Source organism: Xenopus tropicalis, chromosome 6 (assembly GCF_000004195.4).
Source record: "Xenopus tropicalis strain Nigerian chromosome 6, UCB_Xtro_10.0, whole genome shotgun sequence".
Classification (NCBI taxonomy): Eukaryota; Metazoa; Chordata; class Amphibia; order Anura; family Pipidae; genus Xenopus; species Xenopus tropicalis.
In genome coordinates, this window is record NC_030682.2 from 119,271,681 (window position 1) to 119,375,869 (window position 104,189).

At 39.9% G+C, this 104,189-nt stretch overlaps 1 protein-coding gene across 2 annotated transcripts; it reads right to left on the reverse strand.

The window, feature by feature from the left end:
• Positions 1-5,529: 5,529 nt before the first annotated feature.
• Positions 5,530-88,724, reverse strand: arfgef1 (ADP ribosylation factor guanine nucleotide exchange factor 1). 2 transcript variants are annotated; one of them, XM_012965257.3, is made up of 39 exons: positions 88,332-88,724; positions 50,330-50,360; positions 49,384-49,540; positions 47,538-47,684; positions 45,933-46,112; positions 43,188-43,455; positions 41,250-41,363; positions 38,032-38,201; positions 37,558-37,691; positions 36,144-36,378; positions 35,105-35,204; positions 34,829-34,968; positions 34,341-34,449; positions 33,058-33,259; positions 32,776-32,887; positions 31,606-31,811; positions 29,143-29,227; positions 27,695-27,866; positions 26,359-26,510; positions 25,471-25,599; positions 24,747-24,905; positions 23,641-23,791; positions 23,432-23,522; positions 22,190-22,230; positions 20,993-21,162; positions 20,298-20,449; positions 18,247-18,419; positions 17,944-18,104; positions 17,700-17,830; positions 17,092-17,221; positions 16,373-16,508; positions 14,383-14,521; positions 13,431-13,503; positions 10,180-10,312; positions 9,829-9,968; positions 8,970-9,138; positions 8,586-8,724; positions 7,028-7,145; positions 5,530-6,856 (listed from the first exon to the last, which is right to left on the reverse strand). In XM_012965257.3, exons 1-39 carry the CDS (start codon positions 88,426-88,428, stop codon positions 6,623-6,625), a joined length of 5,580 nt encoding a protein of 1,859 aa, XP_012820711.2. In that variant the 5' UTR covers positions 88,429-88,724; the 3' UTR covers positions 5,530-6,622. The 2 variants fall into 2 exon arrangements, with proteins under 2 accessions (XP_012820711.2, XP_012820712.2); XM_012965258.3 differs by having other exon boundaries at positions 6,384-6,856; positions 38,041-38,201; positions 88,332-88,723.
• Positions 88,725-104,189: the final 15,465 nt, after the last annotated feature.

Genomic DNA, 104,189 nt, shown 5'->3' on the forward strand with positions numbered 1-104,189 from the left:
CTCTTCCTTGAAAACATAGGTGCATTACTGGTTCTAAACCAATTTTTGGGTCACTAAACAGATTTACCAACTTAATTAGTAAACACTGCAATCTAATGAGGAACCAGCTAAGTACTGGGTCAGAATGGCCTTGCCAGAGTATCGGAGGATCTCCCAGTGGGCCCCAGCCAAGGTAAATTCCCGTCAGCCCTTTCTTATTCCCACCATAGGTCTATATGACCCCTATTATATTTAGCCTACACCTAAGTGATGTGAGTGTGGGCCCTAGAAGCCCCAGTCTGACACTAGTATTGCACATAAGAAGCCGGCCCCAGCCTGGCCAGGTTACAGTGTTTATTAAAGGAACAGTAACATCAAAAAATCAAAGTGTATAAAAGGAACTACAGTATAATGTCCTGTTGCCCTGCACTGCTACAACTGGTGTATTTGATTTAGAAACATTACTATAGTTTAGTAAATGAAGCTGCTGTGTAGCCGGGGGGGCAGCCATTTAAAAAAGAAAAGGCACAGGTTACATAGCAGATAACAGATAAGTTCTGTACAATACAATGGTGTTTTATCTGTTATCTGCTATGTAACCTGTGCCTTTTCTCCTTTTTCCAGCTTGAACGGCTGCCCCTGTGGCTACACAGCAGCTTTTTATATAAATTATAGTAGTGTTTCTGAAGCAAATGTGCAAATTTTACCAGTGCAGGGCAACAGTGCATTGTATTATGATTACTTAAAAACATTTTTATTTTTTGGTGTTACTGTTCCTTTAAGATGGGTACTCTCTGTGAGGCAGGATACTCACGCACTAAATGCAACTGTTCTGTTTGTGTCACTAACATGATCATGATGTCATGTCTCCATTTTGTCATTTGCTAATACAAGTATAGGATCTATTTTTGCACGGACCGAGGGGAGGGGGGCGGGGCGCGAACCTCATGCGCGTAATACATGCGACGCACTGGGGGGGGGGGGGGGGTGTGCACTGCGGCCCGGCGGTTGGGGACCCCTGCTCTAAAGTGGATCAGCTTAAAGCTACTAAAAAAAATAAATAAATAAAAAATGTAAAAACAGACAAGAAGCTAATGGGAAGCTGTGATTCCTCCACTACACACAGATAAATGGCTTCACATTTGATCTCTATACAAAATCCCTGCAACAGAATGGTCCGGTTTAGAGTTATACATCAGACCTACCTAACACCCCTGAGGCTAAAACTAATAAATGGTGCATAGGCCGGATGCCAACTGCCCCAAATGCCAAAACCCAGACACTAATTTCTTTCATTAGATCTGGGACTGACCCATGAGGGAGCATTATTGGTCCAGTTATTGGCTACTTTGCCCCTGAGGTGCGTTTATTGGAACTGGTTCCAAGGAGTTAAACTGGAGCCTTAACGAGGTGCTGTTTTGTGCCAATAAATGAATAGCCATGAAATGGATGAGCCCACTAGCCTAACCCCACAACAGTAGGTTAAATATGCTAACAGCGGGAGCTTCTTATTACTATAAGTTAAAGGAACAGTAACATCAAAAAAAGTGTTTTAAAGTAATTAAAATATAATGTGCTGTTGCTCTGCAAAAAACTGGGGTTTTTGCTACAGAAAAGCTACTATATAAATAAGCTGCTGTGTAGCCATGGGGGCAGCCATTCAAGCTGGAAAAAAGGAGAAAAGGCACAGGTTACATAGCAGATAACTAGTAGATAAGCCCCATATAATGGGGGTTTATCTGTTCTCTGCTAAGTAACCTGTGCCTTTTCTCCTTTGAATGGCTGCCCCCATGGCTACACAGCAGCTTACTTATATAAACCTATAGTAGTCTTTCTGAGGCAAACACACCAGTTGTAGCAATGCAGGGCAACAGTACATTATATTGTAATTACTTTTATACACTTTCATTTTTTGGTCTTACTGTTCCTTTAACATTTGTAGCAAGGGGCTGTCCATCAAAATTAAAAAATCCTTCCCTACAGTCTCTGGGGTCCCCCACACTCCTTGTGTCCCCAAGCCTCTCAACATCCAGTGTCATAATGACTATGTGAGAGTGGGTAAACATCCCCCACCATCCTGATGCAACCCCCTCCACGTGAAATTTCTGTATGATGTCCTGATGAAGCAGCACAATAACTGTTTAAACCAGGGATCCCCAACCTTTCTTACTCGTGAGCCACAGTCAAATGTAAAAAGACTTGGGGAGAAACACAAACATAAAACACGTTCATGGGGTACCAAATAAAAACCATTATTGGCTATTTGGTAGCCCATATGAGGACTGGCAGCCTACAGGAGGCTCTGCAATACACATGGTTTTTATAAAGCCAATACTTGCCTCCAAAAATTCAAAAATAAGCACCTGCTTTGAGGCCACTTGGAGCAACATCCAAGGGGGTGGTGAGCAACATGTTAATCACGAGCCACTGGTTGGGGATCACTGCTCTATGCCCCCTATCAGCTTACAGGGGCTTTATTTGGTAGTAAATCTTGTTTTTATTCAACCAAAACTTGCCCCCAAGTCAGGAATTCAAAAATAACTCCCTGGTTTGGGGGGCACTGAGAGCAACAGCCAAGGGGTTGGGGAGCAACATGTTGCCCCCGAGCCACTGGTTGGGGATCACTGGTTTAAACCATAATGTGCAAATCAGAATGAAAGCTCAAACTTCTAAAACAAATAAATAAGAAGAAAGCAGGAGGGTAGTTTTGCCACCAGTATGGATTCATGCAGTTTGTCATGAAGTTAAAGGAACTGTGTTATTGGACCAAGACTGGAACAGAGTCCATCTCTATTAAAGGTTTCTGCACACTGGGAGCTTAACTCGTGGGGAATTTGGACTAAGGTTGAAATATCTTGGCCTCAGTCATCTCTATCCCTAAACTGTGGTTCTCATTTTCATACAGATTGGCATCAAGAACTTACCCTCAAATATTTTGGAGATAAGTGCTCTTTGGTAGGATATTTAAAGGTATTCCTCTTGGTTCAGGGGACTTTCTCTCATACAGGCTGGACAATATGGCTGCTGGTACCGGGCACATCCCTAGTATTAACAAGATGTCACCAATTAGGAACTGGAGTGGATCTGAGCAGCTTGTCAGTGATGTGTCCCTCTGTGTAACATCTATACAGGCTTCCAGAGTCATGGCCAAACAGGTCCTGGAGAATTGGAGCTGAACTCTGCAGCTTTTCAGAGATAGAGTTTTGGAGGACCTGGAGATAGATCTGATTTCTGTTGTGATATGAGCCTCGTTAGGCTGCTTTAATAGCACATTGGAACTTCAGCTGGCCTTATACCGGTTCACCATTTCCAATGATGTTACCTTTGCTCAAAAGGTTATTGGTGGAACAAGTAAGGGTGATTCTAATACAACCTTTTCACTCTCCTCATCTTCTACACCAGGTTCCTGTTCTCCATCTAGATCCTCAGTCATATCATCTGAAGACTTTGAAGTTGCAAGGCTTAGGCCGAGACAACACTCAGAAAAAATGATTTCGACGTTCTTATCTAGAATTCTACTAGAAATACTTATACACATTTTGGAACAAATTTTTGGAATGTTTTTGATGAAGAGATCTGAATTCATTCTAGAAACAGCTGCATTTATAGACTCGGGTATGGATAAAGGTCTTGTTGCCCATAGCAACCAATCAGCAATTAAACTTGAACAGTCACCAGTCAAAAGCAAAGATCTGATTGGTTGATAAGGGGAACATCACCATCAGACATCACCAGTTATCTCCAATCTTCGTAAACATGCCTCTATAAGTAGCTTTAGAATACAGACAAAGAATTTATCAGCCCAATTATATTCAACACTTTGGCATGGCAATGGAAAAGCTAAAGCCACATCCTTTTGTGCTCCGGGGACGTTACCAACAATTCTTAGGGCTCTGGCACACGGGGAGATTAGTCGCCTGCCACAAATCTCCCACGTCGCGGGCGACTAATCTCCCCGAAATGCCATCCCAGCAGCGAGAATGTAAGTCGCCATACGCGGTGCTGCAATTTCGGGGAATCCCCCTCTGTTTACACCCTTACAAGATATTACCACTGAGTTACCTACCCCATTGCTATTGTGTCAGCTAGACTACCCAGAGGTAGGGTGCAATAACCAAAGCTATGGCCACTTCTTGGGCGTCTGAAAAAGTAGTTTCCTCTGAGGAGGAGCTAAAACATGGTCCAGATCGGAGACATTAATCCCTTTCTGTTAGCTGCATGGGCAAAGTTTTCCAGACTCTACCTTTGCTTTCTCTTTTCTAAATTCCATGACTCAGTAAAATGTCTACTGCAGAAAGTTAACAATAAAGCCCCATAATATTTTACAGAGCTTATCTGTTATCTGCTATGTACCCTGTGCCTTTTCTCCTTTGAATGTCTGCCCCCCTGGCTACACTGAATGATACTGTCCCCCTGGCATCATATTCTACAGAGCTGATCTGTTATCTGCTGTGTACCCTGTGCCTTTTCTCCTTTGAATGTCTGCCCCCCTGGCTACACTGAATGATACTGTCCCCCTGGCATCATATTCTACAGAGCTTACCTGTTATCTGCTATGTAACCTGGGCCTTTTTTCCATTTTTTCAGCTTAAATATCTGTTATCTGCTGTGTACCCTGTGCCTTTTGCTCCATCTTGAATGTCTGCCCCCCCCGGCTACACTGAATGGTACTGTCCCCCTGGCATCATATTCTACAGAGCTTATCCGTTATCTGCTGTGTACCCTGTGCCTTTTCTCCTTTGAATGTCTGCCCCCCTGGCTACACTGAATGATACTGTTCCCCTGGCATCATATTCTACAGAGCTTACCTGTTATCTGCTATGTAACCTGGGCCTTTTTTCCATTTTTTCAGCTTAAATAGCTGCCCCCGTGGCTACACAGCAGCTTATTATATAAACTATAGTAGTGTTACTGTAACAAACAAACCAGTTTTACCAGTGCAGGGCAACAGTACATATTTTACTTACCTTAAAAACTTCATTTTTTTGGGTGTTACTGTTCCTTTAAGGCTTCTAATCTTGTTCTACCAGTACAATCCCAACCTAGCTTTGAAATTCCCATGGTGCATGCTGTTTCTGTAGTCCAGAAATAAGAAAAGGAAGACTCTGCTAGCTGATTGGAGGTTGGGGACTAACCCATGGTGCCTGTTGCTTCTCCAAGAAAGGGAAATTACAGTAAGTATGGTAGAATTTGTCCCATTAAAGAAGAAGGAAAGGCTACAAGTCCCCCCCTTTTCCACCAAGAAACACCCCCTAAAAATGCCCTAATGCCCCTGTAAGAATGCTGAAAATGTATAACTGGGCCTCTGCTCCTAGGCAGCAATCTGCAAACTTGGAACCAATGTGTTCTTTTCTTCTAGTGCAATGGGTGGCAAGTCAAACAGCCAATCATGTGCAGCAGTTGGGTAGAGTGGTCATTGCCCAGGTTAATGTTTGGATAATTTGTTTGCCCTTATTTAAATGGTTAAAAACATGATTGGTACACAAGAAAGCTTCCTTGTTTCTTCTCATGGTGTTTGCACTGTATATCTATGAGAAACTGGGACATTGCTTAGTTTGCAATGATGAAAGAATTCAAAAACTTTATTGACCTAGAACCTGATTATAATATGCCAGATGAGAACCGATATTGTACAGAAAGTTGTACAGAATTTTTTTTTTACATAGAAAACTTTACAGGTCTGTACCATATACATTTGTCCAGTAATTCTACATCCACTGCAATAAGGAATGCTTGTCAGTCGCAACCGTTTCCTCTTTGCCGCCGGAGCGCCATTCACAGTAGCGAGATTTCCCAATCACTTTTACTTTCCTGTTACTTTAATATAACATTAATATCTGTACAGAGTGAAATCTACATCAAACAAAAGAACGTAACTTGAACAGCAGACATGGGCAGGGCTTGCCGAGCGATTCCAGCCCCAGCCACCACAGGAGATATATTTATATATTTATAGATATATTTCATTGCTCTTTGTTTACTCCAAGCCCTGCGATTATTATTTGTACAGATCATTTATTCCAATGTAATGTCTCCATCCTCTGCTTGGGAAAGTCAGCAGCAATTACATTAGGGCTAAAATAGAATTACAGAAAAAAAACTAAAAAAATACATCTTAAATCTCAACAAAAAAAAACCCTAGTGCATTCCATGAAGAATAAAATAATGGGATTTGCAGCAAATCAGTGAGAAATTAGGAAATAAAATATTGCGGGAAGATCCGCATGTAGTGTTTATGGCGGTTTCTATTACGGAGCTGCAGAGGCGGGTTCTTGCCAGATATACAGAGTGCAACAGAAACGGCAATCCTTGATTCCTTATGGATCTTGCCACAATAAAGAGTTAATTCATTCAATTTAAAACATTAATTGGGACCACAAAAAGGTTACATCTTTCCCCCACACAAATAATCCTTATTATATACTGCTCCTCCACCATTTCATGGTGCCAAAGCCTGTAATGCGGAAACCCCAGTTTTCTGCTGGAAATGATCCTGCCGTTGAAAGGCGGAGAGACAGACAGAGATAGAAAGAGAGACAGAGAGAGAGAGGATACCCCTAACACACAGTTTGGAGTGTTGTGAAGTCACAAAGTGGCCGATGCTACTGAGCCAATCAAACAGCAGTAGAAAACAAGAGTTAGTTCAAAAGCTTTCTGGTTGGACGGTCTCCTTCCTCCTCCCTTCTGGATACTGGGAGTCAGGTGCTTCCAACTTTTCTTCTACTCTTTGGGGCTCCTGCTCCTGTGGGATGGAGATTTTAAAAACAAGGCCGATCCGGTGGAAGAACCGCCGCAGGATAGCGCGCAACTCCGGGATGAGGTCAAACTGGATTATCTCGCAGAGCAGAGGATAATAGAATGATGCGTGAGCTTTGAACTGGAACAGAAATGAGTTTCAATCAGTATTCTCAGTGCAAGGCTACATGGGACATATTACTGCCTTAACTTCACCTTTAAACTCATTTTCCCATGCTGTTCAGTATAGGCCTGTGCGAGACAGGAACCTCCTCACAACTGATGAGATCAATAACATAAAATGAATAATTACCCGTTCATCACTAATCTTCAGCACTTTGGTTAAGAAGAGCAGCAGCAGATTAGTCCAGGCCTCTCTGTGACTCTCGGATGTCAGGGTCAGAAAGTAACTCAGGGCCTCACTGCAAACACTGCGGGAGGGGCAAGAGAAAAGTCAGTAACATTGCGGAACTATTATTTGCCCCAGCAACTTGTAATTATTATTGTGTATTGGAAAGTTGTTAAGAATTAAAATTTGTTTCATTGTGTAAAATTATGTATTTCAGTTTATATCCTTTTTCAATGAATGTTCAATTATTAACCTTAGCTGGGCACCAGTAATAGTGCAAACCGTCCCTTATTGCCCAGGCTAGCTGTGCAACAGTAATAGTGCAAACCGTTCCATATTGCCCAGGCTAGCTGTGCAACAGTAATAGTGCAAACCGTTCCATATTGCCCAGGCTAGCTGTGCCGCAGTAATAGTGCAAACCGTTCCATATTGCCCAGGCTAGCTGTGCAACAGTAATAGTGCAAACCGTTCCATATTGCCCAGGCTAGCTGTGCAACAGTAATAGTGCAAACCGTTCCATATTGCCCAGGCTAGCTGTGCCGCAGTAATAGTGCAAACCGTTCCATATTGCCCAGGCTAGCTGTGCAACAGTAATAGTGCCACCGTTCCATATTGCCCAGGCTAGCTGTGCCGCATAATAGTGCCAACCGTTCCATATTGCCCAGGCTAGCTGTGCAGCAGTAAGAGTGCAAACCGTTCCATATTGCCCAGGCTAGCTGTGCAGCAGTAATAGTGCAAACCGTTCCATATTGCCCAGGCTAGCTGTGCAGCAGTAAGAGTGCAAACCGTTCCATATTGCCCAGGCTAGCTGTGCCGCTGTAATAGTGCAAACCGTCCCTTATTGCCCAGGCTAGCTGTGCCACAGTAATAGTGCAAACCGTTCGATATTGCCCAGGCTAGCTGTGCACCAGTAATAGTGCAAACTGTTCCATGTTGCCCAGGCTAGCTGTGCAACAGTAATAGTGCAAACTGTTCCATGTTGCCCAGGCTAGCTGTGCACCAGTAATAGTGCAAACTGTTCCATGTTGCCCAGGCTAGCTGTGCACAGTAATAGTGAAAACTGTTCCATGTTGCCCAGGCTAGCTGTGCACAGTAATAGTGAAAACTGTTCCATGTTGCCCAGGCTAGCTGTGCACCAGTAATAGTGCAAACTGTTCCATGTTGCCCAGGCTAGCTGTGCACAGTAATAGTGAAAACTGTTCCATGTTGCCCAGGCTAGCTGTGCACCAGTAATAGTGCAAACTGTTCCATGTTGCCCAGGCTAGCTAGGATGAAAAGTAAAGACATGACAGATGCTCCCTAATGCGAGAGGATTTATTCACATCCTAGGAGACTTCCCTGCCTGTGCGATTACAGGAGAGTGAAACCTGCTCTAACACACACAGTACCCTGAATAGTGAAAATGGAAGAATCTTCGGGCCAGACAGACAAGCAGTATGCTCTCCGGTGCCTGAATGCAAACACAGTATCTAATGAGACCGCTGGGATAGTATTTTTACCATGCTGGAGGCATTATACTCACTTAAGCAATCGATGCTGAACTTCATCCCACGCATCGCTCCGGCTGTCGTCCATGTACATACGGAACAGAATGCGTAAGCCACAGGCCAGGCTGCTGGTCTCTTGTTTCAGGAGATTGGGTTTCGATTTCCCTTTGAAGCCTAATGAAAGAACGAAATGCTGTTTATGCAATGCAATTCTACAGTCCTGTGCTGTTCTAAACCCACAGCCCAACTGAGTCTGTGAACCCAAAGCAGCAGGAAGAGTCTTTTTGTGAGATGTGTGCAAGGCCTGGCATTCACAGCATTGGAACAGAAGCAGCCGCTTGCCCTGCCACATACAAGCAACATGGGACATTCTGCCTCAGAGCTCTGGGCAAGGCCATTAGGTTGTTCTCCATTCTCACCTGCCTTCCACAGAGAAGTCCTTTGCTCGTTATTGGAATTAAAGGCCTTTGCAAATCGGTGAGACTCCAGCAGACAATCCAGGAGTTTGAAGAGCTGTTGGGATGTGAGGAAGCGATACATGCCTTGATCCTGAGTGTCCACATGAACATCTAAATGCACCGTGTCCCTCTGTATGGGGGAAACAACACAATGCAGAGTCAGTCAGCTCTTGCCATGGGTTATATGGGCAGCAATACAGTGCAAACTGCAGTTTGTTGGAGATTTAAGCCAGATGTGACCAATAAGGTTTTTTAAATTATTTTTGGAGATGGTGCTGTGACTACTACATTTGCTATCTGAGCTGGCTGATGTGTGAATAGTCTTCATGTGCAACAACTATGAACTTTTGGAGTGGTGAGTGCTGACTAAAAATATTGAGTCATTTGGGCAACTTAATCAGCAGCTATAGGGAACACTGAATTATTCTCCCAATATGTAGCTATATACTAAAATCCGCACAAGCATAATATTGTTCAGTCAGAGTATTTCACCTGCCTTAGACTCCCACAACTGAAACACGCGCAGTCTGGACACTTAATCAGCTGTCTATATAAAAAGGAGGGGGAGCTAGGAAGGTTCAGGACATTTCTTTAAGGAAAGAATAATCTTGCTTTAAACATTTCCTTTCTCATGTTAAAAACCCAGACATGAATCATTGCTGCTTTTGACTGGAAGAACATGCAGATATGTGCTGACTAAGAATTAAGCTCCATAAACACAGTAGAGGGGTAGGGTAAGGTAAACAGACAGATGTAGAAAAATGGGAGCAAAATCCGAAGGGCCCCAGGCTCCCTCACTCTTTAAACAGTGGAAAAGCACCTGTGCCGCAGCCAGATTCTCTGCATCTTCTTTTCTACTGGTTGCAGGGAAGAACACAATGTTGTCAATGGTCTGTATGAGCTCCAGCTGCACCACGCATTTAATCAGCAAGGCTGCAAATAAGCGCTGCTCTGCCACTCCTGCAACACACACACAATAAGGCTGGTTATTACTAGTAACATCCAGGAAGAGACTGAATGAATCATCAAATTCTATACAGAGTAGCACCAAGATTCTGCTCAGTGAGACACACTGTGAAGTCACCTCTCAATTGCACTTTTATTCTAACCCTGCCGTCCAAGGGCACATGCATGTAGAACAGTGCGGATACCTCGTATCTATTGCACTTACTTGCACCAGGCCTTGCTAAATGCCCCTCCTCTTGGGCCACTAGGGAAACTTGAGTCTGGATGTTTCTCCTGCTGTCGGCTGTGCGAGGCTGAATAGATTCATGGATATCTACAGATTTCTGGGACACTGAATCCTACAGCAGACACACATAAAACACCATGAAACCATTGTATGAGAAACTCATTGTATGAGAACTAAATGTGCCCAGCGGATAATTGCGCTTGTAATACAGGCCCTAATACTCATTAGCCACCAAGACCTCTGCTCCTGACAATTATCAGATTATATGTGGCAAAACGGCACTAAGCTGTTAGAAAAAAAAAAGAGACTAGCGCATACAATTAGGGTGAACACACATGGAGCTACTAGTTGAAGCTACTTGTCGTGGCTACTAAAAAAGACAATGCTGATCATTTACTGATTGTCTTTATGTGGGTTTTAGCAGCAGCAATTCTCAGCATTGTCTATGGCAGGGTATTTTCTGGCATTAAGTAGAAGTTAAAAAGTAGCTGCTACTGGTAACTCTTTGGGGGGAATTCACAAAACTGATGATATTGAGACAAAATAAAAGTAGAGAAAGATTTGTCGGATTTACCACCTAATTCACAAATCTCTGTCTCCACTTTTGTGAATTTGTCTTTTAAACAGACAATTTTCAGATTTTGTCATTTTACCGACAATTTTTTTATGAATTTGTCATTAGCTCTAAGTAAATCTGTCGGTGCCATCAAACCCAGTCCCAATTTTGGGAATTTGATTAGGATATATGGAAAGAATCTACACTGGGGTGCTGATAGGAGAGTAATGGAGATATTCTCTGAGCCGTATAATAGTGCCCAGCTGGTATATAATACAGGAGATATCCTGTGAGCGCTATCTGTTATCCCCTGCTGGTATATGGTACAGGAGATTCACCCTACTTCTATGCATTATCAGTAACTCTTCAGCCAGTATATAGTTCAGCAGGGGGTACGCTAACCATTTAGCTGTTTTGTCTAGACAACTGCCCCAGTATTGAGTATGTTGCAGACTACACTGATTCCCAATGCTGCTTACTATAGCATTACTATATTACATTTCCAAATAACTTTTAAAGCACTAATAATTTTTAATAAATTCACACTGGAAAGTTGCTTGGAATTATGTTTTCTTTAGGCAGAAATTTTTTTTCGGGGTTGATTTTTTTCCACCAGTTATACTATACTACACTAGCTCATACTAATTAAAAATAATGCTTTATTCTTTTTGGCACGTGGAAAACTGAGCAGCACTTTCACCCAGAGATGTCAATTTAACCCTTAAGCTAACTAAATTATTAAGCATCTTTTGTAAGGCTCACTTATGAACTTTCTCAGGGAATGTTGATAAATGAAGGATTCATCTCCCAAGTTATATAGGTGTTGGTGCAAGGGTAGGCTTTAACCCAGAATGTTTCATTCAGTCAGTTAGGATAGGCCAACCGCCAATATGACGCTGACAAGAGGACGAAAGAAACATCATACAAGCGGGAGGAGCAAGCGTAGCCTAGTGGTCAAGACACCCGCCTTAAGCCAGCCAGCCAGTAGTTCTAATCCCCCCATAGCTAGAAATATGTCTCACCACAGGTTACGCCCTTGTGACCCCTGGACAGAAGTCACTTAACCTGTCCTGGCAACCGCTTGGCCCAGAAATGGGCTGCTGCGGTTGTCGTTATGACTTTTTCACTGGCTACATTTTGGCACTTTTCCCTATGGGGAGAATTTACAAAAGTGGTGATATTGAGACAAAATAAAAAGTCACAAACCTCTATCTTCACTTTTGTGAATTTCTCTTTTAAACAGACAGTTTTCAGATTTTGTCATTTTCCCGATATTTTTTTATGAATTTGCCTTTAGCTCTTAGTAAATCTGTCGGTGCCATCAAACCCAGTCCCACAGCTACAGGAGCCTTGGGGGAAGGATTTTACCAGCAGGATTTTGCATTTCATTTGCAATTTGTCATTTCACTTTGGGGCATTTCCTGAGGGGTAATTTTACTTTGCCAAGGAAAACTATACATCATTTTTATTTCAGAAAAATCTGGGTTTTCTACTGTTTGTACTGTTGTACTGTTTGTACTATTTCTGTGTAATTCCATTTCTGGAACATGATTTAAGGGTCTAAATACCTTCTTCTCTAGCCCCTACTCATTACTGGGCAGCAGCAATCCGACCCCCACACCAACATGCCAGGTGAAAAGTGGTCCAACAGGACTAGGGCCCACTGGGTTTTTATCCAGTGCCCTGTTGGGGCCAGTCCAACCCTGTACCCCAATATCCCAGTCTGGGTGCCAGTGTGCATGTGCTGTTTGCTGATCACCAAGATGGCGGCTGGGAACAGGTGGGGGCCAATGCTGTCAAGCAGCTCTGTAGTTCAGGACATGCTTTGGGGGCACAGATAAGTTGGGGCAAATGTCAGTGAAGTGATTAAAGAGGGGCACTGCTGCTAACCCTAAAAATTTGCCTGGGAGGCTTTACTTTTCCTTTTAATAAAAATTTTACAATATTTTCACACAAAATGTTATTTTTGCCTCACAGATTAAGCTAAAACTAGCATAATCATGCAAATGTGAGGTAAAAACTTTTTAAATATAAGATATAAACAAGCATTTTACTTGTTTATAAAATGTTAACAAGGCTTTTTGCACCTATTGTTCTAGGCTGAGACAGAAACTTGTCCCCTAACAATAGGCTGCTAATCCCCATTAATATGTTAACGATCCCCCAATGGGGCTCCCACCTTAGGTGTGAAATGGAGACTGGGTGAAACAAAACAAAACAGCAGAGCTTAGAATTGATCTGACACAGTTACACTGAGCTTTACTCCATTTTGAAAACGTTGGGGGAAAATGCCGGTAAAACGTTGTATAAATGTAGTTTAAACGACAAATTCACAAAAGTGTCTGTAAACTGTCTTTCTTTCACCAAAAATGGAAAAGTGGCGGTTGAGTCGTAATTTAAGTGGATTTCTGTTTGTGGATCTGGAGAAAGTGTTTTCCACCACTTTTTCCACCACTTTTACTCCAAAAAAGGGCTCTCTCCACTTTTGTGAATTCCCCCCGTTTGTGTCTTCACCCTTAAACATGAAATAATGTGCAGCTAAATACATATATTCATATAACACTATCCAGTCAGAGTTCATTTATTGAAATAGCTTGTAATAGTGTAATGTAATAGGTCAAGAAAACCATTCACTTCTGCAGCAAGTCTTTTACTAGAAACAGAGAAATCTCACCGCTTGCTTGTCCCTGCCGTCAGCCTGTGAGCTCAGTTCTGTGTCTCCTCCTGCAGGTTTCCATGTCAGTAACCTGGCAGCCGGGAAAGAAAAGCAATTGTAATATCTGTCATTTACGTGATCATTTCATTTACAGGCACGGCAGCTGGGAGAAGGGCTGGCTTTGCTAAGGACAAGAGTAATTGGTGTTTGTTTGAATGAGGACAAAAAGTAGAGTAGTAGTGGCTAGACAAAGATCTCAATAATGGACATTCAATATTATCTGACCCAATACATCTTAGTTGATGAATTATATTTATATGGAATGGTTTTATTTAATTCTTTTGGCAAATAATTAATCTTTGCCTAACAATCCACCTTTCCCACCAGGACAACACGCCACATATATTAATATTATATATATATAGGCTAGTGGGTAAGTGGTATAGTGTGACCTCGACTGTCCGTGCCCTTTAGACATGCAAAGTTTTGCACTGAAATATTCTGCATGTCAGTGCCACTTGGTTGGTTGTTCAGCACTGACAGAGCTCAGAACTGTAACTGCAGATACAAACCTGTCCTTGGAATTGATTCCCTTCTCTGCTCTTAAGAGAAAACTTTTTTTTTTATAATATATATTTTTTTTCCATTTACAACCTAGATTTTAATTAGAATATTTGACTCTATATTCCCTTGCCAGGAGTTGCTATTCTAATGCTGTATAAGAAAAGACAGGAATGGGTAGATCATGCCTGGAAGAAATAATGGGAAGAGAAAGAGTAACACTACACAATCCAGCTGAAGGGTTAAATAATATCCATACAGCACATACCAACATGTCTGTTTGTGGCAGCTTATTTGACAACAGCCAAAATGGCAGACATTGCGGCACTGTGTATGGCCAACCTTCCATTGGCCAGAATTTGAACATTGCATTCCAACAGAATAGTTTGTAAGCCCCAAGAGAACTTACGCGTGAGGGATTGTGGTTTTAAAAATATCCAGCATACAGTTGCAGGTTTTATCCCAGATTTCCAAGGTAAATTTCTCTCCATTCAGAATAACAACATTCTCTAAGCAGTTGGTGCCAGATCGAGCAAGCTGTTCATTATCTGCAAGTACAACACATATTTGATTAGTAAGAAACTTTTGGCACAGGCGTTATTATTGCAAGGTCATAAAATAATTCCTTCTAACAAATAGTTATCTTCCAATAAAGTTGGCAGGGTCAGATTGGCCTTTCAGAACACCAGACAATCTCCTGGCCGGCTCTGGCATTCCCCATCAAGGCCAGCGCACATCAGTCCTTTTTGCAATCATAGGCCAATATAGCACATATAAAATGTAGCACTGACCCCAATGATCCCATCTTACTGGTGTGGAAGATGGCTCTTGATGTCAGGTTCTTTGGTGGGCTCCTTCTTAGCGACAGTTTAGGATCTGCCACCCCTAAATCCTGTGGCAGAATTCTCAAACTTGGCCACATAACACCTTCATTCAGGGGAATATCAGTTAAACTGAACAAGCAATGTCCTGTGTGAGTCTGAGCCAATCTGTGGCTTTCACTAACATACATACATGCAAACATACACATGGGGATATAAGCCAAGAAGAACATGGTAAGCAATTTCATGTAGTGCTACAATCAGTCATCCCACAGGCTGGCCAGCCATATCAGAACAATATAAGTGTAGCAAAACTGCAAATATCCAACTGAACATCCTTTCCTTTGAGTCCTTGCTTACAGGGGGCTGCCTGCTTGTAGCAAGGACTCAAAGGGAAGGAAGCTTTGTGTTTTGGGTGAAAAAAAAGTGAAATATAATCCAATATCAGTTGGATGTTTGCAGTTTTGCAGCACACACTATTGATTAAAGTTGCAAGAGAACAAGTAAAATACAGGACACAAATACAGGGCCAACAACTATACATTCAGGTGCATCCTGCATTTAATACTATACTGCAATCATCTTTACACTGACATAGCTGCTAATATACCATACAATATAAATGATCTTATAGGCCCAGGTTTATGTCAGTGAGCAGGCAACCCTGGAACTTAGTCTCTTTTACCAATGCTTAATATTTTTCCTATTAATAAATGAGCACACAAAGATAAGCATTATGTGGGGCTTCTCACCAATAAGAATACAAGTCTGATGCATGCTTCACAGGTTTCAAAGCAGCTCTGAACAAGGATAATTGTGTGCGTATTACTAAAAAGTAATAATGAATAATGAATGAAATATTGATGCAGGCTTGAATTTAGAAGGGTGAGATGGGAACCCTAGAAATGCCTACAGGTACCTTAGTATCATCTTAAAACAAAACACAGATTAAATAGATGTATTGGATGTAAAATATAAATCAATGTAGCAAACCTGATGACAAACTAACATTATACAATGCCAGCTCATCTCAGAAGTGGTTTTCCTATTATCTGTGTAAGACTGTTTGATGTGTCAGCCTGCACTTAATGATTGGCAAGGGTTTGGGGTGAGAATGTCACGGACAAATTTCAGCTTCTGAGTTTTAATGCAAGGAAATGTTTTACCAAAATGTGAGAGAGCTCTCCAGAGAAAATCCACCCACTTTCTATTCATCCCTATGAGATTTTTGTTAGAAAGTGGGTGAGTTTTTCTGTGGAGAGCTTTAATCTCACATTTTGATAAAAATGCCCCATAAGAATTACATTTTCTCATCGATCAGGCAGGTTAAAAGATTCTGATGGTGCTCAAGCAAAATCTACGTTCAGGGCTGAATCGTCAGGAGGAGGTAGAATTTCTATTGTTTCTACCTCCATATCTGACGATTCAGCCCTGAATGTCAATGAAGGGTGGGAACGTTATTGCTACATGTATGGCCACCTTTACTGGCTAAAATGTGTGTTGCCTGTTTGAGACAAAGAAAGTAATTAATGGTAATTGGGACTGCTTTAATTCTATGTGCCCCCTGTGAATGCTTACCTTGCTGCACACACCAGTAGAGCTGTGCAAAGATATCATCCAGCAGCACATCGCTCAGTACCTCAAAGTACTGTGTAAACACATCACAAATTGCATAGAGGGCATGATTGCATGTAGTAGTCATCCATTCTGCCTTCTGAACAGAAGAAACACAAACAAAAGTCTGTAGCTAAGGGAGGTGTTTTATAACAAGAAACACCCAGATGATCTGGGTCACATATGGGCATATTCACTGGAATAATGAGCAGACAGTATAGTATTATATAAAGTATAATATTCATTTGGTTTCAAAAATGTTTTATGAAACGTTTGCTGCTTTTTCATTTTTAACAAGCAGAATAACTGTCAGAGCAACAGGCAGGCCAGTGCCAATATACTGCCAGGACACAGGGGCAGTCTGTTCTCTCAGTTGACAGTATTGGCATGTGTGTTATTTATCTCCTAGCACAGGTATTAGGCTGATGCCACATGGGGATGATCCTCGGCCTTTGGAAAAATGCACAGCCCCTCTGCTGACATCAGCCTACCTTGCCTGCACCCAGGACCATAGTGTGTGCCCAGGTGCAGGCAATAAATAACTGACTGTGGCACAAATCCTGCATGTAGAGAGACAGGATCACTGCTGATATTACAAGAGAGAGTTATGTATATGTTTCATAATGATGCAGTTTTTTTAGCTGTATTGGCTGTTGCCTGAAAGAGATTCCTGGGTGTCTTACCTCAGTCTGTTGCTCTGGAAGTTTCATGTTATCAAATATCCTGAATACAATCCTGAATAAATCTTGCCACCAGTGTTTCTCAAATGTGTGCCCATAGGTTTTCATCACCTCAAACATGACAGTCAGACCTCTGCAAGGAAATTTACACTTCTGTGACCAAACAGTGTAACCCAGTTGCATGTAAACACTCACAAGCATCTGCTTTAGTCTGCTAAAGGTGGAATTTTTAGTCATCAATACAAGAACAAATGTAATTTCTACGTGAGAATTCTTAAGAAAGCAAGTTTACCCAAAAAGTAGGCAGTTCAAGGACAAATTGTACATCTCATAATAAAAGCTTAACAATGCCGAAAATGATCAGCCTGTATTGCTTGTACATAAAGACGGCACACATTTATTAGAGGGTAACTAAATAAATTAGACATTCAGGGAGCTACGTCTTTTTACGAAGACTGGCATATAGTTATATACATACATAAAGGGATACATCAGAAGCTTTTTGAAGCTTTTCTGCTGATTTGTAACAAAGACACAGGTGAGACAAACAATAAATATACAGAACATAGTAAATACCTTATAATACGGGAATTGCAAATACGGATTGTTACCTGGTTCTTACATCTAATTTGCATCTGTTGATGATGCAGGACAGCTCAAACAGGATGGGAAACCATCCTCTCACCCACACACGGTCTTCTGGAGCTACGTTCATATCATCACTAGTATACTCCTTGAAGGCCTAAAACACAAGTACTTTTTAACATGTTGTAGTATGTTTGTGCGTGAAAAAAAATGGCATTTAAGGCAACATTTAGTGCTACAGGATATTCTTATGCAAAGAACGCACAATACCTGTGGCCTATCTGAAACATATTTTGCACAATGACGAATCAGACGAATGGCTTCCATGCTTGTGTCCGGGAAAGCAGCATTACACGCAAATTCAGACAAACACTTAACTGCATCTTGGAAGGAATCAATTGTGGCAGGGAAGTGTTTCTCAAACACAAGTGCTGTAATAAAGAAGATAATGCAGTTTTTAATCATAAAAACATAATGATTTAATACAAAGAAGCCTATGGATCCCATGAGAAGCATCCCTTGAAGGCCACATCCGGAGCTTAAGTCTTCAGTAATACTGTAGTAAATACTTACTGACTATGTGCCCAGTGGTCTGAAATGCAAGCTCCACTATGCTTTCATCCTGATCTGACGCAGCTAAATGAAAGACAGAGAAGATGTTCTTCCAGCCTGAGCGAATGTTAGCAGCTTGAGAATTCACCATTTGTGCAATGCAGCGTACCACCATATCTCTAATGGTAGGAGACCTAATTAACAGAAAATACATATAATGAGTGCAAGGCAGCATTGTTCAGAGAATTTGGGCTCAGCCCTCCCTCTGTGTTCCAATATATGGTTGGGATAAATATGTGTTGCAGCAGTTTCTTGTTACAGCTTTAAAAATTTTACTTTGACCCTCATGTAAGCTTTCAGGTATATGTAGAAAAGGAAATAAGCATTGAGCCCTGATCAGTCTTTTGGCTCTACCACCCATTTATAGCCTTGGGTCCCCTTAGTGGAGCAACTTCAGTGATACACTTTTCGGGTAAGGAACAAAAAAATAAATAAACATTTTATATCATTTTTAAAAGGAATTAATAAGTACCACGGCCATACCAAGAGATAAGGAATGTCATGTCTCATAGAGAAAGAAGTGGATAAGAGCAAATCTGCTGTTTGCTCCACTTGTGTGTAAACTCAGGGGAAGAAACGGCAATGCAGAGCACTAGCCTTAAAGTGATACTGACAGCAAAAAAGTACTTTTCAAAATATGATTCTACATCCAAACATACCTATAGGCCATGCTGACCATTTTTTCCTGAAAGTTTTGTTTTTCTAAGTAAATCCTGTTAAAAATAGCTGGCCCCGACTGTCTGGCAAGCCGACTGTAGCTTCTGAAGCTGTCTGTCAGAAGTGGAGTAGCTGACGTCAAAAAACTGGGAGAATCCCAACATTACTTTAAGCAGCGTAAATAAACATGACCATGTGACCTCCCTTCCCAATGCTTGTGAGCGTGCAGCATTTACCCGTGGATGTGTTCCCTCGCTGTTGCTGTAAGTTTATTTTGCAGCTTTTTATGGTTCTCTTTTCCCTTTCTCTTACGTTCTTGCAGTCCTTAGCCTGCTTCAAAAGGACTCTCCCCCCCACATTACACGCACAGAGAATTAGCAGACGCCGTCAATCTTTCACAGTTGAGGTCCGATTCCAACCACAATACAAGCTTGGAGAACGGTTACTTCAGCTTTACTCTGATTGATGGTGTCTGTTAATTCTCTGTACGTGTAATGCGGAGGGGGAGAGTCCTTTTGAAGCAGACAACTGACAGCAAGAGCAAAGTTTATTTCTCTGTGTGTGTGTAACAGAAGGGAGAAGGAGAGCCCCCTAAAGCAGGCAATGTGATTGGGTGATTTTTTTTGATGGAGGCGTTTACATGGCAGTGCAGAAGAGCAAACATGGCTGCCTTGTGGAGTAGTAGTTGATCTGCTCCTAATAGTAATGTGACCAAACTGGATTTTTTTTAAAATAACAGTTTAGAAGCTCATAACATAAACACAATGGCAGGTGTAAAAAATAAAAACGGGTTTAATAGGTGTCAGTATCACTTTAAGGCCAATTTACAGTGTAATTAATTTAATAAATATGGGACAAGGTACTCCTTATGTCTTGGTATTGCAGCGGTGAATACTGATTATACGTGTTGCATTTTATCTGCTCTCATCTGCTTCTTCCTCTGTCTGGACTGGCAGGCACTGTGTCAGTCTGAGAGCTAAGTGGATTTCTGCCTAGTATTTTGTATTTTCTCACTGATATCTGCTCTGTGGGTCTGCACACAGCCCAACACAGTGCCTGTCAGTGCAGATAGAAGCAGGAGCGAAAGAGAGCAGATCTGCCATTTTACGGACTGCTTTTACACACAGGCGGAAACACAGCCATGTTTGGCATGATCCTTTGTGCAAAGTAAAATTAGTTGCTAAATCAAAGACATTACTTGCAATTAAGGGTTTCTCATCATTTCTAGGGAAGAAGACGGACGTTAAAAGTATAAGCACACAGCATGTACTTTGAAATCTGAAGCACTAATACCCAGTATAAGGGAAACACTATGATCAAAATGTATTCGCCCTCTGGAAAGCCTACATTCTTACCGATTTCTTTTCATGATGTGCTCAAAGGGTCTTAAAAAGTCCTTCTGGAAACGGAAGTTTGCAAGCTCTCCCTTTTCTAAAAATTTCATTGAGAGTTGCCTTAGAGAGTCCACTGCAAAGATCGCCACATCTTCATTTGGATTGCAGCCAACCTGGAGACACACATTAAAAATAATAGCCAGAAAGTGCTATTAGGACTCCAAAACATATGTATTAAAAGGGAATGGGAAATTCCATATCAGTCAGAAAAGTATAAACTGTTTTTAAGAGCGAGTATTAAGAGCAATAACTGGATTAGATTGTATCTAAGACTGTTAGCTTTGCTCTGTTAGTTACAAACTATAAATTAAGGGACTGGAAAAGTCTTGTTTTCTAGAAACTAAAGGTTAAGTCTGAACCACGGAGTGGTTTATATCTCTGCTATCACGGGCGACTTACCACTCCGAAATGCTTTTTCACCAGTGACTCCCATTGTTGCTGGTGGAAAGGCATTTTGGAGCAGTTAGTGGCCTGCGATAGCAAAGATCTATCACAGGCGACTCAATTGTTATGTGGGACATCACCCTAAACGTGTACAATATAAACCAAATGAATGATCTGAGGCAATTCTGCTTAGGCCATGGCTCGAAAAAGATGAAAAAGTAATATTTCAGAAACATCTGCACTTGATGCTTAAATTGTGTAAATCGAGGTACCTTATTAAAGTGGTCTCCAATGACTTCCCATATCCTAGACCACTGCAGCCTGATGCGGCCCATGTTGTAGTACGATATCTCTACAATCTTCTGTAAGCTGAACATACGAGGGTGCATCGGAGATAACAATTCATCCATGGAGACTGCACATAGCCAACGCACAAAATCCACTGAAAGAAACCCATAAAATTTGCTGACCAAAGATGCTTGTTATGGACATTACTTGTTAAATGCATGGAGTAAAAGTATATTAAATAAAGTAGGGCTCTTTGAGAATAATTCACACTCTGTCTAGTATACATGTATCGCCTTTAAGCTGCTCCCAACATCCTCAGCCAGAGGCTGTATTTAAACAGCTGTAAATAGTAGGCAGTGCATATTAGCACTGTTTACTTGTTTTAAATGTGTTAATTTGCCACTGCATTGTTTCTTATCTTATCTAGACTTTCATGCTATAGTAAGCAATGAAAACAACTGATATCACAGATTTACCCTTTCCTAGGTCATAGCAGAATTACTCCTCTTTATTAGATGCACCAGGTGTTCTACCCAGGAGATCAGTTAACCCTCGAGTTTACTAAATTTGAATAAATACAATATATGCTACAGTTATGATAACAGGATAGTCATTTACTACAAGTAATTTCAATGAGTCAGTAGTTGTATGACACATCAATTATCAGTTTAATTGGAGTGGGTAGGAAAAATCAAGACTTGCAGTACTTCTTAATGGACCTAGTGTATTATTCAAAGTTGGTATTACTTGTGCCTTTACAATTGTTTCAATGTATAGGATGATTTAAAGTAAGCTTCTCAGGGCAGGGACCACCTCCCAACTGTGTACTTAATCCTCCTAGCACTTAAGTATTTATTCTTACTGTCTAATTTATAATAACGTTACCCCTGTTTGTGTTTACGTTTTGTAAGGTACTGTGTACACCTGTGGTGCTATATAAATAAAGACAAAACACCTATCAGGACCCTGTGCTTACTATACCCTAACCCATATTACATTATTTATTATTAGTTCTAAACTTTACAGGTTGTCAGTCTTGATTTGATTTAAAAAGCCAATCCAAATTATTTTCTGTCCTATTGTGACAAATTTATTACACATTTTGTATTCTTAATTTATTATTCATTTCGGTATTTGTACCCACCATATCAGCCTTGCTAATGAAAAGCTAAATTGCTTACCTACTGCATTACCATCCAGTCTTGTGGATCCTGTAAATATCCTGCAAAAACAACCAAACTGGTTATTCAATGACAGATTAAAAGAATAAACACTTACATTTAAAGGTTTGTTATAAAGCAATGCAAAGTTACCAGCAGTAAACTCTATGTATAAATGTAACTCTTGATATTTCTGCAGTAAACCAGTTGTCCGACTAAAGCGTTTTAACCCGTTCTACCAAAGTTCTAATTTACTAAATATCTTCCAATATCCAGTAGCTTAATCATCATTTTCTATTTTCTCTCTCTTTAAATTCAACTGTGCATTTAGAAAGAATACACGGTTTAATCTGTCCCTTATCCTGATCTATACTGATTACAAGAAGAATCTCATCTCCACCCACTACAACTCCTCTCCATGCCTTTACTAAGTCTCATTCCTGGCTCCTGGTCAAGTAGTGCATAAAGAAGGAAATTCTTAACCTTCCCTTCAGAGCCGTGCATTCTTTTGCTCCTCTCTATGTGTCTGCTTTCATCTCCTCATACACTCCCTCCGGCCCTGTTCTCCGCTTGGGACAATCTGGTGACAATACAATTCACCTCAAGAATCCTGCTTTCCTCGTCATCCTGGGGCCGACACATGCGCAGTACAAAGAAAAGACGGCTTTTTTTTTTTGTTAAAAGTTCGGCTTTTCACTCTACTGCTCATGCGCAAATGTTGTAAAGACAGAAGCAGTAAGAGGATCACTCACTCGTAGGTACCCAGGGTCGGTGCAGGCTTCTGCTAACAGGAGCACTAGCCCGGAATATCAGGTATATTACAATCACTGGGGGAGCAAAACAAACATGAAAAATGTTCCTGAGGGGTGGTGCTAAATAAGGGCTGTTATTGGCGGAAAAAAAAAAAAAAAGCACTTGATTTGAGGCCACTGGGAGCAACATCCAAGGCAACATTTTGCTTGTGAGCCACTGGTTGGAGATCACTGTTCTAGAGGAAGCATTTTGCTAGTCTTCCTTTTGAAGCAATACATCCCTGACTCAGGTACTTGTTGCCTCTTCTTAACAGATTATAGGTTCTTTGGGGAAGGTACTAATATAGCTGTGTGTAAATAAGGCACCAACACCTCTATTATCTGCATAGGTGAAAATGAGTGCACATGGCAGAACCACAGAAATTTCTAAACACAATTGGCCTTTTGTCTTTCTCTGGGGAAAAGTTTCTGGGACAAAACAAATACAGATACAGATACAAATTAAGCATACCTGTCAACAGCCACCACAACGCTTTGTGAACTTGTCTCCCCTATGGATTCCTGAATGCTTGCCATTTGTTTCCAGTCCACATTTCCCCCAACTATAATAAGCATAGAATAAAACAACTGTAAAAATAGCAGTAGCACAGGCATAACAAACTAATATCATAACAATGTAAACTGCTGTGTCTGTGCCTTTAATTTATTGGAAATACACACCTAACCCAAGACTGACAAACTCATCAGATGCTTGGTCTTTAGTGCCAGTAAAAGATCCTTCTCTGTTTCGAACAGTTCCAGATATGTAACGTGGCTTCACCCCGGTGCCAATCAATTGAGCAAGCTCCAGCTGACTAATACACTTCAAAATCTGAAAAGTAAGAAAATCAAAGAGAACAAACATAAATATATATTATATATGTTTGCAGGTTTTCTAGATATTAGAACATTGTTAACTACCCACTCATAACAAAAACATGATCGCTCACAAGGAATTTTGATCACTGAGGGAGTAGAGCTGTTAGTAAAACAAGTGTTTCTGCTTTTCTGGTGTCAGTGGCTGCTTCTCATTCTAATGAATGGGATACATATTGCCATACAGATGTCAGGACAATATCGTGCCACAAGGTAGCACACACGGCACTTTCAACTGATCTAGGTTGTCAGAGGGGAAGGATATCATAGTACCGTGTCTCCATGTACCAATTCAACACAACACAATTCAAGAAACGATGAGATATTGTTTTGGCTAAGCTTTTTAGGTGAATCACTGACAGGTATATATTTAAATCACAGAAATTTTTTAGAAAGAGTTGGTCGATAGCCAAATAGGTTTGCTTGCTATATGAATGTCCCTGACTTGTCCCTTAATTAATAATTTTGGACCTAAAATATATGTCTTTGTTCATAAATTCTGACTGAGGCACTATGCACAGGGCTACAGACTTAGAGGAACCTTGTACTGTACAACTGCTGTGTAAATGCCAGTGCCCTGCCTCAAAATAATGTGTAAATTAAGGGAGTTGGGCCTAGAAAAGACCTTATAAAGGTCCAGTCGTTATGCCTAGTAGCAGGTACAATAATGATAGATTCCGGAGGAAACCTAGATTGAAGATAACACAATTGCATATATATTTGCGCCATGCCCACAGTTTGTAAACAAGGTCCCATATAATCAGTTTAATGGGAAATTAAATCTTAATTATACACAGAATTAACATTTACTTTATTTTTCTGTAACTCTTCAGGTACTTATATTGCCATTTAACACCCAGAACCTAATCTGTATATTTTTATCTCATTTTTTTAAAATGTAAAAATAGTACCTCATGCCAAGACGACCCCAAGTAGTTTCCATCAGTATGGGCCACTGTAATGAGAGTTTTGATAGTATCTATGTTCTTCTGTTTCATTTCAGTAATTCCAGAGCTCACAGTTAATAATGTAAACCTCGCTAGGGCTTGAACGTAGGCATCTCTCTCCAGCTACAAAACCAAAAAAAAAGATGTTTTCATCTTATCAAATCATTAAACATGTTTATCAGAATAGTCTGCATAACAGAGTAAGAAAGTGCCTACCTGGAGGGCAAATTGGCAATAAACTCATTCTCTTTGCCTTGACATTTCTTAGGGGTTTACTTGATATAGTTTAATTACAGAATGCATGCATTAAAGGAGAAATATGAACTTAGCAAAAAGCCAGCCTTTTCATTCTACTGCACATGCATCTGCGAGGACTGGAGAAGAAGCGGATGACGATTGCAGTGAATGAGTTCCTACAGAAATAATGCAGGCTGGTGAAGTTTTAAGGGAACAGAAGAACGAGCCCAGGATATCCGGTAAGTAATTATAATCACTGTCTAAAAATGCTTTTACTTTTGAATCATAAACAAGTAGCACCTGTTTATTGTCTTGAATTAGGTTTTCATGAAAACAAGCAGTGTAACGTGTGATGTGTGCCTAAATATACTGACATGGTTGGATTTTCTACAGTACATAGAGATAGTGATCTGACAATATCTGCATGGTAAGTATAAGCTTTTTTCCTTACCTGTATACAGAAGATGCATGCAATCCTAATGGCACAACGAATGCCCTCCAGGCACAGAGATGCTACTTCAGTGTCATCACAGTCTTGCAGGCCGACGCTGAATGCAGCCAGGAATGGTGTCCATGCCAGCTGATAAAGTAACATACATAAATGAAACATGTATATGGAGTATGGAACCCCAAGTGTGATAACATTACAAACACTCAAGCAAGTATAGGGAAACAATGAAACAATGAGAATTAATGGCTTGTCAGTTTAATATAGAGACTTACATTATCTTTTATATTATAGCAACAGAGAGGCTGACAATATTGCAAAACCATGCAAAAGGAATAACTTCATGATATTTCTACTGTATATATGACAGCAGGATTAAGATGCAAAAATAACAATGCTATAAACTTAAAGGAACAGTAACACCAAAAAATGAAAAAGCTTTAAAGTAATAAAAATATAATGCACTGCTGCCCTGCACTGGTAAAACAGGTGTGTTTGCTACAGTAACACTACTATAATTTATATAATAAGCTGCTGTGTAGCCATGGGGGCAGCCATTCAAGCTGGAAAAAAGGAGAAAAGGCACAGGTTACATAGCAGATAACAGATACGTTCTGTAGAATACAATAGTGTTTTATCTGTTATCTGCTATGTGCCTGTGCCTTTTCTCCTTTGAATGGCTGCCTCCATGGCTACATAGCAGCTTATTTATATAAATTATAGTAGACTTTCTGAAGTAAACACACAATTTTTACCAGTGCAGGGCAGCAGCACATTATATTTTAGTTACTTTTATACACTTTCATTTTTTGGTGTTACTGTTCCTTTAAGAGTGGCAGCAGTGCAAGGTATTTATAGCATGTACAAAATGGATTTATTAAAAAGTCTCACCTTGAACATTGGCCTGACATGTTCTAAATGAGTAGCACTGGTGAAGGGAGCCTGGACATGACTTACAGCCTCCATAAGGGCTTTTGCCGTCTTGGCCATTTGTTCCATTTCTAAATTGTACAACAGTCTTCTTTGTTTTTCACTAGCAACACCTGTTCAAAGTAACACGTTTGCTTCATATTAATGTACATCGGAACCTCAATTTTACATATGCTGATTTTAAGTTTTCCCATGTTGCACTGGGTCCCACCAATTTATTATGCATTTTTCCCAGACTGTAAACAAAAATGTTGCACTGATTTTCCTAAAAATGGTTGTTTCTTTTTTGGGAATGCTTTTTTTAAGTAAAATAGTTTACTGCTAACTTACTACTAATCAGATGCATACCTTGCCCTGGTTCTGTCTGTACATAGTGGACTGCAATAAGTCTGCACCTCATACAGCCATGCACCAATCACCTGTCTGGCCTTGCCCATGCCCCCCACAGTGTAACATTAATAATGCAAGGCCTAAACTTGTCATTAAAGGAACAGTAACACTAAAAAATAAAAATGTTTTAAAATAATTAAAATATAATGTACTGTTGCCCTGCACTGGTAAAAGTTGTCTGTTTGCTTCAGAAAGACTACTTTAGTTAATAGAAATTGCTGTTGTGTAGCCATGGGGGCAGCCATTTAAATTAAAAAAAGGAGAAAAGGCACAGGTTACATAAGAAGATAACAGATAACTGTGTAGAATACAATGGGAATCTATGCTACTTATCTGTTATCTGCTTAGTAACCTGTGCCTTTTCTCCTTTTTTCAATTTAAATGGCTGCCCCCATGGCTACACAGCAGGGTATTTATATAAACTGTAGTAGTGTTTATAAAGCAAACACGCAACTTTTACCAGTGCAGGGCAATAGTACATAATATATTAATTATTTTTATACACTTTAATTTATTGGTGTTACTGTTCCTTTAACATAGTAAGAGTATATCAAAGCAAAACTGACTGATTTGCTTATACTCAACATTTCCCAAACTGAGCTATATAATATCACTTCCAGAAAACTTGCTACCTGGGAGGTTCATACACCCTCACTTCCAGAGCAATCATTAACTGGAGGCAAGCAGTTAAAACACATTCTGACACAATTTTAGGTTAGATAATTGTTGCAATTAATTTTGTGTCAGTACAATGTTCATGACAGCCATGAAAGTTTTAATAAATGGGGATTTTTTTTTTTTTTTAAATGCTGGGAATTCTTCAGAATCGGTTCAATATTGGCTCAATTTAGACCCTAAATAATTAAGTGCATAATCACCTAAGCACTGGGCCTTTACTTAAACTCACTTGGCTTTGATGACTTGGTAGTGATGGCAAGTTCTTTTGTTTCTTTCATGGAGATTTTCTTTCCAGCTATTTCATTGTAGATAGCAGACAGATACTCTTCAGGAAGATCCTTGCTATCGTTGATACCCCTATTCATTTTGATATACTGTTCTTTCGTCATTTTACTCTTCACCTAAGCAACAGGAAATGCAAATTTAAAATAAAAATAGGAGATGAAACAGAGATATTTGATCACTCAAAGGTAGACTACATGGGAAAAAGTTAGTAACTGGAAATGAGTAAAAAAACATACAAGAGAAAGCCAGACAAAAATACGTTTTGGGAAAAACTGAACAGTAGAAGAGGCAGATGGTTAATAAAATTGCAGTTATGAGAATTTGGGCTACATAGCTGCATCTTTGGAAAAATACTCATGGACTAATAAAAGTGAAGGGGACTCAATTGATGATTTCATATGCCTTCCCCTAAATAAGACGACTCCCTTCATGGGACTGCTACCATCATGATAACTAGTGGTATCTATGAAGATGGTACAAGATGGGAACAAGAGAGAGATGAATAGGCAAATAGGTCCGTTCAGAGGAAAATTAAAAAAAAAAAAAAGAAAGGGGGTGGGGAGACAGAATGCAAAAATACAAAATATTTATGGTACGATTTACCTCATAGATTACCTTACCAAACAGCAGTTACCTAAAACAACTTAAACCAGATTTTTAATTCTAACATTTAAACAAAGGCAAACCTAATGAGAACTTTCATGTGTATGAATAATATTCTGTACAAATAATACCAAAATTCACAGTTTAGATAATAATTAAGATAAAGTCTTCTACCCGAAACCAGTGTATAATAACACTTAATTTAGTAATCACATTATGTTTCGATCTACTCATGAAACAAAGGCAACAAAGGTTCAGTTGAACAAAAATTAACTTGACAGTAGATCTAAATCACTGGAATATTATTGCATATTATTATAGGGCTTAATTTATATCATTATGCAACCTTTTGCAGATGTTAACATTCAGAATATAGAAGACCTGCAAAGAGTAAACTGGCATAAAACCTAAGAAAATTTACCCAAATGAAAATGTACTTTGCTGCCCAATGTCTATATATAGAGCTTAGATTCTACCTATCTGGCCCCCTTTCCCCTCTTAATTTACATTTAGCATGCTCTGCCTGGCACTTCATTGTGTAAGCTTTTGGAGAATGTAGAATGTACAGTCTAGTGCCTACCTGAAAGGAAAATTAAGGGGGAAAATTAAACTTTAATGACACATAACAGCTGTATTTATTTAATTATATAGCAGATTTATGGACTGGCACAAATGCTCTATTATTTGTGTTTTAATGCCCTTTGAATAAAATTAGTGCTAAATACATTTAAATATTTGTGCAACTAGTGATATATTAGTGCTTCAGCTACAGTGTAACAGATATAATACCTGAGGGCTGTGAAGGTCCGTGGTCAACATGATAATTGAATACGCCAAGACATAAGCAGTATCTGCACTAGCAAACAGCGTCTGCCTGGAATAAAAATATTTTCAGAAATCAAAATTCAGAAATATTTTCAGTAACAAAAAAAGTGTTATATAAAACTAGTGCTATATTTGCTATATCCATAGAGAAATACCAGTCCAGAATCTTTTATCAGGAACCTGATTAATTCCAGCACTTAAAATGAAAGTGTATCAACATAATTAATGTATAATATACTTTTGCCCTGCACTGGTAAAAAGTTTTGTGTTTTTTTCAGAAACCCAACTATAGTATGTATAAATAAGCTGCTGTGTAGCAATGGGGGCAGCCATTCAAGCTGTAGAAAAGGCAAAGGTTACATAGCAGATAAAAAATGAGCTGCAGATTCCCTTGAATGACTGTCCCTATGGTTACACAGCGGGTTATTCATATACAGTGGTGTGAAAAACTATCTGCCCCCTTCCTGATTTCTTATTCTTTTGCATGTTTGTCACACTTAAATGTTTCTGCTCATCAAAAACCGTTAACTATTAGTCAAAGATAACATAATTGAACACAAAATGCAGTTTTTAAATGAAGGTTTACGTTATTAAGGGAAAAAAAACCTCCAAATCTACATGGCCCTGTGTGAAAAAGTGATTGCCCCCCTTGTTAAAAAATAACTTAACTGTGGTTTATCACACCTGAGTTCAATTTCTGTAGTCACCCCCAGGCCTGATTACTGCCACACCTGTTTCAATCAAGAAATCACTTAAATAGGAGCTACCTGACACAGAGAAGTAGACCAAAAGCACCTCAAAAGCTAGACATCATGCCAAGATCCAAAGAAATTGAGGAACAAATGAGAACAAAAGTAATTGAGATCTATCAGTCTGGTAAAGGTTATAAAGCCATTTCTAAAGCTTTGGGACTCCAGCGAACCACAGTGAGAGCTATAATCCACAAATGGCAAAAACATGAAACAGTGGTGAACCTTCCCAGGAATGGCCGGCCGACCAAAATTACCCCAAGAGTGCAGAGACAACTCATCCGAGAGGCCACAAAAGACCCCAGGACAACATCTAAAGAACTGCAGGCCTCACTTGCCTCAATTAAGGTCAGTGTTCACGACTCCACCATAAGAAAGAGACTGGGCAAAAACGGCCTGCATGGCAGATTTCCAAGGCGCAAACCACTTTTAAGCAAAAAGAACATTATGGCTCATCTCAATTTTGCTAAAAAAACATCTCAATGATTGCCAAGACTTTTGGGAAAATACCTTGTGGACCGACGAGACAAAAGTTGAACTTTTTTGAAGGTGTGTGTCCCGTTACATCTGGCGTAAAAGTAACACAGCATTTCAGAAAAAGAACATCATACCAACAGTAAAATATGGTGGTGGTAGTGTGATGGTCTGGGGTTGTTTTGCTGCTTCAGGACCTGGAAGGCTTGCTGTGATAGATGGAACCATGAATTCTACTGTCTACCAAAAAATCCTGAAGGAGAATGTCCGGCCATCTGTTCGTCAACTCAAGCTGAAGCGATCTTGGGTGCTGCAGCAGGACAATGACCCAAAACAACACCAGCAAATCCACCTCTGAATGGCTGAAGAAAAACAAAATGAAGACTTTGGAGTGGCCAAGTCAAAGTCCTGACCTGAATCCTATTGAGATGTTGTGGCATGACCTTAAAATGGCGGTTCATGCTAGAAAACCCTCAAATAAAGCTGAATTACAGCAATTCTGCAGAGATGAGTGGGCCAAAATTCCTCCAGAGCGCTGTAAAAGACTCGTTGCAAGTTATCGCAAAGGCTTGATTGCAGTTATTGCTGCTAAGGGTGGCCCAACCAGTTATTAGGTTCAGGGGGCAATTACTTTTTCACACAGGGCCATGTAGGTTTGGATTTTTTTTCTCCCTAAATAATAAAAACCCTCATTTAAAAACTGCATTTTGTGTTTACTTGTGTTATCTTTGACTAATAGTTAAATGTGTTTGATGATCAGAAACATTTAAGTGTGACAAACATGCAAAAGAATAAGAAATCAGGAAGGGGGCAAATTGTTTTTCACACCACTGTAAACTACAGAAGTGTTTCAGAAGAAGAACACACATCTTTTACCAGTGCAGGGCAATAGTACATAATATATGAATTACTTTGATACACTTTCATTTTTTGGTGTTACCAAGTCAGCTTATCTGTCCCAACTTCCTATCCAACAGATATATATGGCTGAAAATGTGAAAATCCCGTGATCCAGTCTGCTTTGGCCCAGAGTGTAGAAGGCCAAATCAGGCAAATATTTGCTTGTTTTTGGCTCAAAAAAACCCAGTCCAATATGAAAATTATAACAGCACCGTCAAACGTAACTAATTATCTGCATCCATAGAATTCACAGCTGTACAGTAGTAAGTCTGAAAGGTTTTGTTAAAATTTCACATTTACCTACCCTTGGTTACATTCAAGATATCGAGCAGCAAACTTTTCCATTAAACGATCAATTTTTTGGGCTTCCCCTGGAAGACGGAAACCTTCCAGAAACATCCGAAGGGCCGATACAAAGTCTTTTCCTTGGAAGTCATGCTGGTCAACATAAGCATACATAACTTCTTTGTTGAACTTGTCATTATCTCCAAGGAACTCCCCAACTTGAGTCTGCAAGGTAACAATCATGTGTAGTTAGAATAAAGCCCTATAAAATAAATTAAAAGAAGGGAGCGCTCCCCTAGTACAGGTATGGGACCCATTATCCAGAATGCTTGGGACCTGGTGTTTTCCAGATAAGGGGTCTTTCCGCAATTCAGATCTCCTACTAGAAAATATATTTAAACAGTATTTACACCCAATAGGATTGTTTTGGCTCTAATAAGGAGTAATTATATCTTAGTTGGGATCAAGTACAAGGTACTATTTTATTATTACAGAGAAAAAGAAAAACATTTTTAAAAATGTGAATTATTTGATTAAAATGGAGTCTATGGGAGATGGCCTTCCCGTAATTCAGAACTTTCTGGATATGGGTTTCCGTATGAGGGGTCCTATACCTGTATAATACTTTTTAAACACTTCTTTAATATAATTAAAATGCACTTATAATGCAGCGATTATTCGATTATCAAATGACAAGCACATGAAGCCCAACGCATATCATCACTAGCTGGGACCTTTACATGGGCAATCATTAATGTCTATTTATTTATTGATCTAAAACATCTTCACCTTTTACCCTCATGAAGTGCCTCCTTAATAAAATTTTTATCAGAATAAAGCCATGCAAGGGATACTAGCTCAGTATTTGCAGGGTATCAGGCTTTCAATGTCAGATCTTTAACTCTTTGAAAAGATATCACAGAAACAAAGGAAGCCAGTAAGTAAACAGTGCAGTAAAGAAGCTGCAGTCAAAACTTTATTGAAACAGGGTCCTTCAATCAAAGCAAAAATGTTTTATATAGTTTAGAAACCCATATATGAATATATATATATATGGAAAGAGTACTGCACATTCAGGGACTTGGTGCAAAAGAAAAAAATATATATTTTTATAAATTTTTGAATTATAAAAAAAAAGTTATGACATCTTATTACTCAGAAATGATTACCCATATAGCAAAATACTTACAGAGTCTAATCTCTCTTCTTGGTGCAAAAACTGAGCAATATCGTCTGGCGATGTTCCAAGCATTCCTTGTTCTTGCAGATACTGAATTCCTCTCTTTGGTTTCTTATTAAAGCTGTGCATTAATAGCATAAAAACAGTTCAGAGCTCATTTATATACACTGTTAATTACACTGTGTAGCTCCATAATAACCTACAGTATGCACTTGTTCACTGGGTATTTTGGAAATGATTGTGCAGGAAAAGTACAGTTGTATGAAACATTCAGATTAGATTCTCACTTACAGATCTATGCCTTGCTCTATGATCTCTTTTTGTTGCTTCAGAACCTCAAACTGCTCTGGGTTGTCTGTTCCTGACATTTGTGTGCTGTAGCTCCCAATGCCTGAGGAAGCCGTAGAATCAAGTGAATTCAAGCTTCCATATCTATTGATGGTCTCTGGGTGTTTGGTGTCATGGGTATCTTGCTCAGAAGGCTTCTCTTGCCCTATCACAGAAAAATTTGCATCTTTTAAACAAAAAATCACAGTGTTTTTCATCTTGTCAAAGTGTTCTGACGCATAACAAACAGCAGCAGCAGTGATATATCTATTTAAACAAATGTAAACAATGTCTGGTAAAATGGAGCACACTGGTATCATGCGGTCCTATGGAGAAATTTAAAATAATGAGACTTAAGTACCTAAACCAGCCATGTAACTTACACATCACACTTTATTTTTGCAATTACTTATTATCTGGCAATGAAACTGCAATAAAGATAAATCCTATAACATCCAGGAAATTAATCACCAGCCAGTCATGTAGTAATATGATTCTGATTAAAACCAAGTTAATCAAAAGATCTCTGCAGAGACTTCACTCCTGCTAAGCAAATTCAGCACATTTTAATACACAGAAACTGTAATTACTAAGTAAAAAGGGAGAAAACACAAGCTAATTAGTGTTTTTCCAGCCAAGACCTGCTGTTACTACTCCTCTTTTAGAAGGAAAATTTGTTGTTATTACTGATAAACTAAAAAATTATTTACTTCATAACGGGAAACTTAGCATCTTACAGCAATCACGAAGGTCTTAGATTAACATTTTAAAATGTAATATGATGTTTTACCATTGCACCTGTAAATACAGATTTGCTAGCTATGGGACATGCAATCATATGCTCATCTGATTTTGACTTTATTACAAAAGTATTGCAGTCCACTGTATAAACATCATTATGTTCATAATGTCAGATTTATGAAGCAATTTGCGCACAATGGTGTGTTTTTCTGACTTGGCACAAGTCATTTGCGGCTATTGAGACAAGCCACTAAGGGAACCCTACAATTACCAGCAGGCCCTGGCTGCCAGTAATACCAAATATCACTTGTATCAATGAGTGCACTCACATTATCAGAGCAGGCTGAAGGGACACATTTGCATTCCCCGCAAACTGCATAGTCTCTGACAGATCAGTGACTCAGTGATCAATAGTAACACAAAAATGAAGCAATGAAGTCAACTAATCTTAAAGGCTCCTCATTATATATCCCTGGCATTGTATTTTGCCTGTGAATATGCCTTACCTAGAGTTGTCTGAGAGTTGGGATTGACATAGAGATCTTTACTCCATTCCACCATACATTTCAAAATGGAAACCAGGCATTCTAAGCCTTTCTTCCGTAAGCTTAACTCCTTAAAAAAATAAAGAAATAAATACTAATAGATAAAAACAAATAAAGTCATGTCACATTTATAATGATGATGCAGTATGAAAATTCATCAGCCATGTTGAAATGAAAAGGTTGTAATATTCAGAGGCATAATGGAGAGACAGACTGCAATCTGATTCAATCCCAAGAAGCCTCCTACCACAACAGCCACATAAAGAGTAATGATTGCCAGTTTGGTAGACATCTCTTATGGTCAGTTTTAAGAGAAAGACATGTAATTCTGATTTTCACTGTACTAATGGCAGCTGCAAATACAGAAAACACTCAAATGACAGATAGATTGTTACTGTTGGAAAAAAAAGTTACAGAAAATGAGAAAACGATAAATAAATAATATGTACCTGAACATTTGACATGCCAAGTTCTTGGCTTCCTCGTCCCTGGGCAATCTTGGAGAGGTCATTAACCAACCTTTCAAAGATGTTGGCTGCATTCAAATCACAGTCATAATTGACATAAATATCAACCACACTTTGTGCATCTGCAGAGATAAAATGTAACAAACACATTAATCGTGATGCACTTTATTATGCATGTGTTTATCAGAAGGACACAGTGGAGAGGCATTAAACCCAGAGACTGGAACCCAAGGGCCTGCATTATTCCTATTTCCATACCTGCACAAATCCTTGTCAGTGTCTGAATCACCATCCACTTGTGATCAAATGAGCTAGTAGATGTTTCCAGTATGTAAAGGAAGATTTCCTTAAAGAAAACCTGCATGAAACAAAGGTAAAAAAAAAAAAAAAAAAAAATCAGTTTAAAGATGTTAAGGCAATAGAAGCCAGAAATTCAACAGCATTAAATGTTCAGCTTTTCCAGATTACAACATAGTTGCTTATGGTTATCCGTCACACAGAGTCCTACACATACATGTAAATGTGGCTAAACATTCAGCCATTAAAGGAACAGTAACACAAAAAAATTAAAGAGTTTTAAAATAAATGAAATATAATGTACGGTTGCCCTGCACTGGTAAAAGTTGTGTGTTTGCTACAGTAACACTACTATAATTAATATAAATAAGCTGCTGTGTAGCCCCGGGGGCAGCCATTCAAGCTAGAAAAAAAGGAGAAAAGGCACAGGTTACATAGCAGATAACAGATAAGTTCTGTAGAATACAATAGTGTTTTATCTGTTATCTGCTATGTGCCTGTGCCTTTTCTCCTTTGAATGGCTGCCCCCATGGCTACACAGCTGCATTCTTTATATAAACTATTGTAGTGTTTCTGAGGCAAACACACCAGTTGTACCAGTGCAGGGCAGCAGTGCATTATATTGGAATTTCTTTTATACACTTGAATTTTTTTGAATCTTACCATGTGGAAATGCTGTGGTCTGAGTCTGACTCTCCAACTAAAATGCCACACATTAAGCTCAACAAATCTGTTTTTCTTTTTACTAGACAGCCATCATAAGCAGCATTCACTGACTTCAGAAAATCACTTTCCTCCCCAATTTTCAGTCAAAAATATTTTTTATTCTAAAAGCAATATTCCATTAAAGTTCAAAAACCCAACAACTGGCAAAGATAAAACTACAATATTCCCTGAACAAAATAAATAATAAATACTATTTTAAAGAGCTGTGAAATAGGTTGGTGTTATCAAAACACAGGATAAAATAATAATTGACAAAAAAAACAGTGTACCATACCTCAATCTGCATTTTCAGATGTAACTTGAAATTTGATAACAGTGTCAAAAAAATAGACAGAGACAGCTCAAAGACCTCTGGAACAGACGAGACTCCATTTTTAGACAGAGCAACACAGAGATACTGCTTGATTGCATTGATAAACATTTCATTAGTCTTAAAAACAGGCCCTGCGTTCTGCAGAATGGAGAGTAGCAGCTGGAGTGAAAGTACCTTGGAGCGCAATTCATGAGATCTAGAATGAAACATAAGGTAACGTCACTGGTTTTTAAATATTATTTTTATGACTTTTTTACAAAACAGTGTATAAATTGCGTAGAAATGTCCATGGTAATGGTTATTAAATAGAATATATGGTTATGCTGTGAACTTTTCAGTATGAGAATATAAAATCACATGCACTGAACCAATTTAGCGAAAAGGGATATCTTAGCATACAGGTGATATTAAGATTTGGTGGCTTGAGATGCCTAAATTTCAGGAGTTATAGCATACTACATACAAGTAAAATGTTTTAACTTATTTGCATTGACCGACATAACCTTTTTTTTACAATCCCAGCCAGTTCAATCACATCAATGAGCCCTTCAGATAAAGGAAAACAGAACTTATCTTGTGTCTTATTTATACAAACACTAAGGGCTCTTGCACACGGGGAGATTAGTCTCCCGCAACAAATGTCCCTATTTGCGGGCGACTAATCTCCCCGAAATGCCATCCCACCGGCGAAAATGTAAATTGCCGGTGGGATGGCATACGCGGCGGCACGATTTCAGTGAAATGGCGGAAGTTTCCTCTCAAGGCAACTTCCGCGATTTCTGCGTATGCCATCCCACCGGTGATTTACATTTACATGGGATGGCAATTCGGGGAGATTAGTCGCCCGCGAACAGGGAGATTTGTCGCGGGCGACTAATCTCCCCGTGTGCCAGAGCCCTAACATGGAATCCTAAATAAAAAGAACCCCTGTCTTGCTTAAATCTTAAACAAACAGAGAAATCTTCTAGGGTTGGTTACTCAGGTATGGTAATGGTTTCTGCAGAATAAATATAGTGTTCTAGGTGGCACTAATGTGGTGAAACTATTGGCAGCAAAATGCCATAATGACTTTGCTTATCCTTTAAGTTGTCATGACTCATAAAAGCACAAAAGGCATATATAACATTTCGTGTGTCTAACAGTATATTGGAGAACCAGAATATATTGTTGTAAACTAACTACCCAGTGCAGTTTTCCACAAACTGAAGCACTGGTTCAGGGTCATTATAATCACATTATAATCAACATTTGGCTCACCCAACTGATTATACCTTTGCTTCTTTTTTAAGCACCCTCTGCAAATGCCTAATATCTACTTGACCATTTCTTGACCAATAAGGAGTGCCACATCCTTAGATAGGCTCCTAATACTTACTTTGGGTCTGGTGGCCCATCAGACAGTGGCTTCATAGACAATTTACATAGTGACCTGAAGACTAGAAAGGCATCTTTTTGTAAGATATGGGAGAACTTAGCACCAGGAGTAGGTGCCGAAGTGTTTCCAGATTCCTAAAACAAAATAAAAAAGACATGAAGAATATTTTCCTTACTAAGTATTAAAATACTGCTGTATTTGTTGGATTTTAAAAGCACATGAATGAAAAATTTTGTGAATCCATATAAAATATTCTGAAAAATTTTAATCAAGAAAAACTCTCTTGTTGAGTTATCCAGAGCATTTGTATTGAGTTCAGCTGTATAGTTAGGATAAGGCCAAATTAGAATCCTGGAAAAAGTGCTAGGATTGAGCCCAATACCAAACTGAATCCTGGGTTTGTGCATCCCTAAAATAAATATTGCAGAGAAACTGTTAATGCATGAATAACTCCAGATATAAAACAATAATTGCCTTTCTTGCCTGAGTGTCGTTAGAGGAAACAGACAATCTATCATCGGGTAAGGATGGGGTGTAGGCCATAGATATGGGAGTTCCAGGTATACCATTGGCATGTATACTATCCCCATCACTGGGATCTTCTGATATCCTTGCTGTACATTCGGCCCTGACAGTCTCTTCCTCTAAATGAAAATAACAAAACAGTTATGTTACAGAAGAGTGCTGTTGATGGGTAAATAATAGATGAGGTTAAAAAAATCACAAATTCATCTAGTCTAACCTTTCTGTAAAAGTGAAACCTGTCTAACTGCAAGCTGATCCAGAGGAAGACCAAAAATAATGATCTGAAGCCTCTTCAATTTGCCTTATCAGAGGAGGAAAAAAATCCTCTCCATTTATCTAACAATTAAGAAAAAACTGTTCTAGCTATCAAAGAGAGATTCATTTCACAGATTACAAGTGCTGGAACAGTCTGAAGTGTTTTGCCTGCCACAGTCTTTTCCTCACACAAAAGGGTTTATGGAATAGCATTACAGCAAACATGAATATGTGAAAAATCTATTTTAAGGACCAGAGCACATGCAGCTTTTAAAGTGAAATGGCAATAAAACCAGTAGTAATCAAAGAGCTTCCTGTTCAGACATATGGGTCATAGGCCACCAGCTATTCATGTTACCAGCACTCTAACACGAGCCGGCTCATTTCTGGCAGACAGTAGAGTGTACCAGGCAGCATACAGTGCTTCCCCCGGAAAGATATCTAGTCCATGTCACAGCATTTTGAGTTCTGTCACAATTAAATTCTGTGTGTCCTTTGCCATGAAAAGTAAGAAGTGGAAATTAAATCTACAAAACACACACTGTTACTATGGATACAGTAGTACTAAAATGGTCAGACTGAAGAAGCATAACCTGAGATAACCTGCAGGCATTAATGGTTAAATGACTGAAAGATGGACACCAGATACTAAGGAAGAGACAAAGAATGTTATAAGGTAATTAAGAAAAAAAACTGAGTTTAGCACATGAACATTGTTTCTGCTATTGTAATATTTATCTTCTACCCTATTATAATTACTGTGATTTTGATACTTTTCTGTACAGCTTGACTTAGAGTATGTATACTCTCTCTCCTGTATATTGCTGTATGTCCCATGGCTTATATGGGAACAACCATGTCTGTGACCTCTCCCAATGATTGATAGCCATTAAAGGAGAAGGAAAGCTACTCAGGCATTTTATTGTCAACAGCTTAGCCACAATAGTGCAGCTCTAGAAGCACTCTCTGTTTGTTTAAGATAGCAGCTGCCATTTTATCTTGGTCTGATGTCACTTCCCTGCCTGTACACTGCTGCCTGAAAAACCTCTCAGCTCAGATTATATTAGGGATGGGAGGGATTGGGAAGAGCAAGGAGGGGGAGAGAGGAGCAAACTGAGAAGACTTTTGCATGCCCTGAAGGATTTTGCTGAGAGAACAAAGTCTGACACGGATGATCATGCGAATAGAAATGTGGTGTTTCTTTTCACAAAGGGGCCAGAGCAGCAGTTCTTTAAAAGTGTTTATGGCTGTATTTACATAGACCTTTCTGATAAAGCTTACTTAGTTTTTACCTTCCTTCTCCTTTAATCAATAACGAAAATTGCCTTATTCTCACTTCCAGTCTAGTGGCAGTTATTTTCCTTTAACAATTTACTATGCAGAACCACCAGCTGTGAACTGAGCAGCAAAAAAAGTCAGAAAGCTTTAGGCTAATGCCACACGAGGCGTAGGGCTGAAATTTTCGGCAAGCGGATAAACGCTTGCCGAAAATTCAGCCCTATGCCTCCTACTTGTGCCTGCACCCGAATGAATGGGATACGCTCGGGTGCAGGCACATGGCACGACTTTGCATTCTCTCGCGTTTTCATGCGTATATCGGCTACATGTGCCTGCACCAGAGTGTATCCCATTCATTCGGGTGCAGGCACGCGGCGTAGGGCTGATTTTTCGGCAAGTGTTTTTCCGCTTGCCGAAAAAATCAGCCCTACGCCGCGTGTGGCATCAGCCTTAAAGAGCAAGAAAATGCAATTATATACCTATTATGTTAGGAGAGCACTGACCCTGACTCCAGTCACCAGTCAGCCTAGCCAGTTTTGTAAGCCCAATATTATGCTGCGTAAAAATTCCTGCTAGCCTGCTAGTGCACTCTCATCTCTGCCACCAAAACAGTCTGGTTAAATAGAATTCTCTGCTGTCCTTGACCACACCAAAATACATTCCAGGTTCTTATGGCCGAAGCCTGTGCATATACACCTCCTGGCTTACAAAAAGGTGCTAATACACACGCACTGGACATAAGAATCTATAATGTGCATGCACATATTTCAGGACAAGTGGCCATCGGTGTGCTGCGATAATGGTGGAGCGGTTAGGTACCAGAACACTAGCCCAGCCAGCAGTGATTCAAACAACGGAGGGCAACAACAGAGCAATTAAGGTAAAAAAAAGAGCAAAAGTTATCATTAGAAGCATTATAGTGGTAATGGGGAAGATGCCAGTTCAGAAACTGGATGTAAGACTTTGTGTCATCTGCAATTTCTGCAATGTAAGCTACACTCATTTTCTACTTTACTTCCTGCATATGGTTCGTTTCTGTGCCAACAAACTAGCACAATAATTACTGCCATTAGGCTGTACACTAATATAACTGGTCCAATGGAAATGAACCTGCACCTTTTTGCATAAATGACTAATGCTTTAACTACTTACAAACCTTGGCCTGCAAAATAAAATGTACGTACATTTAGCAGCAACTCATTGCTGCAATAATTCTTATGTGGATGTAGGCTTTAAAAATCCTTATAAAACAGTATATTTCCTAGTACCATCATCAATTCTCTCATTATACTCCCTAACAAATACTAGACCAAATTTTTGTTCTCTGTAAGATTTTTATTTCAAAGCACTGAAACTGAAATTAGTTTTTGTTTTATATTTCTTATTACATCGGGGAAAAAAATCTTCAAAAATCTGCATCTTTTGTAGGATATATAGCATTACATCTTTTTGGGTACACATGTACAGTACCAGCTTTACCCACTGTTTAGGGTGATTTTCTCCATTCTTTAAGGCAGGCATGCCTTAAAGAAAAGGTTAGTATAAGTTAGTATAAGATATAAGAAAAAACATCATCAGCATCATATGTGACATTTTGCTTTTAAAATGCAGTGTTTATTAAAGAAGTATTTCACCTCCCACTACAGAGTTCAGCATTTCTTGAATAATGCTTTGGATTACTTCCTGTGTAGATTCTTCACAGTCAATACTGGTTTCATCCCCAATTTCCAAATCAGCTTTGGAATGATCTTAAAAGAGGAGAAGAAAATGTATCTTGTAAGGAGATTGTGCTTATTCTGTTTATTTGATTTCATTAGTAATTAGGCATTAGAAAAGCTTGTGCACATTAAATATGTATGTATTTCTTTTGATTGCACCACAAATGTACACAGTGCTTTACAAGGCATAAACAGAAAAAGGGGTATAGCTATTATACGTTATACAGTAAAAAAAATAAATAAATCTATGTGCTAGGTGTTTCAAAACACAGTTGAGAAGTGGTCCATACCGCAAAGAACTTACAATCTATTAGGAAAAGGAAAGAAACAAAAACAAAAAAGGGCTGGGTGGTGTATAAGTGTATAAATAAAGGGTTGCTGCAGAGGATGACTAGCGAAGTACATGTTCTAGAAGGTGATTTTTTAGGAACTTAGAGAGAAGTGTTATCGTGGGGGCTTTCCAGAAGAAGAATATTCCAGAGGCGGGGTACAATGAGCAAAAAAGTTGCAACTCAGCAGTATCGAACTGTATGTCCAGTAGATTGTCCTGAGCTGAGTGCAGGGCCCGGATGTTATCTTAGGTGTAACTAAAAACTCTCTCATCAAACTATGGTGAAAAACAGTATTTTTTTTTTGCATTCTAGTGCATAACTTACTGGGCATCACTTATTTAAAACAGCAGAAGGCCAGACTTTCAGTGTAAATGCTCCTGCTGAAGTGAAGACCAGTACAACATTCTGCACTAATAATAAATGGTGTATGCTTTCATACCCATACACTGCATAACACTGCATGGGTGCAAATATTTTGCACAACAGGAACAATCTACAAATGGAGACCTGTACTTGTTCACCTATAGTTTTGTTCCCCTTATACCTCTGTCTGCTTGTGCCCATTTATAGATTACACATGTGAGCTAGAGGCCTAGTGGTTGTTATTACTAATATTATATAAGGCCTACATGTGTTTTAATCTTCCATTTATTTTTAATAATTTAGCAGTAGCTGGCTAGAATCATAGTTAAAAATCTTTTTGGTGCTATTTTGGTAACAATATTCATGACAGTAAGCAAGTAAGTAGATATTTCTTATCATTAATATGCAGTAGACTGAACAATGCTGCCAATTGGCTGCTATAGAACACTGTATTGCACAATAACCTATACATAATATTTAATTAAATCTACTATTTATATTAAGCTACTGAGCTTTTGAAACAGAGTAACGTAATTTATCATCTGTTCATCTGAGCAGACAAATTGATTATTTTTATAAAGAAGCAGCAAATTGGTTTCTTTGAAGCAAACATCTACTATCTTCTCTGGCCTGCATAAGTCTTTTATCTTTTGTCAAACAAACCCCAGTCTTTGGTCTATTATGTTCAATAGAGCTTTTAAATACACATATTCATGACTTAGGAGAGAGTCCAACACATGAAAGCATGGGTATTTTTGAATAAATATATTAATATTTTCGTTTGGTTTGATATTTTTGATAGGGCATTTCATTTTTGCTGCTACCTTTTCTTAAAATAATATCAAAATATGTACATAGTTGATTGATGATCAGCAGCTCTGAGTAGTTTGGAAAACTCAGGGGCTCATTTATCAACACCGGGCAAATTTACACATGGGCAGTAACCCATAGCACCCAATCAGTGATCAGCTTTATCCAGCCAGCTGCAGGTAGAACAATTAATACAACAATTTGATTGGATTTGCCCAGTTTTGATAAATGGCCCTGTATGTTGACATTATTTGCAGAAGGGCACAAAACAGTTTACACCTCTGAGACAGACAAGCCAACCTGCTCTTAAAATATTTCTTGGAACAGCAGCAACTGAACATCTGCTTACTTTCTGCACACTGATTGGTTTCAGGAAGCTCGTTTTCTGCACTTGGAGCATCATATCCATTTTCTGGCTCAGCTTCTTCCTGCAGGCTATTTTCCATGTAGTTTAAGTGTTGGTCAATAGCCCCTTCATGTTCTCTAGTTAACTGGTCAGTTTGCTCTAGATGGTGCCTCATGGGTGGCAATTCCAGCTCATGGTGGCTTACTGGTGAGTGCTGCAAATGGTGTTGCTGTTTATGCCGCTCCTTTTCCATGTGTTTGGCTTCCTGAAGCTGAAGTGGTCAAACATAATCACATAGTTTAAAAAAGTACAATATATAAAAGCATAGCTTTAATTAGAAGCACAGAAAAAAGCATTAAGGGCAGATTATATGGAAGAAGAAAACCCTGTCAGTAGAATGTCTTTAAACTTGTCAACACTCAGTCAACACTGACAACTTCTTTTACCACATATTAATCATCCGTGGATTATATAAAGATGGAAAGTAGAATATTGGTTTTGTCCTTGACAGGCAAAGTATTCATTGTTGATTAACCTGAATGTCTAACGTAACCTAACCCAATGTATATAGTTACAGTTCTGAAAACTGTTTAAAACACTGCATGATATTGCAATTATGTTGGATAAACAAGACAAGCACCGGCAAGTATGGCATATGTGAATAAGCTACAAGAAAAATGTCTGCTGAGGGTGAACGACTGGGATATACATCCAGCCTGGTAGAGTTACAGTTAGCCCTGATGCCTTGCAGTGCAGGGGTCCTAGGTACGATTTCACCCAGGTCACTATCTGCAAGGCGTTTGGGGCCTCATTTTTTACTGCCCCTGCCACAATTGATGGAGCACTAAGGCACGCAGAAGCCTACATGCTTCCCCAAGCTGAGGAGAAGCACATCTGGCTGCGCTTATCAAAAAACATTTTTTTTGCAGTTTTTTGCACTTTGCTCCCTGCCTTCCAACTCACATATTATCCCTTGTATGTTCTTCCAATGTTTGTGTGGGTTTATTTCAGGTACTTCAGTTTATTCCCAAACCTCAAATACATACAGGCAGCTGGACTGGTTGGTTACTGATAAAACGAACAGTGTACGTGGGGGTGTTTTTGTGAATGTGGTAGGGACCTTAGACTGCAGGTTCCACTGCGGTAGAGACTTGTGTGAATGGTTAATATTCTCTTTAAAGTTCTGCAGAATATGTTCAACTTATTTATGTAAAAAAAAAAAAAAAATAATGGGTTTTGCTAAAACTCATAGACACTGCTAAGTTAAAAGTTTGTCTGTCTGAGGTTTCCCATTTGGTGGAAGTAAATAAAGAGTCAATACTTTCAGATGATGTTTCAATCCCTTTCTAACATAAGGTTATATGACTATATACTCAACATAATCAAATATGCAAGCCTAAGATTACAGGATAATTCTAGGATTGCAGTTAATAAATTTAGCACTAGTATGGAAAAAATGAATCACTGTCACTTAAAAATATGCATCTGTATTTATTGCAGACGGTTCATGTGTGCCATACTATCAGTGATGCCCATTACCTATAATGGCAAGCAATTTGTACTATTTCAGCATGTAGTTCACTGTGACATGAGAAAAGTCAAAGACAAAGCAACATTAGTGTAACATTATAATAGGTGCAACATTAAAACACTATTGGTGTTATGTTAAAAAAAAAAAAAAAGGGCACAAAGTCTGCCCAGATTCAATACCCCATAGCTGGTTAATCTACAGAAAGCAATTACTGGTAACCTGTTTGAAAGTAAACACTGTATTGGTGGCTATGGGTTACTGCACATGGCCAAACTAGGGGGTAGATTTATCAAAAATCATGTTTATTTGTTTGTTTTTGGTCAGCCTGCAACTGTTTATACCTTGAAAGTTTTTCTTTTTAAAAAAAAAAGCTAGTGCTCAAGAAAAAAAATGTGAAAAATGATTGCATTGTGTCACTGTTTTTTTTTTTTGTTTGTGTTTTTTTTTTTGTGCTTACACTCAATAAATCCAATAAAACACTCAACACTCAATATTTGTCTTCTATTACATATGCAGATATGTTAGTCTGCCTTTGTGGACCAACACCTGGTGTGGGATCATATTTACTCCTAAAACATTTACAGATATATGGAAACATTGACTTTGATCATTCTGCTGCAGTTAAAGGAATGTCTATTAGAATTCACCCCCAACTCTCATCATAACTGGCTTTCAGGCTGATTGGTTGACCATACTTTTTAGTTTGCCCTAAGGAACCAATGACCACAGTTTGAGAACTTTGAGCCTAAACAATGTACATCTAGTTGTCTGTGAGCAAGGCTAAGGGCGAAGACACACAGAGCTACTTAGTAGCAGCTACTTGTCACGGCTACTAAATGCCAGAAAATACCCTGCCACAGACAATACTGAGAATTGCCTCTGCTAAAACACATGTTGAGACAATTATCAGTAAATGATCAGCATTGTCTTTTTTTTTTTTTTGCAGCCGTGAAAAGTAGCTGCTACTAGTAGCTCAGCGTGTCTTCGCCCTGAAGCAGCAGTAACACAAGCATCTGAAAAAGGGCTTGAGTTCTCAAAACTGATAATTCAATGCTCTAATTTGACCTTTTAGACTAAGCCCAATGGAACCTGCTTTCATAGAACAATAACTTTATGAAGTTACTTAGAATTAAAAGCATCCAATATGCCATAAATTACCAATATTATAAACAAAAGACATGTCATGGTGGATATATTTTGCAGAAAAAGATACTTACGGCTTGGTTTTCCATTCGTGCAAATATTACGTTGAGCATTTGTGTTAAGGTGGCCTTGGCTGTAGTCTGATTGACAAGGTTTTTGCTGGCTAGATAGATGTTGTAGCATGTTCTTACAGCTTGCAGCACTGTGCCTTCGTGTATTTCAATGTGTTGCGATGTAACAGCGGTGAGTAGTGCCTGCAATATCATAGTGCTCATTTTCAATGGTTTTCACAATGCCACATAAACATGATCTAATAAATACATTTTATGTAGTGCCATGTTTTATTCTTCAATTGTCTGGCTATAAACACACTGCCGTGTAACAGTTATGGCTACAACCACTCATCTCATGTGATGAAACATGAAACATGAGGGCATGAAGAGGATTAAGAAAATAACACAAAGTTTGCGTAAATTTTGCTCTTTCCATTTTTAATTATACCTGCAAAATAATTACACATCACTAGGAAGAATAAAATGTACTTGTTACTTTCCCATTCCCGTCTTTCACAGCAAATCTCACATTTACAGTAGATGTGAAATCTTTCATTGGTTTTAAACTGCTAACTGCTCAAAATGTAAGACACCTTGAGAGAGAAGTATTGCTCAGCTATTTTGTATTAAAACATTTACAGGTATGGGAACCCTTCTCCAGAAACCCATTATCCAGAAAGTTCTGAATTACGGAATGGGCTTCTCCCATGGACTCTGTTATAAGCCAATAATTTTGATTGTTAAAAAATGATTTCCTTTTTCTCTGTAGTAATAAAATAGTACCTTGTACTTGATCCCAACTAAGATATAATTACTCCTTATTGGAGGCAAAACAATCCTATTGGGGTTTATTCAATATTTAAATGATTTTTAGCAGACTTAAGTTATGGAGATCCAAATTACGGAAAGATCCCTTATCCAGAAAACCCCAGGTCTCGAGCATTCTGGGTAACAGGTCCCATACCTGTATTAGCTAGGACCTCATACTTTTATTAGATATATTTGTCAGTTAACAAGCCTCTCATAACATTACTAATGAATACCTGACATGTTTTTTTACTATAAGCTGTCAGAGTAACAATTCATAGGCTTGCACTATACAACAAGAAGGCCCAGTCAGCTACTGTAACCTTCATGAAGAAAAACTGTTCCCACATTTGGAGAAAATCAAATTTTTGTGACCTCTGTGTCTCTGCTCCAAAATATCCACCATCATGGGATACTTGCAGCTGTGTTACTGGGTAATCCCCAAAACTACAGCCAACAAGTTCCATCTTGGCACTCACACTACAAACAAGTATTTATACTAATCTTAGTGGTGTACAAATGCTTTACAGATGGATGAGATGGGCAGGTTCTACATGTTCTGCTTCCCTGAACTATTTTTCAGCATCATGGGTCAGTCTGGCTCATGCCTAGCACCCATTGAGGAGATATTCAGAATTTTTCCCCTCTGTGTGTCAGAAGCTGATTTCTTGAAATTTTTTAACAACATTTTTACTCTGAGCAATCCAAAAGTGCACATAAAAAACTCTTGTTTGCAAAGAGGCTCAACCTCCAAGCAGTATGAACAGCAGCACTAAACATGATAAAAAGTCAAAACAGTAAACTTTATCTGTCAAATACCTTAATTATTTGTAACTGAACATCTTCATCTGTTTGGGGTCCTTGAAAACAGCCACATATGGTTTCGATTATTCTGTCGATCAATTTTTTCCCAGGAGTTGTGCTGTCTGGCGCATTTCCAGTCAAGTGTCCATAAGCTATAAGCTTCTGTAATGGGTTTTAGCAAACCAGCAAGATCATTAAAAATAAAACAAAGTCAACCTAAGCAAATTATAATAATTAAAATACATTTATGATTAAGACTTTACCATCAGTCTCCACCTCAGTGGAGCTTACCATCTAAGGTCCCTATCACACACATATGTCAGGGTCACTTTAATCAGGAGCCAGTTAACATTCCTGTATATAGCTGGAGTGTGGAAGGAAACCACACTCCAGTTGGGGGAAACAATATATTTTTTTCTTAAAAACAAACCCTACAGTGCTAGGCTGCCTGCACCAGGAGGGAGTTCCAGGCTGTGGCAGCCATGCTGCAGCACCAACATGTGCATAAGGAGTGCCACAACTTGCTCAGTATGTGCATGTGTGTCTGATGTAGGCAGGTGAGTCAGGCTCATAATGCGTATGCACGCTAAATCACTGGCACAATAAGTCAAATTGCAAGCAGTTTAAACCTTGCGTGTTTATTTCAAACGTGACATTTTGGGGACATTCCCCTTCATCACACTGCTGGGTTATCAGTATTTAAAGCTACACTTAATGACATCATAGCAAATTTGCATATTTGGAAACCACCCCAATTAGACAGTTTCTTTAAGGGCTCTGGCACACGGGGAGATTAGTCGCCCGTGACAAATCTCCCTGTTCGCGGGCGACTAATCTCAGAGCATACGCGGCACCGCGATTTCGGAAGTTTCCTCTCAAGGCAACTTCCGCGATTTCATTGAAATCGTGATGCTGCGTATGCCATCCCACCGGCGATTTACAATTTCGCCGGTGGGATGGCAATTCGGGGAGATTAGTCGCCCGCGAACAGGGAGATTTGTCGCGGGCGACTAATCTCCCCGTGTGCCAGAGCCCTAAGTGTAGTTTCTAGTTATGCAAATTGTCTATGATGTCATTAAGTGTACCTTTAAATACCGATACAGCACAGTGGTGTCTATGTCCTGATGAAGGGGCACGTCCCTGAAACGTCACATTTGAAATAAACATGCAAGGTTAAACCTACATGGCCTGTTGTGCCACTGATTTTCTGTGAAGTTCTGCCTCTTAGGGGGTGCCGTTCCCCCACACTGTGCACCAGGTTGATCACCCTGTGAGAGGCCAGGGTGTGCTGGTGATTTATCCTTACATATGCACACTAAATAACATGGCCGGCCCTCACCGGGAGCTCCTTTCCAGTGCAGGCAGCCTAGCACAGGTAGGAGCTCTTTCTTTTTAAAAAAAAAAAAAGCTGATGTTTCTCCCAACTGGAGTACGAGCTTACAGTACACTAATTAAATGACATGGAAACCCCTACACTTAACTTACACTCACCTGTACAACTCACTTTCACTTTTTAATGCGTAATTTCTGCAGGCCGAGAATCAGCTCCAACGCCGGCTTTAGCCTTCTTCCTTGTCCGCACCTGGAACCACTGTGTCGGCCCAGCACATGAAGGAGATTTTGGTACAGAAACATGCGAGTATCAATTTCCGCTCTGAAATCCCCCACATGGATGCACCCGGTCCATCGCAATAGCTCCAGGTGCAGGCATAGAAGAAATTGATGCCACAGTAGGAGTGGATTGTCTTCCTGTGTTTATCCGCAGGCTGGGAATCCGCCACGTAACTGGAAAACCGCTAAGCTGTTTTATAGTAACAAATATTTCTCAAAAGTTTTGATAAATTTTAAAGATATAACAAACCTGCAGGCAGTCCAAAGATGTACTGACAATTCGCGGACATTTGGACTGGCACGCTAACTCGAAGGGTAAAAAGTACTTGTCAGCTTCTATAAAAGTGGCCTTTGATTTCACAGGTGGAAGGGTACTAGATCCAGATTTTGATTCATCTTGAGGTGAACTATAATTGAAAAAGGAAACAAATGAGAGATTTTATTGAATTCATATAACAGTTGACAATATAAACCTGAGTTTTTAAGCACTGCAGTCCTGTAAGGATGAACTGCGGCAATAAAAAGATCTCAATCCCTTCTGCATCCATTTCCCATAAATAGGAAACCGCTTCCTTGGAGCACACACCATTTCGTTTAGGTGGATAATGCACTGGAACTCACACACCAGTGTCCATGAGTGATTCCTGCTTAAATAAACTTGCATATGGCACAGGGCATCCGTTTCCCACAATGTCCAGCACCTTTATATAAAATTTCTCTTAGCAGTAACACTAAGTACAAGCTAGTCCTTATCTTTTCTGTTATGTAATAGTAGATATTTCTCAACAGGCTGCAGACTCCGTGCCAATTGCAAACTGTTCAAAATATGAAGAAAGGTTCTCTTTTTGTTCTCTCCTACCCTCTTTAGAGTTAAATGCAAGTGACTGTCTGATCTTAAAATGTACCCCGGCCTAAATGGTGCTTTTAAGATTTTTTTTAGGCTATAGCTTTTATCCCTTTATTTGAGATAGAACAGCTTTTCTAAATCAAGTGCTAGATTGTAACTTTACTTGGCTGTAAACACAAATTGCCAAACTCAATTGATCAACTGCGTGGCTCCATGGAGTACCCCATGCATAGGGAGATGGCTGGCCATTTTGGCCAAAAATGACTACATTGGCGTTTCCAACTGCCTGTTTTTTTGGTCAAGTTGTCACAGTTATTCTTCTGTACAGATAAATAAATATGAGACATACCTTTGTTTTTCTGTTTCACATTTTATTTCCTCTGAGGATAAAAACAAAAGAAAAAAAATTAATAGACATTCAGTTGTTTCATTGAACCCATCACACCCACTGATAATTAGTATTATTTCATTCAATATTCAGTCAGACAAAATCTAGATAAGACATATCTATTTGGCTTGCAAATAATCCTTAGTAGTTAAGTATCAGCTGGCAAAAACAGTATCCCAAATTTAAATCAGTAAATAATAAGTATAGTTTATTATGGAAGAATACCATGCACATTTCATGCCTGCCTGCACTTAAGTTAGCCTATGATTTATTGCCAGCAGGCACAAAATGCATAAACTGTACTTATTGTTTACTTTGGGATTTAATTTGTGCCTTTGGGATTTAATTTGTGCAAGCTGAGATCTATGGATATATTATGCTCCTCAAGAAAAAGGCTAAGGGTTGGGCACCTGGTGTGTTACCCTAAATATATGGAAATGGAAAACTGCAACAAACTTACATGGAAATACATAAAAGAAAATGTTCTCACTTTCTATTCATTCCTATGTATTTATCTATGGGTAATAGGAGTTAATTTGATAAATACGTCTGTAAAAATCCCATAGCAATGAATGTGGGTGAATTTTTCTGTGGTAAACTCTGCTCTCACATTTTGATAAATCTCAAATTTGGGGCAAAATCTTGTAATTCACCATGCTATATAATCCCATCATTCCCGCTAATACACATGTAAGGAAATATATTTTATTACACTGGTCAGCATTTATTTAGGCTACATCTATGAAGAGCTACATTAATGAATGTACTGCTACCAGGCAATTGAAAGGTTTACTTCTCTCCCATAGTAAAATCTGTAATAATTACGAAAGAACTGCAGTAGTAGTTGCATTCGTGCAAGAATATGAAAAGTGACAAGTCTGCACAGTAATCATAAATAATGTAACTTTCCTACCCTGCAGTATAAATACTGCACTAATAAGTACACAATTCAGGAGGCAGCGGCTGGGTATGTATACAAATACCCTGTTTATTGAATATTTATAGAAACAAAGGAAATTTGGTGCCGACCGCTAACTTTTTTCCAACCATTAGATGGGGGTGCAATGAGGATGAGACGACAAAATGCACTTACCTATTATCAATATATATATAGGACATTCTGTGCATTAAGCTACCAAGAAATAGTAGGGAAGGGCATTGGACTTGGTAGCGTTATTTGTCTTCATTGCGCCCAGCTACTGGTTTAAAAATTTAGTGATGAGCACAACCTCCCCTTTGTTGCTATAGTTTATACAGGAGCAGTGGCCAGCTTCATGTTGTAGCTCCCACCCTTTCCAGCTACAGTCAGGTGATCCAAATGGGCCAATAAAAGGGCAACCATTAACCTTAAAAACAAGCAAGTTGCAGGTAAAAGTTCCTTAGTAAAATGTATAATGAAGCAGAACAATTTTTAATGAATCACATGAAAATGAGTGTAGGACTGGACTGACCGGGGATGACGGACATTGCTGGTCAGCTTGAAGTATATTGCAATATATGGACAAATAACTTCTGTTTGCGCATTTCTCTGACAGCTTAATGCACAAAATGCCTTAATGTCCTATATATATGTAGGGACCCATAGGGTTAAGCTCCCTATGGCTTTACTTCCCTATTTTCCCTTATCTGTACTGTTATAGGGCAGACCCCCCTATACTCAGGTTACAGTTTCTAAAGCTATCCCTTACAGCAGTGCTGTCCAATTGGCGGCCCGCGACCCCCCTCTGTGTGGCCCCCCACCTGTCTGGCTGCTTTGATGGCTTACTCTTGTGTAAGCTTTAAATGGTATCAGTACTGAGATTAACTGCCCCCCTGCATGGTTCTCACCTCAGATTCAGGCTGTAATCAGGCTGTATTGTTTAAATATGTAATCCCCTGTGTTGTTCACACCTTTTAATCTCTGCATTGTTCACCCCCTGCAGTGTTCACACCTCAGGCTCAGGCTGTAATCACTCCCATTGTTCCCCTGTTCACAACTCAGGAGCAGTAGAAACCCACAAATAATCCCTGCACACTACAAAAAGAAAATATACTGAGGTGGTACTGCAATTAAAAAGTTTTTTAATATATAGTTATTGTGCAGACTGTAGGAGCAGTGCCAGCATTGTGTCACTGTATGCTGCCTGTGTGTGCCATACACACAGGCATCATAGGGCAAGCAGAGTATGGCACACACAGGCAGGGTAGGGAAGGCAGAGTATGGCACACACAGGCAGAGTATGGCACAAACCAACCAAGAATGGCAAACACAGTGAAAGTATAGCCCACGCAGGCAAGGTAGGGAAGGCAGAGTATGGCACACACAGGCAGGGTAGGGAAGGCAGAGTATGGCACACACAGGCAGGGTAGGGAAGGCAGAGTATGGCACACACAGGCCAAGTATGGCACACAGGCAGGGTAGGGAAGGCAGAGTATGGCACACACAGGCAGGGTAGGGAAGGCAGAGTATGGCACACACAGGCAGGGTAGGGAAGGCAGAGTATGGCACACACAGGCAGGGTAGGGCAGGCAGAGTATGGCACACACAGGCCAAGTATGGCACAAACCAGCCAAGTATGGCACACAGGCAGGGTAGGGAAGGCAGAGTATGGCAGGTTTTTGCTGTACTACAACCATTAATATGGGTATGGTCATGTGATAACATGGGTGTGGTTTCAAGTGGGTGCGGTTTCAAAAAGGGGAGTGGTCAAAACTGGCTTCCATTATCGGCCCTCCACCACGTAGGTCGGAAAAATTCCGGCCCTCGGTACAACAGAAGTTGGACAGCACTGCCTTACAGGTTTAGCTCATTTAACCACTCCCCTTGGCAGACTGTATAGTGTCTTGCACAAGGAAGTGTTTTCCTCTTTGGCTGCTGATCTGCTACCTGACGCAGAGCTCCATCGAGCCTGGGTACAGATCCGGCCCAGTAAGCCACTATCCATCCAAATTAAGTCGGGGACAGGGCCCCGTGAATGAGGAAAAGACAGTATAGCAGCATATTTAATAGCACCCTCTAGAAGTGGTGAGTTCAGACAGAATTATACAGAAAGAGCAGCCATTTGCTCCATCCAGGATAATAGCAAAGGAGTAGTCTTCCTAACAGGCATTACTGGCCTTAGATTAGGGACACAGAAGTGCTAGGGAAATAGGTTAGCAAATATGCCTTGCTAGAGTGAGATAACTTACTCTATTATATACTTTAGGATACATACTGCTACTAACACATGTTTTTTCTTTAAATGTTTTGCTAATTGTTTTTACTTAATTAATTCTGTGCTGTGATTGGCTAATCACATCTAAATGATCATTGGCCTCTCATGCTTTAAATACTCTTTGTGAGCAATTGTTCATTCAGCCTATGATTAAGTACCGAAAGGTACGAAACGCGTAAGGCTTGCTGTTACATGTGTTAGCTTTAAATAAATATACTTTGATTTTACTATTTTTCTTGTGAACTTCTGCAAAAATCCTTTATACCTGAAATCCCGGAGTGCCTGCCTATTGATGTTTTCGGTGTATCCACTCCTGTGCATTAAGGTCGCATGTAACACATGCTCTACAGCACGCTACTAGCCTGGGTTGGCCATTTTATAGCCAAATAGGTGTTACATTTGGCGCCCAACGTGCTTTATATTTGATTTTTCTAATCCGGAGCCATTGCCTTGAGGGGACTGAGTAGTTGTGTGTGTCACTTTAAATTTTACTGACAGGCTCTGCCGGACGCAATAGGCAAAAGGCGCCGCAGGCCTGATCGTATTTGCAGTGTACTGATTGGCCGTGGGTTCGGGCTTGTGGATTCTACCCGAGTATCCCCATTGGCTGTTGGACCTGTCCATCAAGTGCTGCTGACTTTGGCGCTCTTTTCCCCGAAATCCCGCGTAAAGCAGAGCTGTTTACGAGATTTCGGAGGGGGAGGGAGGGGCCTTACGTCACCAGCGCCATTTTGTGGAGTGTTCTAAGGAGACAGACGCGCATCAAGGCTGCTCGCTTAGAAAGTGCACAGAGACCCTTGCGGCTGCAAACGGGTACTACTGACACCGCTCCACAGATATTGCACAAGTGACTGCGTGGCTGCGAGTCACCATACCAGCTGGACCTCCACCTTACCTAGCCTGCGGACGCGGGTAGGATCAACCGGTGAGAGGGTACTGTACACCATATACGCTACCAAGCCACATAGTGGGGAGGATATATAGCAAAGGCTACAGACTGTCCAAATAGTGACGCCTCTGCCTAAACGCGGCTGCGTGGGATAAACAGGGCGCACCTTGCCAGCTGTTATTTTTGCCACAGCGTACCTCATACTACCAAGTAGGGGATTATACAGTGTGGCCTGAAGCATTAACTTTTGCCATTCTGCTCATACTACCCAGACGCGGCTGTGCTGGGATAGGCCTGCGGGCAGAGAAACTCTAAAGCTCCCTACCTAATCATCCCACCAAGGGTTGGGATACTGCGGAGCAGGGGAGGCAAGAACTTTCCCAAACATTTGGTGCTAGTACCTACACGCGGCTGCGGTAGGGGTAACGCTAAGCACCCATAGCACATTTCCAAGCCGCATAGCGGGGCGGATTTAAGTGTGCGCAATACACCAGTCAACCCCACAAACCACACCCAAGATGGCGGATGAGGGGTGGGACGGCTGGCCAGACCCTGAGGCGCCGGAGGGGGCCCAGGGCTTAGAGATTGCTGACCTTGTGCCTCATATCAGCCAGGACAGGTACATTTGGACCGGGACTTTCTCTAGAAAATCCTTATCAGCCCGCCGCCATGTAATGATCCCCTGTTGTGGCGGGTGTGGGAAAGATTCCGAATGGGTCTTCCGGGAAGCCATCATAAGGTGCCCTGGATGTCGGTTTCCTTGTTGGGCGGGGCCTCTTACAGTAAAAGAGGAAGGTCCTACCATTCCTGTCCAAACTGGGGAGCCTGTACCAGATAATCTCCCCGGGTGTCATCACCCATACTGCTGGGCCACACTAGAACCTCTTCAGGGCTCACCTCACCTGCAGTTTCGGATTCCCCTAAAGTGGTTGGGGAGGAAGTGCAGGCATTGGCCCAGTTACAAATATCCACACCCCAAAGCGAGGAGGTTAAGTCTCCACCAAAGGGGAGGGGTCGCGGACGCACCCCAAAACCATCTACCATGGCTGGGCCTGGACTTGCAGCATCACATAGCAGCTCATGCGAGGACAGTAACGCATCGGATAACAACCAGCCCTCCAAACGTTTCCCAAAACCAAACTGGAACGTCAGGGAGTTCAGTTCTTCAGCAGATAGCCCAGACCCTGAGGATCAGGGAGAGTCATCAGCAACCACTCCACCTCCATACCATCCTCAAGAGGGAGAGGAGGAATTTGGGGTCATGCCAGGCAGGGCTGACGCATACAAATCACGGTCGGTGTCCCGGGTTCAGCGGGTCATCAACAAACGTGTCCTCAAGGAGTGGGGGTACTATATGCCGTATGCTCCCGAGTGGGTATACGGCGAAGTAGACAAACACCTTCAGGAGTGGCTGTATGGAGAACTGTTAGAACGAACCGATGTTGGATCGGGTGGCATTTTCCATTCAAATGCTGCCAAGAGGCAAAAGGACTTGGAATTTCTAAATGACACCCTTGCTGAATGGTGGTTCGGGAGAACCGTACTGAAGCACTGCGTACGTACCAGCGGGAAGTTCCAGGAGGACAAGTGCCACAGCCTCATGGCCAAGCTCCCAAGTGGCGCAAAGATCAATAAGCCACATCCCTCCTTCTACAGGTCCTACGAGGACATTCTCAAGAAGTTTGGGGCAAAGGAGTAAGTTCCTCCAGGGTTATCCATTGCTTTATTTGCTGGAGCCCATTTTCTAAGGGGATTGTTCACAAAGAGACTCGCTCCATGGAGCTAGAGGTGAACTCTACCACTGGCCATTAAGATGAACAGTTATGACCAGCCCCGGATGTTCTAAATTTCTCAGTTAAACCCTATATGGTTAAGGGACTGTTTCCCTTGGGGGCACTGCTGAGAACCCTTGTTTTGTTGTAAATAGTTGGGTGAACAACCAAAAAGACTGCTGCGCCCCACCACACTACAACTTCTACTTAGACCTGCTATAGGGGCATGGACTTAATAAAGTTGATGGGTGGGATTGTGTCACAGTTTGAATGTTAACCCAATGCAACATTTCTTTACAGCCAAGTATGTGCCTGGGAACCTGGAACCGCAGGAGTATTTCCCATGTGTGCACCGGAGTGATCCAACCGGACACTCAAGGTGTATGTAAGTCAGTAAAAGTTGCTGTATGTGCCTAACTTTTTCTTTACAGTTATCCAATGTACCCAGGTATACCTCTGGATAGGATACCAGAAGCGGATGTTGGTACTGTTTATATTTTTGCACTAAATTCTTGCACTATGTTTATTGCTTGAAAGTGTACTTATGGTTATTTACCATTGCCGGGTCGGAATGGATTCTTCCCCCGGGTGAATGTAGGGACCCATAGGGTTAAGCTCCCTATGGCTTTACTTCCCTATTTTCCCTTATCTGTACTGTTATAGGGCAGACCCCCCTATACTCAGGTTACAGTTTCTAAAGCTATCCCTTACAGGTTTAGCTCATTTAACCACTCCCCTTGGCAGACTATATAGTGTCTTGCACAAGGAAGTGTTTTCCTCTTTGGCTGCTGATCTGCTACCTGACGCAGAGCTCCATCGAGCCTGGGTACAGATCCGGCCCAGTAAGCCACTATCCATCCAAATTAAGTCGGGGACAGGGCCCCGTGAATGAGGAAAAGACAGTATAGCAGCATATTTAATAGCACCCTCTAGAAGTGGTGAGTTCAGACAGAATTATACAGAAAGAGCAGCCATTTGCTCCATCCAGGATAATAGCAAAGGAGTAGTCTTCCTAACAGGCATTACTGGCCTTAGATTAGGGACACAGAAGTGCTAGGGAAATAGGTTAGCAAATATGCCTTGCCCTAACCTCCAAAAGAGCATGGGACTATGCCGGTGAGCTTTCCTACCTATCACTCTGTTGGTGTTCTACCTGCCCAATCCTCTTAATGAGAAGGGATACCCAGGGGAGCATCATACTTCTGCTATTTATCCAACTTTACATCAATTGTATAACTGCATACTGTTCTGCATCTATTAAGTGAGTATTGATAATCCTGATTACCTTTGTCTTGGACAAATAAAGTATTATCCAGTTCATTCATAAGAATCCTCTGGCGTCCATCTATCTATTGCACCACACTACTGCAGCTAGTTGTAGTTCAACAACACCCTCAGCTCCATTATCTACCTCCCACGTAGCGGAGGCCCACTCCTGTGCATTAAGGTCGCATGTAACACATGCTCTACAGCACGCTACTAGCCTGGGTTGGCCATTTTATAGCCAAATAGATGTTACATATATATTGATAATGAGTGGAGAGGACCCCTTGTTTCTGTCTAATGAATATTCAAGTCAGCTGGCCAATACCTGGCAAAAATAACAGTATGGGCTATTTTCACTTTTTAACTTTGTGGCTGATCATTACTACTGCCAAAATTCTGTAATCAGAGCTGTATGATCATAGCACTATATGTATATACACACTAAACACAGGAAACCAGCAAACTATGTATAATGTTCTCAGATATTTCTGTTTTTGTCATTTAGAGGTCTTAGTATGTTATAGAATAGCTATAAAATCCCTAAAAAATTTCCAATTGGTCTTTTTTATTATCATTTATTCTTTATAGAAATGATTGCTTTGTGAGGCTAAAATATTATTGTTACTTTTGTATTACTTATCTACCTATTCAGTCCCTCTACAATATTTATTCCAGGCTCTTGTTCAAAATACTGCCTGGATGCTAAGGAAGAAGACCTTAGCAACCAGTGAAAAGCCCCTATAACATGGGATGGGCTTTGCTATAAAGCCATGAATGTTTGGGTTCAATTGACTAAGATATATTAGTTATTTTTATGTACTATAATGCTCACTTGTTAAGGAATGAACGGAAAACATCCTTTTTCTCAGAGGGTCATGATTTGTGCCTAGTAGCAAGCTCCATGACCAAAGAATTGGTTTAGAGCAGGCACAGGTTTGTTTTTTTTAGTATTGGGTACATAGGTTCTTTCTCAAAAATATTACAACATCATTACAAATGTGAGGCCTTAGTAGTTTCACAAGTCAGGCTACTATAGAAGATTTCTCAGTAAATGTATGCTCTATTCTGTGGCTCCATCCTAACAACCTAAGAGAGAAAGCAAATAAACAGAGAACAAAATCCTTATTTAATAAAAATGCATCAAAACAAGGCAACAGGTTATGGTGTTTCATTACTGATGCCATGAAATAATCTATCCATTTTTAACCTTCATACTCACAAGCAGAACCTACAGTACAGCATGAGAATGCTAAGGGATACATCTAATGATAAATATCTAAAATATTGCAGTACCCATAGCAGCATGAGAGCTTCATTCATTAGTCTGAATAGAGTTGTTGGCAAAGTAGTATATTGAGCACACTGCAGAGAATGGGCTGTATGCCGTGCACCTATTATTATTTCTTGCTTACATCTCAGCAGTAGTTAAACAGAATGTGTCTTAAAAATCTTGTTCTAGAGAAACATTTGCTAAAACACTAGTTGTTCCTATAATGTATGCGCTACATATATACAGGTATGGCATCCATTACCTGGAAACCTGTTATCCAGAAAGCTCAGAATTACTAGAAGGCCATTTTCCATAATCAAACAAACAAAAAAAAGATTTCCTTGTACTTGATCCCAACAAAGATATAATTTATTCTGGATAAAAGGTCCAAAAAGTGCAAACACAGGAGCACACTCCCAAGTATGTAACCAGGTTGTATGTATTTGTTCCCCTAGGAAACTGGTTTTCCAATATTTCATGTTCGAGTATTTATGTCAGTTATATGAATTTTGGATACACAATTTTGTTCTGTAAGTTTATATGAGGTAAAAATTCTATAGGCCAAATGCAAGAAACAGAAATGTTGCTCCCTCTGTATCTCTGTAAATTATTCTAATTAAATTATAAGGTTTCAAATAAGAAAATGTATATTTTTATTGTACATGTTTGTAAGACAGTATTCTAAGTTGCCAGGTCTAAGACACCCACCACATAGAATATTTCAGGGGAGAACTTGCTTAGCTGAAAGTATGTAAAGCAGCCCAGTGGGAATACAGCCTTTGTCCAACCCTAGTTTATACTGGGTAACTGCCTTCTACTGTACGTCACTTTAATTGCACTTATCCTTTCTGATAACCCTAGTCATTACATCATGGAGTAAAGGCTTCAATTAAACCTACACTTTAAGGGGGGTATTTACTAATGTTTATTTTTTTTCCCCCATTTAGTATGCGTCAAAACTGTGACAAATCCGAAAAGAAAAAGTATGCCATCCAAAAGCACATGTGCTTTATACAACTGGGAGATCTTCCTTTGCTTCATGGTTTTGGAGGTGTTTGTGGTTATTTGACAATTGCATTCGTGCTACAATACTAAAAAGTCTCGTTTTTTTCAGCATATTTTTTTGCTTGTTCGTTTTCAGTTTGGATCTTTTAATAAATGACTAGACATGGCATCCATCCTTAAACCTTTCTGCCTTGCTGCCCCTTACATTTGGAATGCCCTCCCTGATTTCCTCCGGAGAGAATCCTCCCTCAGTCTTTTTAAAACTAAACTTAAAGACTACCTTTTGGAGCACTCACCCAGCACCTGATCTGGAAACTGGCCCTTACACTGCAGTGTCACCCACTGTGACCTACAGAACTTACATTTGCCCATTTGTGTCTGTTAGTTACACCTCCCATATAGATTGTAAGCTCTACGGGGCAGGGACCTCCATCATCTTGTGTTTCTGACTCTTATTGCAACTGTACCTTGTATTTATTTGTATTTATTGTTGTACTTTGTATTTATCCATTATCTTTAACCCCCTGTTTTGTATAAATGTATTCTACTGCACAGCGCTGCGTACATAAGTAGCGCTTTATAAATAAAGATATACATACAGTGGTGTGAAAAACTATTTGCCCCCTTCCTAATTTCTTATTCTTTTGCATGTTTGTCACACTTAAATGTTTCTGCTCATCAAAAACCGTTAACTATTAGTCAAAGATAACATAATTGAACACAAAATGCAGTTTTTAAATGAAGGTTTACGTTATTAAGGGAGAAAAAAAAACTCCAAATCTACATGGCCCTGTGTGAAAAAGTGATTGCCCCCCTTGTTAAAAAATAACTTAACTGTGGTTTATCAATTTCAATTTTCAATTTCAATATCAATTTCTGTAGTCACCCCCAGGCCTGATTACTGCCACACCTGTTTCAATCAAGAAATCACTTAAATAGGAGCTACCTGACACAGAGAAGTAGACCAAAAGCACCTCAAAAGCTAGACATCATGCCAAGATCCAAAGAAATTCAGGAACAAATGAGAACAAAAGTGATTGAGATCTATCAGTCTGGTAAAGGTTATAAAGTCATTTCTAAAGCTTTGGGACTCCAGCGAACCACAGTGAGAGCCATTATCCACAAATGGCAAAAACATGGAACAGTGGTGAACCTTCCCAGGAATGGCCGGCCGACCAAAATTACCCCAAGAGCGCAGAGACAACTCATCCGAGAGGCCGCAAAAGACCCCAGGACAACATCTAAAGAACTGCAGGCCTCACTTGCCTCAATTAAGGTCAGTGTTCACGACTCCACCATAAGAAAGAGACTGGGCAAAAACGGCCTGCATGGCAGATTTCCAAGGCGCAAACCACTTTAAGCAAAAAGAACATTATGGCTCGTCTCAATTTTGCTAAAAAACATCTCAATGATTGCCAAGACTTTTGGGAAAATACCTTGTGGACCGACGAGACAAAAGTTGAACTTTTTGGAAGGTGCGTGTCCCGTTACATCTGGCGTAAAAGTAACACAGCATTTCAGAAAAAGAACATCATACCAACAGTAAAATATGGTGGTGGTAGTGTGATGGTCTGGGGTTGTTTTGCTGCTTCAGGACCTGGAAGGCTTGCTGTGATAGATAGAACCATGAATTCTACTGTCTACCAAAAAATCCTGAAGGAGAATGTCCGTCCATCTGTTCGTCAACTCAAGCTGAAGCGATCTTGGGTGCTGCAGCAGGACAATGACCCAAAACACACCAGCAAATCCACCTCTGAATGGCTGAAGAAAAACAAAATGAAGACTTTGGAGTGGCCTAGTCAAAGTCCTGACCTGAATCCTATTGAGATGTTGTGGCATGACCTTAAAAAGGCGGTTCATGCTAGAAAACCCTCAAATAAAGCTGAATTACAACAATTCTGCAAAGATGAGTGGGCCAAAATTCCTCCAGAGCGCTGTAAAAGACTCGTTGCAAGTTATCGCAAACGCTTGATTGCAGTTATTGCTGCTAAGGGTGGCCCAACCAGTTATTAGGTTCCGGGGGCAATTACTTTTTCACACAGGGCCATGTAGGTTTGGATTTTTTTTCTCCCTAAATAATAAAAACCCTCATTTAAAAACTGCATTTTGTGTTTACTTGTGTTATCTTTGACTAATAGTTAAATGTGTTTGATGATCAGAAACATTTTGTGTGACAAACATGCAAAAGAATAAGAAATCAGGAAGGGGGCAAATAGTTTTTCACACCACTGTACATACATCCATTATCCAGAAACCTGTTATCAAGAAAGCTCCCATAGACTCCATGTTAATCAAATAATTCAAATTTAAAAAATATGATTTCCTTTTTATCAGTAATAAATCAGCAATGTGAAAACACAATTTACAGTGTATACACTCAGGATAGCACGTCTGTAATTAAAATGATGGTGTGATGTTGCAGAGATGTGAAATCAGAATTAAATGACTAATCTGCCAAGACTTTAATTAAACCTTCCACAGATTTACTGAACTCTGCATAAACATTGTATTTATATTTTCAAAATCCATATTGAACGATGAATGGACTGCTTACAAGCTCACTTCCATGGGAAAAGAAAGGTTATAAACTATTACTCCGAAATCAGCAAGTTACCAGATCTAATACACAGAAATACTATTAAATACAGGTATGGGATCCCTTATCTGAAAACCCGTTAGCTCCGAATTACGGAATGCCTGTCCCCCATAGACTTTTAAAACTGATTTTTTTATCTCTGTAATAATAAAACAGTACCTTGTAATTGATCCCAACTAAGATATAATTAATCCTTATTGGATGCAAAACAATCCTATTGGGTTTAATTCATGTTTTATCGATTTTTTAGTAGACTTAAGGTATGGAGATCCAAATTATGGAAAGACCCCTTATTCGGAATACCCTTGGTCCCGGGCATTCTGGATAATGGGTCCTATACCTGTACTATTAAATCCAAAGTAGGAGTCAAATGGATAGCCAGTTTATCCCCCTTTGAATCATCAACTATTTTTATCCAATCAAAACACAAATTAAAAATCCCTTCAAGTCATCTGCGCATGTGGGAGGTCCATGGCTGAAATATGCCGAGCCAGCAGCTTTCTGTACAATCCATTTGTATGGCCTGTAATTAGATCACATGGCAATTAGCCAACGTAGCCAGTTTAGCTTAGCCTCTAGGGCACAGACTGATCATAACAGAATGACTTGTTAAGTACAAACTATGTTACCCTAGGAATTTTAAATCGCAAGCATTAGGGTCAGTTTCCTGAAATTCCTGAACTTGAATATAACAGCATTATTTGTATTTTACATAAACCATGTAAACTGACAAGTGTATAAACACACAGGACTATATAATACAACAACATAGTGACTGTATAAGCAGTATTTTATGAGTGAATTTAAAGAAGAAGGAAAGTCAACCATCACTAGGGTGCTAAAAGTTACATACTCCAGGTCTGCGCCCCTATCAGCAGAAAACTCCACCGGTCTGGGGTTCATCCAACAAGCACCACGGAGCCATCTTCTTCCTGCTCCGCCTTCCTTTGCATGGGGGCGCATACACAGTAAAAAAAAACCAAATTAATAGCTTAGAAACAGCTTTACTTTAATTCAATTTTTTTTACCATAAATATTTCAATATACATCAAGGTAACAATCTCTTTAAATGATTTTCAAGTTTGCAGAATGTCATGTAATGACTTGTTAAAGCTTCTGATTGTCTTGTTAGTATCATAGGAGTGCACCTGTGGCTGTAGTTAAAGCTATACCACAGAATCACATATTTAATGGCAAGTTCACTAAATGAGACAATCCAAATCATGTGGGAATGTTAGATATAGTTTTATGACACATGGAAGCCATTGGTTTGATATTTCTTGATATAATTTGCTTCCTAGCAATGAAAGAGTGTGTTAAATCGTGCGCTAATATAGCAAGCGGCAAAATATATCGTGCGCAGTGGGAATTAACACACACGTGGAAAATAACGCAAGAAAAACGCTCATTGCAACTTAAAATTTAGATGCGATGGTTTCGCATAATTTGACGCGTGTCCTTTTAGTGAATCGTGTGTTAAGTCACAAAAAATAAGAAGTGATAACATTTTTAATGCATGCTATAAATAGGGCTCGTTTTAACGCACTTTAGTGAATCAACCCCATAGTCCCTTGTCGTCTTCACTCCACTTTATTATAAAAAGCAAATACTCCACAAACCCATGAGGACAAACCAGGGTCTGTCCACACCAATATGCCACCCAGTTGACTACCAAGGGAAAGCAGATTGCACATAAATAAATACAGCTGTAATAATAAGAAGTGTAATGACCAATGAATACAGGAGTGAAATAAACAAGAATGCCTTTCAATAAGTTCCTGAATTGCTCCTTTCCCTGTACCCTACAATAATTTCATACAAACCTAAACAGCCAAACACTTTTAAAAACAAGTAAGATCTGTGAATGGCTTAGTCTGATGCCACACCAGGCGTATGGCGTATAATTTTTGGCAAGCTGAAAAACGTTTGCCAAAAATATACGCCATACGCTCCTACCTGTGCTTGCACCCGAATGAATGGAATACGCTTGGGTGCAGGCACATGTAGCCGAAATACGCATAAAAACGCAAGACTTTGCATTCTCTTCATGTGCCAGCACCCGAGCGTAGCTCATTCATTCCGGCTGTAACCCACTCGGTCCCCTCCCTCCTGCTTTGATTTCTGGCTTGTGGACATGCTCAGTTGTTCTAAGCTCAGATTACTAAACACGCCCTCCAGTCTAGCAGCCAGTAAAGAGATGGCATTGCTGGTTCCCATAGAAACTCAGCTCTAGCTGTCTGCTTCACTTTTTTTCTCCTAACCTCCTCTCCTGAGCTCAACTCAAACAAAGCACAACTATTATCAAAGGCAGTTCTGCCTGTGTGAGCTTGCATTCTTGATGAAATGTATGCTGAATAAGGGTCTGTGTGTGTGTATGCTGTTTGCAGATTTAAATGTATCTGATTATGTATCAGAGGAAAAATGGCCACCTGGTGAAAGCTGCAATTCGCTTTAGGAAAATGTGGTGGTGCTGGCAAACGGAGGGGATACAGTACACATGATGCCATTTGGGTGGGGGAGACATGCCCAACTGATATACATTGTAGGCGAATGTAAGTTTTATATGTCCTTTAAATGAAATCTACCCTGCCTAACCGCAGGCCGAATTTGTGGCAAGGCCACAAAGGCTGGGGCCTAGGGCGGCATAAATTTAGGGGCAGCATGCCGCCCAGCCGCATTAAAATTTGCTTACATGTGGAGCACTGGGGACGGGACGTGCAAAAAACTTCAGTGTTTCCTGTCCCCAGTGCTCCATATGCGAATGCGTGAGCCACATTTAAATGGAAAAAGTGTTGGGGAGCAACACAAGCATAAAAATGGTTCCTGGGGGTGCCAATAAGAGCTATAATTGGCCACTTAATAGCCCCTATGTGGATTGGCAGCCTATTGGCTCTGTTTGGCATTGTACTTGGTTTATATGCAACCAAAACTTGCCTCCTTACCAGAAATTCAAAAATGAGCACCACCACAGTAAAGCCACTGGGAGCAACATCCAACGGGTTGAAGAGCAACATGTTGTCCCCGAGCCACTGGTTGGGGATCACTGTCTTATAGTAATGTGTGCTCTTCTCATCCTCACATCAAAGCTCACTGTATAAGGTAAAACAAGTGACCTTTTCGGATTTGCTCGGTTTTGTTATTTTAATTGTCTCCTTGTTGCACAGCACTGCTATATGTTATGCTATTCATCTTTTGAATAATGGTAAACCTTGCAAACAAGGAGCTTTTAAACTGTTCAGGTGGTTGAAACAGCCATTAAACACATTTTAATTTAACAAACATTTTAGAGCATGCTGAATTTTGTTTATGCATTCAACATTAGGAAGAGATTTCTTTACCCTAATTAAGGAAAGGAATTAAAAAAGAATGATATGTTTCAACTGAAACTGCAATGGGTTCTGTGGCTTAACAAATGTAATTAGGAAAAGACAACACAGTCTTTCAGGAAGTGCTATTGTATGGGGTCTGGCTAGACAAATCAGAAGATTAAATACTTTCTATTTAAGATATGGCATTTGGAAAGCAGCATATTTGAAGAGGATTTGATCAAGGGATATTAAGCACTGTATGCTTTCATGGTGCAATGCGGAAGAATTAGGCTAGCGACATATGGGTCAGCTCAGGAGGAGTCCTGCTTACCATAAGCAACTCTTCCTACAGTGGAGGAAATAATTATTTGACCCCTCACTGATTTTGTAAGTTTGTCCAATGACAAAGAAATGAAAAGTCTCAGAACAGTATCATTTCAATGGTAGGTTTATTTTAACAGTGGCAGATAGCACATCAAAAGGAAAATCGAAAAAATAACTTTAAATAGACTTAATTCTACTAGATACTGTATATCATGACCTGGATGAATGAGAATCTTCATAGACATATAAACTTTAAATAAAAGATAGCAACTGATTTGCATTTCATTGAGTGAAATAAGTTTTTGAACCCTCTAACAAAAAAAGACTTAATACTTAGTGGAAAAACCCTTGTTTGCAAGCACAGAGGCCAAACGTTTCTTGTAATTGATGACCAAGTTTGCGCACATTTTAGGAGGAATGTTGGTCCACTCCTCTTTGCAGATCATCTCTAAATCCCTAAGGTTTCGAGGCTGTCTCTGTGCAACTCTGAGCTTGAGCTCCCTCCATAGGTTTTCTATTGGATTAAGGTCCGGAGACTGACTAGGCCACTCCATGACCTTAATGTGCTTCTTCTTGAGCCACTCCTTTGTTGCCTTTGCTGTATGTTTTGGGTCATTGTCGTGCTGGAACACCCATCCACGACCCATTTTCAGTTTCCTGGCAGAGGGAAGGAGGTTGTCGTTCAGGATTTCACGATACATGGCTCCGTCCATTTTCCCGTTAATGCGAATAAGTTGTCCTGTGCCCTTAGCAGAAAAACACCCCCAAAGCAAAATGTTTCCACCCCCATGCTTGACGGTGGGGACGGTGTTTTGGGGGTCATAGGCAGCATTTTTCTTCCTCCAAACACAGCGAGTTGAGTTAATGCCAAAGAGCTCTATTTTGGTCTCATCAGACCACAGCACCTTCTCCCAGTCACTCACAGAATCATTCAGGTGTTCATTGGCAAACTTCAGACGGGCCTGCACATGTGCCCTCTTGAGCAGGGGGACCTTGCGAGCCCTGCAGGATTTTAATCCATTGCGGTGTAATGTGTTTCCAATGGTTTTCTTGGTGACTGTGGTCCCTGCTAATTTGAGGTCATTAACTAACTCCTCCCGTGTAGTTCTAGGATGCTTTTTCACCTTTCTCAGAATCATTGACACCCCACGAGGTGAGATCTTGCGTGGAGCCCCAGAGTGAGGTCGATTGATGGTCATTTTGTGCTCCTTCCATTTTCGAACAATCGCACCAACAGTTGTCACCTTCTCTCCCAGCTTCTTGCTAATGGTTTTGTAGCCCATTCCAGCCTTGTGCAGGTCTACAATTTTGTCTCTGACATCCTTGGACAGCTCTTTGGTCTTTCCCATGTTGGAGAGTTTGGAGTCTGCTTGATTGATTGATTCTGTGGACAGGTGTCTTTTATACAGGTGACTAGTTAAGACAGGTGTCCTTAATGAGATTGACTAATTGAGTAGAAGTGTCTAACCACTCTGTGGGAGCCAGAACTCTTAATGGTTGGTAGGGGTTCAAAAACTTATTTCACTCAATGAAATGCAAATCAGTTGCTATCTTTTATTTAAAGTTATTTTTTCGATTTTCCTTTTGATGTGCTATCTGCCACTGTTAAAATAAACCTACCATTGAAATGATACTGTTCTGAGACTTTTCATTTCTTTGTCATTGGACAAACTTACAAAATCAGTGAGGGGTCAAATAATTATTTCCTCCACTGTATGTATTGTCAGTTGCTTGTGATTTTTTTATTTTTTTTTTACAAATCAGAGCAAGTTCATAGGGGATTGGAGAAACCTAGCATCAGGGTAAAACTGATCAAATTCCCTGTAATCCAAACACAATTGTTGCAGGAGAAAGTTACAAAAGAACAATGGATGGTGCAGGAAGCCTGTCTAGGAGTAAAAAAAACTCCTAATAACTAATAAACCTTTGAAAAGAGAAAATCAATGTAATTTACAATGTAGACTAATCTCCCCCCGAAATGCCAACCCACCGGCAAGAATGTAAATCGCCGGTGGGATGGCATTTTGGGGAGTCACCCGCAATAGCAAAGATTTATCACAGCGACTAATCTTCCCGTGTGCCACTGCCCTTAGGGTGAATACACATGGAGCTACTAGTAGCAGCTACTTGCCTCGGCTACAAAAACAGACAATGCTGATAATTGTCTCTACGTGTTTTTTAGCAGAGGCAATTCTCAGTATTGTCTAGGCAGGGTATTTTCTGGGGTTTTGTAGCCAGGACAAGTAGCTGCTACTAGTAGCTCCGTGTGTATTCCATGTGTCTTCACCCTTAACACAAAGGTTGCTATCTTGCAAATATGATCATTCCTATGAAAGATCAGTTGGCAGACTAGTAATAAATATAAAGTCACCTGTTGGGAACCAGCCATGAACATCATCCCTTGCCACTATCACTCTATCTTTATCATCAAATGAACTATTCACAAACAGACTTTATTGTTTGTTTCAGCCAAATAACCCATTAGAAACCTGACCGATCAAGAAAATGACCAATATCTATGGTAATGATCACTTCTTGGACACAGGTTCTGAAAGTCATATAAAACTATGTAATGATTGTTTGCACTGGAGAAGAGATACATGGAGGGATACGTTCACATAAATATATCAGGAGATGGCACAATGTGACTTACTAACCATTAGTCCTTTCCAGAGGACAAAAACATATCCATTGAGATTTAAAGAAAGGTTTTTATCCTGTTGCAACGAAAACAGTAAAGTTCTGAAATTCCACCTTCCTTAAGCAGTTGCAAAAACAGATATATAAAACAAATTCAAGAAAAGTTTGGATACATTTTTAGCAAGGAAGAAACTGTAAGGCTACTGACATTAATACAAAGTTGATGCAGCTACAAAATGCATTTTTTTCACTGCAGAAACAAACTAAAAACAGCTTCAGATGTATTGTTTTCCCATTCCTCATCAACACATCAAAACTTGATGGACACGCATCCATGAACACAAATGTATACCGATTTATAAAAAAAAACAGCTCAATAAAATCTCTCAAAAGGAGCTATGTGCTAAGCACATCAAGCTCCAGTCTTTTGGAACAAATATCTTGCACTGTCAGCCTATTAAAAGAAAGTTTAGTGCAGGCAACATAACTACTGTACATCACATGTCTATGAGTCCAGCTATGTGTCAGATGTGCCTTACAACATTAATTAAAATCTGATTTACGGGGGAAGGGGGGGGGGGGGGCAGGCGATGAATTTCAATTTATTATTAGCTAAGTCAACGTAACATAAAAGCAAAGGTTATCATAAGTGGATGCTGTCCAACTATATAAATGTGCCCTATAGACTCCAATGAAATAGCGCACTCAGTGAAAAATGTATCATGGAAAATACAGAATGCTTGCATGCATAACCAAGCAATAACTTTGCATAAGCATAAATAACCAGATCAGGTTTGTTATACTCCGGGAGAAAAGCTGTCTTTGTACCTTAAAAAAAATATTCCCCTTCTTCACCAGCCTCCGGTGCAACAATCGTCCACTTTCTAGAAAACCGCCCACTTTAGCTGCCTTCATATACTCACTTAAAATCTAATTTCCACGGCTGGAGACGGTCTGCGGCCCTGCAAAGCACTTTTATTTACTTCTGCATTGACAATTATAACATTGCCATATAATTCCATTAGTTTTTTTGTACAGCACTACATAATCAACATTCATTTTAGTAAAGCTGCCAGAGACAATATTGGCTTAAAAAACAAAAACTCAAGAAACAGCAGAACTGTGTTTGTATTACACTGCAATAATAATACTTGACTGACTAAATCTATTTGGTTACATGTATCTGAAAGCAGTTTATACTTAAGAGCATTTGTGTTTTGATTTCCTTTTTCTGTGCAATAATGAAACAGTACCATGTACTTAATGGTAACTAAGCATGAATCCAGCATGAATCCATATTGATGGCAAAAAAAAAACAAATTACAGAAAAAACCTTTATCTGAAAATGCCCTGGTACAGCATCCCTGATAATAGAACCTATACCTGTAATTATAATATATACCGACACAATATATATAATGGGGGAGAACTGAATTGCTATCAGTAGTACTTCTGTGATGAAGGACACGGGAGCAGATGAGTGAATCAATAGCAACTGACACTATTCTGAAGGATTTTTTTGAAGGACCCAGATTATTTACAGTGGTTAAGTGGGAAACGTCAGTAAAACAGTTTTTTTTTTTGTTTTGTTTTTTTAACCCAAGTAGAGTGTAATGTACTTTTTACCTCCTGAAATACAAAATGTATGAAGGTGGGAAAGATAAAGTCATTATGGGGTTATATAATAAAAGATACTTAGGGGCCCATTCATGAAAGCACAAATTTTCGCTGGTTAAAAGCACGATTGAAAAAAATTCGGTGTAACCATCATGTTTTCTGATGTGCGAAAATTGCTCAAAAATTCTTTTCACAATCGCATGAAAATATCGTGGTTGCAATTCGAAAGTCACAAAGTTTTCAGATCTGAATGATAGTAAACGGCTTGAAAACCTTTCTGGCTTTAAAACTTCAATGTATTATTTTGGAAGCCTTCCATAGGACTCAATGGCACTCTACAGCTCCATAGGAGGGGGTTGTGGGCGCACTCCACGGCTAAAAAGAGTATACAAATACAATGGAAGTGACAGCTCCAACCTGGCCAAAAGATAGTCACAATACCAACGCTTGAATGAATTCCGAAATGGTCTTAGTCTTTGCGAAAAATACAACTTTTTCGTGGACGTTAACGCAAACCACAAAAAAGTTGCATCATTTTAACAATATTATCATGTTCATTACGAAAAGTTCTATAAATTAGAAAAAATACGATTTTTTTTTCTGAAAAAATAAACAGGTAGCATCTACTGGTCACATGTGCATGGATATAGATTTGCCAGTGAACTTTCAGTTCTGGTGGAGGGATCTATAGGCCACTATGATGACTTTTCCCAGTACATTTTCCAGTATCTAGAGGTCCACTATTTAGTCAACTTTTAGTATTATACAATGTTGAATATTGTTCAAAGAGTGAATACTTATTGCGCTTGCAATGTTATGTATTGTGTTAATTAAACGTATGTGGGTGAATTTTACACTTAAAGGACAAGGAAAGTCAAAATCTATTAAGCTCACTATTCAATAGTACTACTATAGCTATGTAAAAACGCTATATTTGTGGCTTGCCTAATAAATGATTTACAGAGATACACTTACTACTTACTACCTACTCGTTTCAGTGAACGGTGCCGCCATCTTTAGTAGGGATGCCCACTTCCTTTCCCTCACTACTCTCTACTGCACATGCTCCAACCCCCCCCCCTCCTGCGAACAGACACAGAGAAAAAAAGTACACAAGCACCCGACCACAGTACAGCCAGCAGGTTTGGGCAGTGAGTGCATGGCGTGGGGCAGGGGGACTCATGAGTATACACATACATAGTACATACACAGTACATACATGCTCTGCCTGGGGATATTGGCTCTGTACCTTTCATATGCACTCATCATGGTGCGAGCTTCATCAGTTAGTGCTGCTGGGCTGTCTCTAGTAACCTTGCCCTGCAGCTTGCAAGCACAATGCACTGACTCACCAACCTAACCCCCCCCCCCCCCGCTCTGCACCGCACCGCTCCACGCACAAGTACACAAGCACCAAGCCCCCCCCCTCCGCACCGCACACAAGTACACAAGCACCAACCCCCCCAATCCCCCCCGCCACTCCGCACAGGTCCGCTCCCCCGCCCCCCAGCACCTGCCAGCGTCCTCTTTTTATGGCCCCAGGTTTCTTAGCGTAAACCACGCTTAAGTATGGCACATTTTTTAGTAAGTTTTCCAGCATTATCATAATTATTATTGCACATACATATTTAGCAGCGCTATCAATTCCAAAAGGCACTGTAAACATTTTTGCCAAAGAATACATTTTCTTTTATAACAGCCATCTCTAGGAAAAACTTGCTCATTATTATCATATATTTATGTGAGAAGTTCCAACATATTCTGCTGAACACTAAAACATACAAAATAACATACAAAGCAACCAACCCTGATTCAAAATGCAAAGGGGGCCCAAAAGAGTTTACAAGCAAAAATTTGAAGAATATATTTTAGTTTACTTTTACTGGCAGTCATCTAACAAATGGGGAAAGATGAAATTGTTCATTACAACAAAAATGTGAGGCTTTGGTGAAAAAAAAGGGTTGACGACCCCTGGATTAGAGAATAAGTGACTACATACTCAATGATTCAGGGCCTGCTGACATGGACAAACTTATAGCAGAAGCAGCATTTGGCATCTTAATGACAATATGCCATGTGAGTTCAAGCGTTCATCTGGATTTCTAGTAGCAGTCAAAAGAGGTTTCATGCCTTCACATCAATGGACTTTCAATTTTACTTGCTCTTTATCCTGCAAGTTACACATCAGATCTTTGAGGCAGAAAAAATTTCCATTAAAATTAGTTAGCATGGTGTTGAGAAGAATCTTAAAACAAAGACAAAGCTACAAAAAAAAGCCCCAACCCTATATTTTCTGGCTCTGTGTACTATGCATTCATTACACCCAACATAAAGCAATAACTATTAAAACGGGGCAGTGAAGGAAATCCTCATTTAATCGCTTTTGGTGCTAATGAATACCTTTAACATATGTGAACAATGTTATTCCACTTAACAAAGCAGAGGAAATCTGCAAAACTACAAGCAAACACTTGTGACTTGTAATATCACTTGAACAATTATTGTCACTGTGATGAGAATATCCATCAGCAATCAAGGTCATAAACGGACTCTTGCAATCTACAGCTTTAATGCTAATTTCTAAGACAGGGCTGGAATTAGAGGTAGGCAGAAGAGGCACCTGCCTAGGGAGCAACAGGGGGGATTGCATCCCCTCCTGATGTTGCTTGTCACCATGCACCCCTCCCCCCCCGTTGCAACATCACTGTGTATGTGCGTGCCTGAACCCACACACAGGGGGCAGGCGAGGTGGCCGGCCAGGTTGCCTAGGGCACTCAAGCAGATCGGAAGTAACAGTGGGGGGCACTAGGAAGGTAACTCGTCTCCCTACCCCTAGTAGTGGATTGCTTACCCCCAATGTTGATTGTCACCACGCTCCCCACTCTGTCCACCACGTCACTGTGCATGTGTGCCCGCACCAGCACGCAGGGAGGGAGGCAAGGTGGCCGGCTGGGTTGCCTAGGGCGTCCAACCAGCTTGACCCACTGCTGGTTACACAGGGCTGATTCTCAGCCTGTGGATAAACGCAGGACAAAAATCATCCCTGATGAGCCCCCTGTATTAGCCCTCTTCCTCACCTGCACCTGGAAGGCATACATGGCAGATTTCGGCACAGAAATCCACCACATGTGCATAGACCTGGGCCAACGCAATAGTTCCGGGCGAGGTGGCTGGCTGGGTTGCCTCCTTCTGTATAGGAAGGAGTCAGGCTAGGCTGGATCAATCGATCACCGCATAGTGGACGCTTCCCCCGCTACTTCCCCTGCATCGCCGTATCGCCTTTCTTCAAATGACCGGAAGCCAACTTTTAACAGGTATTTTGTACTACAGCATTCAAAATAATAAATGGTTTGTAGGATAGGGCAATTATTGGGGCAGGGTAGAATAGATTTTTTAGTTAAAAATTTTTAGTGTTACTTTTCCTTTTACATCAAGTACAAGGTACTATTATTATTTTTACAGTGAAAAACAGAAGAGTCAAGATCGACAACTCTCTGTTTAATAGTATACTATGGAAAAGAGCAATTCCATATTTTGGAGCTTTCTGTATACTGGGGTTTCACATTAAAAGATCACCTGTCCAGCGTTAGAAGTTACTGAAGCAAATTAGAAGTTGTTCCTATTTAAAAATAAAAAAGGTTTAAAATATAAACCTTCTAAAAATTCTAACCTTTTTCTCTATTCTCACAAGGTCTTTGTTTACAAATAAAAAGTCACTGAAAGAGAAGACACCCCAATGTGGTTTGCATTCGCTGACTGCAATAAATAATTTATATATAAATGTATACTATGGCGACAAGCCAATTAATTTTCAAAATAAATGCACATTAGCCAAAGAAACCAGAACATATTCTCATGAGTCCTGAAGTAGCAAATGTTTCAGATAATAGAACGGTTGTTTCCCCCGTGTCTACAAAGTGCTCTGTTAGTGGTAGGTGCTCATGAAGAATGGTCACTGCAGAATGGTAAATCAGTTTATAAAGTTAATAGGGATGCAGTGAATCCAGGATTCGGTTTGTGATTAGGCCAAGATTCTGCCTTGGCTAAATACATGTTCCTGGCCTAATCAGAATCATTAAAATAATGTGACTTTTTGTTAAACAAACACAGGGTGCGCGGTGCTCTTTGACCCTTCCGTATCCTAATTTACTTTTATGAAGGATTCGGGGTTCAGCCGAATCCAAAAGTAGTGGATTCAATGCATTCCTAGTTGCTAATATTTCTCCTTTCAGCTAACCAGTTTTGTCTTTCAGTAGCTAAAAGTCCCACTATGAAATTATTCAGAGGGAACTTGAGAAACGGAGAAAAAGCATAGCAGCATAGGGAATGAGATTGTTGTGCAGTGTAAAATTTGAGGTGTGATTTTGTTGGAAGTGCAAAAATCACAAAGAATGCATTTCCCAAGCTACCAGGGCAGGCTTTCTCACAGTGCAGAGTACCAAAATATCAGTTTATGCTGTTCATTCTACCCAAAGTTATCTGAAAATGCTTAATTAACAGTGGGAAAACTGTGGGTAAGAGCACCCTATGGCACTACTGGGCATCACAGCAAGTGTCAGCTAACAGATTATCTCCTGTATCAAGCAAAAATAAACTATCACAAAAATGCAAGAAGCATAAAACAAAAGTCAGCTTGTTGTGCTGCATGCATGGTGAGATTTAGAACAAATGTTGAAAAGTTAAAAGCAGAATTCACAATAACACCACAATCAAAGCTAAAATCTTGAGGCTGGCTAGAAATATTGCAGCTTTTAAAATGTATTTTGCCTTTCAGTTGGTTAAATATTTTTGCAAAACATGCTTTAGATGGAAGGACCCACTAATCCCACTGCACTTCTCGCTTTTTAAAACCAAGGACAGAAAATAAATTGTTAGGGTGTACTCAACATATATTGTAATTAGCCAATGGACTTTCTGAGTGATTGCTCAGCAGAAGTTCACAGTCTGTTCTGTTAAGCCCCATATACTATTACATCCATTTGAGACTAAAATCTGTATGGTCCAATCAAGGTCATCAGGAGTGGACAGGGGAACAGGAGTCAATTGTCCCATGGTGGGGGGAGGGGCCATTTGATGTTAAAGAGCAATTCGTGGGCCTCAGAAGGATAAGGTCTTTGTAAGAATGGGTGGGATTTGAATGGGTTGTGGGTGACATTTGTAATAATTTGGGAGTGGCTGGGGGTGTGGTCATGCATGCAACAGCCATTCCAGGGGACCCAGTGGGCCTTCCTAACTTCCTAGTAGTATAGGTCCCCATAATTACTAAAGGCAGCACTAGGTCCAAGAAAAGGTGTTGGTATTATAATGGTAGAGCAGGAACAAAGAGTGATATACCTAGGGCTTTATCCAAAAACTCCAGCATTACACCATTTATGTGTCGGGGGGTATGAGTAAATCACTTCTTGTAGTGGTAACCTCATATGTTTTTGTTCATTGCCGACTTGGCACTTCACCCAGAAGCTTTCTCCTTTCCATTCTGCATTATGTTGGGCCAAATGGATGTTCAGAATGATTACTGTTCAAACAGCAGCGTCTCTGGTCTGACGAGTTAGACACTGTCCAAAGGGCATCTGAAAGCCAAGCCCATTACCCAGCCAAGCACAGAGGCAGCAGGGAAAGTGCTGGGACTCAGCAAACATTGGTTAGCACAATCTAGCAGCAATTACATGTACAAAAATCCAGTGTTGCCTTTATTCTATCATTGCCAGCACAGAAATCATTCATGGCCCTTTCCTCGGGCTACACATTTAACTGATCCAATGACAAGGAACCTGTGCAAACAGGCATTTATAGTATGACGTATGAAGCTAGGTCCAAATTAGCCTTATACTGTGCATTTCCATCGTGCTATGGCTGGAATCAAACCTTATTCATACAAGGCGGCAGTAATATCCAATAAGCCACCATGATAATGTAACTGAACACAATACAAGTAAAAATTGCCTCTGAAATCTATTATACAACATAAAAATTAACAAATTGTCCCCAAAACCATAACATTCTCACCACCATGCTTTACAGTCTGTATCAGGCTCTTCTAAGCACATTGTTTCACAAGTCCTGGTCTTTGCCAGGATTTGCAAAATTAAGCGCGCATCCCCCCCCCCCATGCGCAGCCCCAGCACGCACACACGCCGCGTCTTGCGCGTGTGCGTGCTGGGGCTGTGCACGGGGAAGGGGGGTGCACGCGTCGCGACAAAGGGATGCGCCGGTTGGACACGGATGCGTCGGTTGACCAAGGATGCATGGTGATATTGCTTTGTCAGTGGCTTTATAGGTTGGTAATAAGCAGTGATACATGATCCAGTCTTGGCAAGAATGCTACATTTCCTAGGAGAGGGCATCCAAACCAGCCAGGAGATAGGGAGGAGAGCAATGCACAGCTGCTGAACCTCAGATTATCTTACAAGCAGGAGGTGGGGGCAGATTGCATCCTGCCCCGCACATAGTAAGGGAATGTTTTATTTATTTACTGTTATTTATATCACATCAGTCCCTGCCCTGGAAAAGCTTGCAATCTAAGGTCCATATCTGGTTGCTAGGGCCTTGTTTACCTTAGCAACCAGAGAGTGGTTTGCAGAAGAGACTGGATGAGATAAGAGTCAGAAATATTTACTGTTTCCTAGTACACATAATCTTATCTTTCTTAAACTTGTGATTCTACATCACTCACCCCAAAAAGTATACAGAACTATATAAGAATTAAATAACAAATTTACACATCACAATTTCAATATGTATGTAAAATTAAATGAGATATTAACCTTGCATATGGTTATCTTATGTTGGATGCGCCACATTTTCCACCCCATACCTTGTGTTTATTAATATGGTAGTCATGTAAGCACTTGTGAGTTTCCTTTTATTAAATAATTTGATTATTGAAACTTAGCAGTAGCGGCTGCATTTCCTACCCTAGGCTTATACTTGAGTCAATAAGTTTTTCCAGTTTTCTTAGGTAAAATTAGCTACCTCGGCTTATACTTGGATCGGCTTATACTCGAGTATATACGGTACCCTAGTTGTGTAAATTAAGATTGGTAAGGTTGAGATCTGTAGAACATACGAAGGTCAGGGCTGACACAAAATGGTGTAGAGCAATGATTTAGAAAGCTGGTCATAGCTTATCTATAAGTGTATGGGCACCCCCAGCAGCAAAACCCCAATGGGGCTAGGGCCACATTGGTGCATTGATGCAGTCAACTCTGACAGGCCTGCATTGACCTTTTTTATTATCTGATCACTGGCCTGGCCTGGGAGTCAACAGATCGGATTAGCACGATTTGGCTCAGCACTAAGGTGGCCATATCAGATCTTCAGGAATAGAAGTGAAATGCTGGATAGGACATGCAGCTCCTGCACTGAATAGAAAAGCACTAGACTCTGCGGTATCACTGCATCGGAAATAGTAAGGTAAAGATTAAAAAGACACCACTTGGCATGACTTATTTCTTCAACTTAAGTAGATGTATCGGGGGAAAAGATCCACTAATTTGGTGAGTGGACCTTATAGTGTATGGCCTCCTTTAGGCATGTATTGTCCTATTTGGCATTTCCACTACAGTGTTCAAGCTTACACACCATACCACACACCATACCACCGCAAGAGGGGAAACCCACATAAAAACAAACACTGATCAGTTCAAGGTCTTATTTACTCACCAACATTTAGGGCTCTGGTACACGGGGAGATTAGTCGCCTGCGGCAAAACTCCCTGCTCGCGGGCGACTAATCTCCCCGAGTTGCCTTCCCCCTGCCATCCCACCGGCGAACATGTAAGTCGCCGGCGGGATGGCAGACGGCGGGGCGATTTCGGGAAATCGCCGAAAAAGCCTCGCGTGTCTTTTTCGGCGATTTGCGCAAAATCGCGCCGCCGCGTCTGCCATCCCACCGGCGACTTACATGTTCGCCGGTGGGATGGCAGGGGGAAGGCAACTCGGGGAGATTAGTCGCCCGCGAGCAGGGAGTTTTGCCGCGGGCGACTAATCTCCCCGTGTACCAGAGCCCTTAAAGGAATGGTAACACCAAAAAATGTTGCTCACCAAACCCTTGGATGTTGCTCTCAGTGACCTCAACCCAGGTAGTAATTTTTTAATTCCTGATTTGGTGGCAAGTTTTGGTTGAATAAAAACAAGATTTATTACCAAATAAAGCTGCCTGTAAGCTGATACTGTGTATCTTAGCCTTTATTAGACACATCCATGAAGTTTTATGATGCTTTTGTTACTCTTTTTAGGGCTCTGGCACACGAGGAGATTTGTCGCCTGCGTTTTTTTCCCCCCGGCACTTTGGCGACAATTCGCCATGACAATACACACAAAGAGATTTCATGCGAGCCCTTACATCTGACTGTGGCTCAAGATAAGAAAACAGTGGGGGCCCCTGTATAAAGTAATTAAAATATAATGTACTGTTGCCCTGCTCTGGTAAAAGTTTATTAATTTTTTGGCGTTACTGTTCCTTTAACCTGTTTGAAAGACATATCTAATCCAATAAGCCAAGTCTCACATCTGCCTCATTTGATCAAAATATAATTCAATGCAAGCAGATATAACTATCCTTTTCCCTGCTGTAAAGTCTAACCCAAATGATTGCATGCATATGGATTTTCATTCATTTTCCATGTATCTTCATGGAGAAGGATATGGATACATTTTCTCTTTAGAATTGATCAAATATGCTGCCAACTCTTTATCCTCCTATCATTTCCACTTAGACTGGAATTAAAATACCAAAGTGCTGGAGGCCTGAGGTAAATTAAAACACATTCTGCTGATTTTAAGCTGGTCACATATACATGTATTCAATTTTATACAGTTCTATCAATTTGTGAGTGAGCAGTAAAATCACTGTTGTGTGGTAACCCCAGCCAATGAATGATAGAAGCACCACAGCCGATTATGCCAACCCTTGACATAATCTGATAATTAACAGATACCACCTTTCCAACAAGTCAGTTTCTTAAATTTCTGCCCTGCTATGGATGCTCTTGTCAACTGTAACAGAAGTGATTGTGAAGTAGAAATGTCTAGACAGAACAACAGTTTAGTTGCAAAGTAATAAGCTACTCTAAAGGTCCCCATACACGGGCCGATAGAAGCTGCCGATATCGGTCCCTTGGACCGACTCGGCAGCTTATCGGCCCATCTAGGGGCAGAAACGAGCGGACTGGCCGACCGATATCTGGCCTGAAATCGGCCAGATATCGATCGGCCAGGTTAGAAAATCCCGTCGGATCAGGGACCGCATCGGCTCGTTGATGCGGTCCCCGAACCGACTGCCCCATTGCCGCGTGCAGAATTCGATCATTTGGCCCCAGGGCCAAACGATCGAATTCACCTACATGCTTCCCCGATATCGCCACCCGTAGGTGGGGATATCGGGGGAAGATCTGCCCGTGTATGGCCACCTTAACACACATAAAAGGACTGCAGGATGCTGAAGGACGTAGCCCATAATAACTGGATGTCCACTGATAAGAACCAAGAAGTCTCTGGAAGCTATGTCAACACAAACCTGTTGGCTGGGAGCTTAAAAGGGAATTATCACAAAATTAAAATTTAATAAACTTTGTAAATATAATCCATTAAAAAATGCATTTAATTTATATTCCAAACCAAGTACCCACCAAGTATCAACTGCTCATAACTAGACAGGTATGTAAGAGTTGGCTAGGTAATAAGGGCTTGTTCCTTTATTATCAGCCTGATTATAATGTCCCTAGGTCAAATATGCCCACTGGCAATGCATGCACCCTTCCTGCTATTCCAGCATGCCTTATCCTCCTAATGATGTGTGGAATTTGTTGGAAACCAGTTACTTGTTGCCTTGTTTGATATGCACAAATTTGATTCTCTCTATAGACTGTAGGTTCTCGCAGAAAAAGAGCACAAACCATGAATGTAAAAGCCCATTAAATGGAAGTGTGGGCAAGCGGGTACTTGAGAAGTCATTATAAAGGGAGTTTATGGGTACCCTTTATTCTACAGTGACAAAGCAGTGTGAGCATAATACACCGAATGCACTTTTTCAGATTTGGCCGAACCCCCCAATCCTTTGTAAAGGATTTGGCCGAATAGAGAACCGAATCCTAATTAGGATATGCTAATTTGGTTTTGGAAGGGTTACATTCTCAACTTCAATGTTTTACGTGACAAAAGTGCCACCTATAAGCTTCCAGCTACATGGCATATACAAAACTCCAGATGTTCATGGAGTGGGTGTTTTCTTACCTTCTAGCACCTTTGGAAAAAAAAAACAGTAAAAGCTCATTCCTAACAAGAGCAACTAGCATGAACTTCCCTTAGAAATCAATCAGTAAGGAAAAGTACCCCCATTGAGAAGTGGCCCAATTGTTTACCTATGTTATACTACCAACAGTCGAGAAGTTCACGAGCAAGCTCATATTTACTTTGTTTCCCTACCCACTGGATGCAACTAATCGTATATTAATGATGATTAATGATGACTTTTTAAAAAAGTAAACATAATTTCAAGCAACTTTGCAATATACATCAACTGAAAAATATGAAGCCTTTTGGAATGGTTTGGAATAGTTACCTAAACCTAGGCCCCTGTTTTGCTAATTTGGCTGACTACTTTGAGACTCAAATTAAACTTAACTGTAGTTGACTGTCCTCAGCCTGAATCCTCCAAATCCCACAATTCCCTGCACACGTGATGTTAGTAACAAAAGAAACATCACAGTGCAATGCATTGTGGGTTATGTTGTAGGAACTGGATTGTAAACTGTGGAGAAGTTGTTACAATTTGTAATATCAATGTTTTAGTCCCTCTTCCCCTGCCAGCATTGCAAATGATGCCTAAAGACGAGAGTTGTTTTTCAGCTATATTTCAGCATATACAAGATTGTATTTATTCATACTTTTTAAAATACACAGATTACAGTGATAGGTATATTGGGAATTTCTTTGTTTTGTGGGGCTCTTGATCCCAAATTAATCCATACAGGAGGAAAAACAATCCTAGTAGGTTTATTCAATATTTAAAGGAATTCTTGTTACATAAGAAAATGAGAAGAAACATCAATTTCCCATCTTTTTCCTTAATAGCATGTATTGCTGCTTCAGACCAGAAAGAAATGGCCAGTTCTGCATGAGCTAATGTTATTGATTAACTTAATTATATGTGCCTTTGCATGAGTCTGTGTGTAGTGCCATTACAATACTTTTTCTCTAGCCTGAACAGAAGCAGTGCATGTTGGAAACAGATCTGCACTATCACTGATGTCAGTTGTCAAACACTAAGCTGGACCTTATGTTTAATGTTAATGAGCATGTAAAAGTGAACGCTAAGTATAAAATAGATTTGTGTTTAATGCATACTATGTGCCATATTCTGTGTGTTAAACTTTGATGATATTTTTATTATATCATTTTTAGGTTTAAAAATAAAACCACTGCAAATGAAAAGGCAGAATTGGTGCTCTTAGGTCATTTATTTTCTTAAAGCAACCCGGTCTGCCTGTTATCACCCAGAGAAAATGCATGGCCATGTTGTTCTGCTGAAACGCATGCTGCTCTTGTGTGCCCCGTTGTGATACAAAGCTAAGTCTCTCTTTGCATTATTGCAACCTGCCGGCACACTGAGCATGACAGAGGCAGATAAAAGCAGCGTTGTTTACCCCAATCTTTCCTGAAATCCAGGCCTCACCAAGCTTTCTTTGCCCTACCAAGCCCGTCCCATTCTTCAGCACAGCACCTCTGCCTCCAATACTTGATACGAGGCATGAATTTTAGATGATAGTACAGTAATGCAACACTTTATTTTTACCTCCCCTCCCCCCATGTCTTTCCATATATTCCCTTTCACCTGCTTCATGGTTTATTTTGCCACAGACAGAGCTAATATCCTCCATGGTACATCATTCAGACACCTCAGTGAGGAAAAAGCCAAAGTACATTACAGCATATCTAATATATAACACAACAACATATAGTACAGCACTAATTACATTAAAAAACTCACCATAAAAGGGTTATCAGCATGAATGTTAAAAAAATTCTTAGCCTCTAAGCACATTTATATGGCCAGAAAACAGATCCTATAACAATGCCAGTGATAGAACCAATGTTTCTTAAAATATATTTATAGTCCAATTGTTATCTGAAACAAGGAGCTCCTGTACACAGATTCTGCATAATAGCTTGAGATGAACCACATAGTCCAATCCAAGCTCCACCATCAATGTTAGCCAGTGGGTGCAAACCTAATGTACCAATCTGTGCACTTTATCCCTGCAGGCAGTGAAGTCAGTCTGAGTGCAACATGTATGGTCTGAAAGACTGGTTAATGTGGCAGCGTATGGGATCTACAGAGCAGCCAGTGCTAATCCTGCTTAATCATGCTAAACCCTCCCAGACCTGTTACTATGCACTAGTGCTATGGCCTCACACACTCCCTGTCCACACCTGAATGACATCACAAGGGGGAGGCGTGTGGGACATTTACCTGCTCCACATATGTCCTCTAGCAGCACACAGCTTGGGAAAATAGCTACACTGAGTTATTTTATAGCACAGTAAGTAATCCTGGGCCAATGAATAAACTAAGAAATGCAGAATAAAAATGTACAGTTTATTTTACTAAGGAGTATGTACGGTGTAATTTGCTTGTTAACCAATAATAAACAACAAGGTTTTGGCAGGAAAATTATGGCCTTTATGAGTGACATGTCATGACGTCCTCTCCCCACAAAACCACTCAACATGTAAGGTGTTATTAATTTTCAGATGTTTCCATTGCCATGAATGACATTCACTCCTTTGCATAATAACATAAAACCTCACTTTCCCTATTAAATATTTCAACAACTTTCTTTTTCATCTGCCTCCAGACCAAGTGAGTACTGGGGCTCATTTTGGCAACTTCCAGCAGCACTGTTCATCAGACAACAATCTCCCAGTGCTACACATGATACCTATACCCTTCCTATAACATTACCAGCCTAATGGACCCAAATGCAGACACTACTGGACATATGAACAAGAAAGAAATTGTAACTATTGTTCTGAATGACAAGCTAATGGATCTAATCATGTTATGCACTCTGATTTCAATCAAATAAGTATCGCTGTGTACGAATCGAATTCAACTCCAACACTGAATTCAACACTGATTCCTAATTCTTTCTTTCAGCTTACTAGGAGGACCCAGTTGTACAGCTTACTACTGTAGCCTACTATACCTGGAATGAATTTGTAGTTCATATATGGATTTATGTATCCCTTGATGTTAGGTGTAGTGATATCCTGTGTGTTTTTCTGCAATATACATTTTATTAAGAGTGCATTTGGTTGCCACACCATTAAGTGATATTTAAGAAAACGAGTAATATAATATAAGCACATTATTGCACCCCTTATAACAAATACACTCTATTACACAAAAAACAAATATACACATTACACAGTGAAACCTAGAACCAAAAGCAGTAACTGAAACACAATTCACAGAGCCGTAGATTGCAGTCACTTACTGAAATTTTCACAGTCGCCATGACCGTTACACTGTTAACTGAATATCAAACACCATAAGCTGACCATACACGTTCAGCTTTTATTCACCATACGACAAACGTTCAGATATCGATCATATGTTGTAATGCAATGATCCAAAACCAAATGTTCTGGTTATTGACAGACAACAATCATACAAAAGTTATCTCCTGGAAAGAATGGTGACGTATATTTTCAGAAAATTGTCGAGACAATTATTTGGAGCAAAATCGCGTGACACTTTGTCTCGTATAATTATATCGGCGTGTATAACCAGCTTTACACAGCAATTCTGTCATCCTGCCACCGGGACGCAGACAGTGCACCTCCTGCCACCGGGACGCAGACAGTGCACCTCCTGCCACCGGGACGCAGACAGTGCACCTCCTGCCACCGGGACGCAGACAGTGCACCTCCTGCCACCGGGACGCAGACAGTGCACCTCATGCCACCGGGACGCAGACAGTGCACCTCCTGCCACCGGGACGCAGACAGTGCACCTCCTGCCACCGGGACGCAGACAGTGCACCTCCTGCCACAGGGACGCAGACAGTGCACCTCCTGCCACCAGAAATACAAAGTGTTCCTCCTGTCACCAGCCCACAGAGTACAAGTGTACAGACAATCCCTTTATTTTATTTTTTTTGGCTTTGTAAGCAAAAATTATTTTTTGTGAGCCCTTTTAAAAACTCTGAAAATACTGTGTACAAAGAATGGTGGGTCAGAATAAGTACAAAATGATGTTTCCACACAAAGTCTTGAACACACGTGCTGCGTCTTTTATCATGCTACGTAAAAACCGGAGTGAAGCTTTACCTGTGATGTTGCCCAGGGAAACCAATCAGCAATTAGATTTCAACAGGTAGAAAACCAAAGCAAAGCATCTGACTGGCTTCTATAAGCAACATCACCTGTAAAGTATTACTCCACTTTTTACACAGTGTGATAAATATACCACCAAGTGTGAAAGGACATGACTGCATGGTGGCTTTGAGAGTACACAGCAGTGCACCTCCTGTCACCAGCACACAAACCAGTGTACCTTATGCCCCGGAACATAAGACAGTATACCTCCTGTGTTTCCACCATTACCATGTGTGACTAGGTAAGTTTTCAGTTAAAAGTTGTAGAAGAAAGGTGACCTATGGTGCTTTAAGTGTCAGCACTGTGAAATATGTAGGCACTTTATAAATTTGGGTTTATAATGGAAAGCAACATACTACAACAATACTACAATGTACTATCAAAAATAAACCTTAGCATGAAACAACTTTTGGATATACACTATCGACCCCTCAATCTCCTATCACCTTGCTTCAGAGGTAAACACATACAGACTTTAGACATCCTTCTATTACTATAACAATATAGAAGGCTTTTTTCCAGTAAAATTAACTTACAAAGTTCATATAAGAATGATACACATCACATGCACCTTCTTTCAGTGCTATAAAAACTTCCTTGTGTTCCTCCTGTCTGTGGAACACACAGTATGCACCTCCTGCTAGGGATCTATATACACTTTATGGCACACAAGTTAAAAGTATGCACTTTCTGTAACACAAGCACATTATGGAGTATGTACCTCCTGTCACAAAAAACACACTATATGCACATCCTCTCAGGTGGACACATGCAATAAGGATCCCCATACACAATATCAGTATCACAGTATCCTGTGACAACACACACAAACAGTATGCACCTCTTTCTATCAGTGGGGCAACAACATGCACCTCCCTTCTCACCTAATCATAACATGCACCCACTGTGTCAGTGAAACACCATGTACGTATTTCCTGTCACACACACATGAATAGCATGCATTTCACACATGTACACAGAATGCACCTTCAGGTGTGCACACAGACACACATGCATTTACACACCGTATAAACCCACTGTCACACACACACACACCGTATAAACCCACTGTCACACACACACACAGTATGAACCCAGTCACACACACACACAGTATGAACCCACTGTCACACACACACACAGTATGAACCCACTGTCACACACACACACACACACACACACACACAGTATGAACCCACTGTCACACACACACACAGTATGAACCCACTGTCACACACACACACACATACACACAGTATGAACCCACTGTCACACACACACACACACAGTATGAACCCACACACACACACAGTATGAACCCACTGTCACACACACACACAGTATGAACCCACTGTCACACACACACAGTATGAACCCACTGTCACACACACACACACAGTATGAACCCACTGTCACACACACACACACACACACAGTATGAACCCCACACACACACACACACAGTATGAACCCACAGTCACACACACACACACAGTATGAACCCACTGTCACACACACACACAGTATGAACCCACAGTCACACACACACACACACACACAGTATGAACCCACTGTCACACACACACACAGTATGAACCCACTGTCACACACACACAGTATGAACCCACTGTCACACACACACACATACATACATACACACAGTATGAACCCACTGTCACACACACACACACAGTATGAACCCACTGTCACACACACACATACATACACACACACAGTATGAACCCACTGTCACACACACACAGTATGAACCCACTGTCACACACACACAGTATGAACCCACTGTCACACACACACACACAGTATGAACCCACTGTCACACACACACATACATACATACACACACACAGTATGAACCCACTGTCACACACACACACACACATACATACATACACAGTATGAACCCACTGTCACACACACACACAGTATGAACCCACTGTCACACACACACAGTATGAACCCACTGTCACACACACACAGTATGAACCCACAGTCACACACACACACACACACACAGTATGAACCCACAGTCACACACACACACACACACACACAGTATGAACCCACTGTCACACACACACAGTATGAACCCACTGTCACACACACACACAGTATGAACCCACTGTCACACACACACACACACACACACACAGTATGAACCCACTGTCACACACACACAGTATGAACCCACTGTCACACACACACAGTATGAACCCACAGTCACACACACAGTATGAACCCACACACACACACAGTATGAACCCACTGTCACACACGCACACACACAGTATGAACCCACTGTCACACACACACACAGTATGAACCCACTGTCACACACACACAGTATGAACCCACAGTCACACACACACACACACACACAGTATGAACCCACAGTCACACACACACACACACACAGTATGAACCCACTGTCACACACACACAGTATGAACCCACTGTCACACACACACAGTATGAACCCACTGTCACACACACACACATACACACACACAGTATGAACCCACTGTCACACACACACAGTATGAACCCACTGTCACACACACACAGTATGAACCCACAGTCACACACACAGTATGAACCCACAGTCACACACACAGTATGAACCCACAGTATCACACACACACACACACAGTATGAACCCACACACACACACACAGTATGAACCCACTGTCACACACACACACATACATACATACACACAGTATGAACCCACTGTCACACACACACACAGTATGAACCCACTGTCACACACACATACATACACACAGTATGAACCCACTGTCACACACACACACACAGTATGAACCCACTGTCACACACAGTATGAACCCACTGTCACACACACATACATACATACATACACACAGTATGAACCCACTGTCACACACACATACATACACACACACAGTATGAACCCACTGTCACACACACATACATACATACACACAGTATGAACCCACTGTCACACACACATACATACATACACACAGTATGAACCCACTGTCACACACACACATACATACATACACACAGTATGAACCCACTGTCACACACACATACATACACACACACAGTATGAACCCACTGTCACACACAAATACACACACACAGTATGAACCCACTGTCACACACGCACACACACAGTATGAACCCACTGTCACACACACACAGTATGAACCCACTGTCACACACACAGTATGAACCCACTGTCACACACACAGTATGAACCCACTGTCACACACACATACATACACACACACACACACAGTATGAACCCACTGTCACACACACATACATATACACACACAGTATGAACCCACTGTCACACACACATACATACACACACACAGTATGAACCCACTGTCACACACAAATACACATACACACAGTATGAACCCACTGTCACACACGCACACACACAGTATGAACCCACTGTCACACACACACAGTATTACCCACACACAGTACACTTCACCTGTCACACACACAGTATTACACACACGCATGATAAAGGACACACAAAGAGCGCCGCTCCTGTCACACTGGCATTGAGTAAAAGCTCCGGTGGGGCAGCCGGGATCCACCCTCACAGTGCACTTCCTGCCTCAGGTACAAAGCCAGGGGCCTGTCACAGTAACACGTCTCCCCCCCCCCCGGGTCTCACCTAGCGCCACCTCGCAGGCTTTCCGCAGCTGGCTATGGTGCGCTCGCTTCACCTCCTTATCGCTAAGGATCTTATCCAGAGCTCTGGTGAGAAACATGTCGCTCAGCTTCCCGGCGCCTCCTATTCCGTTGACAAAGAGGGGTGCGTGTCCCGGGAGCGGGGGGCTCCCCCTCGGCCAATTCCAGGCGCTTCCTAGGGCTCCAGGTTAGAGGGTGGGACAGTCGGGGGGCCACCCCATTACAGCCAGTCACTGCACCTGTCACCCTCGGGCGCCTCCTCCGGCAGTTGGCTGGGGTGTTCCGTGGGCGGTGCTGCTGTGGGTGGGCAGCGCTGGGGGGAGTCGGGATGCGCTGAGGCTTGTCAGGAAAGCTGCTCTCTTCTTCCCCTCGCCATGTTGGAAGGAAGCTACGTCACGGCTAGGCCCCGCCCCTAGCAGGCACTGCAGCAGCACCCGGGGGAGGGACGCGGAGAGATCGGGGAGCCGGCCTGGGCGGTCCGTACGGCGGGGACAGGCTGCTTCTTGCGGCGCTCCAGCGCTACAACCAACTACAGCTGCAATGCGCTCATCCGCCGCCACACAGTGGCACTGGCATTCTGGGAGTTGTAGTTCCACAATAACTCAAGGCTGAAGGTTGTGGGTTACCTGTAACTGTTGCTTCATTGCTCTTTCCTATCCTAGGCACAAACAAATCCCATTTAAGCGTGAATTTTATATTCAGTTTTTCTTTATAAGCACATAGTGTGGGAGCTGCCATATTGCTGCCGGAAGTTGCGCTGTGCACGTTGATGACCTTTATCATTTGGACACCTAGGCAGGTAGGTAGGTGAGTGAGGTGGCAATAGCAGTATATTATTCTCCCATCTTACCTTTAATGGCCCTTGTGGTGCTAAGGGTGTCACATTACTGCAAAAATATAAGTTCTTATAAGGAGACAGTTGTATTTTTGTATGTAATCTGTATAAGTTTCTCCGCCCCTGTAGGTTACGGCGCTGTGCAATAGGTTGGCACTTATTTGTATTAACAATAAGCCCCCTGTTTTATTGCTGCATGTTCATTCTCATTTCATGCTGAGCAGGAAAAGTGATATCGAATTGTTACTGTTTCCAAAATCTATAATTGATTAGTACAGTGTCTCATGTCCTCCCACCGTACAGAGCGTATAAATGGGAAAACTGGATGCTGTAGGCAAGTATGTGCCTGATCTGCTCCTATGGAGATTATTTCCTGATAAATGTCCAGTTAGAACGATGATGAGAAACGTCTATTTAGCGAAGAGCTTGTGGCCCATTTCAGCCAAAAAAACGCTTTCTAGAGAGTTTTTGGCCAAAAAGTTGCAGTACTGGTGCATTCAGGAATTTCCCATTTAAGTTAAGAGAAATCTGATATTCTGGAAAGTGTTTGGGTTTATGTGTGTTTAAAATGCGAGGGCCTTTTTTTTGAATTTCAGTCCAGACCTGCACTCCACAAGGAAAACGAAAGGCCATATATACGTATTTAAATGATAAAAACAGTAAAGTTGGTTGAGTTTTCAAAATTTGACTTAAAACTTTAACTACTACAAAATAGTTTGTTTCATAGCTTTTCGTAATATGCTGTATTCAGAATTCAACACCAACTCATAATTTGTAGCTTTCTGTATAACAGGTTTCCAGATAATGGATCCCCATCTGTAATAGGGTTTTGCCAGGTTGGTACTGGTGGAGTAATTTGAAATGAAATTACTCCACCAGTACCAACCTGGCAAAACCCTATTACAGATGGGGATCCATTATCTGGAAACCTGTTATACAGAAAGCTACAAATTATGAGATGGCCATCTCCCATAGACTCCATCAAATAATTCAAGTTTTTTTCAAATGAGCTCCTTTTTCTCTGCAATAATAAAACAGTACCTTGTACTTAATCTCAACTAGGATATAATTAATCCTTATTGGAGGCAAAACAGCCCTAGTGGGTTGATTTCATTTTTAAATCATTTTTAAGTAGACTTAAAGTATTGAGATCCAAATTACAGAAAGATCCCTTATCCGGAAAAACCCAGGTCCCAAGTGTTCTGGACAGGTTCCATACCTGTATTTCCTATGGGAGAGTGAAGAAACTGTCATGGCACTGATACTGGCCTTCTTGCTGATAAAAATGTTAGGCACCCCCAAGTGACTTTAATCACTTACCTCGTACCCCGGGCTGGTGCCCCTGTTAGGAGAAAACAGCACCACCCCGGGGCACCTGGAGCGGATCGCTTCCTTCTTCCGGCTTCCGTTGCTGGAATGCCAGCGGTGGGCGCATGCGCAGTAGAGTGAAAAGCCGACTTTAATGTTTAAGTTCGGCTTTTCACTCTACTGCGCATGCGCGTGCAGCGAATCAGAAAGAAGGAAGCGCCGGCAGCTACCCCGGGCTGGTGCTGTTCCCTCCTCACGGGGGCACCAGCCCGGGGTAAAAGGTAGGTGGTCAAAGTCACTTTCTTTACACAGTCACATTTTGGCACCCCCAAGTGACTTTGACTTTCGTTTTCCTTTAAACTTTTTAAGTTTTTAACATTATTGGAAACCTATTATATTGCTGTTTTGACTGCCTCATTTGTGTTTACCTAAATGGCTACACTAACTTAGTTAGGATCAAGTACAAGGTACTGTTTTATTATCACAATGAAATACGAAGTCAACTTTAAAAATTGTAATTATTAGGTGGAGGTGATTATTAAGATGGAGGTTAACCTTCCCATAATTTGGAGTTTTCTGGATAAAGAGTTTCTGGATAATGCATCCCATACATGTATAGACAAATCTTCAGATTCCAATTTTTTTTATAACTTTACAAAAAATTTTGTAGATCTGGGTCTGGTGAGACTCAACTGGACTACCATGACTAGGTAGGTCATATGGTAAAGGATGCAATATTAAGAAAATAATTCACATTTTTAAAATCAATTTTCTTTTTCTCTGTAATAATAAAATTGTACCTTGTACTTGATCCAAACTAAGCTAACATTGGGGGCTAAACAATCCTATCGGGTTCATTTAATTTTGAAATGATTTTTAGCTGACAGAGATACCTACACCAGAAATGAAACCTTTAAAACTAAATTTTTTACATCTACTGTAACATTGTCTTTGCATTCTATTTATAATTTTGCCTTAAAATATTGGCCCAATGCTTTTTACATATCTGATCCCCCATGTTTCTCTATGAGGGGGCTGCCATATTTGTGGAGCAGGAGTCCGTTAGCATTAGAAGCTATAACTTACAGGTTGAAAGGGGACAGTCAGGTTGAGGAACTTCTAAACCCTAACAGAGAAGAAAGAGTCAACATGATTTATAGGTAACTTTTTATGTTCATTAATATTTTGAAGAGTAATTTTTAGTGTCAGTATCATTTAAAGTTCTGGTGATCCAAATTGCTGAAATATCTCTTATCTGGAAATCCCCAGGTACCAAGTATTCTGGATAATAGATCCTGTACCTGTACAAAGAAAGAGAAGTGGTTATAGCTTTAAATTTGGCTTCCAGCTCTTATGATTGATTGAACAAGTTTCTTTTATAGACAAAAACTAAGGGCAGATTTATCAAAATTTTAGGAGCACACCAAAGAAAATTTCATGCACTTTCTATTTATTCCTATGGGATTTTTAGAAGCATATTACTGGGTGAAAGAGTTCACCATTTGATAAATACACTTCTTAAAATTTCACAGTAATGAGAGGAAAGGGTGATAAAGCACTGCATAATATGTTGCAGCTAAATAGAGAATAGTGAACATTATTTTCTTAATGGCTCTTAAAAAAAAAACCCATGGGAGTAAACAGAACCAACACATAATACTGCCTGATGGATAATGATGATATTGGACTCTGTCTTTGTTTTGGAATGTGGAAAACTAGGAATCTATGGTTACAATTAAAAAAAAACAAACCTAGTTTACGGAGGTGCTAGTTCTGCTATAACTAGTTTAGTCAAGTTGCATTATCATAGGATTTCCCGTTCTTCCTAAATTCAGACCTTTCCATGTAATTTAATTGGGCCTTACGTTTTGTTTCTGACCTTAAATGTGGAACAGGCAGGTGTACATTTACAGATATGCACACACACAAAAACACTGAATAGAAAAAAAAAAAAAGCCTGTACTAACGAAATCCTTTGTAAGGGTCAGTGTAGATTACTGTAGCCAATCGTGTTCCTGGCACCAATGCCCGTTAGTCAAGTGGTGAGGATTGAAAGCAAGTGAGACAGACAGTACATTCTTCATAATCTGCAAAATCAATTATTATTTATGAAAAAATGTGTTTGTGTGCAAGAAAGGAACAGTTAAGCCTGCAGATAAATGTTCCAATAACTGGGGGGTGGTGTTTACAGAGTTTTAATAAAAGTTTCTTCAGCAGTTGGTGTAGATATAGAATAATATTTAGGAAAAAAGCAAACCCAACAATCCTTTTTTTTTTTTTTTAAATTGTGGTCCAGCAGGTACTGCAGTTATTTAATATAGCATAATAACATTGATTAAAGGTCACACTACTCAAGCCAAAACTACCTTACTGCTTAGGCCAGGAAATGAGGTACAGGAAGTCATTAAACAGGGCAAAGCTGGCTCAAATTAACTGGTCTCAAATAACCAATTAGACTGCAGAGATGTTGTAGGAAAGGCAGGGGCTGGAGTCAGAATCAGAAGTAAACTGTCGGCTGCTCTCCCAACCCAGTGGTAAAGACAGTTAGGGAACGGTGATGGCCATTCCAAAACCTTTTATTCAAGGATCTCATGGTGGCTTCTAAGGTATGTGTCACGATTAGCACCCTAAACCCACAAGGCCGGTTTTATCATCTGCAGAGCCCAATTGGGGCAATTTTGGCGAGGCCCCACCAGATTTAAAAAGTCAGTAACGTTTTTTGTTTTTTTTTACACATTTTTGGTTTACATCTGCATCTGTTAATCCAGCACCTGCAAAATAAACCATTACTTGGCAAAACATGTCCTGCTACTTTTATATGAGAGAGGTTCTAATTAGCAAGCCAGAAATGGACATTTGGCTTGTGTCTATCGTCTGGTAAGTACTAAACCCTTTGTATTCTGCTGCTCCCTCATCTACACTGCTTCCTATTTATAAACTATAAAAGTATTTGAAATTCTCTGTATTTTACATAAAGGAAAGTAAGATTTTCCCCAAAACGATGTAATTTATACAAATCCAATATTTCTCATTGTTTACTGGCAACGTGAACACTTTATTGTGATGACAGTTTACTTTTAAAGTCAGAAAGGTATCAGAAATAAACTGTATGCAAAACAACACTGAGCACAATGTCTATTTTAACTTATAAAAAAAAACTTTTTTGCTTTTTGATCTGCAAATTCTTTTAAAGGTGAAAGAAAGGTAAAAACTAAGTAAGCTTTATCAGAAAGGTCTATGTAAATACAGCCATAAGCACTCACAATGTGCACTGACTCTGTGAAAAGATTTCTTCTGTCTAATTCATGTGCCAGAGACGCACAGCTCTCTGCTACTCCCCCCCCTTAGGAATGTGGATCTGAGCCAATCAGCAGGAAGCTGACTCAAAGTCTAACTAACTGACCATGTTCACTTGGTCTGGGTGTCTGTGCAGGAGCGAGGCATTATGGGAACTTTCTTTACACAGCTCAGCGTTTTTTCTTCCTGTTTTGGCTGAACAGGTGAAATATGGGGAGACTTAAGGGCACTATTGAGACAACTGAAGGTATTCCTGCAGCTTGAGATTAACTATTTATTAGCCTTTCCTTCTCCTTTAAGATACTGTCAAAGTTCAAGTTCTTCATCACATTCTATAGATAATAATGCCAGGCTGTTGAGTTTAAGCACGTTTTACCTTAGATATGTCTTGATCAGTTTTAGTTTTGAAAAACTCCTTTACCCTGATGCAATTGTTACTGGTATTGTCAAAAATATGTGCAGAGCAATAAAAACATTTGGGAATGCAGTAGCTCTTTCATTTAAAGTAAGGAATTCCAACATTTTCAAAGGCTTTCCTTTTTTGTCCATTTCTTCAACCAGCATATGACCTTCTAAATCTGCTAACTTTACAGACTTGACAAGTTTATTTTCCTCAAAGAGTTGGACATGTGTGAATGCAATTTCCAAATCTGTAGCATGTTTTTTTTTGTTTTTTTTTCTGTCCTCCTGACATTTCTTGACACTTACTAAGAAATCCAAACAAATCAGTATGCTATTTGAGCTACTTAAAGCATGGCTCCAGAAACTGCATAGCTTTGTCTAATACTTGGTTAAAACAATTCACCTGGTAAGCTTTCTTGGGTTCAGTAATGAAATTATCAGCAGATTCGCAATTGAAGTGTCTATTTCTTTTTCGTAAGGTTTTGTATTTGAAATTCCTGATCTACTTCGTTCGTGAGTTAATTTGCCCCAACTAAGACCAGCCTCTCTATAGTTTATCAACCAGTCTAAGAGCTTTTCAAATGAGGAAAACCTGTGGCAAGATCTACTTTTTATTTGCTAACAAAAATTACTTCAAATAACATCATGCCAGAGAACCAAGAAACTTGTAATTTTTTATTTGATGAGCTAATGACTCAGCTTCACTTCTTGCCTGAGCATCATCCGAAGTTTCTGCTATTTCTACAACCGCATCATAGAAATTACCAGCTTCATACCTGACAGTCTTTGCACTTTGCATAAGACACTCCAACCTTGTTTCACAGAGGGGCTTTATAGAGAGACCATTCACGTGCTTTTGAAAAACTGACCAGCTCTTTGTTGATGCAGAAAAAAGTACATAAAAACACTGAAGTGGTCCAAGTTCCTTCTTAAGCACATTGTTTTCTTCAGTGCTGCTCTTCACATCCAAAAACTTCAACTCTAAAATCTATAAACTGTTCATAGACCTGCTGGTGTATTAGGCACCATTGGACGTATATCTAATTGTCATGGACATTTGCTCTTGGTGGCTGATATCTGGTGTACAATCGAGATAATACTTTGCTGCTTTTATGCGGTGAACTATGTTCTTTTGCACTTCACTTCCCATGATACTGATGAGCTCATTTTGAATATATTCTATAATCTCAAGGAAGTTGCCATGTGTGAAGTTCCTAAGGGCTCTGGCACACGGGGAGATTAGTCGCCCACAACAAATCTCCCTTGTTGCGGGCGACTAAACTCCCCGATATGACATCCCACCGGCGAAAATGTAAATCGACGGTGGGATGGCATACGCAGCAACTTCGGCGATTTTCGCAAATCGCGTCGTCGCATATGCCATCCCACCGGCAATTTACATTGGGAAGATTAGTCGCCCGCAACAAGGGAGATTTGTCGCGGGCGACTAATCTCCCCATGTGCCAGAGCCCTAACTGTTCAACAGAACCACAAAAAGGCAAATTAAGCTCTAATAAAAACTGAACTACAGCAACTAATCTTTCAAAAACTTGATGTCATCTCTTATTTTTTTTTAAATTAATGATCAGTTTTTGTTCGACCTTGTCAATACTTTTTTCAGCACCAAGTCTTCTTTGAAGCTTCCAACAATTTAGTGTAGCCACTAAATGACCCTCTGACTTTTCATGTTCTGCATCTAGCATGAATATTGGGCCAGTTGTTAAATCCAACAGTACACTTTTCAAATCATTTTCAAAAAGGCGGCAATAAAAGCAAAATATTCTATCTGTAGATGTTGACTAAATTACCCATGGTCGATAAATTATTTCACCATTTGATAGTTTTCTTTTGCAGTGGATTTTTGAAAATTTCTAAAAGAATTTTAGGTGGGACATTGTTTACCAAATAATCTTTCAAGCTTGAGTCAATTTTTTTTGGCCAGGTTGCTGGATCTGTTAGATTATTTTGATCGTCTAAAACTAAAAAGTTGAAACCTTGAATCTTGTTCTGTAATGCCTTCTGCAATCTTGATGTCACTGACTTTTCTGATTGGAAGTTACATTGGCCTGATGTATTTCTTTGTCATCATTTGTTTCATGAGCTTCACTGCTGCTTGCTGCAGGATCTATAGGTTCTTGTAAAACATTTTTTTCTGTTTCAACACTTCCTTTTATATGGTCTGCCTCTTCACATGACTTTGAATTAGCTTTTCTGAAATACTTATTTAGTATTTACTTATTTAGTAATTTCAAATACTTTTTATTAGCAGCTTTTTTTGCATTATTTTTGTTTTCATATTTCCAGTGAGGTATTTCCTGCCAATGTGTCTAACTCGCTTTAGTTGAGGCATTGTGGTGAACCCTAAACATGAGATATTTAGATTTAATTGTAATTGTTTGTTGCAGTGTAGAGTCTGCAAAGGAATGGGATCTACTGTGCAGAAATTCTGACGAGCCGCAATGTTCTGGTTTATGTACCAATTAAGAGAATACATTTTTGACTTAGCTTTTTTTATCCCTCTGTCAAAATACTTAATACCTGATGAATCCAATGTAAAGCCACGCTAATTGAAAAAAATCCATTCAGCTGGGTCTTTTTTATGTTCAAGTGTTTTTATTGGGAATTTTAGGGCAATATATTCTATACCTGGTCCTGATCTTTAGATCCAAAGAGTAGTCTCATTCCCGTGGGGAAAAAGTGGGACCTGATTTCCCTCTTATAATTCAGATTTACATTATGGTGAATTTTATCATAGTCTACAATATTGTTTGCAATTGGTACTGTCATCAGAATACAAAATGTTCACGGATACCCGAAACAAACTATTATATAAAGCAGTGTCGTTTTGGGACAAAGATGTTACATAATACAAAACCTATTAGGACTTTATATTCTTGCATCGCTGTAATATCACTGTAGAAAGTAAAATGAATGATCATTGTATAACTTGCAGTAAATTCACATTAGAAATGGATAATAAGTAATACATAATCCCATAATCTGCCGCTTTCTGAATGTGTGTGCACCGACAGGCACATCCTTGCCCAGAGTTTCTTTGTCAGAGGAGAAAAAGACCAGTGTGCCATTAGCCTAAAAGTCCTAGAACCCACCAAAATACAAAAACGTAAAGCTTAGGAGCTAGGTTTTGTAGTTCACAAACAAATAATGAGACCGAAACATGAATTACCAGGAAAAAAATGCAAAATGAACAGCGAATGTCAGCAACAAAGCAGATGACAAGGCAAGCAGAGAAAACAAGAGACCCTTAATCTGACAGCAAAATTATTGTAAAACATAAATTACTGCATAACCCTTGAAATGTCAGTAAGATCACTGTAGAATGGATGAGCATTGAATTAATACAACATATGGCAGTAACTGTATTTTAAAACCAGACACTGAGCACTGTAACATAAGTATAAAAATGGCTGATAAACATTAAGGGGCCAATATAAGAATGCTGGAGCATTCGTGCTCGAGCCTTCGGGTACTAAAACCCACTCGCACGTGGTTTATTCATTCGAATCCCATGCTCTGTGCAGATTATATTTTTCTCCTGATTTTCATGAAAGACACAGTGACAGCCCCCTGCTGCATAAAAATAGAAATCAGGATGTCAATTCTGCTTTTCTTTTTTTATTCTTTCACCATTTAGCTTTTATTCTTTTCCAACGTTTTTTCTCCTTCTCCGCTCCCCATTTATTCTGCCTTGTTTTATCAGCCTCTCCTTCTTTTCAGTCAGTGTTTTGTTATCAAACTGTAAAAAATGGATAATAGCATCACTTACTATTTTTTATCAGATTTAAATCAGATTATTTAGTGAGAGCTTTTGGCACTGTCTGCAAGCATATTGTACAGTGAAATTCAGTGTGTACTGAACAACCAAATATATTCTACACAGATCAGTAACTATTGGGAAAGCACAATGCTGTCTATATATAGATTATCTAAATCATAGTCATACCACAGATACACTGCTATAAGGGCATTTCCCTGTACACAAGCAACCCAGGGCATAGGCCCTCAATCATATAAAGTATAGATAAAATTTGCAAGTGCAAAATGTTGCTCACGTTCTCTTTTGTTGTTCTTATTCTATAAACTCTGCTTTTCCCATCTATTTTCTGATTTTTTTTTTCTGTCCTGCTTTCCTCCACTCTCTCATTTTTAATCTTATTCCAGAATTTCAGCTCTTATGTGCTTCTCTTACTTTTCCTTTGTATACATATTTTTTTTCTTAAACTTTTCTTTGGCCATATTTCACCACACTCTCACCATTAAATTGCCCACCTTCCCTGATTTCACTGGTTTTCCTTGATTTTCTCTCTATTCTGTATATTCCTATTTGTCCTGCTTTCCCATTCTCTATACAATTCTTTCACATGCCATTTTGACCCAGTTCTTTTTCTGCCCTTTTTCTCTTAGTGCCCCCCCACATCCTGCACAGACAACTTGTCAACATTTTTAACAGTTAGAAGAAAGTTGCGTCGCTAACTCCCAAATACTATGACCATAAATGAAAAACCCAGACCCACTGCTAAAATGCCAATTAGCACTCCATTAACCAAGACATTCTAGTAAGATCATTTCAAAAATGGCCAATGAGTACTCCATTAACCCAATATTGCTAGTAAAATCACTGCAGAAATGGTCAGTGAGCATGCCATTAACCCCAGACGTGCCAGTGAAATCACTGCCAAAATAGCCAATGAGCACTCAATTAACCCTGTAAGAACACTGCATAATGGATTCACAAAAACTTAAAAAAAAAAACTTGAAAACATAAAGGATAGTTATATTAGATTTGGCCCCTATTCTCAAACACCATGCTCAGAAAAAAGCGTAGAAAAAAAGATTCCAAGAAAGAACCATATAAGGCAAGCCAAGGCCCAAGATAAAAGCATAAGGCATAAAAAAAGGCACAAACAATTTAATAAATTTAAAACAGTGACTAATTTACGGCACAATAGTTACCAGGTGGTGGTGGGAGGGAAGTACCAACCAATAAAAAATTAGGACAAATTGCAAATTGCTATGGTGTAAGAAATGGTGTCCTACTGTTGAGCCTTTTTTGTTCCTACTGAATTTATTCAATTTTGATCCTAGCTTAGCAATTGGCTGCACTGCAAAGTACCATGTAGCTTACTGCCCTGTTTCATGTACATCCAGAATGCTCGGGGCCAAGGGTATTCCGGATAAGGGATCTTTTCGTAATTTGGATCTCCATACCTTAAGTCTACTAAAAAATTAATAAAACATTAATAAAACCCAATAGGATTGTTTTGTATCCAATAAGGATTATTTATATCTTAATTGGAATCAATTACAAGGTACTGCTTTATTACTACAGGGAAAAAGGAAATCAGTTTTAAAATTCTAAATTATTGGATTAAAATGGGTCTATGGGAGATGAGCTTTCCGTAATTCGGAGCTTTCTGGATAATGGGTTTCCGGATAAGTGATCCCATACCTGTATTAATTTTTTGCATATTTTTTGATGTTCTAGATGTTCTATACATTTTACATTTATACATATACATTTTATGTCTTCATTATTGTAAGACATCTCTTAATATGTAACTGGTTGGATAGTTAGCCTTTCTGCACTGACTTCTTGGGAATGCCCTAAACCATGCACTTGACTGTTCACTAGTTTACACCATCTCTTTTGTTGTCTGAAATTCACACATCTCTTGACACCACCTCCTTTACTCCATGGTGAATCAAAAATAAGCCCCTTGCTGTTTACACTGGGACAGTATTATTTGGTCTCATACAGCACAATTTCTTGCAACAATAGAAAAGAGTAATTAAAGTGAGGTACAACAAATAGATTTAAAACAAATGTTTGTGTCACAAGGCTGATTTCTTGACTTAGTTTTGGTCTTCTAAGGAAAAAAATGCAAGAAACCATAGACTTGGCCTGCAACGTTCTTCCCAATGCCACCTGGTGATATAGCATTATTAATGTCAAAATGTTGTAGTTGACAGCATTGTTCACAAGACAGTTACCATGGAAGCATTGATAGGAATATACATCTGTGCAAACCAATGAATTCACAACAGGGAAGAGCACTGTTCTCCCATATTATTCCTTGTGTAGGTATGCCAATGGATTTGGCTTTCTTTGTAGTCTGAGATATGCAAAACTAATCCAAACCTCTGAACAGGCACAAGTGGAGCCATGTAGTTAAATAGGCTAATTTAATTTAATATGTATGTTTCTTAACTATTTATCAGCCCCTATCTTTCTCCTGTTTTTTTTTTATAGACAAACACACCCTAGAAATCATAAAATAAAAATGTGTTTACGTCAAAGACTTTCTTGCATTGTTTTTTTTTTTTGTTCTCAGTAATCATATGGCTTTATGAATGGGAAGGACCCTGTAGTACAAACTGATTCTCTTCCTTCCAGGGGTTCAATTTGGGCCACTTTCCCATTTTTTATTTTTCTTCCACTTACAAGATTTAGAAAACCCAAGCCCTTAAAAGTTCAATGCCAAGACTTGAAACAAACCAGGTCCACAAATCTGCAGTTCTGCTGTTGTCACGCCTAATGTGTTTAACCAAAAGCTCTTCTTTAGAACATAGGCAACAGAACCAGGGGGGCACTGGCCACCCCCAGGTGCACACAACAGTGAGGCTGAACACATACAGGGTTGTGGGTGCAGACACAACTATCAGACTTTTGAAGCCTATGGGCGGATTCTCGACATGCACTTATCTGCAGGGCAAGAATCCGCTCCATGTAGCATTAGCCTAAAACTTTAATCCCAACCCCTAAAATAATGTTTGTGCTCAAACCCCCACTTCAGAGGCATCCTCTTCTTTAGAAATGTCACCAGTTGAAGTTGCACTGCAGACCAACATCAGCACTCTAGCTATCTGTAGGGGTTTGTAACTAACCACCCACACCTGTGGATTAAGATTTTTTCCTGTCAGACTGTTGAATGTTATGCACCTCAATCACTAGGGTGTGCCTTTTGTACATAAATAGATTGCACTATGCCCTATATGTAATAAAAAACACAATGCTTACCAAATGCAGTAACCAACAGCAACCAATAAGATATTTGCTTTTAAACAGCAAATGCTACCTGCTGAATGGTTGCTTTAAGTGATGCTATATCAGAAAATGTATAGAGATCTTTGTTGGTCCCTCTCTTATAGCCTTGGGCATTAAAGTTTCTCATGTGTCGATGCACACAATAAACCATTGTTGTAAATGTACTTAAAGACAGATGATTTTCTTTCCTTTGTATGAAGACAACAAATGTAAGCAGTGCTTTACTAAGATTACTTATCATTTACAATCTACACTCACTATCGTATTCATATAACCCACACAGACAAGGGAAGAGCATACAGATTTGTCAGATTTAAAAATGTGTGATTAGTGCTCACCACAGAAAAGTTCACTTTTAGACGCGTGTTTATCAATAGGTGAAAGTTCGCCATTTGATACATAGGGGTGTGTTTAGTAAGGTTGGAGATAAATATCTCTGGTGATGTTGCTCATAGCAACCAATCAGCAGTAAGATTTGAACACTCACCTACAATTTTAAAATCAAAGCAAAGACCTAATTGGTTGTTACAGGCAACATCACAGGTGATATTTATCTCCATTCTTAGTAAACACACCCCGTATGCTTCTAAAAATTCCATAGCAATAAACAAAGTGGGGGGATTTTTCTGTGGTGAAATGCTCTAATCTCGCATTTTGAAAAATCTGCTCCACAGACTCCTTATAGATAGTGCTGAGATTGGAATCAAACTCACAGAATACACTGTGTACCATACTGTAGCCCATAGAGTTCATGTAGAATCAATTATGTTTCTATTATTAATGTCTGTAATAAAATGTATAATAAAAAATCAATGTCAACTGTTCAAATGAATCAATTCCATCATATCTGTAGCCTTATAGTGTTAACACCATTATTTTTGGCAGTTGATATGTATTAACCAAAATGGCATCAGAAGAAAGGCAAGAAGAGTATTATCACTACCCAACTGCTGCTTTTTTATAGTGACCATTTCTTTCTACCAGGATGCTTGCCTGGCACTGTCTAATAAGCTCTTGTAGTAGAAAAACTTTTATGATATTCTGCTTATTTTGATGTTTAAACCACCCACCCCCAATCGCAAAGTCTGGGCCAATGTTTTATTTGCCAGGGAGCGATAAGTCTACATTTGATTTAGCAACCATCTGCTATGCTTTTCTCTAATTATCTTTAAACCATTTTTATACACAGTGATGTTCTACAACCTCCGTGGCCAAGGAATGATGTCACTTGACTCATCGCCAGTATTAACAATTCATGCACACCCAAAGGATCAAATGATTCTACTATTAGGAGCATGGCGTATTCAGTTACCAAGCTAGTGTTGCTTGCATCCTTTATATCAGTGCTAGCCAACTATTTCCTACTAGTGGCCTGATTTCGTGACTGAATTCAATTCTGTGGGCCACATTGCATTAAAAGAATATCATACAAGCAACTCTATGAAGTCACTGAAGTTTTTAAACCACTGCAGTACTAGAGAAGCAAAGGATTCCTTGGATCTGTTTATTTACATTCATACACAAAAATGATAATGCTACCCATAATCTTTATATCGCACAATATCAATCACATGCTTTTTAAAAGCATTAAAGCTATTAGTTGTGTGCATTATTAACAGTCACGTCTTTTCACAGTAGATAAGCAAATATTTGTAATATGCTGTAATGAGCACGTGCCCATTGCTGCGGAATAACTCTTGAAGATAGTATTGAGTGGAATATGATTTGCTTTTACGATGACATAAAGACATTTTAGTTCAATGACTGGATTGTTTACTAAGATGATCGTATGTGGGTTGTAACCATTTCCAAGGTTAACTAGGCTATATTAGATTTATTGGAATTTAAGGTCACACCCTCCTCCCATTCCTAATCTTCTTACTGCCCCATGTCGCTTCCTACTGCATGTTATGTAAAGTATGAATGAACTAAAGTATAGTGAGAAAGAAGGGGACAAAAAAGGGGTGATTTATCAACGAGTGAATTTTATTTTTTTTCCACTAGTTTCACAAAAAAACTCACTCATTTTGAAAAACTCAAATGATTTATGGGAGTTGTCTTTAAGCAGAATTCAAGCTATTTTTTCAGTTTAAGATTTTTGGGGTTTTCAAATATTTTTTGAGCTTGTAAATTCACAAACGCAAGATATTCTGTTTTGTTGTTTTTTTTAAATGATTTATTCAATCAAGTTTTTTATACTAGGATTTTTTTTAATAATTAAGAATTTTTGGAACATTTCAGTTTATTCAAAGTAGGAAAAAACTCTAAAACCTTTTAAATTAGAATTTTGATAAATAGGCCTAAAATATGATTAAAAGAGCACTAAACACTTAGGTGGCATATACAGGTATAGGACCCATTATCCATAATGCTCGGGACCAAGGGTATTCCTGGTCTTTCTGTAATTCGGATCTCCATACCTTAAATCTACTAAAAAATCAATAAAACATAAATCAATAAAACAAAAAACCCAATAGGATTATTTTGCATCCAATGAGGATTATTTATATCTTATTTATTTATAAATTATTTATATCTTAGTTGGGATCAATTACAAGGTACTGTTTTATTATTACAGAGAAAAAGGAAATCAGTTTTAAAATTTTCAATTATTTGATTATAATGGAGTCTATGGGAGTCTAATGTTCGTATTTTTCCCCCCACAATTTATATTTTTTTTTGCTCAAAAATACAATTTGCCATCTTAATTTTTTCTTTATTATTAAAGTAAAAATACGGCATATTAAAGCTGTTGATTTCATGTAGAAGTCAATGGCAGGTGTCCTTTTTACAACCAGAAGATCTTTCTTTACTTCATGGTTTTAGAGGTTTTTGTTTTTTTATGTTTTTATTTATGCAACAAAACAAAATATTCATGTTTTTCAGTTTCTCTGATTTTGTTTCTCCGCATTTTTAAATTACTGTTTTAATAA

Bases quoted from the DNA above. Each gene is read 5' to 3' on its own strand.
- arfgef1 (XM_012965257.3), bottom strand. From the start codon at position 88,428: ATGTTTCTCACCAGAGCTCTGGATAAGATCCTTAGCGATAAGGAGGTG. The intron at 50,361-88,331 runs GTGAGACCCGGG...TTTTATCCTCAG, and splicing joins AGCCTGCGAGGTGGCGCTAG to AGGAAATAAAATGTGAAACA. The intron at 21,163-22,189 runs GTAAGCAATTTA...GGTTTCTTTCAG, and splicing joins ACTGGATGGTAATGCAGTAG to TGGATTTTGTGCGTTGGCTA.